The 144,179-nt window shown below is 43.2% G+C and overlaps 3 protein-coding genes across 8 annotated transcripts in view; 1 reads left to right on the top strand and 2 right to left on the bottom strand.

The window, feature by feature from the left end:
* Positions 1-25,179, bottom strand: part of LOC137630507 (spermine oxidase) — a 94,041-nt gene extending 68,862 nt beyond the window's left edge. Inside the window, exon 1 of the mRNA XM_068362016.1 lies at positions 24,945-25,179. Within this exon, the coding sequence (XP_068218117.1) occupies positions 24,945-25,158 (214 nt within the window). The 5' untranslated portion in view covers positions 25,159-25,179. The remainder of the gene's footprint in view (positions 1-24,944) is intronic.
* Positions 25,180-47,858: 22,679 nt separating this feature from the next.
* LOC137630506 (TBC1 domain family member 20) lies at positions 47,859-126,637 on the bottom strand. The gene is made up of 8 exons (XM_068362015.1): positions 126,423-126,637; positions 85,599-86,163; positions 68,722-68,881; positions 58,984-59,228; positions 57,571-57,764; positions 52,661-52,877; positions 52,359-52,468; positions 47,859-48,482 (listed from the first exon to the last, which is right to left on the bottom strand). The coding sequence occupies exons 2-8, from the start codon at positions 86,022-86,024 to the stop codon at positions 48,236-48,238; spliced, it is 1,599 nt and encodes a 532-aa protein (XP_068218116.1). The 5' UTR covers positions 86,025-86,163; positions 126,423-126,637; the 3' UTR covers positions 47,859-48,235.
* A 13,929-nt stretch (positions 126,638-140,566) lies between these two features.
* The window catches only part of mri (mrityu), a 189,160-nt gene continuing 185,547 nt past the window's right edge, over positions 140,567-144,179 (top strand). For all 6 annotated transcript variants that reach the window (XM_068362012.1, XM_068362011.1, XM_068362010.1 and 3 more), the window contains exon 1: positions 140,567-140,710. The gene's annotated coding sequence lies outside the window, so the exon portion shown is untranslated. The remainder of the gene's footprint in view (positions 140,711-144,179) is intronic.

The raw sequence follows: 144,179 nt of genomic DNA, 5'->3' as shown, positions 1-144,179 counted from the left end.
TAATAGGGGTGACTCACCCATTAGGAAGGGTGGACGTCCCTGCCAGTACTGGCTTTTGGCTTTGCCCGGGGGCTTGTTATTTGAGTAAAAAATAAGGAGGCCCTTCACCTTGCTAGGCAAGTACTGCGACCTACGCAAGCTGTGTGAAGGTATATTAAAGTGTGACTCGTCCTAGGAAGTTGATCTGTAGTCCTTTAGATGGAAACTTTAGGCTAGGACTCTCCCAATACCACCTCGTCAGGGTATGGGGACGTGACAGTTTTAGCTTAATACTAGGAACACAAGGAAACATGGTTTACTTGCAGTGGTTTGAAGTCAGCTGTGCAGAGAACCTAGGATGGTGCTTTCCCCAAGAGAGGGGAAGATGAAGAAAAGAATAAGAACCAGACAAACCTTTTCATTCATGCAGACTAAGACCGTGTAACAATGCCCTCAACCTTCTGCTACTTGTACAATAAGGTGCCTGAGGTTTTAAACCAGCTGTTGTGCAGCCACCACAGGGCCAATAGAGAACGTATCGAGCCTCCTGTGGGTCACGTCTTGCAGGTAGTGGGCTGTGAAGGTCGTCTGATGCTTCCAGACCCCAGCCTGAAAAGTCTGCGTCACTGAGAAATTCTTTTTGAAGGCCAGGGATGTAGTTACGCCCTTGACATCATGCGCTCTAGGGCGACGTGACGGAGGAGGGTCTGGATTCAGGGACAGATGAATCACCCTACGAATCCATGCCGAGATCGTGTTCTTGGTAACCCTCCTCTTAGTCCTCCTAGAGCTAACAAAAAATGCTTGCACCTGTGGACGGACTGCAGCAGTTTTTTTGAGATATAGCCTCAAAATCCTTACTGGGCACAGTAAGAGATGGTCTGGGTCATCTGTTACAGAACGGAGACTCGAAATCTGGAAGGAGTTGAACCGAGGGTCCGCCACCCCCAGATTCTGAGTCTTAGCAATAAACTCAGGGACGAATTTGAACGTTATCTCCCCCCATCCCCTTGAATGGGCGATGTCATACGAGAGACCATGAAGTTTGCTGACTCACTTGGCTGAAGCCAAAGCTAGCAGAAACACAATCTTCCAAGTTAGGTGGTGATCTGAAGCATGGCATAATGGTTCATAGGGAGGTCTCACTTCTGACTGAGGGCAGGTAAATTCGTAACTTCATATGAGTAGGGAAAGTTCCAGCGAAGAAGAAATGTCCATTCCTTTCAGCCTGAAGGCTAGACTTAAGTCTAAGCGATAGCCTTTCACCACCGAGACTGAAAGGCACATTTCTTCCCGCAAATACACGAGGAATAGTTGGAATAGTGGCATCGAGTGGAGAGATACCCCTTCCACGACACCAACCACAGAAGACTTTCCACTTTGCCTAGTAGACAGATGCAGATGATTTTCGCAATGTCCAGACATCCTGATCGCAACTTATTGCGAAAATCCTCTCTCAGCGAGGAGATGCTGGATAGTCTCCAGACGTGAAGTCGTAGCGAAGCTACGGCTTTGTGGAAGATGTTGGCATGTGGTTGTCTGAGTAGATCGTGTCGCGGAGGGAGTTCTCTCGAAAGTTCCGTTAGGAGTTGCAGAAGGTCCGGAAACCATTCCGCGTGATGCCATAGCGGAGCTATGAGGGTCATTGAAAGATTGACCAATATTCTGGTCTTGTTGAGCACCCTCCTCATCAGACAGAACGGGGGAAAGGCGTACACAATGATGTTGTCCCACCGTTGTTGGAAGGCATCTTGCCAGAGCGCCTTGGGATCCGGGACTGGGGAGCAGTACAGCGGAAGCTTGAAATTCAGAGCTGTTGCGAACAGATCCACAGTCGGGGAACCCCACAAAGTCAGGACTTTGTTGGCTACTAGATGATCCAAAGACCACTCGGTACTCACTATCTGAGACGCTCTGCTCAGATTGTCGGCGAGCACATTCCTCTTGCCTGGAATGAAACGTGTCGATACTGTAGTGGAATCGAGTGGACTTCGGTCCATCTCAGTATCTCTTCTGCAAGATGGGATAGCTGCTTTGAAAAGGCACCTCCTTGCTTGTTGATGTAAGCCACTACTGTGGTGTTGTCGCTCATCACCACAACAGAGTGACCCGCCAGGTACTGTTGGAACTGTTGAAGGGCCAAGAAAACGGCCTTCATCTCTAGAATATTTATATGGAGGCACTTTTCTGATTCTGACCACAGGCCTGAGGTCGTGTAGTGCAGAACGTGGGCCCTGCACCCTTTCTTTGAGGCATCCAAAAACAGCATCAAATCCAGGGGGAGGACGAGAAGATCCACTCCCTTTCGTAGGTTCTCGTCTGTCACCCACCACTAGGGGTCCGTCCATTCCACAGGTCCCATAGGGATCATGACGTCCGGGGAATCGTAAACTTGATACCACCGGGACTTGAGTCACCACTGGAGGGATCTCATCCTGAGGAAACCGTTGGGAACTAGACGAGCCAAAGATGAGAGGTGACCAAGGAGACGTAACCACGACTGGGCTGGAAGCTCTTCTCGTCTGAGAAAAGGGCTTGCGACCTTCCTCAGCCTTGCTATCCTATCGTCTGATGGGAAGGCTTTGTGGAGATTGGTGTCTATAATCATGCCTAGGTATACCAGTCTTTGAGTGGGAAGCAGAGAGGACTTCTCGAGATTTACCATGATCCCTCAGATCCTAGCAAAGTCTCAGAAGTTTGTCTCTGTGTTGAAGAAGGGATGACGCCGAGTTTGCTAGGATCAGCCAGTCGTCCAGATAACGGAGGAGACGGATGCCGATCCTGTGTGCCTACGACGATATTAGGGTGAACACTCTGGTGAAAACCTGTGGTGCTGTGGAGAGACCGAAACACAGCACCTTGAACTGGTACTCCTTGTTGTCTAGGCTGAATCTCAAGTACTTCCTTGAAAACGGATGGACTGGGATCTGGAAGTACGCGTCCTTCAGATCCAGTGTACACATGAAGTCTTGTGGTCTCACTGCAAGTCTGACCGTGTCTGCGGTCTCCATGCTGAACGTAGTTTGACAAACTTATTCAGAGCCTGGAGGTAAATGACTGGTCTCCAGCCTCCAGACGTCTTCTTTACAAGAAAGAGTCGACTGAAGAAGCCTGGGGACCCGTCAAGGACCTCTTGGACTGCGCCCTTCCTCAACATGGTCTGGATTTCTGCCCAAAGGGCTTGCCCCCTTGCTGATACCATGGCAAGGGAGCTCAATGTCACTGGATTCGTTGTCAGGGGAGGTAGAGATGTTGTGAACGGGACGCGATATCCTCGACTGATTACGGAAATCGTCCAGGAATCGGCCCCAAGTTGCTGCCACCTGTCTGCGCAACTTTGTAGGCATCCCCCCACTGGTGGACATGCAGGGGGACTGCCAATCCTAGCGTTTGCGACCTCGGCTGCTCCCTCTAGGATTCTTCCCTCCGCTGGAGGACTTTTTGCCTTTCCTGTCCTTGACAGGAAAGGGCTTAGACACCACTGTCTTTGCTGCCGTTGTCGGTTTCGTGGTCTTGGTCGGACGGGACTGCCGGGGCACTGGAGGCTTATAGGGCTTGGATGTCAAAGCTCTATGTAGGAGAGAGTCTTGGTGGGACTTCCTCCACCTCTCAACAGCATGTTCCACGTCTTTAGGCTCAAACAGATTCGTTCCCTCCACAGAAGAATGTCTGAGCCTGCTTATCTCAGTGCTAGGGACCTTCTGATGGAACCTCTCAGCCAACGCATCCCGACGTTTCAGGATGGTGTTCGCCCACAAGTTCGAGACTTGGTGGGCCAGAAATTCGATCGTGCGAGTGCCTGAGAGGAGAAAGGTCTCCATAGCTTTCCTGGTACGTTCTTTGGAGAAATCCTCCGAACGTATCAGGATACCTAAGGTCCCTAACCAGATATCCAGCCACGAAGTGGCTTGCATAGCACACTTCGCAACTTTCTCCTGATTAAGGATCTAAGTCGCCGAGAATGAGACCTGCCGGTTGGAGAGTCTCTCAAGAGGGACTCCACTGGTAAGCTCTTCCAATGAATGGTGAAGAGGAAGAGCTAAACAAGGCTCCTCTAAGATCTCGAAGTACCTCCTCGGCTGTACGCGAGGAGGAGGGAGAAGCTTGTTGCCGGCACTGGATCGGCTGGAGGAGGTTAACTCAAGAGAGCTGGACCGCGATCTTGTCCCTGGTACTCTTAACCCCGAGACCAGGGCAGAGCCGCACTGGCCTTAGAAGGTTTTTGAGTTCCAAATACTCGGTCCAAGACCGTGTCTTTGCCCTCTCGAGTGGGAATCTCTGGGTCAGCAAATCCATTGAGAGTCCTCATAAGAGTCAGAACCTGACAAAATGCATGTTCTGACTCCTGTAGCTCTCCTCCGGATGTTGGACTCGCAGCGGTCTCCTGTCCCCAAAGGCTCTTCTTGGGGAGAATCGCGGACGTTCTCCGAGTGACTGGCTGGCTCCGTCCTAAGTCTTGTCGAGGATTTTGGCACTGTCTTAAGAGTTCTTCGACTCCCTCCTGGGAGGGATGCAGGACTCCAACAACGACGGAGGTAGGCTCTTCTCCGCCCTTATCCGGGAAGACTTTCCAGCGCGAGGTGGGGTTTCCCCCATTGGTGCGATGGGGGAACGTCTCACCTCACTTGACTCCCCTAAGGACGGGAAATCCTCGTCCGACAGGGAGGGAGAAAAAGTCTAGGGGGGGAGGGAGCCTGCCTCGAAGGCTTAAGAGGAGACAGCCTAGTTCTTGGAGAAGTCACCGCGTCCGAAACTCCTCTTTTTCTCTTCAAGGGGGTAGACGCAGCCAAGGATTTGTGGCCCAATTCAGAGAGAACAGGCTTGAAAGCCTGTGTAACCGCTCTGACTAGTGCCCCAAACCAAGGCTGCTGGCTGACAGCTGCACTGTCAGACACTCCCTCTGGAGGGACGGATCGACCGATCCCTGGGAGGAGTTTCAATGGGGGGTTTGCTTGAAAAGAAAAGGAAGAAGAAATGTCCCTGGACCTTTCTGGAACCTTCCCCTCCACCAGCGAGCGCGCTGTTCTGCGCTTGCGGGGAGGGGAATGTGGCAATGGCGACCTTGCCGTACGTTGTCCTGCATTCTCGAGCGCGGGAGGGTATTGGCGCTCGCGCGGAGGAGGGCGATGGGAAATACCCGATGGCGCGCGCGGGGGACTGCTGGCTTGCGTACGGGGGACTGCTGACACGCAAGGAGGACTGCTGATGCGTGTGCGTGTGCGCGCACAAGGGCAATTGCGAAGGCGCGCGCAGGCAAGCAATGGCGCGTAGAAGCGTGCGCAGGAAACACAGGAGGCTGACTGTGTGTTCCCACGCACGCGGGTGATTGTTTGCGCACGCGTGAGCACGCAGGATCAGGATGATAGGCCCGTGGGCGTGCAGGCGAGAGATTGCGCGCCCCAGAAGATGTCGTAGGGAGGTCGTGCGCAGGAGAGATATCCCTTGCGAGCGGGCGCGCAAGAGGAACCTGTGTGCGTTGGCGCGCCTCTTGTGGGCGCACGTCAGGCTGGCGGTGTATAGCTACTGTAGGGGATGGGCATGGGTGCGCATCCTAGTAGGCATGAGCAGGTAAACGCACGCGATTGCACGCTGGAGATAGCAGGCGGCACTTGGCGAACAGGTGAAGTCTTAGACTTCCCTACCGCCCCCAGATCCGAAGATCGTGGGCGCGCAGGAGAGATGGCAGTACGAGGGTGCTGGCCCGTGGGAGAGCGCTGGAGCGCAGGAGAGCACTGGCGCGTTGGCGAGCGCTGACACGTAGGAGAGCGCTGGCGCGCAGTAAGTTAGTGGCGCGCAGGTGAGCACTGGCGCGCTATCTCAGGAACAGCAGGTGAGCGCTGGCGCGCTATCTCAGGAACACAAGGTGAGCGCTGGCGCGCTATCTCAGGAACAGCAGGTGAGCGCTGGCGCGCTATCTCAGGAACAGCCTTGTGTTCAGGAGATCGTTGGTGCGCATGTTCAACATGGCGCTTAAGGGACGTGTGCACGCGGTGGCGCGTACGCCCTTGTTGCCCCGAAGGGACCGGTGCCTGACTATGAAAGACAGGATTTGTCAGCGCGTAAAGCGCATCAGCTGCCAGGAACAGCGACGGCAGGTCAGCAGGTCTGTCGGGTGGAAGGTCGACGTGCCCTTTGAAAGGACGACCTTCCACCGAAGGGGATCGCAAACGATCCGCAGAGAGGTCCGGGACCGTAACAGGAATAGTCAGTGATCGTTGACGAGGCTCCTCTGCGGCGGACTGCAACGACGATGATGAACCGATGAGGCGCCTCCTCACCGCTTTATAAGGTGAAGGAAGGCCTCTCCAGCGAAGAGGAATGCGAGCCTTGCGACGTATACACCCTCTGGGGGCCGTTGGATCAGCAAGCTGACCTTCAGCAGTCCTCCGAAGAGGAGTCTTTGTGAGTGAACTCCCCAAGGGAGAGAATCACCGGCAGGAGAGACTGTTGGACTTAGATTCTCCCTCGTAGATTGAGCAGGAACGGGAGAAACTAAGCCTTCAGCTACTGCGGGATGAGAATAGGCAGAGGTATTAAGAGATACCGCATTGGATACCTCTGACACCACAACGTCGACAATAGACAGAGGATCAACCTCTGCCAAAGTCGGCGATTGTTTGAAAGTGGCACCCAATCAGATGATGTCAAGAAGTGCTCCCTTGGAGGGCGAACCCTCGAGCCCCAAGGAAGACCAAAGCTGAAATAAATTAGTTAAATTTAAATCCTCCCCCGGGAGGAGAGGTGGAGCTGCCTCGCTAGGGGAGGCAACGCCATCTCTCGAACACTGAGTTCGGGAAACAGAACCACGGTCTACGCTACCACTAGACAGTCTCTCGAAAGAGACCGATCGAGCGGGAGCTTCAGAGGAGGTTTGGGCAACGGAAGAAGAGTCCTTGGGATTTTCTCCTTTCAAAGAAAACTTCGAAGAAGAAATATCCCGCCTGAACTTCTTCTTACGTCGCCGAGAAAACCTCTCCCACTTGGAGGTAGACCACTCCCTACACTTATTACCACTATCACACCGTTGACCTCTACAGTAAGGGCAAAGGGTGTGAGGGTCTGTCTCAACCGCCGACATGAAAGTTCCACAGGGGCGGTCGGGTAATCCAGGACAGGTGCGCATATTCGCAGAGGCCAACTTCACACTCAAACTTGTTAAAGGTAAAGCAAAAAGACATTAATGGCTGTCAAGAGAGGGGCGAGGTTGAGGGCAGACACGTCCGACTACCACCCGAGCCGAGAGAAAAGTGGGCTCAAGAACAGGTGTGTGTGTGAGGGGGGGGGGAGGGGGGAAGCAAGCTACCCTCCCCTACCCCCAGCTAACTAGCGGTGGGGTAGTAAACCCTCATTAAAATTCTAATGGCTCGTCATTTTAGCTACGCCGAAAGTAATACCCCTATTACTGTAAATAGCATGGTTTGTACAGTATGTCAGTTACGGGACAACTAAGGTTCCCCACCTAACCTAGTAGCTGTATCCTTGCCTAATCATATACCGGGGGCTAGGCCCCTGTGACGCCCCACCCTTAAACTACCGTATTCTTAGCTTACCCTGTCCCAACGAACTACACTAACCCCCTATAATCATACCAAACTTCCCAAGGTAAATTTTTCTAAGAAAAGAATATGATTTTTGGCATAAAAAAAAGAAAATGCTATAATTATAGGCATTTGAATGTTTCTGATGGTTTCAAACTGGCAGAAAATGACCGTTTCTGAGCTATTGGACTTCGAACCCCAGCCCCCTAAAAAACTACCATTTCACACAAAAACACCTATCATTTGTAGAACTGTAGAAAAAGGGGGTAAGAATGTAGATTGTTGGGATTAGCAAAAAAATAAGTCCGAACATCAATAAATGTCCAAGCTTGCACCACCAGCTGATAGGCAAACATAGCGCCGCCCAATGGGTGTTATTATCGTCAGGCAGGAAGCAATGCTTGGGGGAAATTTTACGACCGAGTAACTTGGCCGTGACGTCAGCGAACAATACATTACAACGACCTTTCCCCTACCTAACAATTCATGATAATTATTACAGCAGTATCAAATGCCACTGTAAAGGACGTGTCCCAACCAACTACAAACTTAACAGAGGAGTAAGAATGTATATCGATGGGACAGTATTATATTGTAAAAATAAACGATTCTTAGCATGGGATGCCACGGGCTCTATCTATCAAGAAAGTTTGGAGACTAAGAAGAAGCGACTCATGACTTGCGTTCGGACCGGGCTGAACTTCATATCATGGTATATCGGATCATAGTAAAGAACATCTTCCCCATAAAGAAAAACAATTTGGCTAGACATAAGAGATATCGCCTCTCCCAACAAAATGTTATTTTTATTAATAAAATAAATTTTTGAATATACTTACCCGATAATCATGTAGCTGTCAACTCCGTTGCCCGACAGAATTCTATGGAGGGATACGCCAGCTATCACAATACTAGAAGGGGGTGTATTTACCAGCGCCACCTGTGGCCAGGTACTCAAGTACTTCTTGTTGACACCTCCTCAATTATTCCTCGGTCCACTGGTTCTCTATGGGGAGGAAGGGAGGGTCGATTAAATCATGATTATCGGGTAAGTATATTCAAAAATTTATTTTATTAATAAAAATAACATTTTTCAATATTAAACTTACCCGATAATCATGTAGCTGATTCACACCCAGGGGGGTGGGTGAAAACCAGTGTACAAGATTAAAGGATAGCTAAGTATCCCATATTTCATATAATCAGTTATCCACAATAACAATGAAATAATAAGTACCTGGTAAGGAAGTCGACTTGAACCGTTACTCTGCCTTTAATAAGATCGTCTTCCTTACTGAGCGCAGCGTTCCTCTTGGGAGGCTGAATCAACTCAAAGGTGCTAAAGTATACAGGGCTGCAACCCATACTAAAGGACCTCATCACAACCTTTAACCTTGGCGCTTCTCAAGAAAGAATTGACCACCCGCCAAATCAACAAGGATGTGGAAGGCTTCTTAGCCGACCGTACAACCCATAAAAAGTATTCAAGAGAAAGGTTAAAAAGTTATGGGATTATGGGAATGTAGTGGCTGAGCCCTCGCCTACTACTGCATTCGTTGCTACGAATAGGCCCAGGGTGTAGCAGTACTCGTAAAGAGACTGGACATCTTTGAGATAGAATGATGCGAACACTGACTTGTTTCTCCAATAGGTTGCATCCATAACACTCTGCAGAGAACGGTTCTGTTTGAAGGCCACTGAAGTAGCCACAGCTCTCACTTCATGTGTCCTTACCTTCAGCAAAGCAAGGTCTTCTTCCTTCAGATGAGAATTTGCTTCTCTAATCAGAAGCCTGATGTAGTAAGAAACTGAGTTCTTAGACATTGGTAGAGAAGGCTTCTTGATAGCACACCATAAGGCTTCTGATTGTCCTCATAATGGTTTTGACCTTTAGATAGTACTTAAGAGCTCTAACTGGGCAAAGTACTCTCTCCAGTTCGTTCCCCACCATGTTGGACAGGCTTGGGATCTCGAACGACTTAGGCCAAGGACGGGAAGGAAGCTCGTTTTTAGCCAAAAAACCGAGCTGTAAGGAACATGTAGCCGTTTCAGATGTGAAACCTATGTTCCTGCTGAAGGCGTGGATCTCACTTACTCTTTTACCTGTTGCTAAGCACACGAGGAAAAGAGTTTTTTAATGTGAGGTCCTTAAAAGAGGCTGATTGGAGCGGTTCAAATCCTGATGACATTAGGAACCTTAGGACCACGTCTAGATTCCAGCCTGGAGTGGACAACCGACGTTCCTTTGAGGTCTCAAAAAGACCTAAGGAGGTCCTGTAGATCTTTGTTGGAGGAAAGATCCAAGCCTCTGTGGCGGAAAACCGCTGCCAACAAACTTCTGTAACCCTTGATCGTAGGAGCTGATAGGGAGCTTACGTTCCTTAGATGTAACAGGAAGTCAGCAATCTGGGTTACATTGGTACTGGTTGAGGAAAACTGCATTGGCCTTGCACCAGCTTCGGAAGACTTCCCATAAAGACTGATAGACTCTGAGAGTGGATGTCGTCCTTGCTCTGGCAATCGCTCTGGCTGCCTCCTTCGAAAAGCCTCTAGCTCTTGAGAGTCTTTCGATAGTCTGAAGGCAGTCAGACGAAGAGCGTGGAGGTTGGGAGTACCTTCTTTACGTGAGGTTGACGCAGAAGGTCCACTCTAGGAGGAAGAGTCCTGGGAACGTCGACCAGCCATTGCAGTACCTCAGTGAAACATTCTCTCGCGGGCCAGAGGGGAGCAACCAACGTCAGCCGTGTCCCTTTGTGAGAGGCGAACTTCTGAAGTACCCTGTTGACAATCTTGAACGGCGGGAATGCATACAGGTTGAGATGGGACCAATCCAGCAGAAAGGCATCCACGCGAACTGCTGCTGGGTCTGGAATCGGAGAACAATACAAGAGGAGCCTCTTGGTCATCGAGGTAGCGAATAGATCTATGGTTGGCTGATCCCACAGGGCCCAAAGTCTGCTGCAAACATTCTTGTGAAGGGTCCACTCTGTGGGGAAGACCTGACCCTTCCGGCTGAGGCGATCTGCCATGACATTCATATCGCCCTGAATGAGCCTCGTTACCAGCGTGAGCTTTCGATCTTTTGACCAAATGAGGAGGTCCCTTGCGATCTCGAACAACTTCCTCGAATGAGTCCCTCCCTGCTTGGAGATGTAAGCCAAGGCTGTGGTGTAGTCGGAGTTCACCTCCACCACCTTGTTAAGCTGGAGGGACTTGAAGTTTATCAAGGCCAAATGAACTGCCAACAACTCCTTGCAATAGATGTGAAGTGTCCTTTGCTCCTGATTCCATGTTCCCGAGCATTCCTGTCCGTCCAGTGTCGCACCCCAGCCCGTGTCCGATGCGTCCGAGAAGAGACGGTGGTCGGAGGACTGAACAGCCAATGGTAGACCTTCCTTGAGAAGAATGCTGTTCTTCCACCACGTTAGAGTAGACCTCATCTCTTCGGAAACAGGAACTGAGCCCGTCTCTAGCGTCATGTCCTTTATCCAGTGAGCAGCTAGATGATACTGAAGGGGGCGGAGGTGGAGTCTCCCTAACTCGATGAACAGGGCCAGCGATGAAAGTGTCCCTGTTAGACTCATCCACTGCCTGACTAAGCATCGGTTCCTTCTCAGCATGCTCTGGATGCATTCTAGGGCTTGGAAGATCCTTGGGGCCGACGGACAAGTCCGAAAAGCTCGACTCTGAAGATCCATACCCAAGGAGACAATGGTCTGGGATGGAACGAGCTGAGACTCCTCAAAATTGACCAGGAGGCCCAGTTCCTTGGTCAGATCCATAGTCCATTTGAAAATCTCCAGACAGCGACGACTTGAGGGAGCTCTTAAAAGCCAGTTGTCTGACGGAGCCGGACACAAGATCATGATACTGCTGCACAGTCTGTAAACTGTCAATCATGGGCAAGCGAGGAAGTACAGTGACAACCCGAATCTGTCTAGACTGTCTGGGTCGTACAGACAACTCCTTAACGGGTTGCTGAGGTTGCCCACTGCGTCACAACAAGTCCCTTCTGTTGGTTGTTGAACGTCTTCCCCGTGACACATTGACTCCGTAAACAAAAAATCCTCTAACAAGGACTAAGCTTGGACTGCATGTCATGCAACACAGCTCAAGGTCTATGGGAGCAGGTGTGGTAACAGACGGGATTAGCGGCTGAAGTGTAACCATTACCTTCCCTGTAAGCATGTTATGCTTAAATAAAAGTCCATAAGAGGTTATGCAGCTAAAGGCTCCCTCCAAATGACAGAGTCCTCAAGGGAATATCAGAAGGAGGGAGAAAAGAACTTTCTCATCTACAGGGACCTTATCCTAGAAAAGCTAAGTTCTCTGAGTGAGGGTTCACTGGTGCAAAGCAGCAGACTAGAAGGCAACGTTATGAAACTGCTTGACAGTCTAGTGAGTTGGCAACAACCCAAGATGTGTTGAGAAGCATGCGGTAAGGTATGCAGAGCATGATGTATGCAGAGTATGCTGTATGCAGAGCATGCTGAATGCAGAGCATGCTGTATGCAGAGCATGTTGTATGCAGAGCATGCTGAATGCAGAGCATGCTGAATGCTGAGCATGTAGGAAGTAGAGCCTGCTGTAAGCAGAGCCTGCTGAAAGGAAAGCAGAGCGTGTGCATGGCGTTTAACATTTCTCAGAAATTCCATGACCAGTGCTAGAGTGCTTAATGCATGCTTGCATGGGGTTTAAACCATGGTATGCTGAACAGCAGAGTCAGAACGAGCTGGAACAACAACAGAGGTTTCCTCAACTTGAGGGAAAACCTGAGGTTCAGACTGCATAGGCTGAACAACAGACGGAGCAGAAGGCAGGTGCAAGGGTGAAGGAGGTTGACTCCTAGCAAGAGTTGCACCCAAGGATTGTACCAGCTGAGCGGAGGACGGAGGCGGAGTAGTCCGTTCCTGTTCCTGAGAGATGAGTGGAGCATGAGAAGGTTGAGGCTGCGCAGAACAAGGTAAAGTTCTAACAAGCTGAGGCTCCTGAGGCGCAAGTGCATGGTGTAGATGAGCTTGCCTAGATGAGGGTTGAACTCGGTGCAGCGCTGGTTGAGCAGACAGACTCACGGAGGGGAGAGGTTGTTGTACCCCAACCGAGAGTTGCACCACTGGAGGAGCAGCAAGGGGAGGAGGAGGAAGAGTGTAACTCTCCTGATCCCAAAGCAAGGGTTGCCTTAAAGAAGGCTGAGGCTGAACAACACTGTGAACAGCAAACTCCGAAAGTGGTTCAACATCGTACGCCTGGCAGATGGAGCTGCGACTGGGTGCAGCGAGTGCAGGCGGGTGCAGCACAGGCTGAACGGGTGCAGGAGGTTGGTGCACCACCGGTGCAGGCGGGTGCAGCATAGGCTGAACGGGTGCAGGAGGTTGGTGCACCACCGGTGCAGGCGGGTGCAGCACAGGCTGAACGGGTGCAGGAGGTTGGTGCACCACCGGTGCAGGCGGGTGCAGCACAGGCTGAACGGGTGCAGGAGGTTGGTGCACCACAGGTGCAGGAGGTGCAACACTCTCAGCAAGACACTCACGCATCAAGTCCGAAAGCTGTGCTTGCATGGACTGTAGTAGAGTCCACAACATCATACGCCTGGCAGATGGTACTGTGATCAGGCGGAGCGAGTGTAGGAGGAGGGAGTGTAGGCGGAGGCGGTGGAGCAACACTCTCAGCCCGACACTCACTCATCAAGTCCGAAAACTGTGCTTGCATGGACTGTAGTAGAGTTCACAACATCGTACGCCTGGCAGAAGGTGCTGCGACCAGGCGGAGCAGGTGCAGGCTGGGCGAGCACAGGTGCAGCGAGAACAGGTGGAGGGAGTGCAGGCGGTGCAACACTCTCAGCCCGACACTCACGCATCAAGACCGAAAGTTGTGACTGTATGGACTGCAGTAGAGTTAACTTGGGGTCGGCAGACACTAAGTTCTGCTGAGGTAAAGCCTTAACAGCAGAGATCTGTTGTGGCAGAACCTTACTCCTCTAAGTCGGAGTGTAATCAACTGATGACTTAGGAGAGTCAGAGCTAACCCAACGACTGCATTCGGGTTGTGAACTTTAACTTCGTACGTCTGGCATAGGTCTGGACTTAACGTTTAAGAAGTCTTGAGACCTGAGACCAGCGTTACTCTGCCTTTATTTTCTCCCCTAATCTCTTCTGCAGACGAGCAAAATAAGGGCTCAATCGTCTGCGGGTGGGAGTGACGGTCTCGGTAAGACACGCCCACAACCACCGAGAATACTTCTGTGCGCCGATCAAGGCCTGCTGAACCCTTATGCCCTTCGACATTGCTTCTCCCCTGGGCTTGGGAGCTTGCAAGAGGTCCCGGACTGGGAGGACGACTGGCGCGCACAAAAGTACCCTCACGCACTAATCACTTATCACTTTGATTTCTGTTTGCACTTATTTCACTGAACATGTTATTTTCATTAGTAAAATAAATTTTTGAATATACTTACCCGATAATCATGTAGCTGTCAACTCTGTTGCCCGACAGAATTCTATGGAGGGATACGCCAGCTATCACAATACTAGAAGGGGGTGTTCTTACCAGCGCCACCTGTGGCCAGGTACTCAAGTACTTCTTGTTGACACCTCCTCAATTATTCCTCGGTCCCACTGGTTCTCTATGGGGAGGAAGGGAGGGTCAATTAAATCATGATTATCGGGTAAGTATATTCAAAAATTTATTTTACTAATGAAAATAACATTTTTCAATATTAAACTTACCCGATAATCATGTAGCTGATTCACACCCAGGGGGGTGGGTGAAAACCAGTGTACAAGATTAAAGGATAGCTAAGTATCCCATATTTCATATAACAGTTATCTCAAATAACAATGAAATAATAAGTACCTGGTAAGGAAGTCGAATTGAACCGTTACTCTGTCTCTTTTTTAAGTTCGTCTTCCTTACTGAGCGCAGCGTTCCTCTTGGAGGCTGAATCAACCCAAAGGTGCTAAAGTATACAGGGCTGCAACCCATACTAAAGGACCTCATCACAACCTTTAACCTCGGCGCTTCTCAAGAAAGAATTGACCACCCGCCAAATCAACAAGGATGTGGAAGGCTTCTTAGCCGACCGAACAACCCATAAAAAGTATTCAAGAGAAAGGTTAAAAAGTTATGGAATTATGGGAATGTAGTGGCTGAGCCCTCACCTACTACTGCATTCGTTGCTACGAATGGACCCAGGGTGTAGCAGTACTCGTAAAGAGACTGGACATCTTTGAGATAGAATGATGCGAACACTGACTTGCTTCTCCAATAGGTTGCATCCATAACACTCTGCAGAGAACGGTTCTGTTAGAAGGCCACTGAAGTAGCCACAGCTCTCACTTCATGTGTCCTTACCTTCAGCAAAGCAAGGTCTTCTTCCTTCAGATGAGAATTTGCTTCTCTAATCAGAAGCCTGATGTAGTAAGAAACTGAGTTCTTAGACATTGGTAGAGAAGGCTTCTTGATAGCACACCATAAGGCTTCTGATTGTCCTCGTAATGGTTTTGACCTTCTTAAATAGTACTTAAGAGCTCTAACAGGGCAAAGTACTCTCTCTAGTTCGTTCCCCACCATGTTGGACAGGCTTGGGATCTCGAACGACTTAGGGCAAGGATGGGAAGGAAGCTTGTTTTAGCCAAAAAAACCGAGCCGCAAGGAACATGTAGCCGTTTCAGATGTGAAACCTATGTTCCTGCTGAAGGCGTGGATCTCACTTACTCTTTTACCTGTTGCTAAGCACACGAGGAAAAGAGTTTCTAATGTGAGGTCCTTAAAAGAGGCTGATTGGAACGGTTCAAATCCTGATGACATTAGGAACCTTAGGACCACGTCTAGATTCCAGCCTGGAGTGGACAACCGACGTTCCTTTGAGGTCTCAAAAGACCTAAGGAGGTCCTGTAGATCTTTGTTGGAGGAAAGATCCAAGCCTCTGTGGCGGAAAACCGCTGCCAACATACTTCTGTAACCCTTGATCGTAGGAGCTGATAGGGATTTTACGTTCCTTAGATGTAACAGGAAGTCAGCAATCTGGGTTACAGTGGTACTGGTTGAGGAAAACTGCATTGGCCTTGCACCAGCTTCGGAAGACTTCCCATTAAGACTGATAGACTCTGAGAGTGGATGTCGTCCTTGCTCTGGCAATCGTTCTGGCTGCCTCCTTCGAAAAGCCTCTAGTTCTTGAGAGACTTTCGATAGTCTGAAGGCAGTCAGACGAAGAGCGTGGAGGTTTGGGTGTACCTTCTTTACGTGAGGTTGACGCAGAAGGTCCACTCCTAGAGGAAGAGTCCTGGGAACGTCGACCAGCCATTGCAGTACCTCGGTGAACCCTTCTCTCGCGGGTCAGAGGGGAGCAACCAACGTCAACCGTGTCCCTTTGTGAGAGGCGAACTTCTGAAGTACCCTGTTGACAATCTTGAACGGCGGGAATGCATACAGGTTGAGATGGGACCAATCCAGCAGAAAGGCATCCACGCGAACTGCTGCTGGGTCTGGAATCGGAGAACAATACAAGAGGAGCTTCTTGGTCATCGAGGTAGCGAATAGAACTATGGTTGGCAGACCCCACAGGGCCCAAAGTCTGCTGCAAACATTCTTGTGAAGGGTCCACTCTGTGGGGAAGACCTGACCCTTACGGCTGAGGCGATCTGCCATGACATTCATATCGCCCTGAATGAGCCTCGTTACCAGCGTGAGCTTTCGATCTTTGACCAAATGAGGAGGTCCCTTGCGATCTTGAACAACTTCCTCGAATGAGTCCCTCTCTGCTTGGAGATGTAAGCCAAGGCTGTGGTGTAGTCGGAGAGCACCTCCACCACCTTGTTAAGCTGGAGGGACTTGAAGTTTATCAAGGCCAGATGAACTGCCAACAACTCCTTGCAATAGATGTGAAGTGTCCTTTGCTCCTGATTCCATGTTCCCGAGCATTCCTGTCCGTCCAGTGTCGCACCCCAGCCCGTGTCCGATGCGTCCGAGAAGAGACGGTGGTCGGGGGTCTGAACAGCCAAAGGTAGACCTTCCTTGAGAAGAATGCTGTTCTTCCACCACGTTAGAGTAGACCTCATCTCTTCGGAAACAGGAACTGAGCCCGTCTCTAGCGTCATGTCCTTTATCCAGTGAGCAGCTAGATGAAACTGAAGGGGGCGGAGGTGGAGTCTCCCTAACTCGATGAACAGGGCCAGCGATGAAAGTGTCCCTGTTAGACTCATCCCCTGCCTGACTAAGCATCGGTTCCTTCTCAGCATGCTCTGGATGCATTCTAGGGCTTGGAAGATCCTTGGGGCCGACGGACAAGTCCGAAAAGCTCGACTCTGAAGATCCATACCCAAGGAAACAATGGTCTGGGATGGAACGAGCTGAGACTCCTCAAAATTGACCAGGAGGCCCAGTTCCTTGGTCAGATCCATAGTCCATTTGAAAATCTCCAGACAGCGACGACTTGTGGGAGCTCTTAAAAGCCAGTCGTCAGACGGAGCCGGACACAAGATCATGATACTGCTGCACAGTCTGTAAACTGACAATCATGGGCAAGCGAGGAAGTACAGTGACAACCCGAATCTGTCTAGACTATCTGGGTCGTACAGACAACTCCTTAACGGGTTGCTGAGGTTGCCGCACTGCGTCACAACAAGTCCCTTCTGTTGGTTGTTGAACGTCTTCCCCGTGACACATTGACTCCGTAAACAAAAATCCTCTAACAAGGACTAAGCTTGGACTGCATGTCATGCAACACAGCTCAAGGTCTATGGGAGCAGGTGTGGTAACAGACGGGATTAGCGGCTGAAGTGGAACCATTACCTTCCCTGTAAGCATGTTATGCTTAAATAAAAGTCCATAAGAGGTTATGCAGCTAAAGGCTCCCTCCAAATGACAGAGTCCTCAAGGGAATATCAGAAGGAGGGAGAAAAGAACTTTCTCATCTACAGGGACCTTATCCTAGAAAAGCTAAGTTCTCTGAGTGAGGGTTCACTGGTGCAAAAGCAGCAGACTAGAAGGCAACGTTATGAAACTGCTTGACAGTCTAGTGAGTTGGCAACAACCCAAGATATGTTGAGAAGCATGCGGTAAGGTATGCAGAGCATGATGAATGCAGAGTATGCTGTATGCAGAGCATGCTGTATGTAGAGCATGTTGTATGCAGAGCATGCTGAATGCAGAGCATGCTGTATGCAGAGCATGTTGTATGCAGAGCATGCTGAATGCAGAGCATGCTGAATGCTGAGCATGTAGTAAGCAGAGCCTGCTGTAAGCAGAGCCTGCTGTAAGGAAAGCAGAGCGTGTGCATGGCGTTTAACATTTCTCAGAAATTCCATGACCAGTGCTAGAGTGCTTTATGCATGCTTGCATGGGGTTTAAAAATCAACATAATGTTTACCTTACATTCATAACTCATGATTCATATTTTTGCCATGGTTTGAAAATGGAGGTAAGGTATGCTGAACAGCAGAGTCAGAACGAGCTGGAACAACAACAGTGGAAGGTGCAGAAAGTTCCTGTTCCTGTGGTATGAGTGGAGCGTGAAGAGACCGAGGTTGCGCAGAACAAGGTAAAGTTCCCGCAAGCAGAGGTGTCTGAGGCGCAGGATCAGGGTGCACGGGTTGAGCTCGGTGCAGCAGCTGAGGAGACTGACTCACAGGTGGAAGAGGTTGTACCTCCACCGAGAGTTGCACCACCGGTGGAGCAGCCAGGGGAGGAGGAGGAAGAGTGGGGTAATCCTCCTGATCCCAAACCGAAGGTTGCCTTAAAGAAGGCTGAGGCTGAACAACACTGGGAACAGCGAACACAGAAAGAGGTTCAACATCGTACGCCTGGCAGATGGTGCTGCGACTGGGTGCAGCGAGTGCAGGCGGGTTGAGCACAGGCTGAACGGGTGCAGGGGAGGTGCAACACTCTCAGCCCGACACTCACACAACAGGTCCGAAAGCTGTGCTTGCATGGACTGTAGTAGAGTCCACAACATCGTACGCCTGGCAGATGGTGCTGCGACTGGGTGCAGCGAGTGCAGGCGGGTTGAGCACAGGCTGAAAGGGTGCAGGTGGAGGTGCAACACTCTCAGCCCGACACTCACGCAACAGGTCCGAAAGCTGTGCTTGCATGGACTGTAGTAGAGTCCACAACATCGTACGCCTGGCAGATGGTGTTGCGACTGGGTGCAGCGAGTGCAGGCGGGTGCAGCACAGGCTGAACGGGTGCAGCCGGTTGGTGCACCACCGGTGCAGGCGGGTGCAGCACAGGCTGAACGGGTGCAGGCGGTTGGTGCACCACCGGTGCAGGAGGAGGAGGAGGTGCAACACTCTCAGCACGACACTCACGCATCAGGTCCGAAAGCTGTGCTTGCATGGACTGTAGTAGAGTCCACAACATCGTACGCCTGGCAGGTGGTACTGCGATCAGGCGGAGCGAGCATAGGGGGGGGGGGGAGTGTAGGCGCACTCTCAGCCCGACAAACTGATGACTGAGGAGAGTCAGAGCTAACCCAATGACTGCATCCGGGTTGTTGAACTTTACTTCGTACGTCTGGCATAGGTCTGGACTTTACGTTTAAGAGGTCTTGAGACCTGAGACCAGCGTAACTCTGCCTTTATTTTCTCCTCTAAATCTCTTCTGCAGACGAGCAAAATAAGGGCTCAATCGTCTGCGGGTGGGAGTGACGGTCTCGGTAAGACACGCCCACAACCACCGAGGATACTTCTGTGCGCCGATCAAGGCCTGCCGAACCCTTATGCCCTTCGACATTGCTTCTCCCCTGGGCTTGGGAGCTTGCAAGAGGTCCCGGACTGGGAGGACGACTGGCGCGCACAAAAGTACCCTCACGCATAACACTGACATACTTTGCGCTAATCACTTATCACTTTGATTTCTGTTTGCACTTATTTCACTGAACTCGAAACTTTAAGTGGTTTGTACCTGAAACACGCAATTCTATCCTTCTCAAAAGTTAGTAATTGCGAAAACAGAATTACAATGTAACAGAAAAATCTAATGAAAGAAAATTCAGTGGCTGGAAAGAGACTAAACACTAGATCACTCTAGAAACGTTTAGTTTCTTCCCCTAAAGAGACTAGGGATAAGAGCAAAACGATAACGACGTTACTCGTACGCCTGGCAGGCTTGAGGGAAACGTTTATCCTTTTTCTCCCTCCGTCTCTATCTCTCTCTCTCTCTCTCTCTCTCTCTCTCTTGACTTAGAACCTGAGAGAAGAGCCCAATCATATATATCGTTAAAACATATTATTGTTAAAGGAAAAAACTAAAATATTTCCCAAAAAGAAAAGTTCCTTTATTAGGATCAAAACCATTAAGTTAAGAAAGAATGAACAAAACGCTAGACACGGTTACTCTTACTGCAATGTGAAACCGTGAACATTCTTTCTCTATCGTAACGATAGAGTGCAAGTTGAAACGTTCTGAACGTCAACAACTGCCGAGACAAACAAAACGTTAGTTCAACTTTGAAAAAGTACGAGACTATCAAAGAAATTCTTTCAAAGACCTTAAAATAGCATAATATGTTAACAGGTAAAACCGAAATGACGGGCTCACGATAATTAACTTCGGTACCAAGAAAAGACCGCCTACTATTAGGAAGGTCGAATATAAACAAATATAAAAATTAATTTTAATAAGTTTATAATAAAAGGAAGTTAATCGAAGAGGCCTATAAGAGGCGGAGAGATATAAAATAAATCTATAACTTTTGTTAAGCAAAATTAAGAAAGAGTCTATACTCTCTTAGACACCAACACTTCCGTCTAAGGGAAGGGTCGGCCATTGAAAGGTGAACGAGAGTTCATACTCTCTTCGTCACCAAAATTAATCAAATTAATTCCAAAAGCTAACTAAGCTAAAATAGAAGTTTCCAGTAAAGCGACAGCCGAAATCAAAGAGAAATACTTCACCAAAGTCGTGAAAATACTCCAAGAACATAAGCGTATCCCAGAACGTCTTGTCAGAAGCACGACAGAGGAATAATTGAGGAGGTGTCAACAAGAAGTACTTGAGTACCTGGCCACAGGTGGCGCTGGTAAGAACACCCCCTTCTAGTATTGTGATAGCTGGCGTATCCCTCCATAGAATTCTGTCGGGCAACAGAGTTGACAGCTACATGATTATCGGGTAAGTTTAATATTGAAAATCGAAACTTAAGTGGTTTGTACCTGAAATACGCAATTCTATCCTTTCTCAAAGTTAGTAATTGCGAAAACAGAATTACAATGTAACAGAAAAATCTAATGAAAGATAAATCAGTGGTTGGAAAGAGACTAAACACTAGATCACTCTAGAAACGTTTAGTTTCTTCCCCTAAAGAGACTAGGGAGAAGAGCAAAAATCGATAATGACGTTACTCGTACGCCTGGCAGGCTTGAATGAAACGTTTATCCTCTTTCTCCCTCCGTCTCTATCTCTCTCTCTCTCTCTCTTCACTTAGAACCTGAGAGAAGAGCCCAATCATATATATCGTTAAAACATATTATTGTTAAAGGAAAAAACTGAAAAGTTCCTTTATTAGGATCAAAACCATTAAGTTAAGAAAGAATGAACAAAACGCTAGACACGGTTACTCTAACTGCAACGTGAAACCGTGAACATTCTTTCTCTATCGTAACGATAGAGTGCAAGTTGAACGTTCTGAACATCAACAACTGCAGAGACAAAAACAAAACGTTAGTTCAGCTTTGAAAACAGTACGAGACTGTCAAAGAAAATCTTTCAAACTCTGTGGCGGAAATAGCATAATATGTTAACAGGTAAAACCGAAATGACGGGCTCAAAGTTTATTAACTTCGGTAAAAGACCGCCTACTATTAGGAAGGTCGAATATAAACAAATATAAAAATTAATTTTAATGAGTTTGTAATAAAAGGAAGTTAATCGAAGAGGCCTATAAGAGGCGGAGAGATATAAAATAAATCTATAACTTTGTTAAGCAAAATTAAGAAAGAGAGTCTATACTCTCTTAGACACCAACACTTCCGTCTAAGGGAAGGGTCGGCCATGAAAGGTGAACGAGAGTTCATACTCTCTCGTCACCAAAATTATAAATTAATTCCAAAAGCTAACTAAGCTAATATAGAAGTTTTCCAGTAAAGCGACAGCCGAAATCAAAGAGAAATACTTCACCAAAGTCGTGAAAATACTCCAAGAACATAAGCGTATCCCAGAACGTCTTGCCGGAAGCACGACAGAGGAATAATTGAGGAGGTGTCAACAAGAAGTACTTGAGTACCTGGCCACAGGTGGCGCTGGTAAATACACCCCCTTCTAGTATTGTGATAGCTGGCGTATCCCTCCATAGAATTCTGTCGGGCAACGGAGTTGACAGCTACATGATTATCGGGTAAGTTTAATATTGAAAACTACATTCTACTTTTACGGGTTTATTTCTCGCCCTCCATCAGACACTAAAAGTCTATTCAGGCGGGCCTTGGTGTGTGAAAATAATTTCTTTCCAGTTAATATTTTGCTCTGTATCTTATCAGTTATTTCGCTAGCATTTGTATTCAGGCTTAATAGTTTTCAGGTCAATATTATAACACTTTCTAAAAAGATAAGTCTTCAGGTTTTTCTTGAAAGCTGCCACATTTTTGCTATTCTTGACATCAAGTGGAAGGTCGTTGAAAAGTCTCGGTGCAGCATAACTAAATGTTCTTCCTCCTATTGCATGATTCACACTAATTTCGAATAGTCTATGTGGGTCATCAGCATGTCTAACTCTTACAGCAGTGCTGGTAGCTTGAGGGTAGGAGACCAAGCAATCACGAAGACATTTAGGCTTATCACTTGTAAGTGCTTTGTGAGTCAACAAGCAAATGTTAAATTCAATTCTAGCCTTAACAGGTAACCAATGTAGATCGATCAATGCAGGAGTTAGTCTCTCCCGTAGTTTAATTCCTTTTATCAGTTTAGCCGCCCGGTTTTGCACATTTTAAAGCTTTCTTAGTAGTGTATTGGTCAATTTATAGTACAGAGAATTGCAATAATCAAGCCTTGATATTACGTGACTCATCACAAAAATTTTTGTACTGCCTTCTGTTAAATATTTTCTAATAAATGCTATGTTTCTCAGGTGATAGTTACACACTTTCACTGTGTTCACTATTTGGTCCTTCATTGACAAATTACAATCTATCAGTACACCCAAATTTTTCACAACAGGCACAATCCTAACATCAGCGCCACCAATTTTTATACTTTGAAATAACTGGTAATTCTTCAAAGCCACCTCTGTGCCAAAAAACATACATTCTGTTTTATCATCATTCAATCTAAGCTTTTTCCTCTGCATCCATGTTCTTATTTCAGTCATTATCTCATCAATTTTCTTCTTTGTATCTTGTGTTGTTGAAATTGAAAGGTAGAACCGCGTGTCATCTGCATATAGTTTAAAGCCCCCTTTCTGTTTTTTCAAGATGTGTGATAGATCGATAGTATATATGTTAAACAAGATAGGGCCCAGAACACTACCCTGTGGCACACCTTTCATAAGAATTCTCTCACTGGATCGGTTTCCAGAAACTTCTACAATAGTCTTCCTATTCATTAAGTAACTTCACAAAAATTCCAGAGCTTCCTCAGTCACTCCAATGGACTTTAAGTTGTCAAGTAAGTACTCGTGCACAACAGTATCAAAACCAGCACTAAGATCTAACATAATAAAAATTCCACACTTTCCCTCATCAAGAAGACCTATCATATCATTCATTATTGAGCATAAGGTAGTTTCTGTAAAGTGATTAGCTCTGTAGGCCGATTGATTTTCCGGGAATACTGTACCTATAACTCATCAATATGCGCCAATAATTGCTCACTTATGTTTTTTCAATAAGCTTCGACATGTAGGATAAATTTGAAATGGGCCTATATGAATTTAGCTCGTTTACATCACCTTTTCCTTTGTATATTGGTTTGATCAACGCAGTTTTTTCACAGCTAGGAAAACAGGATTGTGATATACTTAGGTTAATTATGCTCAGGTAAATATTATATACAACTTGCTTGTTTGGAGCTTCACTTATTGAACTGTTCGGGAAAGGGTCGTTTCCACAATATGTATTCTTCATATCTCTCATAACCTTTAACAAGTCGCACATATCTATTTCCTAAAATTTTATTAACTTCTTACCTTCCTTCACTGACATAACTGACTGTCCTTCCAAGTGATTTTGGGGGAAACCTCTATAAACTTTATCAATTTTTTCATTGAAGAATATAGCAAATTTCTCTGCACAAACATTATCAGGCAAGACATATTTTTCCTTTAATCCCATCAAATCATCTAGGTTTTTGTGAGTCCCTCATGTTATTAGTTTTTATACTTTTGCCATCGTAGAATTTTCTTTTAATTTTTTCTAACAGGATGTTATAATCATTTCTGGCCTTATTATATAGATTTCTGCCTTGTGAGGATTTGGCTCTTTTTCATCTACCTTCCATCTTACATCTATGTCTTTTTGCTTTTAATAGCTCACTATTATACCATCTAACATTTTTGCGTACAAATATTTGTTTGCTCTTTATGGGACACATGATATCATACATTTTTCCAAAATTGTCATTATATTTCTTGGTATAACACCCAACACATTCTCTATCTACCATATGTTCACATTGTATGTTCTCAGAAGACATTTGCGCTACACTAGCTTCAATAAAATTCTCAGCATCAAGATTTTCCCGTTCTCTATACTGTATGTGATCCATTTTTTCAATACTCTGATGCAATTTATATTAACATCAAAAGTGATGATTTTATGTGTTTTTGAGATCTCAAAGTCTGGTTCCACTTCAAGGTTTCTTATTAGGTCAGAATCTTTCCCACATATGACCAAGTCGAGTGTATGACCACCTACTGATGTTGATACCAAAACACTGTTTATTAAATTAATCATCTCAAATACTTCCTTGAGTTCTTTAGCCTTATAATCGTTTTCATCATCTACCCAACAATTAAAGTCTCCACCAATTAATGTATTTTTAATATCGTCCACCACACCCACAAGAATACTAAATTCTTCAATGAATTTCCTCATATTACTCCCTGGTGATCTATACAATGATATTATATTCAATACCTTACTGTTTCTTGTCAGTTTTACATAGATATATTCAAACGTTTCAAATAATATTTCATTCATGATAGAACCCCACCTAATGAACTAGTAATGATTAATTGATATATGCGGTTTAAAATCCTGTGGAGAAAATAATGTTCTTGTAAAATAAAACCCTTCCTACCTAACCTAATCTACAAACCATATCCTTAACTACTTGACTAGGAGGGAGCAAACTACTCCCTTTGACAGAATGGTTAAACCCCCAAACCTTACCTACTCTAAATGCAGTGACACTGAGAAAAACGTAAATTTCGTCTAATTACAACGTCATACAAGTTAATCATGACTTTGTAAACATTAAAACAAGCTTGGAAAACTTTACCGATTTTAATGGCGATGATTCGGCCCCCAACACGATTCCTTCCTTCTAATATCACAAAGTCCTTGACATTATTCTTCAGTAAATGGTTAGCAGCTGCTAATCCGGCCATGCCAGCTCCGATGATAACCACCTTGTAGGACTCCATGTTCCCGGTAGAATTTCCCGAATTAGTTCCTCCATCTCCATCAGTGTCGTCTGCCTTGGCTCCCGACATGTTTGTTTACATCTCTCTCGAGCTGCGCAGTGTTACCAGATGGGTTAGTGTAAAAATTCCCAAAACAACCCAAAAATCCCCATTTCCACAAATATATTCTCTTCTGGTCATGTAGGCTTTACTAATATAATAAATACTGACCATAATTCATATAAGCGCAAGCAAAATAATTGCAACAAAATAAGGTTTAGTCTTATTTGTTTCTTCTTCACAGAAACTTGTACAGAATATCTCCATCAGACACCCGAAATCCTCAAATCTAGGTATAAATCTCCAAATCTAGGGATAAATCTCCATAGCTGGCAACACTGCTCTCAAAAAGTGTAGTAACTGCTGTGTGCTATGAAGCTAAAGTTGCTATTATGAAAAAAATAAATGTCACATTTCCTTAATTTCCTTTTAAATATTACGTAAACTTTAACACGAACTATAGGATATATGATTTTTCAGATATACGGACAAAAATATAGAGAGCATAAGTTTTTCAGTATAAAACTTCAAAAGTTCAAACTTTTAAGCAAATGTTATTTGTTGAACAGGTTGACGTTTAAGTCTTTTTTTATAGTTTATATAAGAAAGATATATTCTAATAATGGTAGTGTTCTTAAAATACTTTATTTTGATATTTCATTACTTCTCTAGTAGTTTATTTCCTCGTTTCCTTTCCTCACAGGGTAATGTATATATTTCCTTGTCAATCACAGATAATTCAACAGTCAAAATTAATGTAAAAAAAAAATAAAAAAGAAACAGAAAACTATGGATAAGATCTTCATTAATCATACATATATGTGCAGCACTGATAATAGTTTAATTTCAAATTTAACTGCATTTTATCTTTAAAAAAAATTCATACGAGTGAAGATAATCAAGGTACATCCACTGAGATTGTCAGGGATGCAGATGAAAGAAATGGGGATTAGGGTCCATTGCTTGGAGGAAAGGGGGAAATGATTTGTAGTATATTTTGTGGTTTCTAAAAGAAAAAAAAAACTTCCAAGTAGAACTGCAAATTTATAGATACTGCAATATGACAGCCAAAAAGAATAACTTCCTAGTAGAACTAAAAATTTATATACTGCAAAAAAAGAAAAAAAAACAACTATGCTACAATGCCTTGAGGGCTACCCTAAGTTGAATGAAGTATTAGTAAAAACGGCTTGTCTCATTGTGACCGAAATAACTATGATCAAGCTCTGAGATAAAAGCAAAATCATTGATTGATAAGAATTGATTTGACACAGGCAATGAGAACATCACGCAGGAACCTACCTTTGGATAAGGGGATGGTCCATTATATACTGAAATCTACATTCCATATACCTAGCATAAAAAAATTTCTTTATGCACCTTTGAAGGTTTAAAGTCCACTCGTAAATAGCAGAGTCAAGTGACATTGCCCTAAAGACTGACCCCTCTCCATCCCAAGTAGGACCAAGGAAGGTCAGGCAATGGCCACTGATAACCCAGCAGATAGACCTACATGCTCCCCAAAACTCCCCATCCTTTGCTCATAAGGACGTTGAGGTTGCAGACGCTACAAGAAACTATCGAGCTTGAGCAGGGCTCAAACCCCAGTCAGAAAATCTCCAGGCTGAGATATAAAAAATTGGCCACCATTTTCTTCCCAGATGGCTACACTAAAATAATGGGTACAGAATACATAAGGGACTTTCCTGAAGACTTGACATGATTAGTCTCTTGAGTAGGAGAGAGAGAGAGAGAGAGAGAGAGAGAGAGAGAGAGAGAGAGAGAGAGAGAGAGAGAGAGAGAGAGAGAGCAAAGGAAATTAAGCAGTGAAAGAACTTCTGAAAGCAAGAACAATAAAACCCTAATCATAATTATCACAACAATCACAATATATAAGAAATAAATAATTAAAAGACATGGATATCAAAATATATCATAAGCAAACAATGACAAGAAAAATAGAAAAGCTACAAAGAAGTATCAAACAAGACATAAATTGATTAAAAAATTTGATTAAGGTCCTTATGAATATACTCAGATTTGATCCCTTTATAAAATTTGGACCAAATGAGCCAGCACTTTGGCCAGTACCATTAGAGCTGGAATGAGAGTTGGGTAAAAACCCAGCTGTTTTATTGCAAAGAAAAGTTAGGGGTTGGACGGCAGGATAAACAATTGGTAGCAGGGATGAAGATAAAAGGGATTTTGACGTAGGAAAAATCTATTTTTGGGTGAGATAGCCATGTCGTCCTGATGAAAGTTTCCTTCGGGTGCTTTCTACTGTATAATATTTCTGCGAGTTATATTATAAGAGAATTACCGTCAGGTATCACGGGGTTCCAACCCCCAGAACGACTATGCGAAGATATCGTGTATAAACGATAGGAAGCAGGGATGAAGATAAAGTAAGCTACAAAATAGGTGCAGCTATTTGCTGAAAGTATGCAGAAAAATTCTTTAGTAATGCCTATAGTTCACCATGTGATAGTAAGTCTGAACATTCTATTAACAAATTGGCTCTTTCTTTTTCTTTCATTTATTTTCTATCTGCTGTATCTTCATAATAATCCTAAACATTTCTCTTACCCTACCACTTTCCACCTTTACCTTTGGTGTACAGTGAACCCTCGTTTATCGCGGTAGATAGGTTCCAGTCGCGGCCGCGATAGGTGAAAATCCGCGAAGTAGTGACACCATATTTACCTATTTATTCAACATGTATATTCAGACTTTTAAAACCTTCCCTTGTACGTAGTACTGTTAACAAACTACCCTTTAATGTACAGAACACTTAATGCATGTACTACAGTACCCTAAACTAAAACAGGCACAAATATTAAAGGTGATTTTATATCATGCATTTCCTAAACATGCTAAAAAGCACGATAAAAAATGGCAACCAATGTTTTGTTTACATTTATCTCTGATCATAATGAAGAAACAAACTGGAGGTAGAGCTTTGCTTATTACCCAGACATATTTCCCATACTTTTCCCTTAGAACTACATCACATCTTCCTACTTTAGATATATATATATATATATATATATATATATATATATATATATATATATATATATATATATATATATATATATATATATATATATATATATATATATATATATGTGTGTGTGTGTGTGTGTATGTGTGTGTATATAACGGATTTTGAGCGAAGCGAAAAATCTATTTTTGGGTGAGATAGCCATGGCGTCCTGATGGAAGGTTCCTGTTTGGTAGCTTCCTTGGGTATAAGACTACTAAGATATTCCCAGAGAATTTAACCACAGGTTATCACAGAATTCTAACTTCTGGAGCGAGTATCTCAAAGGTTTCCCTTTAAGACATCGTAATACAACAGGGGACACGCATGTCTGGTCGTGCCACATAGCTATCTCCACCCCGAACAGAGTTAACGCTTCGGTGTGTAAGGGCTGAGAATAGCTGGGAGCCGTTCCACAGCTAATCTCACTCGTGGCTACTACTGATACTCGAGACGTAAACAAACGGACGCCATTGCTCTAATGACGTCACGCGCGTCTTTATCCTGGCGCCAGTTGCTGCCCATCACCATGATACAATTGTGTAGGGAGGGAGCAAACTGAACGAAGTAGTAGGGAGGGTCCATCAGGACGCCATGGCTATCTCACCCAAAAATAGATTTTTCGCTTCGCTCAAAATCCGTTTTTTGGGCTCAAGCCATGGCGTCCTGATGGAAGAGTACCAGAGAATCAATGTATCGTGGTAGATTTTCCCCCAGAGTTAAGTGCCTAGGCATTGACAAAACAGCAAAGTAATCTTAGGTAAGAACCATAGGAACGAAATATCCTGCCCCCCATTGGTAGGAAGTTCCCATGGGCTATGCCGACGTCAAAGTGGTATTGAAGGGCTATTCATCTTGACAGAAGAACTTTTAAGAGCTGAGAGATGAAGCAGAATGTTTGATATTTGTATAGGAACATTCTGAAGTAGGACAGTGGTGGTTGGGCACTGTGTGTAGAGTTCATCTCCTGATTATCAGAAGTAAGTATTCATGTAGGAACCTTACTGAGGCAAGGTGAATATAATTTAAGAATAGACATCTTAAATTCTTCATGACCATAAGAAAGGAGGAATAAATAAAACTATGACAGTATGTATTTCATAGTAAGTAGGAGCTGAAAGAGACGCATAAGTAATAAAATAGAAATTTTATTTCACAATGCAGAAATTAAATAATTTACAGCAAAAGTAAAGTTCATTTACAGTAATAATAATGTACATAGAAATAAAGGCTTGCTTTTGAATCTGAAAGGGAATTTCAGGATTAGTAGGTACTCGTTCTCGAGGAACGCAAGTCTTTAAATAACACATCATGCTCAAGGCATGCGGCACTTGTGTGACACTATGACATTTCACCTGGGATAAGAACAGTTATAAAAGCACTAAGTGTTTTTAGACATCACTATGAATCACTCGAGGGTCAACATAGGCACCCGAAGAGTTAGAGTCCCAAGTAACTCACTGTTCTACGCAGAGTTAGGTGCAGGTTTCATAACACTACCTGCGGCTACCACAAAATGTTTGATTTCGTGCACTTGTTTCGCATAATGTTTAAAGAAAACTCGCGAGGACTTCCAGCCCGTAAAGTTTTTAAGGCTCTCAAAGTCCATGCTCTGAAAGAAGTTCAGAGAAGATGCCACTTTTCTAGGATCATGACCAGCGGGTGTACTGTTCGGATCCGCTCTGCGAATGAAGTAGGTGATTTTCGCTCTTAATTGTTTCAGTGACAGGTCGCTGCCCGATGTTTCTCCTTTGAAGAGTTGGCCTCCACCAAAGTTTGAAGTTCTGCGAAGATAGACCTTGAGGCTCTCTACTGGACATAGAGAGACATCCTCCTTCAGGGGGCATATTCTCCAGGGGCCCCATCTTTTGGTGGGTAATTCATTTTTGGCGAGAAACGTCGGATCAGGGGAGAGGGTCACTTCTCCTGAATCAGCAAACAGGATGTGTCCCTCTTCTCTTGATAATGCCACTATTTCGCTGACTCGAGCTCCCGAGGCGAGAGCAAATAAAAATATAACTTTCTGAGTCAGATCCTTGAGGGGGCATGAATCATTGTCCAAGTTGGAGGCGAAATGGAGCACCTTGTCTAGTGACCAGGAGATCGGTTTCGGAGGGGGTGCTGGGCGTAGGCGAGCACATGCTTTCGGCAGTTTGTTAAAGATGTCGTTGGACAGATCAATTTGGAAAGCATATAGAATTGGTCTAGTCAAAGCCGATTTGCAGGTTGAAATCGTATTGGCTGCTAATCCTTGTCCATGAAGGTGAATGAAGAAGGACATACAGAAATCAATGGTGATTTCTTTAGGATTTTTTGCTTTAACAAAGGAGACCCATTTCCTCCAGGATGATTCATATTGCCGTCTCGTGGATTCGGTCTTGTATTCCTCTAGGAAGTCTAGACTTTTCTTCGAGATCCCAAACCTCTTCTTTGCGGCAAGGGAGAGAAAATCATGAGATGAAGGTCCTTGATTTTCGATGATGAAGCGAAGACAGTCGACTTCTGTACTTGTTGAGAGAGAACTGGGCCCGGGAGAGGGATCAGCTTGGGCTGCAGCTCCAGGACCAGGGGGGTACCAGTTGCTCCGGGGCCACTTGGGAGCCACTAGGGCCGCTGTCCCTTTGAAGGTTCTCAGTTTGGAGAGGACTTTCAACAGAAGGTTGGTGGGAGGGAACAGGTATATCTTCGACCATCTGTTCCAGTCCAGTGACATGGCGTCCACCGCTTCTGCTTTGGGGTCCTCGTACGGGGCTACGTACAGAGGAAGTTGATTGTTGTCGCTCGTTGCAAAGAGATCTATCTGAAGTTCTGGGACTTGATGAGAGATGAAGGAGAATGATCTTGCGTCTAGAGACCATTCCGACTCTATCGGGTTTGTCCGAGATAGAGCATCCGCTGTCACGTTGCGGAATCCTTGTAGGTGAACTGCAGACAGGTGCCACTTCTTCTTCTCCGCCAGACGGAAGATTGGGAGAAGCACCTGATTTATCTGGGGCGATCTTGAGCCCTGGCGATTGAGACAACGAACTACCACCGAGTTGTCTAGGGTTAGACGGATGTGGATCGAGGGCGGCGGGGATAGCTTCTTCAGAGTAAGAAGGACCGCCATGGCCTCCAAGATGTTTATGTGGAACGTCTTGAATAGTGGAGACCAGGTCCCTTGAGCTTGTTTCAGGTGGGAGTGACCTCCCCAGCCCTCCAGTGAGGCATCCGTGTGGATGTTGAGTGATGGAGGAGGGTGTTGGAGAGGAATGGACCTTTTCAGGGCCATTGCTTCCGACCACGGCTTTAGGAGGCGTCGAAGTCTGTTTGGAAGCCGTCTCTTGAGGTCTCTTCGAGCGATGGATGCCGATCGTCTCCAGACTCCCGCGGCATCCTTTAGCTGTGCACGAAGCACTGGGTTTGTCACTGAGGCGAATTGTAGAGAGCCTAGAACTCGTTCCTGCTGTCGTCTTGAAATGCGTTTGGATTTCAGAAGTCGCTTGACAGACCCTGCTATTTCCTTCCTTTTCTTCTGGGGGATGGAAAGGCGGTGTGACTGAAGATTCCAGTGGATTCCCAGCCACTGAAACTTCTGAGCTGGAGAGAGGCGAGATTTCTTCTCGTTGATCTTGAATCCCAGGTGTTCTAGGTACTGGGTAACTTTGTCGCAAGACTTTGTACACTCTTCGGGCGATGGAGCCCAGACTAGCCAGTCGTCGAGGTAGGCCATCACCTGGACGTTTCTTAGGCGGAGCTGTTGTACTATGGCATCCGCCAGCTTTGTGAAGATCCGAGGGGCCACATTGAGGCCGAACGGCATGGCCCGGAAGGCGTAGCTTTTCTTTTGGAGTCGAAATCCTAGGTAGGAGGAAGCGTGATGGTTCATTGGAATGTGCCAATAGGCATCCGCCAGGTCTATAGAGACCGTGTAGGAACCTTGAGGCAGAAGGGTCCTTATTTGTTGAAGCGTCAGCATCTTGAATTTGTTGTTCTCTATGAACTTGTTGAGGGGGGATAAGTCCAGAATGACTCTGAGCTTGTCTGAGTCCTTCTTGGGAACGCAAAACAGTCTCCCTTGGAACCTGGTGGACTTTACCTTCCTTATCACCTTCTTGTTCAAGAGGTCTAGAACATATTCTTCCAGAATGGGGGTCGATTGTTGGAAGAACCGCTGGAAGATTGGGGGTGGTTGCACCCAACTCCAGCCTAGACCGTTCTTGATGATGCTGTGTGCCCAAGGATCGAAGGTCCAACGATCCTGGAATTGGCGGAGTCTTCCTCCCACCGGAAGCACTTCATTGCTTCTGGTGTCCCGAGGACTTGTTGCCTCGGCCGCTAGCTCCCTTTCCTCCTCTACCTCTGGAGGGACGACGAGAGGCGTCTCTGCTTGCACCCCTGGACGAGCCTCTACCTCTGGCATGAAAGGTAGTGGATGGCTGCTCAAAGGCAGGGGTGAAGGCCGGTGACTGTGACAACACCGGTTGGGGGACCAATTGAAAGGTCTGTTGTGGTTGGGCAACCACTTGGGAGGTAGCGGGTCCCGGAAACTGACGTCTTTGTTGACGTTGCTGGGGTTTCGGCTTTTGAGGTTTCCTCTTAGGCTGAGGTCCATCGTCCTGAGAGGTTTTCCTTTTTCTGGACATGCCCCACTTGTGGAGAAGGTTCCTATTCTCCGTGGCGGCTCTGTCCGTTATTTCCTTGACAAGGTCAGAAGGAAACAGGTGCTTTCCCCAGATGTTGGAGGAAATCAGCCTCCGGGGTTCGTGTTTCACGGTGGCACCGACAAACACGAATTCACGACAGGCTCTTCGAGCCTTTATGAAATGGTACAAGTCCTTCATTACCGTGAGTAAGTGGGATTTGGCCAGTACCATGTAGTGATCGGGTACTGCTGTGTCACAGGCCATAACTTCAAGTTGGACTTGATGAGAAAGAGATGCCGCAAGCCTCTCCTTCGTGTCTTGTTCCCGGCGAAGGAGGTGATCATTGAGCTTAGGGAGATCTTCATTAAACTGACGTCCGGCGACGTCAGGATCGAGCCTACCCACGACGAAAGTATGTTGGACATCTTTCCATTGTCTAGTGTCAGGGGGTGTCACGATGGAGAAGGGTCTGCACTCCTCCAGTGCAGGGCAGGGTTTTCCTTCTTCCGCCGCTTTAAGGCATGCAGCCAAGGCCTTTTCCAAAAATGGAAGAATCGCAGTGTCAGGTGCGACATATGTAGGATGCTTCTTGCTCAAGGCAGGAAGCTTAGAGCAGGTAAAGCCCCTGCTCTTAAATGCGGAGGCTAGCATAGCCTGGGCCTTTGCGAGATCGAACACTATCTCTTCTTTAGGTTCGGTCTCCTCCTTCGAGGCAGGTTCGGAACGAAGCCGGACGTAACAGTCCGGGTAGGCCTCGAAGCTAGGGAAGAATTCCACATCTTCCAACGGGACCGTGCCGATTTTGTCACTAACAAAGATCCTGCCGGTCGCAATAACCATATGCTCTGCATACCTCCACGGATTGGCATGAGAGCAAGCTGGGAGATCCTTGACCGAGATCTTCTTCGGTTCTCTGGATCCAATCATAGACCTGATGGACTCCTGGTTCTCCTTCAGTCTGTCGTCCATGACAGCTCTAATCAGTCGGATCAGTTCCTGGGTAGAAGAGGAAGGATCCGGGGTCGAGGAGGTAGACGGGATGGACACATCCGTCGGTGTAGGAGTAGGCGGAGGGATGGACGAGGGAGTAGCTCCAATCTCCGACTCGGTGTATTCCACCTTGTCTTCGTCCTCTTCGGCTCCTTGAGCCATGAGCGTCTTCTCCGTGTCTTCCGAGACGTCAGAGATCTGTTCATCATCCTCGGAATCTAAACGACACTCGTGCATGGACTGAGCCATGACCACATCAGGTTCCACCGTAATTTGGACAGTGGGGATTGCTTCCTTTGGAACCACTGAATCAGGGGAGGCCTTAGGGAACAACAGGGACCTCAGTTCTTCGGTGGCCAGGTACGGTCCAGTAGCATTTCTCTGAAAACCACGCACCCACTTGCGCAGCTTTTCACGAGCAATGTCTCTAACCTCCGCTGAGGGAGGGTTATGGAAGGCCTCAACTAGGTAGGCCTGGCAGACCGTACATTCCAGTGGATTCCAGAACTTCCAATCCCCTTTCTTGTCTGAGCAAGGGGCGTGAGTCCTGCACGCCGTATGTCCGTAAAACTGCGAGCGTTTCACAGCACAGTATGCGAAATCGCACTTCATCTGCTCCTCCTGTGGAAGAAAGAGAAAATGAGTATGGGGGAGTCATAGGAATGGCTCTTAAATTAAGTTAATATTAATCATTAATTTTAACTTAAAGAAGGTGTGATGCATAGAGAATGAAACAGTAAAGGAGAACACGCTCCATGCATCTCGCCCGGCTGGTTACCATAGGCTTGGTCCTGGGATAATCCAAATGACCGAGATCATTGGATATAGTTTCCTAGGATTCCCATTATATTGGAACTCCATGGAAGGCCAAGGACAAGGTTGGGATCGAATTCATTCGGTTCCCAGATAAGAGCCAGAAGGTCTCATTAAGGGAAAATTTCTGGCAACCAGCCGCGCTAAGATGCACATAGCATGCTGGAAATAGAAGAATGCAAAGAGACAGCATGATCACTAATAGAGCAGTACTAGGTACTGATCTTAGAAGCAAAGCAGCTTATCTATTTGCAAGGTAGGGCTATCTTAGTCTTATGATAGCTACAGAGAGGGGGTGCAAGTATTCTTGACGCCTCCGGGGTATCCGGCAAGCCGCCGGCACGCCGGAGCTCGCTCCAGCATAGATTCTGGCACTAGAACAGACAATTTTCAAAGTCAGTTAGATACCAGGATGGCGGCCGCCGGCACAACGGCGGCACGCCGGCAGGGAGCGGCGGCTCCGGCAGCCGGAGGATGCCGGATTGGTGACTGGGGTAAGGATGGTACAGGTAGTATCGGGTTGCCGGCAGTATATGCCGGCACTCCGGAGATCGACCGGCAAGCGGACGATTAGATAGGAGTAGGAGAGCTGCCGGTAGTAGCCGGCGGCAGCCGGCAGTCCCTCGGTACACGGGGGGCTGGCGGCAAGGGTAGGGAAGTCACCAAGAGGCAGGTATTGCCGGCAGAAGAGGCGGCAAGAGACCGGCACCCGGATAGATAGAGAGACAGGGGGAGAGGGGGAAGGATGCAGGAAGTACCTTCAGGGTTCCAGACATCCCTCCCCCTCCCTGAGGGGGTGTACCCATGATAGAGACAGGCTCTATCATCCATAAGCAGGGGTCACTAGGGACCGGGAGCAGGTAGTCCAAGGGAGGACTAGGGAACACCCAAGAGGGGGGGGGGGAGACTCCCCTATGCAGAGCTACACTAGTAACTAACCTTATAGGACACTATGAAGGTATATGTACCAGAGCGGACAGCACAGGGAAGCTCGGGTAGCCCTACTCATCCACCCTAAGGAGGATTTGTAGGACAGGGGACAGATGAGTATAAACTAACCTAAGCATAGGCTAGGCTATACAAGAGATAGGTGGGGAGGGAGAAGAGAGGGGTCTTCCCAGGAAGGGTTTCTGTACCAGAGCGGCCACAAAGGGAAGGGAGGACACTCCCTAACCTAAGATTAGGCTGATCGGCTAAAACGGTGCAAGAGTACAGTTTCAGCATGGAACAGAGAAACCTTCCTAACCCGGCCTAGATCAGGGCTAAAAGTCCTGAACTAGGCAAGGAAGAAGACGTATCGCTATCGCAGGAAAGTCGTAGACTATCCTAGCCATAGAGGTAGGCTAGCCTAACCTCACTCTCAGACGCAATCCTAAAGGGGGTTCATTCCTTTAGGGAGGACTGAGAGGCGATATAATACTCTATTAGACAATAAATCCCTTTACTCAGAAAAGGGATCAAGGCTAATTAGAGGGAGTGCCAAGGCAGGGGATGAAGGAAGCATATAGGGGTCCTAAGGTTAGGTTAGGCTAGTAAGAATCACTGACTAGCCTATCCCCTATATGGTCCCTGAAGGCGAAAACATTTGCATCACTAGTCAAAAGTATTGTAAAATAATAATGCCACTATCTTCATAACTTAGTCTAGGATCACTGATAAATCATGCATGAACACTTGTATATAGGCTCCTGGCCTGGGGGCTATAGTAGCCGACTGGTATGAGGTCAATCGATGACCGATAAAAAGTGTCTAAACACGATATAAAAGTTCCTAGCTATGAAGACTAAATAAACTAATGTATTCGATTAGTATATAAAGCCGGAAGCGTTGTTGTTGCTAACTAAATAGGACATGCAAAACAACAACGACGCCATAAAATGGCGGGTCCGGTAGAGGCACAGCTCTGCCACAAAACATCAATTATTTCGCGAAATAATATTTACTTTACGGCCAGAGCTTAATTAAACAATACTGGAACCTTGTACTCAACTTTCCAGAAGAAGGCGAGGCTGAAGGTAACGACATAGCGAAGATGCAAAGCGATAAAGTTCACACAAGGGAAAATCCGTCTCAGTAGGGCAGCTACTAAACAAAGGATGAAGACGCGCGTGACGTCATTAGAGCAATGGCGTCCGTTTGTTTACGTCTCGAGTATCAGTAGTAGCCACGAGTGAGATTAGCTGTGGAACGGCTCCCAGCTATTCTCAGCCCTTACACACCGAAGCGTTAACTCTGTTCGGGGTGGAGATAGCTATGTGGCACGACCAGACATGCGTGTCCCCTGTTGTATTACGATGTCTTAAAGGGAAACCTTTGAGATACTCGCTCCAGAAGTTAGAATTCTGTGATAACCTGTGGTTAAATTCTCTGGGAATATCTTAGTAGTCTTATACCCAAGGAAGCTACCAAACAGGAACCTTCCATCAGGACGCCATGGCTTGAGCCCAAAAATATATATATATATATATATATATATATATATATATATATATATATATATATATATATATATATATATATATATATATATATATATATATATATATATATATATTTATATGTATACACATATACATACCTACATATATACATAAATACATGCATACTTATATATATATATATATTACTGTATATACATGGGTTATGGAAAAAATCCGCGAAGTGGTGAATCCGCGATGGTCGAACCGCGAAGTAGCGAAGGTTCACTGTAATAGGAGCTATCATAGGTATGGTACTTGTAATAAGGGCCAGTGGCAGTGTTTATGGAGGATTTGTCTTGCAAACTGCAAACCTCTGTTTTCTAATTTTAAAGCTTATTTCAAAAGATCACGTGAATTCAAAGTACAGTGGTACCCAAGTTTACAAGCGCAATACTCTAAATACGAGTACTATATATAAATCCAGCGTTACATCGGTCTCCAAGGAAAAAATTTGCTCTATATGGGCAATTTTTGGACAACTACCAACAAGACTAGCATGCAATGAGCAGAAAGCAATCAAGCAGTGGCTAGATGATACCCAAGCTTTTTTTACACCATGTTCACACGATTTTTACACCATTTTGTTTTGTATTACCATGCATCTCCCCTTATACAGACCTTAACTCTTTCACTCTCCAACGAAGACTTATAGCATGATCATACACAGTATCGTGAGAGTGTCTTTGTAACTGTCCTTGTAGAGTTTTGATGGCTATTGTTCATCATCAAGCTAATTGTACAGTATTTTGATAGTGACCTCCAACATGCTTAAGCAAGAAGGTAAGAAGACGGAGATGATAACTGTAAAAAAGAAAAAATTAACTATCTAGGAGCATGAAAAAGGAACATGCGTGGCAGACCAGGAAAAATATAGTCATACAACATCCACAATTTGTACAATTCTGAAGAAAATAGAAGAGATTAAATCAATTGCAATGCTGACATTGATAAAATAATGACCGTGGGTTCTTGATAATGTTGAGAAGTTTTTGCTTATCAGGATCAATGAAAAGCGGTTAGCACGGGATATGATTACCAAAGATATTACTTGTGGAAAAGCAAATGTATTGTATGCTGACCTGTTAAAAAAGGAGCCAGGTACATCAGCAGAAAAAAAAGAAACATTCAAGGTAAGCAGGGAGCTCATTTGAAAATTTCAAGAGCTGGTATCCATAGAGTAGCGCAAAATGGTGAGGCTATGAGCTTTGATATCAAGACAGCAGAGGCATTTGTTTAAGAATAAAAAGTGTTTTAGGATTCAGAATCTCATATGTCTCAACAGGTATTCAATTGCAACCTGACTGGTAATTTTTGGAAGATGCCCTGTAGAACCTTCTTTACTGCAGAAAAAGAATGCCATTAGCTGTCACAAGCCCATGAAAGGTAGTCTAACCCTGCTAATCTATAGTAATGTCAGCGGTGATTGTAAAATCAAACCACTCCTAGTGTATCACACAGAGAATCCATGAGCCTTCAAGAAGCACAAGGTGAAGAAGCAACTGAACGTTATCGTGCAGGTAAAAAAATACCATTTTGTTCATAGAATTTGTCAAATAGGTTTTTGGTCATAATGTCAGAAAGTACCTTATGAAGAACTTCCCACTCCAAGTCTTGTTACTTATGGACAATGCTCTTGCCTCATCCTCCAGCCATTGAAGACAACCATATAGAGGAGTTAAAATTCCTTAGGATCAATTTCCTGCCAAACACAACTTTAATACTCAAATCCAGGTGATCTCAAACTTTAAGATGTGCACAAAAGCAATGTTCCAGCAATGCTCTGAGGTCACCTAAGGGACCAACCTTCCCTTGCGAAAATTTTTGGAAAGAACATTTCCACTTCATCAGCTGCTTCAAAATGCTTGATAAAGCTTGGGATGGGCTCACCAAGAGAACCCCCTATTCTGTGTGAAGAAAACTGTAGTCTGAACGCATTGCTAAACATAATTTTGAGGGATTCAAACTCATCCAGGACCACATTGACAATGAAATAGTGTTCTTGGGTAAAGACAATGTAGTTGTAGGTAGACAAGGACATCATCAACAATCTTCTTGAAGAATACTGTATAGTGAGCAGCTGATGAACGGAGACCTGATAAAGTTACATAATAAGTAGCAAAAACAGGCTGTGGAGGAGTTTTCATCTGAGGAGGAGTGACTGACCTCTCACTTCAAGTGAAATTACGGACATGTTTTTTAAGTGTGAGAAACCCTGCAAAACATAGAAACAAATCACCCAGATAAGGCTTCGGCAGGGCATGCAGCAAACCTATTTACTGACAATGCGATGTTGCCTTTTCATTCCATTTTAAAGAAGAGGTAACAGCTGTTTCTAGATAGGGTCCTAGTGAAAGTTGAACATACAAGTGCAAAAGATGAACAAGTATCCAGAGAGCATAAATTAAGTGATACACTTAGTGATAGCAAATGTTATTCAAAACAAAACACACTATATTTTACCAAAGGCTCTCCTGGAGGGAGATTTTCCCTCCAAGCAGTAACCCCATCCTCCTCTCTTATCTCCCTCATGCCAGCAATGATGCTTCTCTAAGGTAAAATGCAAGTTAATTGTCCATATTTCTATTTCCTGTAGCAAATTATTCATTTGTATTCCTTTCTGATATTAGGGGTTATAGATTATTCAATAATTTCCATTACACGCGCCTTTAAAAATGAGTGTGTATTTATGGATGCGTGTAAAACATCAAGTAAATTTCCTTTATTTTTTAAGGGAAAAAATGTTTTGGTTTACGAGCATATTTGGTGATCAAGGTACCACTGTAAAAGCATTATGTCAAAAAATTGTTTGGAATAAGATAGTGTCTTTTTTTCACTTATTACTGCATTCTTATCTGATATGAATGAATTAGCTATACTGTATCTTATCTGTTTTGTTACTGAATACAGTAGTGTACTGTATACTGTACGATTGATATGAAATAGGGCACTAAAATCAGTGCTATAGCATTTTGGCTCATTCGTAAGTACAGGACTTTCAGAGGGAAAAACATCATGCATTCAGCACAAAGGATTCTATAACTATGTACTTATCAGTATATGGAGATATAGGACAGGGGAAGTTGAAGTGCAACAATACATATTTTTAGAAAGAGAACAATCAAGGAGTAAAATAGGCTCGTTCCAAAATATAATTCTTATTTATCTAATATAAATGAACCAGAAAAAATGTAATATAAGATATATTATAGAAAAAATATACGGATAAGGTTTCATTTCTGATAAAGGTCAAAATTACATAGTATAAAAATATGCTTTCTTGGAAGAAGCACATTCTATTAGGATTTGCTTGCCTATTCAAGAAATGTTTTTCGAAACAAAAAGAACAACTTTAGCATAAAGAATCACAAACCAGCATGAGCTTGAATAAAGTGACAAGGGAAAGGAAATATCCTACCTAACGTAAATGTATTCACTAAAAAAGTTAATCAAAATATATAAATTTCACCTGCCAAATCTCAGCATTATCACATGTGGGGAAAAACCATGAAGAATCCATTATCTAAGTACACTCAAAGGCATGGTGATAACTTAGATAAGAGCCACTTACTATAAATAAAAAGAATAGAAATGCTTGTTCATGGGACAAGTGGGTTAATATCTATAAGTAATCACCAAAGAACAAAATGCTTTCACACCTGCTATTTCTAATGACATAAATATCCAAAAATTAAGATATCACAAAGTTTTAAAGTAATTTGTATTTTTCTTAAATATACAAACCTGAGTCCTTTGATACTGTAGGAGTAAGCTTTCAGCAAAGCTGGATTCGGCTGTTAAAATCTTTAAATAAGTAGCAGTAGCTACTGCCAAGAGGAGAGCAAGCCCTGCCAACCCACCAGACCACTGAGCTGTCACTTTGGCCCTCAGCCTAGGACTTACAGGGTGATTGAGATGGGAAGTATAACTTGAAAAAGACTCAGATTGGTATACAGTAGTTAGGAAAATTAGAGTTTACTTGCAACACTACAAACTCTCGTCCTTTAATTGTAGAATTATTCTTAAGAATGAGAAAGTCTCTACACAATAACTAACTACAGTAGAGGGTTTACCTTTCCCAGGAAATGTTAATGCAATGCGGTACGCAGCGCCTCATCCCTCCACACGTGTGTCAGACATTAGATTCTTCTAGGAGAGGAGAGCTCATTACAAAATTTGTCATGCAGCTACCAGGCTAGATCATCCTATATTCCTGTTACCATCTAACCCAAAGGTAAGGGGAACACTTGTTGTCAAACAATAAAGCTTCAGGAATTATCAGAGCGGTCGCTGGTAGGTGGCCATACAAAACTAGTCTTCTCATCCACAAGGACACTCCAAGGAAACTGATCCCAGAAACTCCATGAAGAGACATCACCACCAGGAAATCTGTCTCTGGTGCCTTTCCGGACACAGGACGGTGACAAGAGGAAGAAGGGCAGAGCCCCTTCCCTTCAACTCGAAGGCAGCAGACACTCCTCCCTCTTTGCAAGAGAAAAGCAGCAACAGAAACCATTTGAAATATCCTTAAAACACAACAAACTGTTAACAGTTATCTAAAGGAAAATAAGAATATTAAAACAGCTAGCTGGTGGCATCCAGCTGGCAGCTTAAATCAAAGTGGGAGCAAAGTGGACTGATGGGTAGAGGTTTCCCTGCCAACCGGCAATACAGTAATTACCACAGCCTCATTAAAAGTTTTAACAACTAAATCCAGCTTCACTAAAAGTATACTCCCATTAAAGGATGAGGGTTTTTATTTATAAAGAGACAAATTACAGTAAGTCTTACCCATAATAAGAACTGACACCAAAACAAATAAATAATACTATATGAACAAATCCACAAACATACATTAACACGGAGTAACTTTCATGGGGTGCAGTTAGTCAGAAATCTGTAATTTTTTCATCCAATTATGTTCCAACCCTCCTTAGAAAACAACTGTTATTATTATCATTAGTAGCTAAGTTACAACCCTAGTTGGAAATGCAGGATGCTATAAGCCCAAGGGCTCAAACAGCAAAAAAATAGCTCAGTGAGGAAAGGAAATAAATAAACTATGAGAGAAGTAATGGACAAATTAAAAAAAAAAACAATTAAAATAAAATGTTTTAAGAACAGTAACAGTAAAATAGATCTTTCATGTATAAACTATAAAAAAAAGACTATGACAGCCTGTTCAACACAAAATTTTCACCACATTTTAACTTTTAAAGTTAATTGTTAACCAGCTTAAGAAAAAAAATCACAGGTAAAATATTCTATTAAGTAGATACTTTACATTTTGAACTCCACAGAATATTAGCCTATAATGGTGAACAAGCACTAATGATAAGATTGGATTTACAAATTTAGGCTTTACAGCCCAGCACACGGCTAACAAGGGTTTTGGGGATAACAGATAAGATAAGGCAATGACTGTGTAATTCTGCAAACATTCAGCTGGGCTCCACAAGGCACAATAGCTCAGTGAGGAAAGGAAATAAATAAACTACAAGAGAAGTAATGGACAAATGAAAATAAGAAAAAAGCAATTAAAATAAAATGTTTTAAGAACAGTAACATTAAAATAGATCTTTCATGTATAAACTATCCAAAAAGACTATATCAGCCTGTTCAACACAACAATTTCTGCGCATTTGAACTTTTAAAGTCAAGTGTTAAGCAGCTTATGAAAAAAAAATCACAGGTAAAATATTCTATTAAGTAGATACTTTACATTTTGAACTCCACAGAATATTAGCCTATAATGGTGAACAAGCACTAATGATAAGATTGGATTTACAAATTAAGGCTTTAAAGCCCAGCACACTGCTGACAAGGGTTTCGGGGATAACAGATAACGTAAGACAATGACTGTGTAATTCAGCAAATGTTCAGCTGGGCTCCACAAGGCACTAGAAGAGTTGGAAGACCCAGGCCTACATGGCTGAGGACATTGAAGCACGAAGTAGGAGATGAAGAATGGAGAAGTATTGAATCTAAAGCTCTACATAGAGACAGTGAAAGATGAAAATGGAAGGTTCTTAAAAGGAGAGGAGGCAAGGAAAAGGTGGGCAGAATATTTCGAAAGTTTACTGAATGTTGAGGATAATAGGGAGGCAGATATAATTACTGTTGCAGGTGTTGAAGTGCCAGTGATGGGAGATGAGAATGAGAGAGAGATTACAATACAGGAAGTGAGGAGAGCACTAGATGAAATGAGAGTAGGAAAAGCATCTGGTATGGATGGTGTGAGAACCAAGATGTTAAAGGAAGGGGGTGTGACTGTACTTGAATGGTTGGTGAGATTGTTTAATATGAGTTTTGTGTTGTCAATGGTACCAGTAGATTGGGTTTGTGCATGTATTGCACCACTATATAAGGGTAAGGGAGATGTGCATGAGTGTTGTAATTCAAGAGGTATTAGTTTGTTGAGTGTAGTTGGAAAAGTGTATAGTAGAGTACTGATTACTAGGATTCAGGATAAAACAGAAAACGCAATCTTAGAAGTACAGGGTGGTTTTAGAAGAGGTAATGGTTGTATGAATCAGATTTTTACAGTTAGGCAGATATGCGAGAAATATTTAGCAAAAGGTAAGGTGGTGTATGTTGCTTTCATGGATCTGGAGAGAGCTATGATAGAGTTGATAGGGAAGCAATGTGGAATGTGATGAGGTTATATGGAGTTGGTGGAAGGATGTTGCAAGCAGTGAAAAGTTTCTACAAAGGTAGTAAAGCATGTGTTAGGATAGGAAATGAAGTGAGCGATTGGTTTCCGGTGAGAGTGGGGCTGAGACAGGGATATGTGATGTCGCCGTGGTGAATGCTCGAGTGCTTGGACGAGGATTAAAACTGGTAGACGAGAATGACCATGAATGGGAGGTAAATCAGTTGTTGTTTGCGGATGATACTGTACTGGTTGCAGACGCGGAAGAGAAGCTTGGTCGATTAGTGACAGAATTTGGAAGGGTGTGTGAGTGAAGGAAGTTGAGAGTTAATGTGGGTAAGAGTAAGGTTATGAGATGTACGAGAAGGGAAGGTGGTGCAAGGTTGAATGTCATGTTGAATGGAGAGTTACTTGAGGAGGTGGATCAGTTTAAGTACTTGGGGTCTGTTGTTGCAGCAAATAGTGGAGAGTGGAAGCAGATGTACGTCAGAGAGTGAATGAAGGGTGAAAAGTGTGGGGGGCAGTTAAGGGAGTAGTAAAAAATAGAGGGTTGGGCATGAACGTAAAGAGAGTTCTGTATGAGAAAGTGATTGTACCAACTGTGATGTATGGATTGGAGTTGTGGGGAATGATAGTGACGGAGACAAAAATTGAATGCGTTTGTGATGAAGTGTCTAGGGAGTATGACTGGTGTATCTCAAGTAGATAGGGTTAGGAACGAAGTGGTGAGGGTGAGAATGGGTGTAAGAAATGAGTTAGCAGCTCGAGTGGATATCAATGTGTTGAGGTGGTTTGGCCATGTTGAGAGAATGGAAAATGGCTGTCTGCTAAAGAAGGTGATGAATGCAAGAGTTGAAGGGAGAAGTACAAGAGGAAGGCCAAGGTTTGGGTGGATGGATGGAGTAAAGAAAGCTCTGGGTGATAGGAGGATAGATGTGAGAAGGGCAAGAGAGCGTGCTAGAAATGAGAATGAATGGCGAGTGATTGTGATGCAGTTCCGGTAGGTCCTACTGCTTCCTCCGGTGCCTTAGATGACCGCAGAGGTAGCAGTAGAGGATTCAGCGTTATGAAGCTTCATCTGTGGTGGATAACGGGGGAGGGTGGGCTGTGGGACCCTAGCAGTACCAGCCAAACTGGGTTAAGTCCCTTGTCAGGCTGGGAGGAATGTAGAGAGGAGAGGTTCCTCCATTTTTGTTTCATTGTTTGATGTCGGCTACCCCCCCAAAATTGGGGGAAGTGCCTTGGTATATGTATGTACATAAAGACGACTGGCGAAATCTAACCGAGGCCCTTTACGTCAATAGGTGTAGGAGACAATGATGATGAACCAGTAGCATTAGAGAACTTTTTGATGATAAGAGTACATTCAGTTGCTATTAGAATAGGGTCCTATAGGTTCACCATGAAAGGTATACCTGAGAATCTGTCACTATTTTGTGAGAGCTCATGAATAAATAAGTGGTTTTAGTTCACGTGCAAATTCATCTATACAAAAACTATACATTTCATTTAACATGGATAAAAATTCCACAAATATATAGCAAAAGTAGTCCCCAAAGTTCACCGATATTATCAGTCTTTCCTATTGAGGGGAGCGTTTGACGAAAAAATAAAATCAAATTTCTTGAGATATTTCACATATGGATTCATTCACCTTTTGTTTATATTCTCATTAAATTTTATTGAACAATTTGTAATACTTTTGGAGATATGAGACAAAAAAAATGAACCTACTATCATTGAGAAAACCATCATTTTAACCATTCCTGTGTTTTGACCCTTCCTTTTGCAGAGTTATTTCTGTTGGCTTTAAATACATCCTTGTTAACCCTTTTACCCCCAAAAGGATGTACTGGTACGTTTCACAAAACCCATCCCTTTACCCCCATGGGCGTACCGGTACGTCCTTGCAAAAAAATGCTATAAAAAATTTTTTTTCATAGTTTTGATAATTTTTTGAAAAAATTCAGGATTTTCCAAGAGAATGAGACCAACCTGACCTCTCTATGACAAAAATTAAGGCTGTAAGAGCAATTAAAAAAAAATATACTGCAAAATGTGCTGGGAAAAAAATAACCCCCTGGGGGTTAAGGGTTGGAAATTTCCAAAGAGCCTGGGGGTAAAAGGGTTAAGAAACAATGCCAAGACCAAAAAAATGGATGCAACTTCTACGTTCCATGAGAGAAAGTGTAGGCATCTCTGAAACTCCACAAAATTAGGGATAATAGACTTTCCAAAAGAGGAAAGAGGGGGACTAGGAGCCCAAGTAAATTAAATTGAATGCATTATAAATGAAGTAATAATCACAAATAGCAAAAATATGATAAAGCATATAGAATTTATCATAAAACCCTCAAAATGTATGACAAGCAAATAAGTGGACATACAAGCTAAAAATATCATCCCGAAACATTGAACGACAATTTTACGAAAGTATACTTATTAACCTTCAAATGGAAACTCAGATGTGACAAATAAATCGACCTCAGTGAAACAAAAAGCAAATGAAGGCTCAATAAATCGTCTACGAAAATAATGAGAGATTTTTTTTCATTTTGTCCCCTCAAAAAATTCTGGGATTATTTTTTCTACGAAAATGATCCAAGATTTATCAAAAATTGAAAAATATTTAAAAACAAAATGATAAAAAAAGAAAAATTGCTCTCTTACTTTATTATCTTATCTAATATCTGTCTATCACATAAATTTCAACTCTTAGGTTGCAATAGTTACGGAAGTTTTTTATTAAAGAATTTTAGGGGGGGATACCAAGTAAATATGAATATCAACCTTTTCGCTATATGTAAACTAACCCATGCCCAAAATTTCAAACTGACTCATGCAAAAACACAGGAGTTATCAATAGAAAACAATTTTCTTTATTACCTATGGAATTCGACCAGGTTTTATTGAACTGAGAAAAATAGGCAAATCCTACACTAATATCATAAGAAAAAACTGCTTTGCTAGGGGCAATTCCAAAGGAATTAAGATACTGTACAGATTAGAAAATAAACTCTGTGATCTCACAGTAAAAACTATTTCTATTGACTAGGTTCCATATATATATATATTTTGCAATATTGATCTCAAGATTATCAAAGGAATGTATGCACTTACCTATTCTGGTCCTTGTCAGCAAGCAGTTTAAAAAACAGCAACTCTAATTACTATCTTGATGTATTTACCAGAGCCAGATAAATTTCCAAACTTGCAATTGGTGACCTTTTACAAACAAATTCTGTCTTCCATAAAAGAAGAAAATACATTATCAAAGAAAACAATGATATCAGTTATGATAACCATGTCCTGTTGACAAAATTGTACAACATACGTTTGGTCTAACACTGTACTGAAAAAACAAGAGCCAGAAATTTAAACATTTCATGTCTATTACACATTCAATATCTGAACAGCAGTGTATAAGGAAAAATAATTTACCGTGCTCTTTAGTGTGATATTATGACAGTAGAAAAAGATGAGCGAGAGTCCACATCATCCTGTCAAATAGTGTACTATTTCAATTTCTGAATAAAATTCCTGACAACCTAGTTAACCATACAAAGTACTGTGCTAACTTCAGCTCCTCCTATTAAAGTAATAATAAATCCATTCAGCTCTTACTTTAAGTAAAATTTTTATAGTGCTTACCCAAAGTGAAGTTCTTATAAAGGTATAGTTAAATTAGTTGGAAATCTAATAAAGGAGAGAATACAGAACAGATGTAAAATAAAAGGTAGAAAATGAAGCTGGGGCTGAAGGAACAATGCATAGAACCTTTTGGACCATTAAAATAAGCCACACAAGGCACCTACAGGTTTCAGTAACCTTCAAAGTCCTGATCATGCCAAAGACAGCAATCTGTTCACAGCAGGGTCACTTTGTGATACGACAGTGCTGTACTTCAAGAGCTGAAAAATAACAATAAAATAAAGTGAAGAGGATATCATACAGTTTTCTAAAGTATACAAAATAAAAATGAAATAAACTGAAGAGAACATCATACAGTTTTACAAAGTATACCAAATAACAATGAAATAAACAGATGATGTCACACACTTTTGTAAAGCACAGTAGGTACACCAGTCACATAGCGTATAAGCATCAATTCAGGTTATACAAAGTCCATGCAACCAATCTCTTTATTATTAAATTATACAAAAATCTATGGAATGAACCTTTCATATAACAACTGGACATCCATTCAAGGAATCTAGTACAGTATTTGGATTACACATTGCTGTATCGTAAAACTCTAAAAAAAGTTCAACCTTCCTTTGCAAACTGTACAATACAAACATAAATCATATTTACAATTATATATTCTTACATACTGATAGAATTTAAGCTTGAAAACTATTAACATATATATACAAAAGGAATATGTCATCCCTAGAACCCAAACAGAGTATGATAAGTCTAGAAATTACGGCCTACAGTGAAAGACTAGGTGATGGAAATGACTAGGTATCAATCAGATTAGAAATATTCGGTCATTTCCCAAATATCATTGCCTTGGAGAGAAAGCAAGTAAAGATGGTGACTCTGAATAATAGCTATATAGGCTAGAGGCAAAGTAAGCAGTAATAGCAAAAAAGGCAACTTTAACTATCATCTTAGTTTGAGCAGGAGGTATTGGGACATATCTTGTGACAGTATGGAATATATTTCTGTAATACTGAACTCTTCGCGAGGCTTCAAACTTCTTACGTCTGTCAACAATGCGCTGTCGCTCAACAGCTTCCTCTTCATTCCTGAAATTGTATGACAAAACATTAAAAGAATTCATAAATAATAAACCTATAAAGAACCATATGCATTCTCAACATGTACAAACTAATGTACTGAACCCACTCTCCTATTGATCCTTAACAAAGGAGTGAAATGTTTATCAATGAACTTCCACAATAATTATAGATTTCAGAAATAAAGTAAAGTACTGTATACTTAGATGATTACGGGGGTTTGACTTCCAGAGGAAATTACTCATAAACTTACTATGCTCCTCTACTCCTGCATAGGAACCTTTCATGTCTTTATATTAAAAGTTGTATACCACATCAGATACAGAATGAGAGCATTGGCTACTATTATCATACCATTAATAAAAAACAGTAAAAGCAAAAATCCCAAATACTTGGCACCCTAGGGTGGGTCAACTCATATCCCACAGAAATACAGACTACTTCCTAGGCGTGGATGTCTAACACACTACATAATCAACTCTAGTGCACTACATTGTTTTCATGTGGTTTCTACTGATACTGTAGAGTAAAAAAGTTGATGGTTGAAATGCACCCAAAATCTAAAACAAAAGTACAAAAATACTTTAATGAAGCACACTTATGTTTTTGAAAATCCTGATTATTTAGAAAGCAATAATGTTGTGTGCTTAAACTAGCCGGTCGGCTGATGAATTCGAATGCCGTGTTTGAAGTCTTAGCCTGTTGTATTTTTTATAAAGTACACTATGTACTATAAATAAATTATTAGTAGTTCTTTTTCAATGAATGCACCGTATGAACATTTACCCTACCTCAAGTGAAAAAAAAAAAAAAAGATAAAAAATGACTAAGACATCACCAACATTTATGAAATTCTATGAAGTAAAATATGTGACGGATGATGCAGTCCTTAAGTTACTATGCCTCAAGAATTGCGTTTATTGAATGTAAAGTGTACACTACACGTACAGTGGTGTACATAAAAACTGTAATGTAAAGGTCCCTGTCTGGAATCAAGACAAGCTCTAGACATAAACGAGCACATATACAAACGTAAACATAAACAAAGATACACACACAATATTTCTTTCTTTACAGCTTATTTTCCTTTAATAATATTTCATACCTTCCTGCATGATAAATTACAATGATTTTAGTTTAAATAACTAGAATGAAGAAAACAAGAGTTTAGATATTTTATCTTATGTTCTTCCTTCTTTCCTGTTTTTTTCTATTTCTGTTATTCAAACATTTTTACAATTCATTACACCTTTCTTATTGGTTACTATATTCATTTCCTTTTCTCAGTATTACCCACACAATATTTTGTGCAACAATTACATCTAATACAGTTGCAGACTTCGTTGACACCAACCCTAAAAGCTTCCTTCAATTTGTTTATTCTGTAAAATGTTTTTCAACCATCTTTCATTTCTCAACGGAAAAATTTGAGCTTTTTCCCAAAAGAAATCTCTTTAAACATAGCATAAAGCTAAGAACACGAAATATGTTATGCTCTACTTTCCCTCCTCCCTTTTCAATTTGTGAAAAAATTTTAGTGGTCATCACAATAAAAAAAAATTCACAGCTTTGACTTGCAAGCTAACTGAACTGATTGCCAGAGAAGGGAAATTTCATTTCCTGTTTGATCATGGTGCTTCAAAAAAACTAATCAAAATTTGAGTTTATTATAATTGGAAGACCCGGCCTGCATGGCTAAGGACTATGAAGCGTGAAGTAGGAGATGATGAATGGAGAAGTATTGAATTAAAAGCTCAAGGTAGAGAAGACTGGCAAAATCTAACCGAGGCACTTTGCATCAATAGGCGTAGGAGATGATGATGATAACTGAAAACATTTCATATCTTCATCTGATGGTAATTCTTAATAGTTTCCTTTAAAAAAGTGCAGTTTTTCACACAAAAATAAGGAAGTTACCGAATATCGTTGATTCTAATTTTCTTATTTTTCTTAATTGAAATAAAAAAAATTTCTAATAGGAAATTTCTGTATTCAAGCATATGATAATTAAATAACAATAATCCAATTTTGAAATCTTTACCTTTTTTTGTAGCAGAGAGAGAGAGAGAGAGAGAGAGAGAGAGAAAGTTTTTTATAGCAACAATGACAATTGTTATTTCTATCAGCAATTTATATTACAATTCAAATATTACTTAAACATCATGTATATATGAACCTCTTTTGATAACTTTTATTGTTAGAATTTTTATCAAAAGGGTTCATCACTGAATAGTTTACTTGTGTTAGCTATAAAGTTATCATGTATGTTTGTTTGTTTGTTTTTCATGACTACATTGTGCAATAAGAGAAACTTCGCCAAGGACGGGTGCAAAGAAACGCGGGTGATTTGAAAACCAATGACAAACAGTAACAGACATGCTGTCCAATAAGAACAAGTACAGCATATTGAATAATGGCAGGTGTCGTTACTTATAATAACGACATGGGAAATCAATTGTTATTGAATATCTATGTTCATATTGTATATGGAAAATGTTCTTTTATATTACATTGCGTTAAGTGGAAATGTGCAGGTTTCTGTACAAATGGAGGTTTTGTTTATATTTAATTGTAATAAGCATTGTTACCAAGGAATATTGTCTTGTGAATAGTTGTATAAGTGGTTAACAATGCGATGTAAGTTGTTTGAATAGTTTCGTTCGGTTTGCATTGAATAGTTGGTTTCGTTCGTTTGTTGTTTTCTTTTGTCGTGGGCGAACGAAGCGAAAGTCATGACTTTGGGAGAGAGAGCGAACGCATTATGTTTACGACAAAGGCAGCAGAGGTAAATCGACACAGTTGCTGCCTGTCACTTCTCAACGCTTGTAGTGTAATCTTCAGTGGACTTAATCAGGATGAAGAGAATTTCATTTGATTAACGAAGCCGTTCCTTCCCAGCATTTAATGAAGTGGATGAATTAATCAACCGAAGTTTGGATGAGTATCATATAATATTTAGTTACCTTGGATGGGATAATTCGCTAGGGATATGCATATCTGTGCGTGGGATTCCGTGACTGGGTAAAATCAAATATTTATATGTGGTATCGTGGTTCACCCGTGCCTATTTGTAATCCGAACTCGGTAAGAACTTCATATGAAACCAAGTAAGTAATAATTGGGGCAAAGCTCAATAGAATATAGTATGACCATTTATCTTTGTAACACAACGCAATGAATTCCTAATGTAGAGAAAGGGTCTTGAGTTCTCTTAACGAATCTGGTAATTAGTAATTTGTGAATGACTGAAGTCATTATATGTTGTTGCTTGTTTGACCCTAATAAGTAACGATAGCAGGTAACAAAGCAAACTGCAATATATATACAGTCATCAAGGACATCAAGAATCTCATCACAGATTTGCGTCATCCATAAAATCTCTCAAACAATTTTAAGACCAAATATTTAAACTCAAACAAAAATCTAAAGTTTAAAACTGCCAGATCATGATGAGAAATATGTCAGTACTATCCTGCAGCTTGAGTCAAAGGTGAAGGTAGGGTGAGCAGGGCACCATCTAACTGCAACCCAACAGGTAAAAAGTTTGTCTTACATATAGGAACAAAGACATTGTTGTTCACTAAGAACTAAAAAAGCAGGCAAAGTTAGTATGAAGGAGTTGGACAGCTTTTGTGGAAAGGGTATGAATGAAAAGTAATAGGCAAAAAGCAATGAAGCTAAGGAGTTGAACAGAAGCTGCAAATAACTTTTAGCACTATACCATGCAGGGGTCACAGCTGGAAAAAACACCAGAAAAGTCTTACAAAAGTAAAGCCATGACAGTTGGAATTTTCCAAGTCCAGAACTTTCTGGAGGATTGTTAGCCTGGGAAAGGGTAATCTACTATATTTCAGCAGACAAAAAATATGACTAATCTATACTTACTTTTTCTTGATAAATTCATCCACCTCCTCTTGCAATGTGTTTGGTGGGTATAAATTGTGCAATTCATTTGCCTCAATTAAGATTACTTCAAATGGTAATGTATCTGGAACCTATAAATAAAAATTCAACATTGCTTTCAAAAGGTAAAATAAATTAAAAATTCTAAGGCACATCTACTTACTTTCCTAACTTGAAGTATGAATGAAAGTAAATGACACTATAAACTCAGAGACAATTACATAAGATATCTCAGTTTATTTACATATACATAAAGCATGGAATTTTACCAAATGGATTCTTACCTGGGATAATATGAAATGCTGCATAGCCATATCACACTCTCCAGACAAAATGTCCGCCTTCTTTTTCAGCACGATTGCTGCTGCAATATACATTGGCATTAGGTAGGGGGTGGCCAAAAAGAAGTCGTACAATCTAACAACATTGCGGTAATCCGAAAGGGTATGTGCAAACCAAGTTATTAGCCACGGTAAACAGAATACTGTTCCAACGCCAGAGCTGAAATAAATAGCATAGTTTATGAATGTCGACATAGTAAAACCTCAACCCTCTGGCGATCCGGGCCATAACAACATCAGTCAGGCCCATGACATTTAGCTGGGGAGCAATGACTTCATGTGTCAATCTACTTGTGCTGAAGTTTAGCAGCCCAACTAACAAAGGAATAAAGTTAGAAAGGAACTAAAAATTGCATTATAAAGCTAAATAAATTTTCTACATAGCACTTTATATTAACATGAGTGGATTAAGCCAGTGTGCCATAGGATCCTCAGAGGGCTAAAATCTTAGTACTTTAGCACAGTCATACCTCAGCTATCGCACATGTTACATTCTAGGCCCCACCGCGATAGCTGAAATACCATAAAGGAGATACAAGAATCTACAGTATAATTTTACTTAATCACTTTTATATAATTTTTATGTTTATCATTTTTTGTAAAATCACAAATTTTTCCCAACAATATAAACCTGAGACCTTCAACAAGAGTACTGTATGACCTCAGCAAAGCTGGAACAGCTGTCAGGACTTTTAACTAGTACAATCGACTGAAAGCACTCCTTTAGTTTGACATTTAACCTGAAACTTCTAATGTGGTTGAGGTGGGTAGTGTCATTTTCATCTTGTTATCAGCCAACACATTATTGCATCAGCCACAAGACATTACATATGCATTAACATTCTTTATGCAGAGTTGAGAATGAACTCAAAAGTTCACTTAGTTTAGCTTTTATTTGAAATTAATAAATGACTGCAAATAATTAGCAGGTTTCAATCGGGACTCTCTCTCTCTCTCTGCAAAAAAGATACTATGGCAACTGCTAACAGCAAAATGATACTATGCAGTTGAAGGGTGAGTCATTGTACTGAGGAAACTTTTTTTTTTGTGTGTGTGTGTGTCTTCATTTTAAAAACTCTAGGATTTTGGAGGTTTTCAGATTTGGAATTCAAGATAAAGGATTCTCAACCTGTCTTTGCCATTCCTCTGATGGCAGACCGTACAGTAAAGTTAGAACGGTTACCAGGACTCGGTCGACTGTTTCTCCCAGAACCGCTTGGAAGACTTGAGAGTGCATTCCTTTCAATTCTGTTTCTTCAGGATAAAAAAGCCCATTGGTAAAATGGCTGCAATGTCAGAAAGGTCTTTGCTTTCTACCAGTTTGGAAATGTTGAGTTCCTGGCTTTGGTGAAATATATGACTTCACCCAACCAAAGGACTAGCAAGCAGCTACTCAACTAATTCTGGAAGCAGCTTCTATGGCACGGGATTTCAGGCCTGTAAATGAAGTTCCCTCGTGGTACCCGAGTCCTACATTGGATCCCTATTGTCAGCAATGCCATCATGAAATGATGGACACCAGTGACGAAGTCCCCGAAGCGTCTTGGGAATGTCCTGATGTCCTGATCCATAATGCTGATGCTCAGTCTGTACAAGACCTAGAGTTATTAGCAGGAGTGTAAGAGGCATCATCATCATCATCATCATTATTATTACAAGCTAAGCTATAACCCGAGTTGGAAAAGCAAGATGCTATAAGCACAAGGGCTCCACCAGGGAAGAAATAGCTCTGTAAGGAAAGGAAATAATGAAATAAACTAAGAGGGAAGTAACTAACAATCAAAATAAAATATTTTAAGAACAGTGACACCATTAAATTAAATCTTACATATATAAACTATAAAAACTTAAAAAGAGTAAGAGAAATAAGATAGAACAGCGTGCCGAGTGTACCCTCAAGCAAGAAACCATGCAGAGGGTTTGGTCGATGTTTTGCGAAACCTGACACCATCGGTCGTCATGTGCTTCAGTAAGTTCTTACTTCTGTTTGGTTAGGACTTTCCCTTATTAGAAGGGTATTGGAACACACCGCCTCTCACTCCCCTGAAGACTGAGAGATAAGTCGAGAATATCCAGGAAGAAGAAGAGGGGCACGCTTAGTTCTTATTGGTAATGAATATGTTTGTTCCCATAGCACAGGTAGCAGGGAAAAATGTGTGTGTGCTCAGTCTAGTAAGACCTAAGCACAGGTAGTGGGGGCTTTTGCGTGTGCTCTTTATTGTGAGAGGTAGTAGGCGCATGAACTTCTGTATCACATGCTGATTAGTCTATTTAAGGAGGGTTTGTTCCCGGCATGTATCCTCTCATCTCGTAAATGAGGCGAGAGCATACTAGTATCCCTTCCCCAAGGGGAAGATTTCCTGTACTGCACAATTTCCCCTATAGGAAGAGAAAAGGTAAGAGTCACAGTTATGAGACTCCTATTAATCAGTCTTCCTGGACTTCTTCAATGATATCATCTCGATGTTTCATCAAAAAATCCTTCCTCCCTAAGACTATGCGACTGGAACGGGGGGATCAAATGCTTGTACTTGCTTGGGGAGGAACCTTACTGACAGCTGCAAGCGTAAACAATGGAAAAGTCATATACTGTAATACACTGTTTTTATTCCATAATACAATAGTAATATGTGAATATTACAGTAATAATCAATGGATTCAGAGTTATTAAAATTGTATTCATTTTAAATACAGGTGTACTTTTTGGCCACAGTAAATGGACGTGAGCACAGTACTGCATAGTTTAGTAAATGGCGCAGCCTTGTCGAGCAGTACTTATGTTTATGAGCACTGTAAAAGTAAGTTTTGGCTCAAAAATTGTTTTAAGTGTATAATGGGTTTACAAGAAAGTTAGGAGAGTTTATAAAAGCTTAAATTTATGAAGAAAAAAAAAATGAAAAATATAAAAATAATGAAAAGTATAATGTAGATTTCTGTACCTACTTTGAGGTTTTCTGATATCGCAGGGAGTCATGAAATGGAACACCTGCAATAGCCGAGGAAATACTGTAGATACATCCTGTTATACAGTGTCACTCGCATTAGGCATACGTATGGAGAGATTGGTCAGTGGGGTTTTCGTTGCTTGGCTGGGCAGGAGGAGAAGACCAATAATGATATGACTGGTCACACCAAGAATGCTCAAGCTGTGACAGAATATTTGGACATCACAGGTAAATTGGAACATTTCACACAAACCCTTAGAGTCTGGATATTGTCTGTGTAGTGATCGTGCCTGCGGATGATCATAGGCGTAGACTATCGTAAGAGTGAACAACAGTCAGATGCTTAAATCACCATGCCTGTGAATTTGGTGAGTGTGGAGTTTCATGCGCAAGAATGATTATGGTCATAGTTGCCTATATAGAGACAATCATGTATGTGGGTGTACATCATCCTAGGCAAATAATATTGCGCTGGAAATGATCATGTGTACTGTACGAAGGAGATCGTTTTCAGAGGACAACACCTCTCACAGATCTCTCACGGATCTCTCACGGCAGCCTTTGAAATGGTGAGCATGGAGAAGTCACCAAAGCATCCTTGAAACATCTCTGACAGGTGAGGGACGAGAGCAAGGCTCATCTTTGTTAACAACAGCGCTCGTGTCCCATCTCTTACGAGACTTGGCACTGGTAACAGGGGCTTGAATCCTTTAACCTCATACCTTAATGCCTTTCTGGGAGTTAGGTTTTGGTACAGCTCTGCTCCTCCCAAAAAACTATGCACAGAAAGCAGGCATTCTCCGGAGATTCAGACTTATTAGGCATCCAGTACTCGGTAACTTCTTCCTAGGACAGCGTTCCGAAGATTAGGCTGTACTTCTGAAACTCTCACAAAAGAAAGAAAGGGATGGGGAGGAAGGGGGGTGCCCTTCCTCCCAACCAACAGTGTATATGCTCAGTTATTAAAAGAGTTGTGAGAAACAATATTTCCTCTTGCCATGGAAGAACTCTCGACCCTTACTCCAGATAAGAGACTGACTACAGGTAAAAGGTGTGAAATCATCCCCACTAAGTATCCAGACACCTCCCTAGAGTTATTCACACCTTTGTTCCTTCCCTAAATGGAACATCTCTCAAATTTCACTCAATAAAGGTTCCTGGATAGCTATACTTCACCCCCTGGGAAATAGACAGCAGGAGTTATGTACGGAAGTTACATGTGCGTAACTCCTATGGATTGGACTTCTTGGTATTCTGCTAAGACATCTTCTACTCGTTCTTCTCAGAAGTTGTAGCGAAAACAAAGGGAGATGGGAGAAATTGATGTTCATCTCCTCGAGATTCCTGTAAGCCAATGACGATAATCTCGCATGCTAGAGAACACAATAGCTAGGTGATACATCCTTAACATATTCCTGGATCGCCATACACTTAATGGTAGAAGGGCAGTGCCCCTCCTTTTTACACTCAACGCGGAGGAACTTTTCTGACAACAGTATCAGCGAAAAGAAAAAGATTAAAACAGCAGGATGAGAATGCCAAGAGATACGTCTGTGGTCTTTGTCGGCCAGTCAAAATGAAGGTTCTAATACCTGGTGGGTGGGCGGGACCTACTTGTCACCTACCAGCTACTACTACTGCCTCATTAAAAGTTTAAACAGCTGTTCCAGCTTTGCTGAAGTCACACACATACCACTATTAAAGGTCAAAGGTTTTTTTTACGTGTAGGAACAAAATATCCTTTTATGTCTATGAGGTAAATATAGTATGTATTTTCAAAATGCTGATTCACAGAAAAAATGTAAAAGTGATTAATCTTACAAAGACATAGACACTGGCTTGCTAAAGTTGTCAAAGATTTATGATTCATTTATTGTGTGACTTGTAAAGCATGTGAAATAAACTCACTCAATCAGAAACTGGTGTAATTTTGGATCAGATCGCTTCAAAATTGGATACAGATATGTGAGGTAGTAAGTAGTTTTTTCCATTGTCGGTCTCATGAAGTCACAAAGATGAGTAACAGCCAATTTTTCCACCAACTCAAAGCCTACGTCTTCTCCCATTACCAAGAGGAATGTGATAGCAACATCATGAAACCCCTGAAATAACAAAATACCATTACACTTTATCATCATCATCATCTCCTTCTAAGCCTATTGATGCAAAGAGCTCAGTTAAATTTCGCCAGTCGTCTTTATCTTGAGCTTTTAATTCAATATGTCTCAATTCACCATCTCATACTTTGCACTTCATAGTCCTCAGCCATGTAGACCTGGGTCTTCTAAAAAACTCAAGAGATGGAAACCCATTGGATACGATGAAATAACAGCCAACATAATACTGGCCAAAATTGAACTGACTCCCAAAATACTTACAAGATTATTTTGTTAAATGTGGCATGAAGAGACAAAACCTGATGAATGGGAGTTAGAAGTGTTAGTGAAAACGGTAAAAAAAAGGTAGACCTGACTGATTGTAATAATTACAGAGGCATAACACTTACATCAGTTATGAAAATTACACTTTTTACAGATGAAAAACTCCAACAAACAAACATATTCATACTGCATATCCAATAACTAATAATAACAGCTATACTGTAAATGAACTGTATGAAAACTATGAAAGCTTATACAGTAACATATTGGAGTTGATGTAATATTAATCATAAAGATGTTTTGAATAAGTTGAGAAATTATATAAACAATACTCTTCATTATTCATATGTGAGCACATTATCAAGATCAGCAACTTGAGACCAACTGATCAAAACAAAGTATAAAAAAAAAACGTTTGAAGTACTTGAATGTTGAAATGCACCCAAATTGAAAACAAAAGTAAAAAAATGCTTTAATTATGCACAACTAACTATTTAAAACATCAGGATTTTTTTTTATATGATAATGTTCTTTGTTAAAATTAGTGGTCACCTAACGAAAATCAAATACTGTGTTTTAAGCTACAATCGAAAAGGAATTTAGGGAGAGTAAAGTTTTATGTGTTGTATTTCACAGACACTTTTTAAGGGAACAAATATTTTGGTTTCTCCTGCTATACGTATGTATTACATGGCAACTAAGAGAGAGATTTAGGTTTTAGGTGTTGCTGAGTTTTAGAGTGCTGAGTTTGAGAGATGCAACCTGTATCACATTTACTACCATTTTATGAAAGCCTTATGGCAAAGCAAACTACCTGATAAAAAGTTTTTAACTTAATGAAAATATCTTAGTTATCTGCATAAACTTTAAGAGCTTTTATCTACAAAATGCCAAGTCAGGAAAAAAATCCCAATTCCAAAAAACAGAAAATTCAACTTACTTGATAATAGTGAAGATCAGGATGCTTCATTAAAACTCTTATGATTAGCGTCGTCAGTTGATCCATCAGGACCAGTCTGTAGTCATCGTCTATGCCGGGGGGAAACCGCTTAAGAGATCTATTGACATCAAGGACTACCTGGTTGTAGTCTTTGTGGGCTTTGACGACATCTAATGTAGGCTTTGGGGTTACCTCCATGTGCTCAATCATCATAAGGCGTGGCCAAGCTTTACGACGGAGCTCATCTACCAAAACAAAACAAAAGAATCACAAACTTTTCAATCAATTTTTCCTAACTACTATATTCAAACCCGAGACTTAACCCTGGATAGGTACGGTGGGTCGTTTGCGACCCCGAGCGTCAAAAAAAAACAGGTTTTTCTCACGTGACTCACCCCCGTGACTGAATTTGTGGGTGATCGACCTGCAGGAGGTGTCTCCCCTACACGCTCTAGTAGTGTCCAGATGTGCATTGCTGTAGCTGTACTCCTTCCCCGATTTCTGAGACGCGTCGGGGTCGTTCGCGTCCGAGTTTACCCTTCTAGGGTAGTTTGCATAATTATCAAAGTTATTACGTATTATGAAATTGTCGTAGAATGGTGCAACTTGTATAGGTTATCAGTTGTGGAAAGTCTTGGTGGATTGTTTGGCTACCATGTGCATGTTTTTTTTTTTAGTTAAAATGTCGTTCATCACCACGAGGACCATTTTACCGCTAGTGCCCCTTTTTCATTTTTTTTCATTTTTTTGCCAAGTCATTTTTCCGTAAGATATTGCCAAATAGTGTCGTAAAACTTTTGCTTGTTTAGTGTTGGAAAGTGTGTCTAGATGATCTGGCTACCCATGCATGACTTTGTTTTTGTTAGATACGACGTAGTTATTGGTATATTGGGTATTTAACTGCGGTTACCAATTTCTGTTTTTTTTCAATATTTGTAAAAATTACTACGTAGTAAGGAATTGCCGTATATTATTCATTTTTTTTTTCATGTTTATGTGTTAGAAAGTGTGCCTTGATGGTTGGGCTAACACGTGCATGTCTTTTTTTTTATCTGAGATGTCGTATATTAGAATGTCGGGCATTTTACCGCGAGTGTCCCTTTTTCATTTTTTTTCATTTTTTTGCCAAGTCATTTTTCCGTAAGATATTGCGAAATAGTGTCGTAAAACTTTTGCTTTTTTAGTGTTGGAAAGTGTGTCTAGATGATCTGGCTACCCATGCGTGATTTTGTTTTTGTCAGATACGACGTAGTTATTGGTATATTGGGTATTTAACTGCGGTTGCCAATTTCTGTTTTTTTTTCAATATTTGTAAAAATTTACTACATAGTAAGGAATTGCCGTATATTATTGATTTTTTTTTCATGTTTATGTGTTAGAAAGTGTGCCTTGATGGTTGTGCTAACACGTGCATGTCTTTTTTTTTATCTGAGATGCCGTATATTAGAATGTTGGATATTTTTCCGCGAGTGCCCCTTATTATTTGTTTTGCATTTTTTTGCTTAGTCATGTTACCGTAAGGAATTGGCAAGTAGTGTCGCAAAACTTATATTTTTATAGTGTTGGAAAGTGTTTCTAGATGATCTGGCTACCCATGCCTATTTTTTTTTTAGCCAGATATGGCGTATATATAAGTATGTGTTCGATTTTCCTGTGATTGCCATTTTTTCGTTTTTTCCCATTTCTTTCAAAATTACTACGTACTAAGGAACTATCACAGAGTAATATTTCATTTATATGTTTATTTGTCGGAAAATATGCCTTGATGGTTTGCCTAGCACGTGGCTGAAATTTTTTTTTTCTGAAATGCCGTATATTAGAATGGCCATTTTTCCACGAGTGCCCCTTTTTATTTGTTTTGCATTTTTTTGCTTAGTCATGTTACCGTAAGGAATTGGCAAGTAGTGTCGCAAAACTTATAATTTTATAGTGTTGGAAAGTGTTTCTAGATGATCTGGCTACCCATGCCTATCTTCTTTTTTTAGCCAGATATGGCGTATATATAGGTATGTGTTCGATTTTCCTGTGATTGCCATTTTTTCGTTTTTTCCCATTTCTTTCAAAATTACTACGTACTAAGGAACTATCACAGAGTAATTATTCATTTAGATGTTTATTTGTCGGAAAATGTGCCTTGATGGTTTGCCTAGCACGTGGCTGAATTTTTTTTTTCTGAAATGCCGTATATTAGAATGTTAGCCATTTTTCCTCGAGTGCCCCTTATTATTTGTTTTGCATTTTTTTGCTTAGTCATGTTACCGTAAGGAATTGGCAAGTAGTGTCGCAAAACTTATATTTTTATAGTGTTGGAAAGTGTTTCTAGATGATCTGGCTACCCATGCCTATCTTTTTTTTAGCCAGATATGGCGTATATATAGGTATGTGTTCGATTTTCCGGTGATTGCCATTTTTTCGTTTTTTCCCAATTCTTTCAAAATTACTACGTACTAAGGAACTATCACAGAGTAATGATTCCTCTAGATGTTTATTTGTCGGAAAATTTTGTTTACTTTTTTTTTGATTGAATATCATCAAATTTTTTTAGCTAAAATATTGTTTTACATTTTTTTTTTCGATTTTATTTCCCTTCAAAAAAATTTTTTTGGGTCAGAATTTTAATTTTATAGTCGTCAAATAATCGACAATTATCCAGCAACCCACCATACAATTTTTATGCATATCCAATAATAATTAGATTAGTAAATAACACCTTGAAATTGACATACCCTTCCTACATTTCAAGTGGCAGATTAGGGAGTCTGAGTCAGTGTGGTTGGCGGCCATTTTGTGGACATATCCGAAGCGTAAGCTGCCCTATCTATATATATTCTTGTTCCCTATAGAATTTGTGATATTCTGGTATATTTTTACCTGCATAAATATCATATTATATATTAAATATATGTATTTTTTTACGGAATTTCTAAGTACTCAAAAAATTACCTTTAGATATGGCCCCTGATATAAATGTAATTTACAAAATAATGAAGATTTTTTTACATATTTCTATTTTAGAATAACATATGTTTATTCCCTAAAAAAATTAGCCACTTCCTATTTCATTTGGGTACCCAAAAAAATTCATGAAATTTGGACAAATTTTTTTGGCCAAAAAAAGTTACCCTTTTTTTCTCATTTCAGATCTTCACCTCCATGGGTCTGACTTCATCCAAAATACATCAAGATGTGTCCTAAACATTCAAGAATCAATTCCTAAAAGGATTTGTGTATATATGTATAAACTTTTTTTTTATGAATTTTTATGTCAGGTCTTTTTTTTTCTACTTAATTTTTTAAAATATTTATAATAAATAGTTTTTCTGCAGATGAGTAGTATTTATCTATACAGTTGTTTTAAGCATTCATTGAAGTTTTTTTTGGCAAAAGAAAAAAGGAGGTTACTGCAAAAACTGATTTTTCAAGAATTTTTTTTGGCGTCGGGGTCGTTCGCGTCCGAGTATACCCTTAAAGGGGTGTCCGAGGACCGTACCTATTCAGGGTTAATAGGATTGTGACTTCAGCGAAGGCGAAACTGGCCATTAAGCTTTTGAACGAGGAAAACATACTTGAGTGGCAGGTAGGTGGCTCTGCCCATCAGACCTTCACTTTGACCTCTGGCTGAAGCAAGCAGTGTTACTCAAGGTCTCAGGTTTGTATAGTTAGGAAAAATCCCAAATTTCTAATCATTTTTATTTTTCCACTATAAAAACATGAGTCCTTTAATGTTTTGGGCGTAGCTGGAACTCGGCTGTTAAGACTTATAACAAGGCGTCGTTACTTACTGGTGGGTGGCGAATAAGCAGCAGCCCCCGAAGCAAAGTGAGTAAACTTTGACCTTCACCTAGAGCTTGCAGGATGGTTGAAGCATAAAGTTAAAGGACTCAAAATTGTAGACAAATGAAAAATTCAAATTTATTTTGAAATTTAATGTTTACTCCAACATGGATACAAATTATCTTTCTTTAATATGAGACTTATCTTCAGGAGGGATAAAAACCTGTATAACCATCTGGCTAGTTTACCGTATTTGACAGCCTATAAGACGCACGTTTTTCCAAAATATGAAACCTACCGTAAGCCTAGGCTAATCTTCTCTCTCACGCTCACTAACCCAGCTTACGCTCAATACTTCAACCTGCCCTAAACTCCATGCATCCTTATTTTATTTCTATTGCTGGTATTATTGTGTTATTAGAGGTGCTTTAAAAATTAATTCTTAAAAATGAAAGCAATCTTATCTGAAATGCTGTGACTTGCGTTTGTTTACAAACATCAGCTGATCTGCACTCTCACTTTCCAGTAATGCCATCTGTTAGCGAGGAATAAAACTACGGTATGACCATTGCCAGGGCTGCTGCCAGATGTATGACCCAGTGGTGTACAACCTAAGACATTTTGATTTAATTAGCAAATCTGTACAACTTTTGAGTCTATATGTACAACATTTTTAATGAATTGTTGATTTTCTAATGATTGTACAATATTTTGAAGCCTTATTGTACAACAATTGATTACAGAGTATGGTATCTGACAACCATGATCGTTGCCAGTGCCTACGTGTACTCGTACGTTTACTTGTAGTGGCAGATAATTTTATGAAAAGGATTCTACTTTACTTTAATTCTTGCTTTATGCATTGCTGGCTTTATTTTTGTGTCCAATGTTTTGTTATTATTATGATTGCTTTGCATGCCTATACTAACAGATTGCTTATTTCCTGCTACTGAGATGCCCTGTCTATGCTTATTTTATTGCTTGTCTGTACTGCCAAATTGCTTTTATTATTATCATTATTATTATCATTATTATCATTGGTATTACTATTATTATTATTATTATTATTATTATTATTATCCACTAAAAATGATAGTAATAATGGACACAAGTCATGGTATGACAATGAAATAATCTCCAATAGATTTAGTAGATTTGAGAACAAAGCCCTCAGAGGGATATCGGGAGTTAAATGGCAGGACAGAATTAGAGATGAAACTATAAGACATTATTCGAGTGCCATAAATGGATGAGATCATGATGAGGGGTAGATGAAGATGGTTTGGGCTTGCTCTTCAACCTACCAAGAGAGATTGGTTCACCAAACGTTCAGCTCGGCTCCACAAGGCACTAGAAGAGTTGGAAGACCCAGGCCTACATGGCTACGGACTATGAAGTGCGAAGTAGAAGATGATGAATGGAGAAGTATTGAAATAAAAGCTCAAGATAGAGACGACTGGCGTAATCTAACCGAGGCCCTATGCGTCAATAGGCGTAGGAGGAGCTGATCATGATCATTACTACTTCTACTACTACTACTACTACTACTACTACTACTACTACTACTATTATTATTATTATTATTAATTATCATTATTATTAATTTTAATATAATTGTTATCATTATCATTATTATTATTATTATTATTACCATTATTATTATTACTATTATCATTATTATTTCCTGCTATTGAGATGTCTTGTGTAAATACACTAAAAACCTCTTATATGCCTGTGTCTTATAAGCCGTCAAATTTGGTACTTTCCCAGGAATGTTAAAGCACTTTGGCCTGTGTAAGAGAGAAGTGGTGACTCCTGTCAACCTTCCAACCACCTGAGCACTGAGATGTTGCATGTATTTGTTTAGGTCCCTACCAAAGCACTGGCAGGTGGTCATGGTAGACCCTATATTTGTAAGAGTAATGTGTCCGAATGTATGGTCATTTTGAAAAATGCACTACACATTCCTTCCATTCTCTCCCTCGTCTGAGAGGATTGTGGAGATTATTCATTAAAGAACTTATCTGTAAAGAAAAGCTACTTGGTCGTGAGTTTTTCATGCATTTAGCGTCCGATCCAGCATATAATGGAGCGACAGCTTAACTCCAACTTGGAAAAAGAAAGAAGAGAACGACCAGACATTCTACATCTAGATTTGTGTACAAAAGAATTTTAGACGAGAGGCTACTTTCCCTATGAGGGAGCTACTTCCACAACACGACTTGTTCAGTAGTTACCGCAGGACCATGGATAAGGTTATCCATAAACCTGTGGGTTAACTTCCATGAGTAGTGAGTAGCAAAGGTTGTTTGTTGTACCTGACTTCTCCTTCCAGGACTAGTGTCACTGACGGGTTCTTCCTGAATGTTGGGATTAATCTAATGTCCCTGATCTAACAGGGATGATAATTCTGGAATCCCATTGGATCAGCATGGGCGAAGGTGCATGAATCAGAAAAGCACTGTTCTTGGACATTTTCATCTATATCCCTGCAATGCAGGAAAGTTTTTGGTGCTCTGCAAAGGGAGCTTAAATTTCTAAGAAGTGTCACCATGCCCTCATATGTCATAGGAGAGTGTCATTTCTACACCTCACTCGCATGACATTAGAAGTTGACTCTAGACACAAACTCCGGACAAAGTAAAGGAAGACTTTCCTTCGTTGAGAATGACTCATGACATACATGTCACACGGTATGCTCACTGTAATGCCAATGTTTATGCTCATGAGTAGTCTAGGAGTCAAATCTTATCTGATGCACGGTCAAGGGTACAGGAGGGTATGCTTGAGAGACCTGAGGACTCGAGCGACATCCTTAAGAGACTCAAGTTCCTGGAGTGGGAAAACCATTTGAAGCTACTCCTGAACCTAGACTGATCCTTTGAAGGGGAAAATTGATACCAAGGACTTATAGATGTATCTGAAAATCTCTATTGAAATGCCTTGCAAAAAGCCTATCTTTGGCAGGAGATGCTGCAAAACCACAATCCATGAAGAGACAGGGATGTCACCAAGCTGGATTTTCTCTGCAAGTGTGGTTGGCATAGCAGACTGAGTTAGTTGGTTAGCTATCTGGGTATCGCGGCAAAATCATCTTGAGGGCCAGGTACTCCTCTGCTTATAGTCACTAAGGTAATTCTTGGGTTTGGCTTGCTCAAAACCCTGTAGACAACCCTTCTGATCAGGAAGAGATGACAAGGAAATCATGTAAAAGATAATACAAGGATCAAATTTGGCATAATTGTTTGCCAAGTCATATTAATCAAATCTGAAAGATTGGCCAATTGAAAATCCATGTGGGGAACCATATTAGCTGCCTGAACTCGATGTTTTGCTTAGAAGTGCTTGCAGTTGTCCAAGTTGCATGATCTAGATATCAATTCCTAAGTTTTCAAGCACACTGACACATTTTCCCCAAGTATTTACTGTTTATAAGTAAACTGATACAGCTAAGTTGGAAATGTATGTTGACATTATATTGCAACACCTTACTGGCATTCCAAATGCAGCCTAACTAACCCCAAATCACTTAAGCAACTGGATCTGAATGTACTCCGTGCTAGTGTGGGAGAGCTGGGCCAAAGGTAACAGGGCTTTAGTTATCTGGATGGTGTACAGATTGCATGGGATCTATAACATTGGATAAATAATTGAATTAGGTGTAGGGCACAGTGCAAGAACCTACTGGTATCCCATTTAGGAAAATGCTTATTCTACATGTACAGGGTGGTGAACAGATAAACCCTCGGGTCTGAATGTCATACTGACCACAGATGCTAGTTTTACTGTTAAATCATGCAACACTGACTGAAACAAGTGTTGTCAGTCAGGAGCTTCGAAATGGTCTAAAATCCACCGGCCACCCACCCAAGCCAATCTTGCCAGAAGACGGACTGACGGATATATAAATTTTGCAAAAAATATTCTTCTGTTTCACTCAATGTGCTGTCAATTTAGTTGGACCCTGCAAGACTTGACAAAGTTAGTGGGATAGAAGAAACCTTGAGACAAAAGAAAGCACTGTATCACGAAAGGTTCAAGATGCTAAAACACAAGAATATTTCTTTTGTAAAACTAAAGTGGGAGGGGAGCTTAGAGAAGCAATGACAATGAAAGTGAATAGGAGAATAAATTCATGGGCAGAAGCACTCAGCAATATGGAGCTCCTTGCCAAACTAAGTGCAACAGATGTCATAGCAAAAGAACAGAGATATCACCCAGCCTACATGGCTGCATTGTATAATCAAGAACAAGCCGAACTAAAGGTGCATGAGCAGAGTACTGCAAGGAAGTATATCCAAATGTTTTCTCCGAACTAGTCACCTACTTCAGCAAGATGATAAAAGAGTAACGGTAGAGATCCGGTCATTTTCAAGCTTAATGACTTTTCCATGCTTTACAAGCAGATGCTGGAACAACTAGGTGTTGAATCACCTGATGTTCATTCTACCCGATTCAAGAATCAGTTGCTTTTTCATATTCCCAAGCTGCAAATTTCAGTAGCACCTTTCATGATAATAGACCGACAATGGGCTGTACCATCAACACTGTTGCAATTTGTAAGCATGATTGAACACGGTGCAGATATCAAGTCCCAAATCCAGCATGGAGCATTAAAATATGACAAATCTCGAGATAATTATTATTTTTCCTAAATATACAAAGGTGAGTCCTTTACCTAAGAGAATCAAGCTTGAATACAGTATGGTAGTTAGAATTTTATAACGAGGTGTAGGTAGTTGACCAGTGGTTACAAACAGGAAGCAGGCCTAGAGGAGAAGTCCTATTATTCTGACTGGTCTCGACACATTGAAAATTCTTGGTGGTAGGGCTTATAATGTGACATTTTCCGCTGATGGGGGGGAGCAAGTGACTGTGCTTTGGAAGATTCAGAATAACGAGAAGTTAACTGAAGGCCTAGAATTTATTGATCTGCCCCACTGATACTGATCACTCATAGATGGATCGTAAGTAGATCGGATGAGTTCTGTCCAGGAATGTGGAGGTCTGGCACGAGAAGAACAAGACCATGGAGAGTGAGTGTGAGGTGCCTTAGCTTTCAGAGACCCTAACCCAGGAAATTGTTTTTGTGCAGGGGATTATGTGCATTGAGGTGATCATGCCCGTTTAGATGATTATACGCATGAAGGTGATTGTGTTCAAGGAAGCAATCATTCACGAGACAGTGATCATACTCGTGGAGATGAGCATTGAGGTAATCGTACTCATAGAGATAATAGTATACGTGGAGATGATCATGGAGGTGATTGTGCTCGTTGAGGAAACTGTGCTCGTGGGAACTATCATACACGTGGACGCAATCGTGGGTGTGGAGATGTGCACTGAGGCAATCAAGTTCGAGTAGACGATCATGCTCGTGGAGGTCAAAGCGATCGTCGTATCGTAGGTCATGGTCATTTGACTGGTCGTCCTCATCCAGGTGATCATGCTCGTGCAAGGGAAAAGCCGCATGTTTGCTCACGGAGCTGGCATCATCAACAGGAAATCAACCACACAGACAATCTAAAAAGATAAAGGAAAAAGCATTAGTATGCCAGAGCAAGATACGCAGTGAGTACGTCAGTACATGATTGAAGCCAAAGTCAAAGTGAAGATAACTCAACCTGTTGGCTACCACCCGGAAGGTAATTATGCTTACATCACTGAAAAGTTTAACGGACGTTGCCAGTTTCAATGAAGTCATATATCATTAAAGGTTGTAGGTTTGTATTCTGTGTAGGAACAAATTCATAACTGACTATCAAAGCTATGAAAGTCATGCAGTTTTAATAAATTATCACTAAACTAACTAACTTTTACGAAAACCATTATACTGTGCTGGAACATGAAAAACTTCAAGAGGTACATGAAGAACACCTGGCCCCATAAAATTCCAGTTACACTACCTTTATATGATAAAATAATAAAACACCAAGCATAAAATAACTCCTCATTAAATCTCACCTTTAACTAGACCTCCGTCACCAACAGCCAACTCACGAAGCTTTTCAATATCTAAAGGGCTGGAAGACAAAACATCTTGAATATCTTGCATCTTCTTTTGACGATCTATAGAGTCCTGATCAACAGTTTTTGGCCTCTTCTTTCGTCTCCTTATCTTCTTCTGTTGTGATTTAATGAGTTAATGCCATATTAGAAAACTAAATAAGAGATGTATTAAAAGCAGAACATCAGGGAAGGACACTGATTAGTATTATTTCTTAAGAGTTGGAATGCCATTTAAGAGTTGACTCTTCACCTCACATCCTCATATTTATCTCTTTCGACATTCTATAAATGTCTAAAAGCATCGAAGCAGACAAAAACTGCTAGGATGATATATCAAATAACAAATTTTTAAATAAATTTCTATTTTACCTAAGTACTGTATACAAATTTGAGACCTTTGATAGAAGTATGCTTTCAGCAAAGCTGAATACAGTAAGGATGTTAAAATTTTAACGAGGTGTGGTAGTTACTGCTGGGGGGTGGGGAACCCTCGCACACCTGACAGGCAAAGTTTTCACTTTGACCTTCAGCATAGGACTTGTAGGGGTGGACAAGGCAAGAAGTATTACTTAACAGACTTAGGTTAGCATAGGTTGGAAAATTACTATTATTATTATTATTACTATCCAAGCTACAACCCTAGTTGGAAAAGCAAGATGCTATAAGCCCAGGGGCTCCAACAGGGAAAAATAGCTCAGTGAGGAAAGGAAATAAGGAAATAAATAAATGAAGAGAACAAATTAACAATAAATCATTCTAAAATAAGAAACAACGTCAAAACAGACATGTCATATAATAAACTATCAACAACATCAAAAACAAATATGTCATAAATAAACTATAAAAAGACTATGTCTGCCTGGTCAACAAAAAAGCATTTGCTCCAACTTTGAACTTTTGAAGTTCTACTGATTCAACCACCCAATTAGGAAGATCATTCCACAACTTGGTCACAGCTGGAATAAAACTTCTAGAGTACTGCGTAGTATTGAGCCTCGTGATGGAGAAGGCCTGGCTATTAGAATTAACTGCCTGCCTAGTATTACGAACAGGATAGAATTGTCCAGGGAGATCTGAATGTAAAGGATGGTCAGAGTTGTGAAAAATCTTATGCAACATGCATAATGAACTAATTGAACGACGGTGCCAGAGATTAATATCTAGATCAGGAATAAGAAATTTAATAGACCGTAAGTTTCTGTCCAACAAATTAAGATGAGAATCAGCAGCTGTAGACCAGACAGGAGAACAATACTCAAAACAAGGTAGAATGAAAGAATTAAAACACTTCTTCAGAATAGATTGATCACCGAAAATCTTGAAAGACTTTCTCAATAAGCCTATTTTTTGTGAAATTGAAGAAGACACAGACCTTATATGTTTCTCAAAAGTAAATTTACTGTCGAGAATCACACCTAAAATTTTGAAAGAGTCATACATATTTAAAGGAACATTATCAATACTGAGATCCGGATGTTGAGGAACCACCGTCCTTGACCTACTTACAATCATACTTTGAGTTTTATTAGGATTCAACTTCATACCCCATAATTTGCACCATGCACTAATTCTAGCTAAATCTCTATTAAGAGATTCACCAACCCTTGATCTACATTCAGGGGATGGAATTGATGCAAAGAGAGTAGCATCATCTGCATATGCAACAAGCTTGTTTTCTAGGCCAAACCACATGTCATGTGTATATAGTATAAAAAGTAATGGGCCAACAACACTACCCTGTGGAACACCGGATATCACATTCCTATAATCACTATGGTGCCCATCAACAACAACTCTTTGAGATCTATTACTTAAAAAATCAATAATAATGCTAAGAAACGACCCACCCACTCCCAACTGTTCCAGTTTGAAAACAAGGGCCTCATGATTAACACGGTCAAAGGCAGCACTAAAATCAAGGCCAATCATACGAACTTCCCGACCACAATCAAGGGATTGCTGTACAACATTGGAGATTGTAAGAAGGGCATCACATGCCCCAAGGCCTTTACGAAAACCAAATTGCAAACTAGGGAGTAGATGATTACCTTCAGCAAACCTATTAAGACGTTTTGCCAGAAGACGTTCAAAAACTTTAGATAATATGGGAGTTATGGAAATTGGGCGGTAATCAGTGGGACTTGAGCTACCACAAACACATTTACATAGAGGAGTAACATTACCAATTCTCCAACTAGTGCTAAAAGCTCCTCTTCTTGCTAACTTGCGCAAAATAACAGATAACTTTGGAGCTAAGAAATCTGCTGTCTTTATAAAAAACAAAGGAAAAATACCATTTGGGTCTACACCTCCATAAGCATCAAGGTCCATCAACAGAGCTTTAATCTCACGAGATCGAAAAGCTAAACTAGTTAGTTTAGCCTCAGGAGAACAGGAATGAGGAAGTTCAAGTTTTTCATTACTCTGTTTACTGTCAAAAACATCAGCCAAAAGGGTTGCCTTTTCCTTTGGACAGTGAGTGACGGAGCCACTTGCTTTAAAAAGTTGTGATTTGAGGAAGTTCAAGTTTTTCATTACTCTGTTTACTGTCAAAAACATCAGCCAAAAGGGTTGGCTTTTCCTTTGGACAGTGAGTGACGGAGCCACTTGCTTTAAAAAGTTGTGATTTGTTCATACACAAATATAAGACCTCATCCTTTAATAGGTGACTTATCCTTAAGAGGGAGGAAGTCCTATAACCAAACTGTTCTGTTTACTATTCCAGAAAATGTTCAATACAGGAGCTAAGGTGACAACTCCTATCAATCTCCCCATGACCTGCACAAAGATGGGTTAAGTGTAAGGGTAAGTCACTCCCAGGAATTTGTCGACAGTTAAGGAAAGCCTACACAGTAAGCCCTCCTTATTCGCAAGGATAAGGTAACAGAGACAGTTGCGAAAAGCAAAAATCTGCAAATACTTGCTACCTTTGGGTGGGTTAGCTCCTAACCTAACAACTCACTGCTCGTTGCCTTCGAGCAGTCGACTAACACACTAAGTAACTCACTGTATTCCCTAATATTGTTTTACCTGGTTTCTATCACAGTATAAGTATCTTATTATAGTAGGAACACATTTCAGTAAGTATACAGTACAGTACACGAAAAACTGCGGTACACATAACACTAGTTATTGCCATACTTCTAAGTAAGTACTGTACTACAAAACACTGTTGTTCTTATCTAATATAACACTCACTGATACTGTAGTGTATATTACTGTAATATACGGGCAGTAATATCACTACAGTACAGCTTGATTACCTAAGGTAATACTTGTAAGTGTTCTCTGTTTTCGGTAGGTTGACACACCCCGTTCAAACTCACTGTATAAGTAGCCTTTATCTACATTAATATTGTAAAATATGGTATTTTGTATACAGCAATGTACAGTAGTTAATAAAATAACAACACTAGAGTATTACAAAATGAATACACTAGCAAAATTATAAATTTATAAATAATTTGTATTTTTCCTAACATACAAACCAAGAGCTATTTAAAGCGATATCCTTTCGGAGAAGCTGAAAGACGAGTCTTGATAATTTTAGCGACAGCCACCCCAACCGCTAGTTAGTGAGGAGGGGGGGGGTTAACCTCAGCCCTCAACCCTGCTACAGTAGGGTCCCGAATTATGCGAGAATTTGGTCGATGAAAGGCCTCGTGTAATTGGAAATTCGTATATTTCGAAACACACCATGGCGGCAAACAGCAACCTACCCGTCAATTTTTTTTTCACTCCATTTCTAGCTTTCTAGCTATATATATACTGTATATACACTGTGTGTGTGTATGTATGTGTGTATGTATTATATATATATATAAAACATATATATATATATATATATATATATATATATATATATATATATATATATATATATATATATATATATATATATATATATATAATATATATATATATATATATATATATACTGTAGCTTTTATCTTAACAATACTGTAAGAAATCCTTCTTATAGATTTTTTTTTATAAAATACTGTACAAAATTTCTTTTATGGATAAATAAAACAATAAAAAGTTGTTAAAGTTTTGATAATTTTCTATGACTAGTATTTACTACTGTACTATGCATAGCTTACTGTTTTCAGTATTTTCCGAATGATGTAGAATTATTTCCTATAGATACAAAAAACAAAAAAGGGTTTTCAAGGTTTGATACAGTACGTATCTAGCAATAGTTAAAAATTACAGTATAGTACTGTATATCCATGATGACACTCCCACACGTAAACACGGCCAGTAGGCGCAAGTGTGCAATAGGCTGCTGTACGATAATCACGCTTTTTTTGCCCTGAGCGGTCATTTCACTAATGATAATTTTTCAAAGTTAATATAATTTCTTTATGCTTATAATTCGTAATTATAGTTAAAAGTAGGGATATTAATTAAATGGTTGAGTAAAAAAAACAATTAATACTACTATTATTTAATTTCAAATGGCTACATAATACTGAACATTCTAATGGGTTCTTTTTATCTTCAATCGTAAATCTTACGCCTGGATAAGCAACAAAAGGAAAGGGATAGGTCTCTCTCTCTCTCTCTCTCTCTCTCTCTCTCTCTCTCTCTCTCTCTCTCTCTCTCTCTCTCTCTCTCTCTCTCTCTCTCTCTCTCTCTCTCTCTTCATATCGTTTCCTGTATAGTTTTCAAATATGTTCGTCATACATTTGTACATTATTTATCCACTATATTCTCTCTCTCTCTCTCTCTCTCTCTCTCTCTCTCTCTCTCTCTCTCTCTCTCTCTCTCTCTCTCGGCATTTCCTTTCCCTTTATAGTTTTGTGAAATTTCGTTGTCCAGTCATTCGGTAATGAGAAGTCATTTTCGCTTTCGACATCGAAAGAAAACTTTGTTTCTTCAATATACTCATCACTGGAGGATTCAGAACTAGTGCTCTCATTATCAAACAGGTTATCATTATCAAATTCCTCAACAAGAATATCATTTATTTCATCTAAAGAAATAACCTTCCTCTTTAGACCTTTCATTACAAAAGGAACAACAAATAACCACTTATGCATGAACGCCCGAGCGCACTGATAGGAAACCAGTTCAAACCAGAGTTTTGTAACATCAAGCTACCTTCAGAAAAATAGTTGCCAGACATCATATAAGTTTCTATTCACAGTCCCCACATGCTGAGTGTTGCCAAGTGGTGATCCTATACTTACTATACGAGTAAAGTAACATCACGAGACTGACGGCTTGTAAAAGGCAATTAAAGTCATGAACGGAATATACAGTTGAAGGCGGTACCGAGTAGATCGTGGTGAACGGTTTATAACGTGGATGACGCTTAACAGGTTAAAAAAACATTTTATATAGTTCGGTATTTTCTCTATCCATCCTCTCCCAGAAAACCTTCAAATGTGAATTATCGGAATGTGTGCAGATCTTGGCAGTGCGATAACTAGTTAGCGACTGAGAATAAAAAAAATAAAAAGCCCGATTGACGAATGACGATGCTGATGAAGAGGATATCGAATACCGATTTTTCCCTAATTGATTTTTTCTACGTTCTGTCTAATCCAATGTACAGTACATTCTTATGTAAAGGGCGAACCCCAACATTTCTTGATGCTGCTACACTTTAATTATAGATATTTTACCACCTATTTATAATCTTTATTTATAATAACATCTTTAGTAAAAGCTCTTCAATATCACTTTCAGGAGTAAATGCGTTTATGATCGACGATGAAACGTAAAAAAAAAAAAAAAAAAAACGTTTTCCTTTTAAGAAGGCGTTTTTTTAGGGAAAAAAAAACAACACGAAACAAAATTGCTCATATTTCATATATTTTGATTTTCTAAGGATAAATAAAACATTAATTATAACATTATTATTACATAGTACCTGGTAAGATATCTTTTGCCGCAAAAGTTAACCTATAGACAGATGTTAAAATTGGTTAGCGAGTTCGTTATGATCAGCGATGGAACGTACTAAACTAAGTAATGGGTTTGGTTGTGGTGACATGTTTGGCAGTAGCATGATATAAAATAGTCTTTATTTTGATGGTTTTTAATTTAGTTTAATGAATAAGGATTTTTCACCATAATCACAACGTAAGTATAAAAATTAATTAGTACAAATATGGAATATTATACATATAGGTGTTGGACAGTTAGGCTAGGCCTAGCGACAAGTTCACACAACAGATGGGCAAACCTTAACATTTTTCATCCAAAACTAGTCTTAAAATGTTTGAACAGAAATCTTTCTCTCACATTCTCCCCCCCCCCCTTCTCAGACATCGGGGAACCATCACCCCCCCCCCAATACAATTAAGAAAACAATAGATTTCCTACGCTTCGCGGTGCTTGACTCGCGGATTTAGAATGCTCCTCGCAAATACAGGAAAATTAATTTTTAAAAACTATCGATCGCGTAATTGAGGAATCGCGTAATTAGAACACGTGTAATTCGGGACCCTACTGTACTTGTCTATCTAGGAGCTTGAGGTGCTTCAGACCACTTGTTGTGCAGCCACCACAGGACCTCTCGAGAACATATCCATGTTCATGTGGGTTATGTCTTGCAGGTAGTGGGCCGTGAAATTTGTTTGACGTTTCTACATGCCCACTTACAATACCTGTGCCAGAGTACTTTCTCTTGAACGCCAGGGACGTTGCAATGCCCCTGATGTCATGAGCTCTGGGTCGTTTTTGAGGACGGTGGTCTGGAATGAGACCGAACTCAATGACTTAACGGATCCAGGAGGAAATAGTGTTCCTCGTGACCCTCCTATTGACCTTCTCCGTGTTGACAAACAGCGCTGGCACACCAGGCTGAGCTGCTGCTGTTCTTTTTAAGTAACACCTCAGACTCTTCACTGGGCAAAGTACCACTTGGTCTGGATTTTTGGTTACAGAACATAGACTCTATCGGAATTGACCGAATCTAAGATCCAGAAAACCAAGATTTTCAGTCTTAGCAATAAACTCGGGGACAAAGCTAAATATTACTTCCCCCCACCTCCTTGAGTAGGAGATATCAGAAGATAGACCATGAAGCTGACTGACTCTTTTGGCCGAAACCAAAGCGACTAGGAATACCATCTTGCAAGTAAGGTGGCAGTCTGTTGCCTCTCGTAATGGTTCGTATGAGGGGCCCTTCAGAGACTGAAGTACCCGAACCACCTTCCAAGGAGTAGGTCCAAGTTCCGACTGGGGACAAGTAATCTCAAAACTCCGAATGAATAAGGAAAGTTTCAACGAGGAGGAAATATATACGCCGTCAAGTTTAAAGGCAAGACTGCCGAAACCTAGAGAAGCATTTCTCCCGGAAGGTGTATTATTATTCTTATTACTTGCTAAGCTACAACCCTAGTTGGAAAAGCAGGCGCTCCAACAAGGAAAATAGCACAGTGCGCAAACGAAACAAGGAAAACTAAAATATTTTAAGAACAGTAACATCAAAATAAATAATATTTCCCATATAAACTATACAAACTTTAACAAAACAAGAGGAAGAGAAATAAGATAGAATAGTGTGCCTGAATGTACCCTCAAGCAAAAGAACTCTAACCCAAGACAGCGGAAGACCATGCTACAGAGGCTATGGCACTACCCAAGACATGGAGAACAATAGTTTGATTTTGGAGTGTCCTCTTAAAAGATCTGCTTACCATGGCTAAAGAGTCTATTCTACCCTTACCAAGAGGAAAGTAGCCACTGAATAATTTCAGTGCATTAGTTAACCCCTTGGGTAAAAAAGCATTGTTTAGTAATATGACAAATTCGTAGATAAATTGTATTTTTCCTAACTATACAAACCTTAGCTATTTAATAGGGGTATTACTTTCGGCGTAGCTGAAATGGTGAGCTATTAATTTTTAACGAGGGTTTACTACCCACACCATGTTAGCGGGGGTAGGGGAGGGTAGCTTGCTACCCTCCCCCCTCTCACACACCTGTGCTTGAGCTCACTTTGCTTGACGGTAGGACTTCAAGGGGGATAGGGCTGGCGGGCAAGTTTGGTTAAATAGCTAAGGTTTGTATAGTTAGGAAAAATACAAATTATCTACGAATTTGTCATTTGTTCTGTAACTGGAATACAAACCACGCTATTGGGTGACTCACCCATTAGGAAGGGTGGACGTCCCAGCCAATCTGACTTTTGGGTTTGCCCGGGGGCTCCTTATTTGAGTGTGTCAGCACCCAGGAAATAAGGAGTCCCTGCACCTCGCTAAAACCTTGCTACGCAAGGTCTGCAGCCTACGCAAGCTGTGTGTGAAGGTATGAAGAAGTGTGACTCGTCCTAAAAAGTTGTTCTGAAGTTCTTTAGATGGAAACTTGTAGACTAGGACTTTCCCAATACCACCTCGTCAGGGTTTGGGGATGTAACAGTATTAATCTTAATGCTAGGAGCACAAGGGAGCATGGTTTACCTGCAGTGGTTTGAGGTCAGCTATGCAGAGAACCCAGGATGCTGCTTTCCCAAAGAGAGGGGATGATGAAGGAAAGAATAAGGGCCAGTCAAACCTTTTCATTCATGCAGACTAAAACCGGGTAACAATGCCCTCAACCTTCTGCTACTTGTCCAATAAGGAGTTTGAGGTTTTACACCAGCTGTTGTGCAGCCACCACAGGACCGATAGCGAATATATCGAGTCTCCTGTGGGTCACGTCTTGCAGGTAGTGGGATGTGAATGTTGTTTGACGTTTCCACACCCCAGCTTGAAGAACCTGCGTCACTGAAAAATTTCTTTTGAAGGCCAGGGACGTAGCTATGCCCCTGGCATCATGTGCTCTGGGGCGACGTGATGGAGGAGGGTCTGGATTCAGAGCCAGGTCAATGACCCTGGAAATCCTTGCAGAGATGGTGTTCTTGGTGACCCTCCTCTTAGTCCTTCCTGTGCTGACGAATAGTGCTGGCACACGAGGGTGGGCTGCAGCTGTTCTTCTGAGGTAGAGCCTCAAGCTCCTTACTGGGCATAGTAAGAGATGGTCTGGGTCATCTGTTACAGTACGGAGACAGAAATCCGAAAGGAGTCGAATCGAGGATCCGCTACTCCTGGATTCTGAGTCAGCAATAAACTCAGGGACGAAGCTGAACATTACCTTCCCCCATCCCCTTGAAAGGGCGATGTCGTACGAGAGACCATGAAGTTCACTGACTCGCTTGGCCGAGGCCAAAGCTAGTAGGAATACCGTCTTCCAGGTTAGGTGGCGATCTGTTGCCTCGCATAATGGTTCATAGGGAGGTCTCTTAAGAGACCTGAGAACTCGAACAACGTTCCATGGGGGAGGTCTCACTTCCGACTGAGGGCAGGTAAGTTCATAACTATGTATGAGTAGAGAAAGTTCTAGAGATGAGGAAATGTCCATTCCTTTCAGCCTGAAGGCTAGACTTAAGGCCAGAGCGATAGCCTTTCAATGCCGAGACAGAAAGGCACATTTCTTCACGCAAATACACGAGGAACTCCGCTATTGTTGGAATAGTGGCATCGAGTGGAGTGATACCCCTTCCACGACACCAACCACAGAAGACTTTCCGCTTTGCCTGGTAGACTGCTGCCTAAGACTTTCGCAGGTGTCCAGGCATCCTGTTCACAACTTTTTGCAAAAATCCTCTCTCAGAGAGGAGATGCTGGATAGTCTCCAGGCGTGAAGCCATAGTGAACCTACGGCTTTGTGGAAGATGTTGGCATGACGTTGTTTGAGTAGATTGTGTCGGGAAGGGAGTTCTCTTGGTAGCTCCATTAGGAGTTGCAGAAGGTCCGGGAACCATTCCGCGTGATGCCATAGCCGAGCTATGAGGGTCATTGAAAGATTGACCAATGTTCTGGTCTTGTTGAGTACCCTCCTCATCAGACAGAACGGGGGAAAGGCGTAAACGTCGATGTTGTCCCACCGTTGTTGGAAAGCATCTTGCCAGAGAGCCTTAGGGTCTGGGATTGGGGAAAAGTACAGCTGGAGCCTGAAGTTCAGGGCCGTTGTGAAGAGGTCCACAGTCGGAGAACCCCACAAAGTCAGGACTTTGTTGGCTACTAGATGATCCAAAAACCACCGGTACTCACTATCTGAGATGCTCTGCTCAGGTTGTCGGCGAGCACATTCCTTTTGCCTGGATTGAAGCGTGCCGATAGTGGTATTGAGTGGATTTCAGCCCATGTCAGTATCTCTACTGCTAGATGGGATAGTTGCTGCGAAAAAGTACCTCCTCCTTTGTTGATGTAGGCCACTACTGTGGTGTTGTTGCTCATCACCACCACAGAGTGACTTGCCAGGTACTGTTGGGACTGTTGAAGGGCCAGACAGATGGCCTTCATCTCTAGGAGATTTATGTGGAGGTACTTTTCTGACTCTGACCACAGGCCTGAGGTTGTGTGGTGCAGCACGTGGGGCCCCCACCATTTTTTTGAAGCGTCCGAAAACAGCATCAAATCCGGGGGAGGACAAGAAGGTCCCTTCCTTTTCGTAGGTTCTCATCTGCCACCCACCACTTGAGATCTGTCAGTTTCGCAGGTCCCATGGGGATCTGGATGTCTGGGGATTCGTACGCTTGATTCCACCAGGACTTGAGTCGCCACTGGAGGGATCTCATCCTAAGGTGAACATTGGGAACTAGACGGGCCAGCGATGAAAGGTGACCGAGGAGACGTAACCACGATTGGGCTGGAAGTTCTTCTCGCCTGAGAAAAGGTCTTGCGACCCTCCTCAGCCTTGCTATCCTGTCATCTGATGGAAAGGCTTTGGGGAGATTGGTGTCTATAACCATGCCTAGGCATACCAGTCTTTGATTGGGAAGCAGTGAAGACTTCTCGAGATTTACCATGATCCCCAGATCTTGGCAAAGTCTCAAAAGTTTGTCTCGGTGTTGAAGAAGGGTTGACACCGTGTCTGCTAGGATTAACCAGTCTTCCAGATAATGGAGGAGACGGATGCCAATCCTGTGTGCCCAAGATGAAACTAGGGTGAACACTCTGGTGAAGACTTGATGTGCTGGAGAGATCGAAGCACAGCACCTTGAACTGGTACTTTCTCTTGTCTAGGCTGAATCTTAAGTACTTCCTTGAAGACGGATGGACTGGGATCTGGAAGTATGCGTCCTTTAGGTCCAGTGTGCACATGAAGTCTTGCGGTCTTACTGCTAGTCTGACCGTGTCCACCGACTCCATGCTGAACGGAGTTTGTTTGACAAACTTGTTCAGAGCTGAGAGGTCGATGACTGGTCTCCAGCCTCCAGACGTCTTCTTTACAAGAAAGAGTTGACTGAAGAAGCCTGGAGATCCGTCGAGGACCTCTTGGAGAGCGCCCTTCTTTAACAGGGTCTGGACTTCTGCCAGAAGGGCTTGCCCCCTCCCCAATCCCATGGCAAGGGAGTTCAATGACACTGGATTCGTCGTCAGGGGAGGTAGAGATGTTATGAACGGGACGGACGCGATATCCCAGACTGATTACGGAAATCGTCCAGAAATCGGCCCCGAGTTGCTTCCACCTGTTTAAGCAACTTTGTAGGCATCCCCCCATTGGTGGACATGCAGGGGGACTGCCTATCCTAGCGTTAGCAGCCTCGGCTGCTCCCTCTAGGATTCTTGCCTCCCCTGGAGGACTTTTTGCCTTTCCTTTCTTTGACAGGAAAGGGCTTGGACACCAAGGTCTTCGCTGCTGTTGTTGTCTTAGTGGTCTTGACTGGACGGGACTGCTGTGGTGCTGGAGGCTTATAGGGCTTGGATGTTAAAGCCCTAAGTCTCTTAATGAGACTTCCTCCACCTCTCAGCGGCATGTTCCACATCCTTACGGCTCGAACAAGATGGATCCCTCTAGAGAGGAATGTCTGAGCCTATTGATCTCGGTGCTAGGGACCTTCTGATGGAATCTCTCAGCTACTGCATCCCGACGTTTCAGAATGATATTTCCCCACAAGTTCGAGACTTGGTGGGCCAGAAACTCGATCGTGCGCGTACCTGAGAGAAGGAAGGTTTCCATAGCTTTCCTGGTACGTTCTTTGGAAAAATCCTCAGAACGTATCAGGATACATACCTAAGGTCCCCAACCAGATATCGAGCCACGAAGTGGCTTGCATAACACACTTCGCAACTTTCTCCTGGTTGAGGATCTTGGCTGTCGAGAACGAGACCTGCCGGTTGGAGAGTCTCTCAAGAGGGACTCCCCTGGTAAGCTCTTCCTGTGAATGGTGAAGAGGAAGAGCTAAACAAGGCGTCTTAAGGATCTTGAAGTACCTCCTCTGCGAAGAGGTGGAAGGAGCTTGTTGGTGGCACTGGAACGGTTGGAGGAGGACATCTTGGAGAGCTGTAGAGAGATCTTGTCCCTGGTACTCTTAACCCCTTGAGACCAGGGCAGTGCTGCACTGGTCTTGGAGGGTTTTTGAGTACCAAAGACACGGTCCAAGACCGTGTCCTTGTCCTCTCGAGGAGGGATCTCTGGGTCAGAAAACCCGTTGAGAGCCCTCTTAAGAGTCAGAACCTGCCAAAATGCATGTTCTGACTCTTGCTGGTCTTCTCCTGTTGTAGGACTTCCTTCTGTCCCCATAGGCTCTTCTTGGAGAGAGTCATGGACGTTCCTCGAGTGGCTAGCTGGCTCCATCCTAGTCGTAGTAGAGGACTTCGGCAATGTTTTGGAGTCCTTAGATTCCTTCCCAGGAAGGATGTAGGACTCCAACATTGACGAGGGTGGCATGTTCCTTTCAATCCCTGACTGAGTAGACACCTCGGCGCGAAGAGAGGTTTCTCCCATTGGTGCGATGGGGGAAACTCTCTCCTCGCGTGATTCCCTTGGGGACGGGAAATCTTCGTCTGAAAGGGAAGGAGAGGCAGTCTGGGGAAAAGAAAGAACCTGCCTCGAAGGTCTGCGTGGAATCAGTTTCGCCCTTGAGGAAGTTACTTCGTCTGGAACTCCTCTTTTTCTCTTTAAAGGGGTAGAAGCCATGGATCTGTTCCCTAATTCAGAGAAGACAGGCCTTAAAGCCTGCGTTACGGCTCTGATCAGTGCACCGAACCAGGGCTGTTGGCTGACAGATGCGCTGTCAGACATACACTTTGAAGGGACAGGAATTGAAGGATCTCTGGGAGGAGTCCTCATCATTAGTGGGTTCGCATGTGATGGCTTTGGGATCCTGGACCCCTCTAGATGTTTCCCTTCTCCCACAATGGGTGGTGGTATGCGCTTGTGCGGAGGGGAATGAGGCGATGGCGACCTTGCCGTGCGTAGCTCAGCAGTCTCGCGCGCGGGAGGATATTGACGTTCTCGCGAGAGAGAATAATGGGGCTTGCGCGCGAGGGAGAATACCGGGGCTTGCGCGCGCGGGAGACTGTTGGCGCACAGGAGCACGTGCGGGAGACTGTTGGCGCACAGGAGCGTGTGCGGGAGACTGTTGGCGCACAAGAGCATGTGCGGGAGACTGTTGATGCGACAGACTGTTGGCGCGTACGCGCGTACCTGTACCAGCCGTAGGACGCGCGCGCAGGAAAAAGATCCCTAGCGCGCGGCCGTGCAGTTGAATTATGTGAGGCGTGTGGGTGCGAATCCTTTGAAGAGGATAGGCGAGCGCGCGGGTATCCTTGTGGATGCAAGCTGGAGAAGGCTGGCGCGAAGGCGAGCGGTGGCGCGATGGTACTAGTTGGCACGTGGGAGAAGCCAGCTTTGTTGACTTCCCAGCAGCGCCCAGATCAGTAGATCGTTGGTGCGCAGGAGAGTTAGCTGGTGGGCGCGTTTGCGCACAGACAGGAGACTGATGGCGCGCGGGAGAGTACTGGATCGCAGGAGATCGCTGGCAAGCAGGAGAGCGCTGGTGCGCAGGAGAGCGCTGGTGCGCAGGAGAGCGCTGGCGCGTAGGAGAGCCCTGGAGCGCAGGAGGTTGATGGCGCGCAGCTGGGCGCGGGTGCCTAGGGGAATGCGCCAAACACCCTTGATGCCCTGTTTTAGGGTTTAGTGATGGGCTACTAAAGAGCGCTCGTCAGGTTTTGTTGGCGCATAGCACATATCTAATTGGCGATCCTTAGCGTGCTCAGGTGAAGCCTTGTTAGGCCTATGTAAAAAAAGGTGACGGCAGGTCGGCAGGTCTGTCGGGTGGAAGGTCAACGTGTCCTTTAAAAGGACGACCTTCCACTGAAGGAGATCGCGAACGATCTGCAGAAAGGTCCAGGACCAGTGCAGGAACAGTGGTAGGTGATTGGTCTCGAGGCTCCTCTGCAGTAGACTGCATCAAAGGTGATGAACCAAAGGGGCGCCTCCTCACCGCAGGTGAAGGAAGGCCTCTTTGGCGAAGAGGAAGGCGAGCCATCCGACGAATGCGCCCTCTGGGGGCCGATGGATCAGCAAGCTGACCTTCTGCAGTCCTCCGAAGAGGAGTCTCCATAAGTGAACTCCCCCGAGGGGAAGAAACACCAGCAGGAGAGACTGATGATGGACTTAGTTTCTCCCTCGTACGTTGAACAGAGACGGGAGAAACTAAGCCGTCAGCTACTGTAGGGTTTGAAGAGGCAGAGGTGATGGGCGATACCGCATTGGATACCTCTGACACCACAACGTCGACAAGAGACAGAGGATCAACCTCTGACGGTGACGGCGAATGCTTGACAGTGGCACCTAATCGGATGTAGTCAAGCAAAACCTCCTTGGAGAGCGAACCCGTAAGCCCCAAGGAGGACCAAAGCTGAAAAAGGGGGGTTAGTGACATATCCTCCCTAGGGGGGCGAGGTGGAGCTGCTTCGCTAGGGGAAGCAGCGTTATCTCTCAAGCCCCGAGGTTGGTAAACAGTACACTGGTCTGCGCTACCACTCGACGGTCTCTCGAAAGAGACCGACCGAGTGGGAGCTTCGGAGGAGTTTTGGGCAACGGAAGAAGAGGCCTTGGGTTTTTCTCCTTTAAAAGGAAACCTTCGAAGGAGAAATATCCCATTTGGACTTCTTCTTCCGTCATCACAAAAACCTCTCCCACTGGAAGGTAGACCACTCCCTACACTCACTACACCTGTTGTTGCTATCACACAGTTGGCCCCTACAAGAAGGGCAAAGGGCGTGGCGATCAGTCTTGACAGCCGATATGAAAGTTCCACAAGGCCGGTCGGGAAACCCAGGCCAGGTGCGCATGATCGCAGAGGCCAACTTCACAAACAGAACTAGAAAAAGAAAAAGACAAAAGCATTAAATGGCTGCCAAATGACAGCGAGGATGAGAGCGGACACATCCGTCTACCATCCGAGCCGAGAGCAAAGTGAGCTCAAGCACAGGTGTGAAGGGGAGAGGGGGTGTGGTTTAGCAAGCTACCCTACCCTAACCCCCTCTAACTAGCGGTGTGGGTAGTAAACCCTCATTGAAAATTAATGGCTCATCATTTCAGCTACGCCGAAAGTAATACTGTACCCCTATTAAATAGCGTGGTTTGTATTCCAGTTACGGAACAACTCAGAGTGTTGTTAGGTGTATGAGGGCAGAGGAGAATATGTAAAGAATAGGCCAGATTATATTCAGTGTATGTGCAGGCAAAGGGAAAATGAACCGTACCCAGAGAGAAGGATCCAATGCAGTACTGTTTGGTCAGTTAAATGACCCAATATCTCTTCAGCGGTAGTATCTCAATGGGTGGCTGGTGCTCTGGTCAACCTACTACAAGGAACTCCACTATTATTGGAATAGAAGTATCAAAAGGAGTGATACCCTTTCCACGACACCAGTCACAGAAAACAGACCACTTGGCCTGGTAGACCGACGCTGAAGAGCGTCTGAGATGTCCAGCAATTCTTACCGCAACTCGTTGCGAAAAGCCTCTCTGTGTGAGGAGATGATGGACAATCTCCAGAAGTGTAGTCAAAGCGAAGCTACATCTTTGTGGAAGATGTTGGCATGTGGCTATTTCAGCAGGTCGTGACGTGGAGGGAGCTCTCTCGGAATCTTCATGAGGAGTTGAAGAAGGTCCGGAAACCATTCTGCTTGATGACATAGCAGAGCTATTAGGGTCATCGATAAGTGCCTGCTTATTCTAACCTGGTTGAAGACTTTTTCATCAGACAGAATGGGGGAAACATGAACATGTCTATGTTTACCTAATGTTGTTGGAATGCATCTTGCCAAAGAGCCTGGGGATCCGGGACTGAGGAACAGTACAGCGGAAGCCTGAAGCTCAGGGGCATTGCAAACAGGTCCATAGTTCATGGCGAACTCAGCACACCGCACCGTAGGCCACTCCCTTCACTCAGAAAAGGGGGATTCCTGCAAACAGGAATGGCCCCTGCAGCAGCTACAAAGGTCACGGTAGTCAACTTCTGGCTTGCCCATGTACCGACCAAAGCCCTTGCCGGGCTAGCGAGACAGCCGCATGACTGAGAAAGGAGCCAACGTAAATAACAGCCTTGCAATCGCACAATGTTTAAGAAAAAGCAGACCAATTAGAAATTTCTAAAACAAGCACTGGAAAGTATGTCTACTCTTCGGTGGCCAAAGTCAGTGTGAAGGTAAGCGCTACCTGTCCAGTTTCTAGCATCTATTAAAGGTTGAAGGATTGTATTACATATAAAAAGAAAGGGATTACTCAGTGTGCAGTCTGTATTGACAATTCATTAAAATTATAACAGCAGAGTTCCAGCTACACTGAAAACATACTCCTATCAAGGTTGTATATACAGTACAGTATGTAGGAACCAAAGTGCATTTCCACAAAAAAATCACAAATAGTATCTTATTTATCTTTATAATTTAGCTAAATGCACTAATTCAACAATATGTACATGCTTAGAGGTAAACAAAACAAACAACAAAAATCTGTACAGTATGATTAGTCATCTATCAAAAAATTTATCTGTACAGTACATCCAAACTACAAGCTAACAGATTGCCCCTTACCTCATTTTCACCAGATATCTCTTCCTCAGTAGATGAATCCACTAAATCATCTACTAGCTGTTTACCAGCCAGCTCCATTTTCCTATCTTCATCGCCACTGCTCCCACATTGCTCATCTTCTTTATCAAGTGCACCAGGATCCAAAATCTCTGGTTCAGAGAACTGATCACCACCATCTGCAAGGCCTTTTGAGTCCAGTTTTTCTGGTGACCCCTTTTCATTCAGCACCTCGGGAAGTACTTTTGATTCATCAGTTTTTTTCTGGGCACAGTTATCATTTACAAGGCCATCTATAATGTTGTCACTTTGAGTCTCTATCATGTTTTTTTTAGCCACATGGCCAAGAGTATCTATTTGATCTTTATCACCAATGTCATCTTCAGAAGACTGATTTACGTGATTGACAATACCACCCTCCATTGCCATGCTTTTTGTTCCCAAGATACTAGACAGAAGACAGGACACTAGATGACGAATTTTTCATTGTAACAGAGTTGTGTTATATCCAATAGTAGTTTTTATTCAATATCACTACTCATTTGCATATAACAATAATACTTGACACCTGTGAAGAAAAACATTAAGAATTATCTCATGAAATATAACTTGGTGCAATCTTAATTAATCCTAGATTAAATTCACAGGAACAATTTAATAAGAATATGTTTATCATCAAGATAATTTATATCTTTCCCTAACTAATAAAAACCTGGAGTTATTTATTTGGATTATCTTTCGACAAAGCTGGAAGGTAGCCATTTGACTTGACGTACGAGGTGACAACCCTGCCCAACCACTTGAGCGGGTAGGCTGGGGGTGGCCGGGGGTACCTAGCCACCTCCATATATACTCTCTCAGCTGTGAGGTACGTCACTTTTGATTGCAGTGACAGGGACGTCACTGAGTTGTGATAGTTCTGCAAGTGGGGCTGACAGAGCAGATTGGGCCATCTGGGGAGTTCCCTTGGTACCTCGGAAAATAACATCAGGGGGTCTGGGTACTACTCTGCATGTGGCCATTTGGAAACCACTCAGATCATCCTGAAATTCGGTGTATTCATAACCCTACTGACGATTCTTCTGACCATCAAGAACGGCAGAAAAGCCTAAGTGTCAAGGCCATCCCAAGGAGGTTGAAAGGAGTCAAGCGCCGCCACCTGACCTGATGTTGGTGAGCAGTATATTGGAAGCTTCCTGCTGGAGCTCATTTCAAACAGGTCTATCACTGGGAACCCAACAATGTCGGGAAACTTATGGATGAAGAGACCTTGGAAACTGAGTCTGTTGGCAATGTCGTTCTTCCAAGCGTGAAGAACCTTCCCAAAAGGTCTAGTGCATTGTCGGCTGCCCATAAGTGGGCAGGCTTTATTAACTTGCAGAGGTGGTGAGAAGTCGTCCCTCCTTAATTGTTGATGTATGCCACTACAGTAGTGTTGTCGCTCATTAATGCTACCAATTGGCTTAACAGCAGTTGTTAAAAGAATGGCAGCATTAGAAGTGCTGTCTTCAATTCTAGCAGATTGATTTGCAGGGCCTTCTCCTCCTACGACCAAAGGCTTGCTTGTTTTGTCTTCCCAAATATGCACCCCAGAGCTCCTTTGTGTGCCCGGAAATAGAAGCATCTTCAGTGGTGGGCATTCTAGGGGTGTCCTCTTTGAGAGAGTTGTCTCACAATCACAAGTGCAGTTTTCCAGGGATGATAGGTAACCTAATTGTTGTGACTTGTGCAGGAAGGGTCGCACTACTCTCCTAAGTCTTGTGACCACTTTCTGAAGGAACACTTTCCCTATTACTGTGTCTATCCAAGTGCCTAGGTAAACTACCCTCTGTTTAGGCTATAAGATGGACTTCTCTAAATTTATCTCAATCCCCAGATCATGATAAAATGAGAGAAGTTCATCTCGTTATTGGAGGAGCTGTTTCTGTGAGGATGATAGGATCAGCCAGTCTTCCAGGTATCAAAGAAGACAAATACCTCTGAAGTGAGCCCAAGCCAATACTAAGGTGAACAGTCAAGTGAAGGCCCGAGGGGCATTCGACAATCCAAAGCAGAGGACTTTATTCTGACAGACCTGCATCTCTTAGATCTACTGAAAGCATGTAACTATCTCCAATTAGAATTTAATTCATAGCATAGGTACTCATTCAAAGCTGAGAAGTTGATGACTAGTCTCCAACCGACCATCGACTTCTAAATGAGGACCAGGTCCTGGAAAAGTAGCAAGCCCTTTTCCACCTCTAATATCAAGAGGAGGTGGGTCTCTAAGCATTAATAGTAGATAAATGATGTCATAGGTGCCCGAGTGAGGGGATGATGAGAGTCAATGATAGGAGACAGTAACCATATCAAAGGACACTTACCATCCAGGCTTTTGCCCCATGATATGCCACCTCGCCCATTAACTCAACAGGTATCCCCACCTCGTGGCAGTGGAAGGAGGGGACTGCCTTTCCCAATGTCCTCTACCTCCACTCCTGACCCTTCTCCTTCTAGGTTTGATAAAATGGGGACAAAAAGAGCTAGGATCCCTTGGTCTCCTGGCAGAGGATGATGCTGGGGTAGAAGACCTAGGTCTAGTGGTCATTGGAGCCTTCTGCACAGCCAATTTCATTGTGGTCGACATTTTAGTTATGAGTGTCAACCTTGGTGTGCAAGACTTCTGAAAGGTGGAAAAAGGAGATTTGTTAGTTCATCCTCCACTTTCCTGCCGTGGCTTCAACTTCCTCCGGAGGAAAGAGTACCTGCCTTTGGTGATTGGTGTATTTCTCAATACTAATGATTCCCTCTATCCTATTTGTTGGGCAACTTTTGTAGCTACAGCATCCCTTCTTTTCAACACCCAGTTGGTCTATTTATTTGCAGACTGGTGAAGAAAGAAAATGAATGCCTTCACTGCAAACAACACCAGGTCAGTGTATTTCTTCTTGGTCTGAGAATTCAAAAGATCCTGAGAGGAAGCGAAGTAAGCCACCACCTAGACCAGTGGTCCAACCAGGAGGCTGCCTAAAGGATAAAAATTACTGTGGCTCCCAGGTGAATCGTTGACTTGTAGTCAAAATAAAGATCACTGACTGTACTCCAAGCCTTTCAACTGATGTACCTAGAGTCAGGGTTGGGATCGCTGGGTCAATTGGGAGAGGACAAGGGATAGCTTCCCCTGGAATGTAAAATAACAAATTTGGAAATATCACAAATTTCAAGTAATTTGTATTTTTCCTAACAGTACTTACCTCGAACTACTTTCTTAGGAGTACTTGGGATCTCCTCCCATCCGACCAGAGTTTTGTGTAATTTACCCTACTTCCGTTTTCTGTGAGGGCTAACCTCAGGCGGATGGATCCTCGCCCTGAGGCTAAGCCCGGGTCAGGAAGCGTGCTAGCTTGGGTCTCGACCCTCAGTAAGTTCTTGGTTGCTTAGTTACCTAAAGGGTCAGTAAGGCACTCGGGGAAGAAAGGGCGGGCCATTACCCAAAAGTAGTTCGAGGTAGGTACTGTTAGGAAAAATACAAATTACTTAAAATTTGTGATTTGTTTCAACATAGTTACACTAGTTACCTCGAACTACTTTCTTAGGAGACTTACACTTTAGGAGGTGAGAGTGTCCTTCTCGACCCATAGACCTAGCTAAGCAGGATGAGTGGAACCTAGATAGGGGGCTAGGTTCAGAGCTGATCAGAAAACGAAACATACGAGAAACTACACAAAGAGCTCATGTTAGTGTCTAAGTAACTCACCTGTGCAAGAATTCTTCGGATACCTGTCCTTTCGATGATCACGTGTCTTGAGAGCTGGCTCAGGGGCTACCCGAGTCTATCTTCGAGTGGAAGAGGGGGAAGGAAGAGCAAAGGGGTTTAGGGAAACGAACCTGTCTTTCTTGGTTCTTGGTCTTACTACCCGCGATTGTACCTGGGGCTATGCCGTTAAATCGCTTGGAGCGCGGAGATGACTGTTCCTATTGAGAACCCGTCTAGGGACTTCCTCGAGCATTCCTTCAGATAGTGAGCCGTGAAGGTAGACTGGTTAGCCCAGGTGCCAGATTTTAGGATCTGACCCAATGCCATGTTCTTTTTGAAAGCTAAGGAGGTAATTAGACCCCTAATGTCGTGGGGCCTGGGTTTACCCGGCAGGGGAACGCCCACACTACTATAAGCCCTGATAATCACCTGTCTCAGCCAGAAGGATACAGTATAGCGTTCTTCGAGAGCGGCTTTTTCACTGGACCTGTGGAGACGAAAAGGCTCTTGATACCAGGGCGGAGTCTAGCAGTCCTCTCCAGGTATTTCCTTACGGCTCTGACAGGGCACAACTTTAAGTCCTTCGGGTTGTCTGAACGAGGAATTGCTGGTAAAGAGAAGCCCTCGAACCTGGGATCCCAAACTGCTGGATTCTGGGTCTTAGCTACAAAAGTCGGGACAAACTTGAAGGAAACCTCACGCCAGCCCTTCAAGTGTGAGACCTCGTAAGACAGTCCATGAATCTCGCCCACCCTTTTTGCTGAAGCCAACGCCAGCAGAAAAACAGTCTTGAGGGTGAGATCCCTGTCCACGATGTCTTTCAGGGGTTTGAACGGGGGTTCACTTAACATCTTCAGGACCCTCACCACATCCCACTGCGGCACTCTGACGGCTTGAGGGGGGCACGCTTGCTCAAAACTCTTGATGAGCATCGAGATATGCCTCGAGTACCCCAGGTCGATGCCTTTCAGAAGAAAGACTTGGCCTAAGGCTGCACGGACTCCCTTGATGGCTGGAATAGACATACCGACCACGTCCCTGAGGTATACCAGGAAGTCTGCAATCTCTGGAATGGAGGCCCTCAGAGGCTTGATGTTCCTGGAGGAGCACCACTTCATGAAAGTGGCCCACTTAGCTTGGTATACCGCTGCCAATGAACGCCTCAGATATCCAGACATCCTTTCTGCCGTTCCTGCTGAATAGCCTTCCTTCCTCAGGAGACGCTTGATAACCTCCACACGTGAAGGCGGAGGGACCGAGGGTTCACGTGGAACCTTTGGAAGTGGGGCTGCCGGAGAAGGTCCGGTCTCTCTGGGAGAGGCCATGGCAGAAGGCACGCTAGTTCTTTTAGGTCTGCGAACCACTCTCTCTCCGGCCACCAGGGCGCTACCAAAGTCATCCTCAGGTTGTGGGCCCTCCTTACCCTGTTGAGCACTTGTCTGAGCATCGCGAAAGGGGAGAAGGCATATACGTCTAGATTGTCCCAGGGATGTTGGAAGGCATCCTCTAGATTGTCCCAGGGATGTTGGAAGGCATCCTCTAGATTGTCCCAGGGATGTTGGAAGGCATCCTCTAATGCCGCTTTTGGGTCTGGGACAGGAGAACAGAATACAGGGAGTTGAGCATTCAGTCTTGTTGCGAAGATATCCATCACTGGCGAGCCCCATTTCTGGATGATGAGCTTGGCTACCTCTGGGTGCAGGGACCACTCGGTTCCTACCAATTGTCCCATCCTGCTGAGGCCGTCAGCCAGGACGTTCCTTTTTCCTGGAATGAACCTCGCTGTGATTGTGATCTGCTCTGACTCGGCCGAATCCAGAAGTTTCAACATGAGATCGCACAACTCCCTCGATTTCAGTCCTCCCTGCTTCTTTATGTATGCCACCACCGTAGCGTTGTCGCACATCAGTGCCACAGTGTTTCCCCGGAGCAGATTGACGAACTGCAGGCACGCCCTTCGAACTGCCCTCATCTCTAGGACGTTTGAATGTTGGGACTTTTCTACCTCCGTCCAACTGCCTCTTGCTGACCTTCCGAGGAGATGGGCACCCCACCCCTCCTTGGACGCGTCTGTGAACAGGAGCATTTTGGGGGGCTCGGCTGCGAAGGGCATCCCCTTGAGGGTGTTCGTTCGGTCTTGCCACCATTCAAGGACTTCCTTCGTTTCCGGGAGAACGGGAACCACCTTGTGCGGGGGAACCCTTCTGGTTCCAGAGTTCCTTTAGATTCCATTGGACGTTTCTGAGTTTGAGCCTTCCTTGGGGAACCAGTTTCTCCAATGATACGAGGTGGCCTATTAACCTCTGCCAGACCTTCGCCCTCCTGGGCTGTCCCGATATGAAGGGGCGGAGGATCTGGTCCAAGTTGTCCAGCCTCTCCCCCGAGCGAAAGGCTCTCACCAAACGGGAATCTAGGACCATCCCGAGGTAGGTCATCCTGGTGGAGGGCGACAGATGAGACTTCTCCAGGTTGATGGTGATGCCCAGAACCTCGCAGAATTGCAGTAGCTCCACGCCTTGTTCCCTCAGTACTACCTCTGAGGATGAAAGCAGCAACCAGTCGTCTAGATAACGAATCAGGCGGATGCCCAGTTTGTGCGCCCAAACTGAGACTGTTGCGAAGACCCTCGTGAAGACCTGAGGTGCTGTGGACAGTCCGAAGCAGAGAGACTTGAACTGCAATGTCTGGGCACCCCATTTCAGCCGAAGGTACTTTCTGCTGGAGGGGTGAACTGGAATTTGGAAATATGCATCCTTGAGGTCTATGGATATCATGAAGACCCCTTCCCTCAATGACTCCAGGACCGACTTTGGGATGTCCATCTTGAAGACGGTCTTGCACACAAACTTGTTGAGGGCTGAGAGGTCTATGACCGGCCTCCAGCCTCCCGTTGCCTTCTCCCCTAGGAAAAGCCGACTGTAGAAGCCCAGGCTCGGTTCCTGTACCATTTCCAACGCTCCCTTCGCCAGCATCGCTGAGACTTCTTCTTGCAAGGCTGTCCTCTTCAAGGGGTCCTTGGGAGCTAACCACTTCGCCCGAAGATCTGGAATTAAGGGCGGGGGTTCTGCTAGGAATGATAACCTGTACCCTTCCTTTAATACTGTTACTGTCCATGGGTCTGCCCCGTGGTTCTTCCATGCTTGCCAAAAATGTCTGAGGCATCTCCCCACCTGAGGCTTGGGCAGGAGTAGGGGGCCTCTCTCCCTATCTCCTTCTGGAGGATCGACTTGTACGTCCTCTCCTGGCGGCCGCGTATGAAGTCCTAAAGGAGGCCGGGGCTGAAGCTGCTACCCTACGGGAGGGCTGCGAAGGCTGCGACCAAGAAGCTGTTGGGGCGTCTCTCCTGGGCTGGCTAGGCGAGGCCCGAGGAGGAGTAGGAACATCGGACGGAGGCCTTCTGTGGATGGGTCTCCGCAGTGACTGGGGTCTGGGTTCACCCACGTCCTTACGTTTTTGGACCTTTTCCATAATTTCCTCTGCTGCCTTCAAGGGGAAGAGAGCATCATCCCACAGGGGCAGGCTCCTCAGGGCCCTCGCTTCCCTGTCCGGAATCCGCCTGGTCATCTTATTGTGGACAGTGTCCCTCCTACAAAGAACCCAGTTGGCTGATTGGGGTAGGGACTGGTAGGATAAGAACTTTACGGCTCTACCTCCCGAGAGAATCAGCTCCTTCAGTAGAGCCTGATTCCCCGGGACTGAAAGGTCGTAGGACTAGATTTCTACGAGGGGGGACGCCCACCAGTCCAGCCAGGAGGCGACATTGGCTAGGTCCTTATCCATCTCCTCCATCATCGTCGCCTCTGACTAGGAGAAGCAGACTGGGGCTGTCGAGGCTCTGTCTTCTGGTGTTCCTTGGCCTAATACTTCGAGGGAGACTTCCATCTTGCAGGCCCCTGGCCACTGTCCCTCTGGCAGGTAAAATTTGCTCTGGGAATTCAGGCCCTGGAGCAACTTTGAGGAACTCTGTGAGTTGGGGGCCTCTGTATTGTTAGCCCCGATCTTGTTGACGTGAGCTCTACCGAGCCTCACGTCCCTGGCCACCGAAAGAGCTAACGAAGGTCTTTGCTCGACAGGGGCCTCCATTAGCCTATTGAGGCTAGAGTGCCAAGCATCTTCGGTGGAGGGTTCGGGCTCTTCTATTCTGTGTCTCCTAATGAGCCCGATCACCCTCCTATATGCCGAGTCCTCCGCTGCTGCGCCATCTAAGTTGTCGTCCACGTCCTCTGTCTGGTGGCCTGCCTCTCTAGACGGAGCTCCACCGACAGGGGCCTCCGTGTAAGGTTCCGGACGCAGGACGGGCATTGCCGTGGCGGCGAGGGCCTCCGTCCTAAGTCTGTCCTTCGTCGTGGAGGACCAGGCTTCCGTGGGCTTGCCCGACGGAGGAAGCCGTTTCACCTTCTCCTGTCGCTGAGGCGCTACTTTGGAGGACGAGACGAGGCTGCCCGACCAAAGGGGCGACTCCCTCCACTAGGCGGATTGAGTCGGGACCTTCGCGGTCTTACGCCTGTCCGATGAGGTCAGCGAGGCCGAGTCCCTCCGAGGTTCGAGCTTGTGGCTGCAGGTGAACCTCTCTAGGGCGCCAACCTGAAGTGCTCGGGACCGAAGTAAAATCGACGAGCTTACTACAGGGAATGACCACCCATTCTTCCCCCGGCGATCTACTCCTCCTGAATTTCCTCCTGGGGGACCTGGATCGTCTTCCGTGGCGAGACCTGGAGCGTGAGTGAGAACGGGAATGCCTCCTCCGGGACCTCTCACGCCTCTGACGGGGTTTCTTCCGGGCTTCACCTTCCGAGGAATTGGAGGCCGCTGCTACCGACGAATCTGAAGACTCTCCGTAACTCGTCCGTGGGGCAGGGCCATGAAGAGCCGGCGGCTGAACGACCTGATGGACCGCAGAAGGCGTGGGCTGGAGAAACACATCTGGTAGTGAAGACGGCGGCGCTGGGGGAGAGCGTGGGTGCCCTACGTCGGGGAACCAGGTTCCAAGGCCTTCCTCCAACCTCAACGGGGACCTGCAGGGCGTCCTCGGAGGTACCCATTCGAGGTGATCTGACGGGGGTGAGACTTCCTTCTCGGGGGAGCTTTCAGCTGCGGAGGTACTGTACCTGAAAAACATGCCCATGATGCGGGCGAAGAGGCAGGGACATTTCTACTCCACATGGGGTCATCGATGAGACGTGACCCCTCAAGCACCAGGGCACCGTCTCTAGAACCCCCACTAAATTCACCTTCAGGCCCCCCCGCTTGCCTGGAATGAAGCTGCTACACCGCTATCGTGAAGAACAGACTCCTGGGGAAGAGCCACTGGCTTCTTCCCCGCAACGGACTTACCTCGTCCCCTACTCTGAGTAGGGGAAGGTGGTAGAGAAACCCGGAGGCTCTCCTGGTGACGTCAAGGGAGAAGGGGTGCTAGCCTTCTTGGGCGACCTCTTGGAAGACTTCTTCTTTTTCGTACCGAATCGTACCCACTGCACTTCACTCCACGATTCACACTCTGGGCATGTGTCCGACGGGGAACACATACTGCCCCTGCACGACGAGCACAAGGAGTGAGGGTCTACCTCTAGCTTGGACAGGAATGCACCACACGACTTCCCGGCCATAGGCCCAGGACAACGGCGGGGATGCTCCATCACGCACTAGCAATACAGTATACCGCAAGACACAGGAACGCAGCGGGAAAGAATAAGAATGCACAAGATTAACACGTGAAACCGCGGGAACACAAAGGGAAAGCACAAGGTTAAAGCGCCAGACTGCGGGGACACAAAGGGAAAGCACAGGGATACCGCGTGGAGACCACGTGGGACACAAAAGGGTTGGGGACACAAAGGGTCGCACTGAGATAAGGAGAGTGTCGAGATGATATCGCGACGTGACCAGAGAACTTACTGAGGGTCGAGACCCAAGCTAGCACGCTTCCTGACCCGGGGGCATGTATCCATCCGCCTGAGGTTAGCCCTCACAGAAAACGGAAGGGTAAACTACACAAAAATCTGGTCGGATGGGAGGAGATCCCAGGTACTCCTAAGAAAGTAGTTCGAGGTAAGTACTCCGTGTTGGAACAAACAGTAATTTGTATTTTTCCTTACATACAAACCTAGAGCTATTTATAGGGTATTACTTTCGGCAACGCTGAAAACCAGCCCAGACAATTTTAGTGAGGGATAATTACCCCATCCGCTAATTAGCGGGAGGGGGTTGGGGTAGACTAGCTACCCCACTCACTCACACCTGTCAGTTGAGTAACCACTTTTGCTTTCTGGCAGGACTTCTAGGGGGACAGGGTGGCAGGCCAATTTGCATAAATAGCTCCAGGTTTGCATGTTAGGAAAAATACAAATTATTTCCAAATTTGTTATTTGTTCCAACACAGATACAAACCTTTGCTATTTATAGGGTGACTTACTCTTAGGAGGGAGGAAGTTCTACCAACTGGCCTTGGTCATGACCCAGGGTTCCTTCTAATTGATCTTTGATCTAATTAGTAGGAACTCTACCCTCGCTAAAATCAAAGTAGTTATAAGGTAACTCAATGATAGCGGCCTGCAGAAGCTTGTGTGATAGAGACTCGTGGCTTGTCTTTACGTAGGAACTCGAGGATAAGCATGAGTTCTAAGATATATCCAATACCCTCCCTCATGAGGTATTGGTGACATAAAGTATTTATTCATACTTAGGATGCACAAGGGAAATGAATCTTACCTGCAGAGGGGTGAGGTCAGCTATGCTTCGGTCTTGCGGAGCCGTTTCCCCAGGGGGGGGAGAAGGAGAAAGAAAGAAGGGAGCCAGACATTCTTTTCATTCACCCCAGACTAACCCAGGTAACCTCAGCCCTCAACCCTCTGCTACTTGTCCATCAAGGAGCCTGAGGCATTAGATCACTTGTTGTGCAGCCACCACAGGACCAATGGAGGTTTCCATGCTCCTGTGGGTTACGTCTTTCAGGTAGTGGGCTGTGAAGGTCATCTGATGCTTCCACACGCCTGCTTGCAATACAGTACCTGTGCCACAGAAAAATTCTTCTTGAACGCCAGAGACGTTGCAATGCTTCTGACGTCATGAGCTCTGGGTCGGTTGGACAGAGGAGGATCTGGATATAGAGCGTATTCGATTACTTTCCTTATCCAGGAAGAAATAGTATTCCTCGTGACCCTCCTCTTGACCTTCCCCATGCTGACAAAAAGTGCTAGTACACGGGGGCGAGCTTTTGCTGTTCTTAAGTAACACCTCAGACTCCTTACTGGACATAGTAACAGTTGGTCTGGATCTTCGGTTACAGAACTAAGACTCTCTATCCGAAATGGACTGAACCTGGAGTCCGGTACACCCAGATTTTGAGTCTTAGCTACAAACTCAGGGACGTAGTTGAGGATTACTTACCCCCATCTCCAAGAGTGGGAGACATCAACAGATAGACCATGAAGTTCGCTGACTCTCTAGGCCAAAGCCAGAGAAGAGCAGGAACACCGTCTTCCACGTGAGGTGGCGATCGGAGACCTGGCGTAGTGGTTTATAGGGGAAGCCCTTCAGATACCTGAGGACCCGAACCACGTTCCAAGGGGGAGGTCTTAGCTCTGCCTGGGGACAAGTAAGCTCGTAACTGCGTATGAGCAAAGAAAGTTCCAACAAGGAGGAAATATTGACTACTTTCAGTCTAGAGGCGAGACTCAAGGCTGAGCGGTAGCCTTTGACTGCCGAGACCTAGAGAAGGCAATCCTTCCCAAAGGTATACAAGAAACTCAGCTATAGTTGGAACAGAGGCATTGAGGGGAGAGATACCCCTTCCACGACACCAACCACAGAAAACTAACCACTTCGCTTGGTAGACTGCCTCTGTGGATCTCCTGAGGTGTCCAGCCATTCTTTCCGCAACCGGTTGTGAAAAGCCTCTCTGTGTGAGGTGCTGGATAGTCTCCAGGCATGAATTCAAAGCAAAGCTACGGCTTTGTGGAAGATGTTGACATGTGGTTGTTTGAGGAGGTCGTGCTGTGGAGGAAGCTCCCTCGGGATCTCCATGAGGAGATGCAGAAGGTCCGGGAACCATTCTGCGTGATGCCATAGCAGAGCTATGAGGGTCATTTGCAAGTTGTTGCTTGCTCGAACCTGGTTGAGGACTTTTCTCATCAGACAGAACGAGCGAAACGCGTAAGCTCCAGGTTTATCCACCATTGTTGGAAAGCATCTTGCCAAAGAGCTTGGGGATCCGGGACTGGGGAGCAGTACAACGGGAGCCTGAAATTCAGGGTCGTTGCAAACAGATCCACTATCAGGGAACTCCACAAAGTCAGGACTTTGTTGGCTATCAGAGGATTCAAAGACCACTCGGTGCCAACTGTCTGAGTCGCTCTGCTCAGCTTGTCTGCTAGCACATTTCGCTTGCCCAGAATGAAGCGAGCTGATAGAGTCACCGAGTTGATATCTGCCCATCTGAGTATCTCTGCTGCAGGATGGCACAGCTGCTGCGAAAAGGTACCGCCCCGTTTGCTTAGATAAGCTACTGCCGTAGTGTTGTCGCTTATCAACACCACGGAATGCCCCGCCAGGACCTGGCGGAACTTTTTGAGGGCCAGAAAGGCTGCCCTCATCTCCAAGAGATTCATGTGCTGGTACCTTTCTGATTCGGGCCATCGCCCGGAGATGTAATGGTGCAGCACGTGAGGCCCCACCCTTCTTTTGATGCATCCGAAAAAAGCATCAATTCCGGGGGAGAGACGAGAAGATCGACCCCTTTACAGAGGTTCGGCTCCGCCAGCCACCACCTGAGGTCCAACTGTTCCTCTAGCCCTATGCGGAATAGGTGATCAGGGGAATCAGAGTGTTGGTTCCATTGGGCTTTTAGTCACCACTGGAGGGATCTCATCCTGAGGTGACTGTTGGGGACCAGTCAGGTCAGGGAAGAGAGGTGACCGAGAAGGCGAAGCCAATACTGCGCCGGGAACTCTTCCTGACTGACGAAGACCTGTGCTATCTCCCTCAGTCTCTGGATCCTTTCATCTGATGGAAACGCTTTGTGCCTTAGGGTGTCTAATCGCATGCCTAGGTATACCAGTTCTTGAGACGGGAGCAGTTGAGACTTCTCGAGGTTTACCACAATCCCCAGATCCTGGCAAAACCTTAGAAGCTCGCCTCGGTGGCGGAGAAGGGCCGCCTCCGAGTCTGCCAGAATCAGCCAGTCGTCCAAGTATCTTGGGAGACGGATGCCGACTCTGTGTGCCCAAGATGATACTAGGGCGAATACTCTTGTGAATACCTGGGGTGCTGTGGAAAGACCGAAACACAGTACCCTGAACTGGTAATGCTTCTGATTGAACATGAATCACAGATACTTCCTAGAAGATGGGTGAATTGGGATCTGGAAGTACGCGTTCTTCAGATCTAGAGTGCACATGAAGTCCTGGGGTCTTATCGCTTGTCTGACTGTGCCGGCAGTCTCCATCGTGAAAGGTATCTGTTCGACAAACCTGTTCAGGGCCGAGAGGTCGATGACTGGTCTCCAGCCTCCAGACGCCTTTTTCACAAAAAAAAAGTCTACTGTAGAAGCTTGGGGACCCGTCGAGGACCTCCTGGAGAGCATCCTTCTCAACATGGACTGGACTTCTACCGAGGGCAAACTCCTGTGCGGATCCCTTTGCACAGGAGTTCGATGGAATCGGCACTCGAGTCAGTGGAGGGAGAGAGAGCGTGAACGGGATACGATACCCTGAACGAATCACCTCGACCGTCCAGGGTTCGGCCCCGTGGTGAAGCCACCTTTGCCGGCGGCTTTGCAGGCATCCACCCACAGGTGGGCAAATGGGAAGATTGCCTGTCTTATTGGGATCAACCTCAGCCAGATCCCTTCTTACCCTTTCCTCCACGAAAGGACTTTTTGCTGTGAAAGGCCTGCTTTGCACCCTTTTTACCCTGCTGTTTTGGGTCTCTAGCCCTTTTCGGCTGTGGGTTTTACTATGCTTTCCGCTGTGGCTGAGAGGGGTAAGGTCTGGCCGTTAAGACCTTTTGGATGAGGGAGTCCTGCCTGGACTTCCTCCACCTCTCTGCTACTCACTCAACATCCTCTGGATGGAACAAAGAATTACCCTCGAAAGGAGCACTTCTCAGTCTCGCTACTTTTGCCTGAGGGAGATGTCTATAGAACTTGCCTATGACGGCATCTCTCCTCTTCAGGATAGTGTTGGCCCAAAGGTTCACTACCTGATGGGAGAGGAACTCGATGGCCCGAGTGCCAGACAATAGGAAAGTCTCCAAAGACTTCCTGGAGGACTCCTGAGACAGGTCCTTAGACCACATCAGTTGTCCTAAGGATCCTAACCAGAAATCCAGCCACGAAGTAGCTTGCATGGCGTACTTCGCCACCCTCTCCTGATTTAGGATTTCAGAGGCCGAAAAGGAGACGGGAAGTCCCTTAGTTTTCTCGAAGGGGGTGGCCTTCCAGAGTGCCTCTAAAGAGTGGTCGAGAGGCAGCGTTGGAAGAGATTCCCCTAGGATCTCGTAGTACCTCCTCTGAAACACAAATGGAGGAGGTAGGAGCTTGGAGGATGAGTTGGAGCAGAGAGAAGAGGTGGACCCAGTTGCCTGGGACACTGCCTTCTATTTGGCACTCTTCAGCCCTTTTGACCAGGGCAAAGCTGCACTGGTCCTATGAGGTTTCTGAGTGCCATAGAACTGGTCAAGGACCGTTTCTTTTCCATCTAGAGGGGCTGCCAATGGATCTGGAAGTCCATTGATGGAACGGATGCAGGCTAGGACCTGCCAGAAGTCGTGTTTCGACTCCTTCCTCTCCTCCTCCGTAAGCTAAGGCCTAGCGGCTGCTGGCAGAGTGTCGTCCTCGAGATCGCTCTGCCCTTCCACGTCCTAGCTCTCACCCATAGGAGCCCGGAGTGGGTCGAAGTCGTCAACTGGATAGACTGGGGATAGGGAGACTGCAGAGGAGGTACTCGCTTTCGGCTGCCTGGGAGGCAGTGAGGAAGGAAGCCTGGCCAAGGATTTGTGGATGGTGAACAAATCTTTCAGTTCCCTCCCACGAGGCCGGAGGTCCTCTGTCCCCAAGGGCCTAGATGACTCCGTCGGCTTAGAGGTGGAATGTAAGTACGTTGCCGTACGGGGCGAGTCCCGTCCAGTCGCAGGTCGTGCCTCCTTTGACACTATCTCGACCGATAAAGGACGGAAGGAGTCTCCATAGGAAGAAACCGTATCCTCCTTGGGGGGCGAAAGACGAATCCTTTTCCTTTTCCCCTTTGGCCTGGCCTGTGGTGTCTTGAACTGCAGGGGGCTACCCTGAGGTTCATGCCTAATCTCTTTCAGAGGTCTTTTGCGAGGGAATGATTGTCTCCCCTTGCCAGAAGGACCCGCCTGTGCGGGATCTCCCGCACTCCTCCTAGGATCGGAGGGAGGAGAGGACCCTAGGAAGAGAGGAGGCGATACGGGGATCCTAGGTGTGTCACCTAAGGACTGGGAGCAGGGAACGACTCCTTTCATGGTTTGGCACATTACATTGAATAAGGTGCTAGGCCATGGGGGGTCATGGGCTCCTGAGGAACTAAGGGGGAGGTCCTTAGGAAACTGTAAGTTTACTTGTGAACGAAGGTTCTGGAGTGGGAGGTGAGACCTTCCGGACTCACCAGTGGTAGCTTATACACCCCCCCCTGGAACCCCCCCAAGCGGCGGCGCGAGCCCTAAACCATGCCCCCTTGGGCGGAGTTACCAGAGACGAGCGGGTTGACTCGGCAATGGAAGTCACATTTTTGAAGTTGTAATAAAACAAAATATAACACAGAAGTGGTTGAGCTTACCTTGGTAGTGCAAGTTATGAAGGAATTACTGTGAAGGTGCAAATTGTTGGACATAAAGGTCTTTTTACTAGTAAATTCAATCTTCTTGTGCTCTCTTGGTTGATATGAATATTGAAAGATTCCAGTTAGTTTGTTTTCTGTGGAATAATAGTGATTGTATGTGTGTGTTCTTGTATATAGCCTACTCTGTTGAATTATGAAGTTGTTAGAATATTCCCTCCTAAGTACTGTACATGGTCTCCTCGGCTCACGGGGGAAGGGTTGGAGGGTGACCCAGACTTTGAGTCCGGAAGGTCTCACCTCCCACTCCAGAACCTTCGTTCACAAGTAAACTTACAGTTCTGGAGAGGGAGGTCTCAACCTTCCGGACTCACCAGTGGTAGCTAGGCAGATGCTTCAGGGGGCTTGAAGATGAAGTCCAGCGACCACAGCATCGAAAGCTCCCTGTAAGCCGAGGAGAGCATAGTAAGAGCTGAAGACAGAGTCGCTTCTCCAATTCATTCTGGACATGATTTCTTGTATCGATACTCCATTGTATAGCAGTCTTGATGAAGCTTGCCCCCTTATAGAGTGAAAATTCGTTGACTGTTTAGTTGCATTTGGGTCGGCTCTGAAAATGCACTCCCTAAAAAGTTGTCTCATTTTTTGTAGAGACATTATCTTGAAGTGTTCATCTAGCCATATGTGGTCTTTCCTGTCTATGTTTCTTTCCATACAGACTTTGTTGGTGTATTCCAAATAGAAGTTCAATTGTCTGACTGGACATATTTTTGGTCTGTTAGGAAGCTTCCTAAAGCTGATCTCTATTGGCGTGTAGTTGTTCTTTTGGTTTTTGGCCATGAAGGAAGGGTGGTTCCGTAAGACAATGTGTTCTGGGGTGAAGGTGCTCCTGGAAATGCTGAGATTGTTAAATTGATTAGCTCTTAAAGGGCAAGCTAAGGCTACTAGGAACAAGGTTTTCTGTGTCAGTAGTAAGGTAGAGTTATCTTTCGTGGTGTTGAGAAATGAAATTACTTTGTCTAGATCCCAGCCAGGGAACTGGTGAGAATTTCTAGGTTTCCTTCTATTAACTCCCGATATCATTGCTTTGACATATTTGTCCTCTGCAAGACAGTAACCTGGGAAATAGCCTGACAAGATAGGACCTAAAGCTGCTCTGTAGCTCTTCAGGGTGTTGTAAGACAGACCCTTGTCTATAAGGTGATTGAAAAATAAAATAATTGCTAACAGGGGAAATTTGTTGTCTCTTCCATACTCCTTGTGAATGAAACTTTTAAAAATGTTGTATAGGTTTTCATACTTGTGCAAGGAGCTGTCCCTCAAGCTGACAGCAATTTTGGAGCAAACCTCAGGAGGAAAGACGTTAGGGAGCTGATCCTTTAAATTTTGAAGGCGATCAAAGTTGATTGGAGCTTTGCTGAGGGTGAGATACAATCCTTGAGAACTATCTGGTAGTCTTCGATCTTCACAATGTATCGTTTGTGCTGCTTCGCGACTGACTTCACTAATGGAATCCATGGTTCCGTCCCCTGCGATATGGTGCAGAAAAGCATATTATTATTGCATTCTTTATTGATTTTAAAAGCTACTTTGTGTAGTAAGAATCCTGGTGGAAAGGCATAGAGGGGTGTTGATCCCTTCCAGCTAATCGTAAGTGCATTATTGCTGATGGCTTTTTGATTTGGAAGAGATGAACAGAACTTTTTGCACTTAGTATTGAAACCATTTGAGAACAGATCTATTTCTGGGGTGAAATTGAAGTCAGAGCAGATTAAGGAGAATAGACTGTCACTGAGGGAAGTTTCTGTGTGAATGGAACCCAGGTCCCTGGAAAGTGAGTCTGCGATGGTGTTACTTACTCCCCTGATCCATCTGGAATTTATCTGTATGTTGTGATCCTTCATGGTACTAAGTATTTTCCTGACTAGTTCATGGGCTAACTTGTTTCTGATACTACCCTGTTTCTTTATCCAACAATTAGTAACCTTTGAATCAACATGTATTAAGACTACCTTGTTGTATAACCTTGTGATGAAGTGTTCCAAAGAATAGAAGCAAGCTAATAACTCTCTTACATTGATGTGAAGGGAGGATTCTTCATTTGTCCAAGTTCCATTTATTGAGAGCATATTACCCGCTATTACTAATGCACCTCCCCAACCCTGGTTGGAAGCGTCAGTGAAAAGTTCTGCATCTATCTGTGGTTTTGGAATGTTAATCTCTCTGTACATTTGTCTCTGTTCCCATGGCTTTAGGTATTTTTTGAAGGTGTGGGGAATGATTTTGTACCCTGAATTAAAATAACTGTGGTACCTGTGGAGATATTTAAGATGGAATCTTCCCAAGCTTGTATAGGATGCACTAAAATTTAAAGCTCCGATTAACATTTGATAGGAATGCAGGTCGGATTTAACAGAGTTGGAGAAAGCTTTGGCCAATTCGACACACTTCTCTATGTTTTTCCCACTGGGATTCATAGTTTTCTTAATCATATTGTAATGCACTCCTAAAAATTCGATTCTTTGAGTCGGTTCAATTGTAGATTTTTTAAGTGAGATATTCCATCCTAAGTCTGACAAGATCTTAATGACTAGCTGAATGTGATTTTTACATTTTACATAATCTTTTGCTAATATGAGAATGTCATCAAGATAGTTGAATATTAAGATGTTATATGAGGTTCTAATATACTTGATCACTGTGTACATTATTTTTGAAAAAATATAAGGTGCTGTCTTTAGTCCAAAGGGTATCACAGTCCATTTGAACTTCCTTTTACCTAGTTTGAAGGTTAGAAATTTCTGGCTACTTGCATGTAATGGAATGTGCCAATAAGCATCTTTTAAATCTAGTTTGCAGGCCCAAGAGTTTAGATGTAGATAGGGAAATATAGTATTGGCCTTGAGCATGGTAAAAGAAGGTTTTTTAATCATGGTGTTGAGCACTTTCATGTCAAAGATTAGTCGTACTGTTCCATCTGGTTTGAATTTATAAAATATGTGGTTGGAGTAGTAAAAGGAAGTTCTGGGGATCTGCTCTATGACACCTAGTTTTAGCAGTCTGTCACATTCACTTTCCAATATTTTACGCTTGTTAATTGAATAAAATCTATCTTTACCTGTTCTTTTTAATGACCTCTGGGCTTTAAGTTTATTATTAAACGGAATTCTCACCCCTTCATTGATAATTTTACAAGCAAAAGAGGCATTAGGAAGCTTTCTCCAACTATCAATATTCATCAATAATGACTTACCTATCCTATTCTCTGGGGGGCTCTGGGAGGAGTTATTCATTGGTTTTGAGGCCAAAGGCGAGGTCTCTTTACTTCTATCTTGATTTATAGCATTTGGCCCAATGTCATGATGGTCTGGTGCGGAGAAAAGCTCGTTATTATCTGGTGCTGAGCAAAGCTCATTAACCACTGGTGCTGAGCAAAGCTCGTAATTAACTGGTGCTGAGCAAAGCTCATTAACTGGTGCTGAGCAAAGCTCATTAACTGGTGCTGAGCAAAGCTCATTATTAACTGGTGCAGTGTAAACATCATTATCAACTGGTGCATAAAATACTGGTGCTGAAAAAATTTCTCTTTGAACTGGTGCGGAGCATGGCTCAATTTCTAGGGTCTTTCTTTTCTCTGGCTCCTGAACTATTAGCTTGTCCATTTTGTGACCTCCCCCCCCCCTGTACCCACCTCACCTATTACCTCTTCTAAGTGGCTGAGACTTGAATCTAAAGTTAGGGTTACCTTTGAGGAAACTGAACCTTCTTCCCTGAAATCTGCCCCCGAAGTTGAATTTCCTACCCCTGAAGTTTGCTGCCCCTCCTCTGAGGAGGGGACCTTTGTGAAAGCAGGCAGCAATGGCTGATTTTTGGTCTTCAGTTAAATTCCAAACTTCTTTAATGTCTGCTTTGATTATAAGATCTCTTACTTCTTGAGGTATCTAGGAAGTGCTCTGCTTCTGAAATTTCTTATCAAATTTTGTATGAGGTCTATGCTCCTCCTTAGGGGACCAATAATAATTTTGGACAAAAAATCAATGTCATTTACTTTGGAGGGGTATACAATGTGTGCCAGTGCTGCATGCCCTTGAAAGGCAGAAATACTCATTTTAATATTTTCAATGTCATAAAAAAATTTTCTCTTATAACTGTCATCAAATACCTTACCTTCAGGCCAGAAATTCAACTTTGGAGTATTAATTAATTTAAAAAAGTCTGAGAACTCCTTATTTTGACTACTAACAAAGAATTTATCCCGGTTATCACTATGGCCTTCACTGAAAGTTAATGCTACTAGTGAATTATTCAATTGAATTTTCCCTTCTCTATGAAAAGATGGTTCAGCTTTGAAATTGGTGGAAATATATGAAGGAATGGGTTTATTGAATGTAAGAAGGTTGAAATCTTCGTAATCACTTTCGTCTCCATTATTATAAAAGGAAAAGAGGTCTAAATTTGCACTTTCAGGTAATTCAGGTGATCGTCTTGAGCGCTTAGTAGGAGGGGGAGCCTCATTCTTCTTAGCAGGTGAACCACTTCTGCCGAGATGAATGTTTAATATCAGTGATTTATTTACCATAGAATAATTGAAATTTTGTTCAACAGGTATAGTAAATATGGACAGCAGCGGACCTAGAAGGCTGAAGTCAGGCAATGGGGTTCACGACTCAAATAGCCCTCTTAGGTTAATTCAGTGCCATATTTAAGTGAATGATAAGTTTAAATGTGTTATTATTAATAAACTAGACCTGCCTCATATGTAACCCTTATCAGATAGCCCCCCAGGGCCTAGGCTAGTGTCGATAGGTTTAAAGCGAGAAATGTAAGCTCGAACTTACCTGTGGTCTAGCCTACTGCCTATTAAGCGCGTGCTTTTAATGTGTCAGGCAAGCAATTTGTTTTGTGTGCTTAATTATAATTTGTAATATATAAAAATTGGAGTATTTAGTTTGTTTATACCGATTAATCGTGTAGTAATCATGCACATGCTTTGCTTAAGCTACTTACGCTATGTTCGGAAGTGCCTGCTCTAAGCATTCAAATCATAACAAGCTTACGTATGGGGGCCGCCATTTGCATTTGTGACGTCATTAGTCTAAATCAGCTGCTTTCCATATGATGTTTTCGTTGTAAACAGAATTTAAAACCTTACCTTTTCTGGATGATTTGCATAAGAGTTTGATTTTGTTGTAGTAACATATTTACGATATCAGAATTAGAAGGCATATCACTATCTGCAGTCGATTGTGTGCGTTTTTCGTTACTGATTACGTTCTCCTCTCCGCTGGAGTCTTCGCTAAGCCGATGCACCTCCGCGGAAGTAAGAATTTGCCTAGACATAATTAAGCCGTGGGCTGAGATATTACTCTGGTTGCAGGATAATGAAAATCAGCAAATGTTGGGAGCAGCGGGAGGGAAAAAGAGGAGAACGTTCTGTGCCGAAGTCAACTTCAGAAATGTGTCTTCCATTGCCGAGTCAACCCGCTCGTCTCTGGTAACTCCGCCCAAGGGGGCGTGGTTTAGGGCTCGCGCCGCCGCTTGGGGGGGTTCCAGGGGGGGGTGTATAAGCTACCACTGGTGAGTCCGGAAGGTTGAGACCTCCCTCTCCAGAAGAACTGCTCCCTGGGTTTAGGAACCTGGGCAGGTTTCCTAACCCTCTTGTCTGATGGAGGCTTCCCTACAGGCAAAATCGGCACAGGCCTACCCTTAGGGATAGGGTCTGGGCTCGGTCACGCAGAAAACTGTTGTCTCTGTTGAGGCCTAAGGGGCTCGAGAGACTGATTGTGAGCGCCAAGATGGTCGTGCGTTCTTGCACCGAACTGTTGGTAGGCGGAACGGTTCTCATGCGTGCGCCCTTCCCAATTGCACGCATAAGGTTGCTCGCACGCATGGCGCGCAGTGTTGTTCGCGCGCATGGCGAGCAACAGGATGTTCGGATGCATGGCGAGCAACAGGATGTTAGCGCGCATGGCGAGCAACAGGATGTTCGCATGCACGGCGAGCAACAGGATGTTCGCACGCATGGCGAGCAACAGGATGTTTGCACACATGGCGAGCAACAGGATGTTCGCGCATATGGCGCCCAATAGGATGAACCCCCGCGCCATGTTCGCCATTTTGTTTGCGCGCGCCAAGACACTCGTGCGCGCCAAGTCGGTCGTGCGCGCGAGAGCTCTCAGGTTGGTGAGAGAACTCACTGCTACGCTCACCCGAAGGTTCACGATAGCTTGTGTTGTGTGAGCGCGAACGATCAACACAACGAGAGTTTGAAAACTCTCTGTCATAAAAAGAATGACTGCTCACAAGAACCCGAAAGTTCAGCGTGAACTGTGTTGCGCGAACCTGAAGGATCAAGGCAATGAGAAACCGAAGTTTCTCTGTCATGATACACCGAAGTGTTAGCGCGACTAAAGTTACGAGAGCCCAAGGGTTCAGCGTAACTCAGGTTACGAGACCCTAAAGGGTCAACGTAACTAGGAACCGAAGTTCCTCGGTCACGAGATCCCGAAGGATCAACGTGACTGACGGTACGAGAACCCGGAGGTTTAACGTTACCGTCGTTACGAGAGCCCAAGGGTTCAGCGTAACAGAAACCCAAAGGTTTCAAGTCGCGAGAGCCCGAAGGTTTAGCGCGACGGAGACCCGAAGGACTCCTGCTGTCATGAGAACCCGCAGGATCAACATGACGAGAGTCCGAAGGTCACCATCACGCCAGCCCAAAGGGTGATCGTCAAGAGACTCCGAAGGGTCAACGTGCGGAAAACCAGCAGGTTCAAAAAGATGTCTCCTCACAGCCCGAGGAGGAGAACGTCCGGGGTGGAGAGGGGTTACCAACCCCTCCACTATACGAACCTCCGGAGAGGAACGTTCAACAGACTCCGCCCAAGGGAGAGACTGATTAAGGTCTACAGATAATTCCTCCGCAGGGGAGGAGAGTTCACCCGAAGGAGAACTACGCTTATAATAAAGTTCTCTTTCCGCCCCTGGAGAACCTAAAGTGTAAGGAGATTGCCGATGCACAGAGGCAATCTTCTCTCGCAAACGAGAGATATGTTCCCCCGAAGGAGAAGCTTGCATTGGAGAGAGAGCCCTGCCACCGCCCCTAGTGGGTTAGCTAACTCCTCGGCGTCAGAACCAGACTCTCGGCCTGACCGACGGACAACAGCGCCTGCGCCCAGAAGAGGAGGATCGACCTCCACAGAGGAAGGAGATGACCGCCTTCTCTCTGCTCCCCTTTGGGGGAGTTTGAGGAGAACTTCCTTCGTAGGGGGACCATTGACGCCCAGCGATGGCCATACATAAAGACACAAGGTCAGGAAAAAAACAGGCGCTCCATGGGGGAAGAGAAAGAGCCGACTCACTAGGGGAGCCGCAGCCTTCGACTATCCCACAGGGTTGACCTGGAGTCACAAGCCCTGCGGTACTGCTTTATCGTGCCCCGGAAGGGCCTGGTCAAGGATTAGCTTTGGGCGTAGAGGAAGCAGAAGCCCACGATTTCTTAGATTTCGAAGACCGTGAAAGCGAAGATTCACGTTTAGACTTCTTCTTCTTACATGCAAACCTCTCCCACTGGGAGGCAGGCCACTCCCTACACTCGGAACAGATGTTGTCCCACGAACACCGAGTTCCCCGGCAAGCCGGGCATAAAGGGTCTGGGTCCGTCTCCACGGACGGCATGAAGGTGCCGCAGCAGCGGCCTTCAATCCCTGGACATGTACGCATAGCAAGACAATAACCAAACACACACCGATACACACAAAAGAAAAAAGGAAAAGCAATAAAGTCAAGGCAGTTTGTTTAACGGGAGAGAGAGAGACGGCACGCCCGCACTCTACCGAGCCAAAAGCAAAAGTGGTTACTCAACCGACAGGTGTGAGTGAGCGGGGTAGCTAGTCTACCCCAATCCCCTCCCGGTAACTAGCAGATGGGGTAATTACCCTCACTAAAATTGTCTTGGCTGGTTTTCAGCATTGCCGAATGTAATACCCTATAAATATGTTATTTTGATTATAAAATAAATTTTTGAATATACTTACCCAGTGATTATATAGCTGCAACTCTGTTGCTCGACAGAAAACTCTAAGGTAAAACTCGCCAGCGATCGCTACACAGGTTGCGGGTGTGCCCAACAGCGCCATCTGTCGACCAGATACCCAGTTCTCAGTGTAAACAAAGACTCAATTTTCTCCTCGTCCCACTGCGTCTCTATTGGGGAGGAAGGGAGGGTCATTTAATTATAATCACCGGGTAAGTATATTCAAAAATTTATTTTATAATCAAAATAACATTTTTCAATATTTAACTTAGCCGGTGATTATATAGCTGATTCACACCCAGGGGGGTGGGTAGAGACAAGCAATATAAGTTTACACTTTTATGAGCTAAGAGTTTTATTTCATTTTAGAAGTTATCAAAATAACAAAAACAAAATAAATAGGTACCTGGTAAGGAAGTCGACTTGAACAATTACTCTGCCTTTTTAAGTACGTCTTCCTTACGGAGCCTCGCGATCCTCTTAGGATGCTGATCGACCCCTAGGATCTGAAGTATCAAGGGTTGCAACCCATACAACAGGACCTCATCAAAACCCCTAATCTAGGCGCTCTCAAGAAATGACTTTGACCACCCGCCAAATCAACCAGGATGCGAAAGGCTTCTTAGCCTTCCGGACAACCCAAAAAACAACAATAAAAACATTTCAGGAGAAAGATTAAAAGGTTATGGAATTAGGGAATTGTAGTGGTTGAGCCCTCACCCACTACTGCACTCGCTGCTACGAATGGTCCCAGTGTGTAGCAGTCCTCGTTAAGAGACTGGACATCCTTAAGATAAAAAGACGCGAACACTGACTTGCTTCTCCAATAGGTTGCGTCCATTATACTTCGCAGAGATCTATTTTGTTTAAAGGCCACGGAAGTTGCGACAGCTCTAACTTCGTGTGTCCTTACCTTCAGCAATGCTTGGTCTTCCTCACTCAGATGGGAATGAGCTTCTCGTATTAACAGTCTGATAAAATAGGATAAAGCATTCTTTGACATAGGCAAAGATGGTTTCTTAACTGAACACCATAAAGCTTCAGAAAGGCCTCGTAAAGGTTTAGTTCGTTTTAAATAGAACTTAAGAGCTCTCACAGGGCATAAGACTCTTTCTAGTTCATTGCCTACCATATTCGATAAGCTGGGAATATCGAACGATTTCGGCCAAGGTCGAGAAGGCAGCTCATTTTTGGCTAGAAAACCAAGTTGTAGTGAACATGTAGCCTTTTCTGACGAAAATCCGACGTTCTTGCTGAAGGCATGAATCTCACTGACTCTTTTAGCTGTGGCTAAGCATACCAGGAAAAGAGTCTTTAAGGTGGGATCTTTCAGGGAGGCTGATTGTAGCGGCTCGAACCTGTCTGACATGAGGAATCTTAGTACCACGTCTAAATTCCAACCAGGCGTAACCAAACGACGCTCCTTCGTGGTCTCAAAAGACTTAAGGAGGTCCTGTAGATCTTTATTGTTGGAAAGATCTAAGCCTCTGTGACGGAAGACTGATGCCAACATGCTTCTGTAACCCTTGATAGTGGGAGCTGAAAGTGATCGTTCTTTCCTCAGGTATAAAAGGAAGTCAGCTATTTGAGTTACAGAGGTACTGGTCGAGGATACAGATACTGACTTGCACCAGTTTCGGAAGACTTCCCAATTCGATTGGTAGACTCTAAGGGTGGATGTTCTCCTTGCTCTAGCAATCGCCCTGGCTGCCTCCTTCGAAAAGCCTCTAGCTCTCGAGAGTCTTTCGATAGTCTGAAGGCAGTCAGACGAAGAGCGTGGAGGCTTTGGTGTACCTTCTTTACGTGTGGCTGACGTAGAAGGTCCACCCTTAGAGGAAGAGTTCTGGGAACGTCTACTAGCCATCGAAGTACCTCGGTGAACCATTCTCTCGCGGGCCAGAGGGGAGCAACTAGCGTCAACCTTGTCCCTTCGTGAGAGGCGAACTTCTGCAGTACCTTGTTGACAATCTTGAACGGTGGGAATGCGTATAGATCTAGATGTGACCAATCTAGGAGAAAGGCATCTATATGAATTGCTGCTGGGTCCTGGATTGGTGAGCAATATATTGGGAGCCTCTTGGTCATCGAGGTTGCAAAGAGATCTATGGTTGGTTGGCCCCAAGTGGCCCAAAGTCTCTTGCATACATCCTTGTGGAGGGTCCATTCTGTTGGAATTACTTGCCCCTTCCGACTGAGACAATCTGCCATGACATTCAAGTTGCCTTGGATGAACCTCGTTACTAGCGATATGTTTTGACCTTTTGACCAGATGAGCAGGTCCCTTGCGATCTCATACAACGTCAGTGAGTGGGTCCCTCCTTGCTTGGAGATGTACGCCAAAGCAGTGGTGTTGTCAGAGTTCACCTCCACCACTTTGCCTTGAAGGAGAGACCTGAACCTTTTCAAGGCCAGATGTACTGCCAGTAGCTCCTTGCAGTTGATATGCATTGTCCTTTGACTCGAGTTCCATATTCCCGAACATTCCCGACCGTCTAATGTCGAGCCCCAGCCTACGTCCGATGCGTCCGAGAAGAGAACGTGGTTGGGAGTCTGAACAGCCAGGGGAAGACCCTCTCTTAGGCTGATACTGTCCTTCCACCAAGTCAGGCAAGACTTCACCTTCTTGGAAATGGGGATCGAGACCGCTTCTAGCGTCTTGTCCTTTTTCCAATGAAATGCTAGGTGGTATTGAAGAGGACGGAGATGTAGTCTTCCTAATGACACGAACTGTTCCAGGGATGATAGCGTCCCTATCAGACTCATCCACTTCCTGACTGAACATTGTTCCTTCTTCAGCATGTTCTGGATGCATAACTGGGCTTGGCTTGTTCTGGGGGCCGACGGAAAAGCCCGAAAAGCTAGACTGTGAATCTCCATCCCTAAATACACGATAGTTTGGGATGGGACCAGTTGTGACTTTTCCATATTGACAAGGAGACCCAATTCCTTGGTCAGATCTAGAGTCCACTTTAGATCCTTCAGACAGCGACGACTGGAAGAAGCTCTGAGAAGCCAGTCGTCCAAATAGAGGGAGGCTCGGATGTCCACTAAATGAAGGAATTTGGCTACATTCCTCATCAGCCTCGTAAAGACAAGAGGAGCTGTGCTTAGGCCAAAGCACAGGGCTTGAAACTGGAAGACAACCTTTTCGAAAACGAATCTCAGAAAAGGTTGGGAGTCCGGGTGGATGGGGACGTGGAAGTAGGCATCCCTTAGGTCTAAAGAGACCATCCAGTCTTCCCTTCTGACCGCTGCTAAGACTGACTTCGTGGTCTCCATGGAGAACGTCTGCTTTGTGACAAAGACATTCAGAGCACTGACGTCTAGCACCGGCCTCCACCCTCCTGTCTTCTTTGACACCAAGAAGAGTCGGTTGTAGAATCCCAGAGATTGAAGGTCCGAGACTCTGACCACTGCTCCCTTCTCTAGTAAAAGAGACACTTCCCGTTTCAAGGCTCGTCTCTTGTCTTCCTCTCTGTACCTGGGAGAGAGATCGATGGGGGACGTTGCTAGAAGGGGTTTCCGTACAAAAGGGATCTTGTACCCCTCTCTGAGCAACTTCACAGATTGCACATCTGCGCCTCTCTTTTCCCAGGTCTGTCAGAAGTTCTTGAGTCTGGCTCCCACTGCTGTCTGAAGAAGCTGGCAGTCAGACTCTGCCCTTAAAGGACTTGGTTCCTTTCTTCTTTCCTCGTTTCCCTTCGGCACGAGCACCTCCTCTGCTGGAGGCTCTGCCACGAAAGGGCGGAATAAAACGGGACGCCGGAGTGTCCATCCTTGGTCTAGCTGACAAGGTAGGCAAAGGGGTGGCTTTGCGAGCGGAGGACGCAACAAGATCGTGAGTGTCCTTCTGTATCAAAGAAGCGGCAATTTCCTTAATCAGGTCTTCTGGAAAAAGGCACTTGGAAAGAGGAGCAAACAGAAGTTCGGATCTCTGGCATGGTGTAACTCCAGCTGAAAGGAATGAGCATAGGTTTTCACGCTTCTTAAGGACTCCGGACACAAATGATGCAGCAAGCTCATTAGACCCATCACGTACGGCCTTGTCCATGCAGGACATAATGAGCAAGGAAGTCTCCTTCTCTGTCGGAGAGATCTTTCTGCTTAGAGCTCCTAGACACCAGTCTAAGAAGTTAAAAACTTCGAAGGCTCTAAAGATACCTTTCAAAAGGTGGTCCAGGTCCGAAGATGACCAACATATCTTTGAGCGTCTCATGGCAAGGCGGCGGGGAGAGTCTACAAGACTTGAGAAGTCGCCCTGGGCAGAGGCAGGAACTCCCAAGCCGAGAACTTCTCCCGTGGCATACCAGACGCTCGATCTAGAAGAGAGTCTAGCAGGGGGAAACGTAAAAGCTGTCTTCCCTAAACTCTTCTTGGACTGCAGCCATTCTCCTATCACCCGCAAAGCTCTCTTGGACGAGCGTGCGAGGACGAGTCTAGTAAAGGCAGGAGTGGTTGACGGCATGCCTAACACAAACTCTGACAGAGGAGAACGCGGAGCCACAGAAACAAACTGGTCCGGAAACATCTCTTTGAAAAGGGCCAAAACTTTCCTAAAGTCCAAAGAGGGTTGCGTAGACTTAGGCTCGTCCAGTTCTGAATGCGGTTCATCTACGTGAGCAGCAACATCATCATCAGAAAGTCCCTCATCCGATAACTGATGAGGGAACGGCAACGGAGTGGGTAACGGCTGGTAAGCTGAGTCCGGTCGCACGGGTGCATGCGTGACTGAGCCGGACGCAACGTCATGGAACTGCTGCCCAGTCTGTGAGCTGGCAACAACCATAGCAGCGCGGGGACGCACAGCGTCTACTCCAGACTGTCTGGACTGATGTGGGTGAGCAGTGGCAACCACACTGGGTTGCGGAGGTTGACGCACCGCGTCAAAACAAAACAACTCTGACGGTTGTTGAACCTCACGAACGTCAACGGAGACCTCCGTGCGTCGCTGAACGTCAACATGCGGCTGGCAGATCACACTGGAACGCATGGGTGGCGGAACTCTCTCAACTGGTGTGCGTGAGAAGGTTACCTCAGCGTCCACAGGACGCTCAACCGATCGTGTGGGCGGTTGTAGGCAAGGAGCTGCACTAGCTGGTGCGGCAGCAACCTTCTCCGCACGAAAGTCCTGCATAAGAGACGTTAGTTTAGACTGAATGTCTTGCAGTAGAGACCACTTAGGGTCTACAGGAGCAGGTGCGGCGACAGACGGTGTAACTGTCTGAAGCGGTACCGCTTTGCCTCTCTTAGGCGGTGAGCAGTCATCGGATGACGGCAGCGAGTCCGAACTGACCCAGTGGCTACAACTGGGCCGTTGGACTTGTGCGGAAGGGACCGACTTGCGCTTTAACGGTCGTGAGACCTTGGTCCAGGGTTTCTTGCGAGAAACACCTTCCGAAGACGAGGTATAAATGGGCTCTCTCGTCTTAGTTAGGCAGGGGCGATCTTGGGTAGATACGCCCGATACCACGGAGGGAATGTCTGTTCGCTGATTAAAGCCTCTCGAACCCATTTGTTGTACGACATTGCTTCTCCCCTGGACTTGGGAGCTTGCAAGAGGTCCCGGACTAGGAGGACGACAGGCACGAACAGACGAACCCTCAAGCGCAACACTATCCACAACACTATCACTCGGCACTTTATCACTTCCCACTGCACTTTTGCACTTCAGCTCCTTCACATCCGCCATGAGCTGATTACGGTCACTAGCAAGGGACTCAACTCTCTCACCCAGAGCTTGGATGGCACGCATCATATCAGCCATCGAAGGTTCCTGAGTGCCAGGAGGGGGATTAGGAGCAACCACTACAGGGGAAGGAATAGGTTGTGGGGCATGAGGAGAGGAAATATCAATAGAACGAGAGGAACTTCTCCTAAATCTATCTCTCTCTAGCCTACGTGTATACTTTTGGAATTCGATAAAATCGAATTCCGAAAGCCCAACGCACTCCTCACACCGATCTTCTAATTGACAGGTTTTATCCCGACAATTGGAACAAACAGTGTGAGGGTCGATAGAAGCCTTCGGAAGACGCCTTGAACAGTCCCTAGCATTGCACTTCCTAAATTTTGGGACTTGTGAAGGGTCAGCCATTTTGAATTGGTCAGAGGGGAATTCAAAAAACTATCAAAAAGTCATCAACAAAGAATCCGTTATCAAAAAGAGTTCAAGGATTTGTGTGAAGAGAAACCCTGCACAGCGAAAGCTCAAAACTAGAATAATGTACTTCACCAATTAGTTGTGAAAAAACTCCAGTTTAGCAACAGCGAGTAAGTACGTCTTGTCGATAGCACGACAGAGAGAAAATTGAGTCTTTGTTTACACTGAGAACTGGGTATCTGGTCGACAGATGGCGCTGTTGGGCACACCCGCAACCTGTGTAGCGATCGCTGGCGAGTTTTACCTTAGAGTTTTCTGTCGAGCAACAGAGTTGCAGCTATATAATCACCGGCTAAGTTAAATATTGAAAAAACGAATGTTTGTATCTCTCAGAACAAATCTTTATCTACATAAAGCAGGTGGAAGAATTTTATTCTATCTACTGGCAAAAAGTGAATGTCTTTATCCAGAGACCTGGTCGTTGGAACTGTCTGGTGCCTCCTTGGCCACCTATGACCATGGAAGTTCCTAGGAGGATCTAGACCCTTGCGGGGCTCTTAAGAGCTTGTCAATGGATGTTTTCCCAACTTTTACCAGCAGCCTTGATGCTTCTCCCAGGCTGTTAATATGACAAATTCGGAGATAATTTGTATTTTTCCTAATCATACAAACCTTAGCTATTTACATAGGGTTTACTTTCGGCGTAGCTGAAATGACGAGCCATTAGATTTTTAACGAGGGTTAACTACCCCCCGCTAGTTAGCAGGGGGTAGGGAAGGGGTAGCTTGCTACCCCTCCCACCCCACACACCTGTGAGTTGTCTCACTTCACTTAGAGGTAGGACTTGACTTGGGGGACAGGGCTGGCGGGCAAATATGTGTAAATAGCTAAGGTTTGTATGGTTAGGAAAAATACAAATTATCTCCGAATTTGTCATTTGTTCCATAACCGAAATACAAACCACGCTATTTACATAGGGTGACTTACCCCTTTGGAAGGGCGTAAAGTCCCCAGCCTTACTGGCTTTTGTCTTTGCCCGGGGACCCGAAAACCGAGTGAGTAGCACTCGAGAAAGGGGGTCCCTGCACCTCGCAATTTTCGTTGCTTGCTACGAACGTGCGGCCTACGTAAGTTGTGTGTGGAGGAAGTTGTGACTCGTCCTAGGAAGTTGACCTGGAGTTCTTTAGATAGAAATCTAGGCTAGGACGTTCCCAATACCACCTCGACAGGGTATGGGGGACGCAAACAGCATTACAGTTAATACTAGGAGCACAAGGGAGCATGGTTTACCTGCAGAGGTTGAGGTCAGCTATGCAGAGACCAGGATGCTGCTTTCCCCAAGGGAGGGGAGAATGAAGAAAGAAGTAAGGGCCAGACATACTCTTTCAATCACGCAGACTAAAACCGGGTAACAATGCCCCCAACCTTCTGCTACCTGTCCATTAAGGAGCCTGAGGTTAGACCAGCTGTTGTGCAGCCACCACAGGGCCAATAGAGAATGTATCTAAGCTCCTGTGGGTCACGTCCTGCAGGTAATGGGCTGTGAAGGTCGTTTGGCGCTCCCACACCCCAGCTTGCAAAACCTGCGTCACAGAGAAATTTCTCTTGAATGCCAGGGACGTAGCGATGCCCCTGACATCGTGCGCTCTAGGGCGACGTGACGGACGAGGATCAGGATCCAAGGCGTGTTGAATAACCTTCCGGATCCAGGCCGAGATGGTGTTCTTGGTGACCCTCCTCTTCGTCCTTCCTGTGCTTACGAATGACGCTTGCACATGAGGACGGACTGCAGCTGTTCTTTTCAAGTAACGCCTCAGATTCCTCACTGGGCAAAGTAACAGAGGTCTGGGTCACTTGTTACAGAACGAAAACTCGTTACCCCGAAGGAGTCGAACCTAGGGTCTGACACCCCAGGGTTCTGAGTCTTGGCAACATACTCAGGGACGAACCTGAACGTTACCTCCCCCCATCCCCTTGAATGGGCGACTTCGTAAGAAAGTCCATGAAGTTCACTGATCAGACGCCTGGCAAAATGGTTCAAACGGGGCTCTCTTCAGAGCCCTGAGGACCTGAACCACGTTCCAAGGAGGAGGTCTTACTTCTGACTGAGGGCAGGTAAGCTCATAGTTCTAATGAAGAGGAAATGTCCACTCCTTTCAGCCTATACGCCAGGCTTAAGGCTGAGCGATAGCCTTTCACCGCTGGAACTGAAAGGAGCATTTCCTCTCGTAAATACACAAGAAACTCTTCTATTGCTGGAATAGTGGCATCGAGTGGAGAGATACCCCTCCCTCAACACCAACCACAGAAGACTTTCCACTTCGCCTGGTAGACTCTGATAGAGGACTTGCGTAGGTGGCAAGACATCCTGTCCGCAACCTGTTGTGAAAATCCTCTCTCCGTGAGGAGACGCTGGATAGTCTCCAGGCGTGAAGCCGAAGCAACGCTACAGCCTTGTGGAAGATGTTGCAGTGTGGTTGTCTGAGTAGCTCATGTCGTGGGGGCGAGTTCCCTCGGAAGCTCCGTCAGGAACTGCAGAAGGTCCGGGAACCATTCCGCGTGATGCCACAGCGGAGCTACAAGAGTCATGGAGAGATTGACTGATAGTCTGGTCTTGTTGAGCACCCTTCTCATCAGACAGAATGGTGGGAAGGCGTAAACGTCGATGTTGTCCCACCTCTGCTGAAAAGCATCTTGCCAGAGAGCCTTGGGGTCTGGGACTGGAGAGCAGTACAGGGGCAGCTTGAAATTTAAGGCTGCCGCGAACAGATCTACTGTCGGGGAACCCCACAAAGTCAGGACTTTGTTGGCTACTAGAGGATCCAAAGACCACTCGGTACTCACTATCTGCGTCGCTCTGCTCAGACTGTCGGCGAGCACATTCCTCTTGCCTGGAATGAAGCGAACCGAAAGTGTGACTGAGTGGACTTCGAACCACCTCAGAATCTCTACTGCAAGATGGGATAGCAGTTGAGAAAAGGTACCTCTCTGCTTGTTGATGTAAGCCACTACCGTAGTGTTGTCGCTCATCACCACTACAGAGTGGCCCGCTAGGGTCCGTTGGAACTGTTGAAGAGCCAGGAAAACGGCTTCATTTCTAGCAGGTTGATGTGGAGGTACTTTTCTGATTCTGACCAGAGGCCTGAGATCCTTTGGTTCAGAATGTGGGCCCCCCACCCTTCTTTTGACGTGTCCGAAAACAGAGTCAAATCCGGGGGGAGGACGAGAAGATCCACTCCCTTCCGAAGGTTCACGTCATTCAGCCACCACCGAAGGTCCGTCAGTTCCGTGGATCCTATAGGAACCAGAAAGTCCGGAGAATAGGAGCCTTGATTCCACCGGGACTTTAGCCGCCATTGCAGGGATCTTATCCTGAGACGGCCGTTCAGAACTAGACGTGCCAGGGAGGAAAGGTGACCTGGAAGATGCAACCATGAATGGGCCGGAAGCTCTTCCCGCCTGAGGAAAGGTTTTGCGACCCTCTTCAGCCTTGCATGCCTGAAAACTTTAAATCAATCAATCAATCAATCTTCAGCCTTGCTATCCTGTCGTCTGATGGAAAGGCTTTGTGGAGATCGGTGTCTAATATCATGCCTAGATACAGTATACCAGTCGTTTCGTCGGAAGCAGAGAGGACTTCTCGAGGTTTACCACGACCCACAGCTTGGCAAACCTCCAGAAGCCTGTCTAGGTGTCGAAGAAGGGTCAACTCCGAGTCTGCCAGGACCAGCCAGTCGTCCAGATAACGGAGGAGACATATGCCGTTCCTGTGCCCAAGACGAAATCAGTGCGAACACTGGTGAACACCTGAGGAGCTGTGGAGAGACCGAAACACACCACCTTGAACTGGTAGATCTTGCTGTCTAGGCTGAATCTCAAGTACTTCCTGGAAGACGGTTGGATTGGGATCTGGAAGTACGCGTCCTTCAGATCCAGTGTGCACATGAAGTCTTGCGGTCTCACTGCAAATCTGACCGTGTCTGCTGTCTCCATGCTGAACGAAGTTTGCTTGACAAACTTGTTCAGGCCTGAGAGGTCGATGACCAGTCTCTAGCCTCCAGACGCCTTCTTTACAAGAAAGAGTCGACTGAAGAAGCCTGGGGAGCCGTCGTCGACCTCCTGGAAAGCATCCTTCTTGAGCATGGTCTCGACTTCTGCCCGAAGGGCTAACCCCTTTGCCGATCCCATGGCATAAGAGTTCAGCGGCACTGGATTCGCTGTCAGGAGAGGTGGAGATGTCGTGAATGGGACGCGATAACCTTGGCCGATCACAGAGACCGTCCAAGAATCGGCCCCAAGTTGCTGCCACCTGTGCACGCAACCTTTCAGGCATCCCCCCACAGGTGGACACGTGGGGGGATTACCAATCCTAGCGCTTGCGGCCTCCGCCTCGGCCGCTGCCTCTAGGATTCTTACCTCCCCTAGAGGACTTGCCGCGTCTTCTGTCCTTGGTCTGAAACGGCTGCGGCTTAGACACCCCTGTCTTAGCTGCCGGAGCCTGCTTCGGTGTCTTGCGAGGCTGCTGTTGCTGTTGAGGTGCCCAAGTCTCGTAGGGCCAAAATGTCAGGGCCCTCTGGAGTAGAGAATCTTGATTCAATCTCCTCCACCTCTCGGCTGTTCGTTCTATGTCCTTGGGCTCAAGCATATCCCTCCCAGTAACGGAGGAGTGCCTGAGCCTGCAGACGTCCACGGCAGGGACCTTCGGATGGAACATCTCGGCCACTGCGTCGCGACGCTTGAGGATCGAGTTAGCCCACAGGTTAGCAACCTGGTGAGCGAGGAACTCAATCGAACGCGTGCCCGAGAGGAGGAAGGTCTCCAAAGCCTTCCTATTGCTCTCCTTGAACTGATCCTCAGAGCGTAATAGGATGCCCAGAGATCCCAGCCAAACGTCCAGCCACGAAGTTGCCTGCATGGCACTCTTCGCGATCTTCTCAAGATTCAGGATCTCCGACGCTGAGAACGTCACCTGCCGGGCAGAGAGCTTCTCGAGAGGAGTTCCCCTGGTCAGTTCTTCCACGGAGTGATTTGAGTGGAAGGGCCATACTGGACTCCCCCATGATCTCTAAGTACCTCCTCTGATGTACTCGAGGAGGCGGGAGGAGTTTGAACCCGGCAGAAGAACGACCGAAGGAGGCGAGCGCTGGAGAGTTAAGTCTGAAGACTGTAACTCTGGGGAGCGCTTGAGCGCTACTGCACGCGAACGCGCAGGTGGGCGCACAGGGGAACCCTGACGCGCAAGGGACTTACCCACACCGTGAGTAGAGTCCCTTTTCCCCGAAGGGATCGGTGCCTGTTGGACAACAGGGTGAGAAGGCACCCAAATCGCATCTGCAGCCAGGAACGGAGAAGGCAGGTCAGAAGGTCTGGCAGGCGTAGGGGATCGCGAACGATCCGCGGAGAGGTCAAGGGGCGCTGCTGTGACGGGGGGGCTCCTCCTTAGGGGGAGGATCAGGAGAGGACGACCCAAAGAGGCGCCTCCTAACTCCCTTGTAGAGAGAAGGAAGTCCTCTGCTGCGAAGAGGCCGACGGGCCTTACGTCGAATACGACCACGAGGAAGGGCGTCCGGGTCATCAGTCCTCCAAAGAGGAGTCTGACAGTGCACTCCCCCGAGAGGGGGAGACCCGCCCGTAGGAGAGATCGTGGGACTCCCCTCCCCCCTCGGAGGATCTTCAGAGGGGGGCGGAGAGCCAACAGCAACGTCCGCAATAGGAGCAGTATCAAGGGTTTGACCAGACCCGTCGGAAGGCTCGGCCAAAACAGTGTCGATAAAATCCGAAGGGAATACCTCCGGTATTACCGGCGACTGTTTGACCGCAGACCCCAACTAGATCAGGTCAAACAGGGCTTCCTAGGAGGGTGAGCCCTTAAGCCCCAAGGAAGCCCAAAGCTGGAGCAAATCATTATTAGACACAGTTTGGTCATATTCATCAAATTCTAAATTATCCTCCCCCGGAGGAGAAGAGGGAGCAGCCACACTAAGGGAGGCAACGCCCTCTCCCGCACCCCCGAGGTCAGGAAACATCACTAGGGCCTGCGCTACCACTCGGCAGTCTCTCACGAGAGATCGATCGAGTGGGAGCTTTGGAGAAGGTTCGGGCGGCGGAAGAGGAGTGCTTAGAGCCTTCCTTCTTCAAGGTTGCCCCTGAAGGAGAACGGTCTCTCTTGGACTTCTTCTTACGCCGACAGCCGAACTTCGGGAGGCAGACCCACTCCCTACACTCACTGCACGTATTCTCCCTATCACACCTTCGGCCTCGGCACTGCGGGCAAAGGGTGTGAGGATCGGTGTCCTCCGCTGACATGAAGGTCCCACAAGGGCGGCCAGCGAGTCCAGGGCACTTGCGCATAACGATGACAACGGTCGAGGCCAACTTCCAAACACACAGAAACTTGAAAAAGCAAATAAACACATTAAGGCTGTCATTAACGAGGACGAAAACAGCAACGTCTGTCTTTCGTCCGAGCCAAAAGTGAAGTGAGACAACTCACAGGTGTGTGGGGGGGAGGGGTAGCAAGCTACCCCTTCCCTACCCACTGCTAACTAGTGGGGGGTAGTTAACCCTCGTTAAAAATCTAATGGCTCGTCATTTCAGCTACGCCGAAAGTATACCCTATGTAAATAGCGTGGTTTGCATTTCGGTTACGGAACAACTGCTTCATTAGGGACAGAACTTTAAGGAATGCAGACTACATCTCCACTGTCTCATTTCCTGCCACCAATGGGTCTACTTCCTCTGATTACTCACTCCTAGATAATGGAAAATGAGTTGTACACTCAATCTATTCAGAGAATGGGAGTGTTCCATGAAGTTTAAGACAAGTACTCCATTTCCATGATCGCCTTGGGTGACAGTCTAAGAGACATACCATACCAATGAAGGGCTTACCCAGTCATGTCGGTGGTGCCTCTGGGTTGAAGCGTCCTAGGCACAAGTCGTCTTAATCTGCGGAAAAATTTCTATGACAAGATCGTGGGGACTCGAGGCATCTTTCTTCATTCAACGGTCCTGAGATCTTCCCTACAGGGACCTTGTACTAGGAGATCTTTTCCCTATATGCTGGTATCTTGGTTTCCTATGCTCCTAGGCTATAGAGATCTTGGGAGATAAAGAGAGTAGTGGAAACCTCTTAAGAGGATGACAGTATGTGCTCTATGGAAAATGATCTTATGAAAACTTCATAATTAATCTACCTCTATGCCTAGAAGTCGTGGGATCTTAACCTGAGGATCGTATGCCAAGTGGACCTCATGTTCGTGGTAGTGAGTGCATTCTAAAATCAAAAGAAAGCATTCAGTACGAGTTGCATGGGATCATATAAGAGAGCATCCCCTTACATGCCTTAAATCTTCAGAAGTAGGGTGGCTACTACCTCCAGGCCGTGTGTAATCAGGTAATTGCTCACACACAGGTGAGCACGCCTTTAGAGGTCTTTGTACCTTAGCAGTATGGCGCGTGTGTGCAGATGTATGGGCGCAGTATGCTCCCTATCAGGAGACTCCTCCCTATAAGAGGGCAAAAGCACTATCTGGAAAGTACCTATGGATTCTGGAGTGCATGAGAGCTGATGAGTTTGCTTGTTCTCAGGATAAAGATCTACACCATAGAATAATGAGTGTGCATGTGAAGAACATACACTTCCTAGGAAGCATGTGTGCACTTGGTCAGGTGGGTTAGAACTACAGTATAAGTTAAGGGCTCGCAAACCAAAGATTGCTGTGTAATAGATATGACGAGTAAGGCGAGTACATACTATCTCGAGACTGGCAATATAATTTGTACTGCACACATGAAGGAGAACGCACACTAGAATGAGTGAGCGAGAGCATGAAATCAGGTGAATCCTCTTATGAAATCGCATCCAGAGACACGTTGGACCATTGGTGAATACCCTTGGTCTGGGTACCGATTGTTCAGAGGTAAATTTGCATCCTGCGACTTGTTGGACCATTGACGAATACCCTTAGTATGGGTACCGATTGTTCAGTGGTAAATTTGTGCATCTAGAGGATGTATCAGTGAACGGGTGAGGAGTTAATATCTAACGAGGGTGTGCTAACTGAAGAGCAAGTACACTTATCGGTATGAGAGCACACAGTAAGGCTAATGTTCCTTGGCAAGCGTGTGCCTGTTGGTAGGAGAGAAAGTATGTATAGAATGTTCAAGCTCAGCTGAGACTGTACGTATGGGATGGCACGAATGCACAACTGAGCTTGTGTATAAAGACATGCGTCAGGAGAAAGGAGCATGTGAGCTTCCACAGTTTAAGTGGATTGTCCGCCATTAAAGCCAAAATCACTAAATATCACTAGATTTCTATAAGTTCAACAAATGTTATTTGTATTATGACTCAGGTGATTTTGTATAAATTTTATTGGAATCAGACAAAAATCATTTCTTTTATGAATAAAAAAAATAATTCAATTTTTTAGTTTTTTCGATTTTTCTCGAAAAATGCTGCATTGAATTACATAATTGCTATGAATAATGCTTATGAGAATGTGGAAATATTGCTCAGAGGAATTTCTTTATCTTTTTTTTTTTATTCACATTTGTTTATTTTTTTTAAATTTGAAAATTTAACAAACTTTCAAATAACCTTATAATTTAAACTCATTTGACCAAATTATTGCGTTTTTATTTTTCTTTCCAACGATGTCTATGGATTTGAAATATCTTTATAAATAATGGAGAAAATTAGTTTTGAATGCCAATAACTATGAAGCCGAAATATTGGCCCTCAAAGTTTTGCAAAAAGAATATAAAGAAAAATATCACAATATTACCATTTAATACTATTTTCATTGTCAATGATAATTTGAAACTATTCTCAATTGCTTTAATAGTAACTAAACTTACTTACTCTATAGCTTTGTCTGCTAATTACAGCAAACATGGCCCAAGTCACCCCGGGCCCAAGGTGAGAGTATCAGGTGCCACCACCTCCCGCTTTGTTGCTTAGTACAGTCTTACAAGGGCTATCTTTTCCTTATACTGTACTTAGATAGAATTCTTCTTTTGCTTATAGGCATGAAAAGGATACAACTAGTTCCCTTGCACTATAAATAGCATGAAAAAGCGACCACACCAAGAGCAAAAGGTTAAACAATTCTTTTCACTAATAGTTTCTGGTATTCACTGAGACAATGAGAGAAAGTTTTGAGTTGCCAAACATATTATTTATAATTAAGACATTTTTCCTTATTCTATAAGAATAACGTAGTTATCATAGGTTACCGTGAGTTCAAGAACATAGTGTTACATTACCAGGATGACCTGTATAGTACCATATACCTATAGGACAAAAAACCAAATAACTCGAAGTCAAAGTGAAAGTTACAATAACTAGTGGGTGAGCATGACCTACGTACTTGCCATCCTCCAACTACAGTACTACTGCTAACTCTCTCTACCTTGTTTAAAGTTTAAACAGCCGTTTCCAGCTTCGTTGAAGTCATACTACTATAAAAGGTTGCAGGTTCGTATTACGAGTAGGAACAAAAGGGATTTTCCCAATAGCTTTATCTAATTATGACAGTTTAGCATTCATTTCCCATAGAAAACATAAGCTAACACTTTCCACATAGCCTGCAACCTTTAATATATACTGTAGGTCTATATCTTTTTACCAATTGCCCTAGTCAACTGTACAAAAACAAAGCCCCATAGGGACAACAATATTAATTTTTACATGAGCACCATTACATTTTGCCCATAAATCAACCTAGGTTACCTTTCCCTTACTCATCATATGGACCTAGCCACCTAGACTGAAGCCTTTGTATAATGTCGGACAGGAGCTCTTGAGTGATGTCGGACAGGAGCTCTTGAGTGCATTAAACACCACTAAACTGAAACTTCCCCAACTAACCTAATCTAGGAGCCTTTGTATATCAGTGGCCAGTTCCTCCAGCTTCCATAAAAAATGGTCTTCACAGGAAATTAAACTTTCCCCCCTAACCTAACCTACAAGCCATGTCCTTACCTACTTACCTAACGGGGTGGTTAAGGGCCCCCCTGCGAGCCTCCTTAGATTGCCGTATTCTAAGTCAGCTGTCATCATACATACAGGTGGCCGCTATCATACATAAAACCCTTAACCTACAAGCCGTGTCCTTACCAACTTAAATCACAGGGAGCAGGGCTAACAGCCCCTGCAACACACATTAGATTGCCGTATTCTTAGTGATAAGGGGTAGAATGTAGTTTGTCGGGACAGGCGATATCTTTCTTATTATTAGCCAAATCGTTATTCCTTATGGGGAAGATGTTCTTTACTATGATCCGATATACCATAATATGAAGTTATTTTGTCATTTAAAAGATATAATTTAGGGTGCTGCCCATAGTTTTTTTTTTTGTGTAGGAGACTTATGAAGGGGTCCGGGGGCTTGTCCCCGGCTATGGGTTGTGACCTGGGAACTACTAGGTTGGTTAGGTGGGTTTGTGGTGTTTGAATGATGGCGACAGTGTTTGGGGGGGTCCCGTTAGGTCATTAGAAAGCATTTACAAATTTAGTGAAGTCATTATTTCATTCTGTTAAACTTCCCGTGAAAAATTCGATAGGTGATGATTATTACTCTTTTCTGGGGATCGCAACCCTGAACCAGTATGTAGTTTGTTGGGATAAGCATTTACAAAACTAGTGAATTTAATACGATTTCATTCTGTGATAATTCCCTTGAAAAAAGGCCGACTTCGGACATTTTTACTCGATTTTCTGGCGGTTCCAGGCCTGTCCCAACAAACTACAAAGGCTCCTCATATTCCATAGACAGCTATAGGCTAGAGAAAAAAAAAACACTCCTTTTCTAGCTAGCCTATGCTAATGAAAACCTTGGCCTGATCAAATGAGTAAGATTATGGTAGGCATTGTTTAACCTCTACGATCTACAATGTAAAACAGCCTAAAATAAAAAATATATAGTTGTAAATGTAAATCGAAGAAACCTGCCATATCATGCAATCCCTTAATCATGCAACTGGCTGGAACCAGCGGGGACAAAATGCATAAAAATATCTTAATTGACTCATTGCTACAAGACGACAGTTAATAAAATCTCCAAGTATCAGTTTATAAGACATTATTACGCTTGAAAATATTCTAAATTTGTGATAGGAGATATAAATATGGCAATACAGAAGTGCTTAGACATACCTGACAATTTGCCATTGCTGATTAGCACAACACAGTTGCGTTTGTATTTGGATGGAAAAAATGATAGATTACACATTTATATCAAAATATATCTATTTTCCTTTGATGAATATTTTTTTACATCATAAAAATATATCACAAATAATATCATCATTTCACAAATGTTTATTTGGACTCTTTCATTCAACTCACATCCGCATTAGAAGTTTTGTTATCACTTTCACAAAAAAGGTCTACGGAACTCTTATTTTGATAATCGATGAACTAATTTGTAATTATTAGACATCTAAACATAAAATTTGATGAAGTAAATATGTCTAAAACATAATGTGAATACAATTCAACTTAGGATGTAAGCATTCGGAAATGAGTGAATTATTCTACTGAATACTCCTATTCAACGGCACAGAAGTAGCAGTGAAGACCTCAACTTGATGACTAAGAGCATTGCCATGAGGAGCATTACGGTACAAGTAACAACATAAGTACATGATTCATATCAACGTGTGAAATTGCCTCTCGAAAGCTTCTTAATAATTATGTAATAATGTACGCACACTGGACAAATGTGTATTTTTCTTCAAATGAACTAACACGATTAACAGTAATGCAAAATAAAAAGAAAATCAGTTTTCAAACCACCCAGTAGCATAATCGGATACTTAATACTGACATGTTGAACAAGTATTGAATTCTATTAGTGGGTCTGCCACAAACCGGGTGCTAGTACCTGATTAAAGCTAATATGTATTTGTATATAACATATTCTATAACAGCTCTGTTATTTATCGTAGGTACAAATGACATTTTTATTAATCTCGTGGAATAAAAAGATTCCTGTTTAAAGGTCACTCATGAACAGTGACAACGACCTAGCTAGCAGGATAATGTCCTTGAGACCAGCTGACGGTTACTGGCTAGATATGCACGTGATCAGCGCCCAAGCCCCCTCACCACCCAGGGTCCCTCTCCACTAAGCAAGGACCATGGAGGGCCAGGCAATGGATGATGATGACTCAGTAGATAGACCTATAAGCTTCCGAAACCCACTATCCTTAACTCACAAGAATAGTGAGGTTGCAGACACTATATGAAACTATCTGTCCATTCAGATTGATAAGAATTAACTAATGTATAAAAGATCAATTGCTATAAACATGGGAATGAATACAAATACACAGGTTTGCCAATCATCTCATCATCTCAATCATATTGATTCGTTTCTCGTATTTCGTATTCCTTAAATGACTTCGCTTTTCATTCCTTTGCCTTTCAAATGTGTAGATTTCTATTCCATTCTGCGTGAAACTTGACCGATATCTTGGTCTAAAAAACCTGTATTAAACTCACACAAGCACAAGACCTGTTTTAAACCAGATCAATTTCCGCTCACCCTCAAACTTTGTCTTAATTATCAGAAATATCCCGAATAAGAATAACAACAACACACATTCTTAATACTCATTCTAAATTATTTGGTCCTGCAGAGCAAAAGAAGTAATAATGTTCCCTTTGCTTATTTTTTGTAGTCAATCTCTCTCTCTCTCTCTCTCTCTCTCTCTCTCTCTCTCTCTCTCTCTCTCTCTCTCTCTCTCTCTCTCTCTCTCTCTCTCTCAAAAAGATAGTAAACAATTCTAAAGATAGCTTATAATCATATTCCATAAACGTCTGACACAATTCATTTAAGATTCCTAATTTGTCCACGTAGAATAACTAATTAAGACCGTTACGGATAAGAGTTAGATGCTCAGTAACATATAACTATCTTTTGCACGTTGCTTGGCACTCGCTCTTCTTCCCTCCCTTGCATGCTAAGTCCTTGCTGGTTGTTGTGGGTATTTATATTCATGGAAGGAAAACACTTTCCACCCGTCAGAAAGTCACATGACCGACGCTCAGTAATCTAAAGTAACTTCGAATTTACTTTCGATAATGGGTAGTAGTTAGCTCACAGAAACGTAGGCTTTAAGACGATGAAAGGAAGTAAGTTTGAAAGAGGATAGAGGGTTATAAACATTGAGTTATATACATTGTTCATCTTTTCTTCTTAATATGTTTTATGTTCATATGAGTTATAAACATTGTTCATCATTTATTCTAAATATGTTTTATGTTCATTTCAGATTGACCGTGGTCATTGTTCAATGATAAAGACATTTGAATAAATGGACCAAGCTCTTATTTAGAGGACGGATGAGAATGCCGAGGAATAGGAAATGAGAAGAATACAGAAGTGACAGGAGTGTCACTGCAGAGATGGTGTCGGCACGTGTTGAGGATAAATTGTGGGGAGAGACCTGTTAGGAGAAGGTTAAGAGCGAGGTAGAGAATTAGATGGCGAGATAATGTGAAGGATGATATGGAGAAAAGAGGTTTGGTGGAAGAGGATGCCTTTGATAGAATGCATTGGAGGGGGCGCATCAGGCAACCGACCCCTTAATGTAAGGATAATGATGGGAAAGAAGGAGAGAGCCAGGATACGTTTGACTTTCGCATGATATTTCATATGTAGAGGGAATTGAACTGAGAGATGGATTTGAAAATAAATGTGCCTTTCTTCATAAACAAATATCACGCAAAAGGGACAAAGATAAAGGCTTGGAGTTTCAGTTTAGTAGTTGTCGGGGGGAAAAATAATATTTTCACATGAAGGGCAACAGAATGCACAACTTCACACCCTTTCCTCATATAGCAAAGAGTTTGACCAAGGATACTACTCTGAGAGGCAATGCGTTGTAAAGAGACCCGTTGAGTCAATAATAAAAAAAAAATAGAGCAAGAGCGAAGGAAGAACCGAAAAAATCCCTTTTTGCCAACAAGAATCTACAACACCTCCCACATGAAAGACGAAATGTTATAAGAATAATGGAAAACAGACGCAAGGAGTGAATTCCATAGGCGAAGGAATCAGTTTTCAACTACTATAAATGGGGTGAGGTTGAAAGACTCACGCCCTGTTCATTCCTGGTTCCTGTTTCCTTATTGCTCACTCCGCAAAATAAGTTTGCGGGCACTCTGTCACTTTATAGATGGGTGCAAAGCTTCTAAGATTATTCTTATTATTGCAATTAAGCTTATTTTACCTGTACCGTAAATAAATTGCTAATGAGATTCTCAATCTATACTTTTAACCCATTCTACCTTGAAATCAGATAGGATAACACCCTGCTATCTTTAGTTTTGGCAACCTATTGTGGTCAGTTCGGACTTTTTAAATTCTTCTTTCATGTGCATTGTCCTACATATATATATGCAACCAGATATCTACCAGGATTTTCCAACGTACCTTTACATATATCTGCTTTCATTAGCTGTCCTAAATTTGGGCATAAAAATAAATGTTCAGTAGTATCTTCTTCATTTTTGCACAGGTCACACAAATTGTCTTCATATTTTCCCATGAAATTTGCTTTTGAATTAAGCATATTTAATCTTGTCTTCATTACAAGAGATGCCTTATCCAGATCCATTTCTCTGGTTTAATGCCTTGAGCCATTTCCTTCTATAAATCTTTATTTTTTTTCTCTAATAGTTTTTTTTTCTATTTTTCCATAATTCTTTTCTTGATTTCTTTTTCTTCAGGGCCCTTTTCCTACAACTTCTTATATCTTCAACTTCCATCCCATATTTACAACAGATTTCTTCTGTGCTCTTACTCCAGCACTTTCCATAAGTGTTCTTCGACTGATCCTCAATTATCTCTCTTTCTAGTCTTTTTTTATCTGAGTTTATGATGTTATAGAAGAGCATTAATTTCTTATATTCTATTCTGCAGGACACCGGCCATATTCATGTTTCTGCAAGGTTACCCCAGTATGGAGTACTTGCAGGTTGTTCATACATATTTCTTATTATCCTATATTGAAGGTTTTCCAGATATTTCATATCTTTATCTCTTAATACACTCCAGGTCTCCACATTAGCAAATATTGTTGGTACTACTACTGTTTCATATATTTTCTTTCTGACTTCTAATGCCATCTTTCCTACTTTTCTCGTATCTCCATATTTTCTTATTTCTTAGGTCATACATGCGACTCTCTGGGTTATTTCATTGATACTCAATTCTTTGTTTCCATTGGTTATTCAAAACGCGTATGCAACAATATAGTGACTGTGTGTGTTTTTGAGAGAGCAACGAGGAACCAGGAACACATGTAGGCCTATATCTGTTTGTATATTTCGTTTTGTATCAATATGCATTTGCAATCTGTTCTCATAACATCCATCAAAAAGGGCGTATGGTAGTTGGACCTTAAGTTTCTGGTACTAGGCCCTGGAAGGCCATTCATCCTCAGTGTGGTTCTGTGGAAAACGCCCAAAGTTATAATCTGAAGTGAAAAACTAAGTACGGAAAAAAGAAGAAGAAAAATAAGTGGGAACGGAGGTAATGTATACGGGTTTATGTATTCAATATAGCACGCAATTATTTATTTCTCCAGATTTATTCAATCTGCTATTCATGCATCCGGTAAACTATAACGTAGGTGTTTATACATTGGCTTGCTCCTCCCTAACGTTGGCCTCGAAGCACCACAAACAAATTCGCCTTCAGGCGTTTGTTTACCTTTGCTCGACATTTGCGGTCTTGCTGACATTATTGATAATGACATTTCTAATTTTTTTGAAGGAGAAAATATAAGAGTTATATGAATTGTGTATTATTACAAAGACCCCCATATAAGATCTCTCTCTCTCTCTCTCTCTCTCTCTCTCTCTCTCTCTCTCTCTCTCTCTCTCTCTCTCTCTCTCTAGCATATGCATATTCGCATGAACAACATACTGTATATATATATATATATATATATATATATATATATATATATATATATATATATATATATATATATATATATATATATATATATATATATATATATGTATATATATATATATATATATATATATATATATATATATATATATATATATATAGTTTATATTGATATAAACTTAATCAAGAAGAACAAGAGAGAGAGAGAGAGAGAGAGAGAGAGAGAGAGAGAGAGAGAGAGAGAGAGAGAGAGAGAGAGAGAGAGAGAGAGAGAGAGAATTTTCTCACGCCACAAACCTCATAATCTTGTTTGTGTTCTGGTTGATCTCTGATAGCCGAAATAAGGCAATGGAAGCATACAAGTATGTTTATTCATTTGATTGTTTGTTATTGAATCAGAGATAAGCATACCCCCCCCCCCCATCATGAGGGTCAAGGAAGGTGGGGGACGGGGGGAGTGGCGAAGAGTTCTACGGTCAATGGCTATCGTAATGACTTCCGGTTGATTTTTGAAGAAAATGTTAGGGATATTGCTCTGAGCTCTTGTGGAAATTTCTCAGTAATTGTGGTTTCGGTAATGGGTTCGTTTATCTAAAAATAAAAATAGATTTTAGGATCTTTAAAAATGTCCTTCTGTTTGACCTCGCATACAACAGTCAACTTGGAACGGATTTTAGTAGGTAATATCTTTCATCTAGAACCGTATTGTTGGTGATGATTCAAATATTATTATTATTATTATTATTATTATTATTATTATTATTATTATTATTATTATTATTATTATTATTATTATTATTATTATTATCTAAGCTACAACTCTAAAAAATCAGGGTTTTGTAAGGCCAAGGGCTCCAAAAGGGAAAATTGAGCAGTGAGGAAAGGAAATAAGGAAAGATAGAATAGTGTGCCTATGTGTACCCTCAAGCAAGAGAACACTAACCCTAGACAGTTGATGACCATGGTAAAGAGAATATGGCACCACCCAAGGCTAGAGAACAATGGTTTGATTTTGGAGTGTCCTTCTCCTAGAATAGCTGCTTACCATAGCTAAAGAGTCTCTGCTACCCTCCTTATCCTTATCCTTATTTTATGTTTGGGTTCCCCCAGGTCCCTCAGTGCGAGGCACCTCGTATATCCACCAGAGAGTTACTAATGCATCTTCCGGTGTATTTTGCATCTTCCAGTCTTGGATGGTCTGGGATGTATCTTAGGTATTTATCGAGCTTATTCTTAAACACATCTGTGCTCACTCCTGATATGTTTCTTAGATGAGCTGGCAGCACATTAAATAGTCGCTGCATTATCGATGCTGGTGCGTAGTGAATTAATGTCCTGTGCGCCTTCCTTAGTTTTCCTGGTATATTTTTTGGCACTATTAATCTACCTCGGCTTGCTCTTTCTGATATTTTTAGCTCCATGATGTTTTCAGTAATTCCTTCTATTTGCTTCCATGCTTGTATTATCATGTAGCCTTCTCTTCTCCTTTCTAGACTGTATAGTTTTAAAAATTGCAGTCTTTCCCAGTAGTCAAGGTCCTTAACTTCTTTGTACACTCTCTATTTGCGCAATATCCTTTTGGTAGTGTGGGTACCATATCACATTGCAGTACTCGAGTGTACTACGTACATAAGTTTTGTAAAGCATAATCATGTGTTCAGCTTTTCTTGTTTTAAAGTGTCTGAATAACATTCCCATTTTTGTTTTACATTTAGCCAACAGTGTTGCTATTTGGTCATTGCATAACATATTCCTATTTAACATTACACCAAGGTCTTTAATTGCTTCCTTGTTTGTGATTGTCTCGTTATTAGGTCCCTTGTATGCATATACCATTCCTTCTCTGTTTCCATAATTTATTGATTCGAATTTATCGGAGTTAAATACCATCCTATTTATCTCCGCCCATTCATATATTTTGTTTAGATCTCTTTGTAGTGAGTTCCTATCTCCATCACAAGTAATTTCCCTACTTATTCTTGTGTCATCGGCGAAACTTCTCACTACAGAGTTTTCGACATCACAGTCTATGTCTGAGATCATGATAACAAACAGAAGTGCAGCTAATACTGTACCTTATGGCACGCCAGATATTACCTAAGCTCACCAAGAGGAAAGTAGCCACTGAAAAATTATAATGCAGCTGTTAACCTTTTAAGCGAAGAAAATTTTTTCGGTTATCTTAGTGCTGTCAGGTGTAAGAGGAAAGAGGAGATTGTGTAAAGAATAGGCCAGACTATTCTGTGTATGTACAAGCAAGGAAAAAATAAGCCGTAACTAGAGAAGGGTCCAATGTTGTACTGTCTGGCCAATCAAAGGACCCAATAACTCTCTAGCAATAGTATCTCAACGGGTGGCTGGTGTCTACAATTACTAAAATTTTAATAACTACCTAACTAATAAAATATCTATTAAGCATAACTTGCATCTACTTGATAATTGCTGTCAGCAGAGGCCTTGGAACTCAAATGTGAAAGATCGCCCTACTAAAGTGACCGGGATATCAAGAACACCTTTTATGCATGCATTTCAACATTGTTTTATTAATGATTAGGTGCATTGACCAAAATTACAAATCTCTCTCTCTCTCTCTCTCTCTCTCTCTCTCTCTCTCTCTCTCTCTCTCTCTCTCTATATATATATATATATATATATATATATATATATATATATATATATATATATATATATATATATATATATATATATACATATATATATATATATATATATATATATATATAGAGAGAGAGAGAGAGAGAGAGAGAGAGAGAGAGAGAGAGAGAGAGAGAGAGAGAGAGAGAGAGAGAGAGAATGTAATATGCATTATATTCGGAAAAAGATAAAAAAATATATATATTTAACACACATCATAAGCTATTATTCATCGATTCGACAAACTTTATCTTTATGTCGAGATGTGTTTATTCTTATTTTATATGATTTCAAATTCTGACTATACGCCTCAACTTTATTAATTTCGTCCACAAAGGCCCTAAGTAGCCTATAGTTTTTAAAATCCTTCGAACCGTATGCGTAAGCTACTCTTTGCCATTTGCTTCGGGGGAAAACAACATGCGCAGTTACATTTTTTTTTTTTTTTGTGGGACACATGAAAGAGGCAAGCCGAACAATGCACACGCATGCGTAACCACAATTTGCCAACCACAACGCACACGGTCAGTAGACTATACAGTTACGATGTTACGATTTAAATGAAAAAGCTACAACTAGTAAACTGTTATCTATTATTGCATGGCCAAAAACTCTAAAATTCAATCTACCACGCAAAAAAATAAAATAATGGTAAGTACTTCCACTTCGTCATTTAACTCACAACTGCATAACCTGAGGGCACCCGTGGCGTTGATGTCCTTGGACGCTGAGAAAATAAGGCTGGACTTCCTGTCTTGGGGAAATGATGACGGACCTGGCACGCTCAACAAAGCTGTGGCTGCAGAGCTACTCTTTGCAACTGCCGAAGGAGAATAAGACAGAGTCTAAAGGACGGTGTGTTCGAACAGTGCTGTGAGGATTAACATGTCTTGAGGAAGGTGATAGTCCTCGGTGTCATAGTGAAATACCAATTGATAGTTTTTCAGCGTGGTAAGATACTTGTAGATTATTTCTAATTCTGAGATGATAATAGGTTTCATATTTACTATAGAATGCAAATTTGCTTTGAATTTGTCAAAAATTACTTTTCACGAAATATCTCTTATCAAGTTTTGGTTATTAACATTTAAAATGCATAGAAAATTAACTATTTGTATTGTAATTTAATTGCAACACAAGAACACACACACACACACACACACACACACACACACACACACACATATATATATATATATATATATATATATATATATATATATATATATATATATATATATATATATAAATATATATATATATATATATATATATATATATATATATATATATATATATATATATATATATATATATATATATATATATATCAGCGTGAATAGAACCTCCTTTAAAATATGCCAATGTCCAACAGTCGATAATCTTTCGCCTCAATTTCTAGGAACTACGTTACGTTGCTGTTGGAACAATCGTGAAGCCCAATGTCCAAAGGTGAGTGTTATTCTTATTAAGATAAACTTCATGAGTTCGCGATATAGTTTATCAAAATCAAAAGCTCTCTCTCTCTCTCTCTCTCTCCTCTCTCTCTCTCTCTCTCCTCTCTCTCTCTCTCTCTCTCTCTCTCTCTCTCTCTCTCTCTCTCTTGTTTGGCTGACTGAAGGTGTGAATGCATTTTCATATTATTATTATTATTATTATTATTATTATTATTATTATTATTATTATTATTATTATTATTATTATTATTATTATTATTATTAATGATAATAGATGAAGTAGTAATCAGTCTTGCAAGAGATACTAACGTAGATAAATTATGAGGAAAACAAAATAAATTACACTGATGTGGACATTTCTTTAAACGTTGGCATCATTCATAAAACTAAGATATTTAGAGATACATTAACTGAGAGAGAGAGAGAGAGAGAGAGAGAGAGAGAGAGAGAGAGAGAGAGAGAGAGAGAGAGAGAGAGAGAGAGAGAGAGAGAGAGAGAGAGAGAGGATTTATTAATTCATTAGGATTTTGTCATACCTAGTAGTATTTTAAGCGTATATGCAAAATTTCTTTGAAATTATAGCAAATATCAGATGAGGAATAATTATTGAAATATTCTACCCTTTTTTTTTCATGATCTTTTAGCCTTCAACCTTAATTCCTTGCACCAAGCAACTGACATGTATGGTAAAATTAAATCTGTATATTCTCCAATGATAAGTATCTTAAAGAACACGCGGGTCTCCAGCAAGGGGCGGAGCAATGTAAAATATATTACGTACGTATATAAGCTCCAAGTTTAAGATCGTACCATCAAACTGTTCACAAAGTTTGTAATGGAACTGGAGTATGATTGGTGTTCCCGCGAGTGAGACACGGTCTTAACTAAATAGCATTTCTCCTTTAATGGAAAATAATAGCTTTAGGATGTTATATGATGCCAGAAAACTAAACCGTGTCCTACGCCATGACTCCTGTCAAGGGATCAGACGAAGAAGAAGACAAATGATAGGAAAGTAGGCGACGCATCGCTCTTCCGATATGACATTTCGAAGGAATTGCTGAAATGAGATTAAGCTCCTAGAGCTAGAAGGTTATGCGATGAGAGATACACAAAAAGGTACAAAAAAAAAGATAAAGGAAAAACTCGTTTACACTAAACTACGTCGCATATTTAACTCTTCCCGCACCTGGAGTGGATGGCGTCAGCGTTATTATTATTATTAGTATTATTATTATTATTATTATTATTATTATTATTATTATTATTATTATTATTATTATTATTATTATTATTATTATAACTTAAACGACAAACACTAGTTGTAAAGCAGGATGCTATAAGTCCTACAGGTCTCCACCGGGAAAATAGTCGAGCGAGGAAAGGAAATTAGGAAACATTGAATAATGTGCCTAGCTGAGTGTACCCTCAAGCAAGAAGATCTCCAACTCAAGACAGTAGAAGACCGGGTTACAGAGGACTATGGCGCTATCCAAGGCAAGAGTACAATGGTTGTCCCTTCTCCTAGAAGAGCTGCTTACCTCAGCTTAAGTTTTTTTTTTTTTTTTTTTTTTTTTTTTTTTTGAAAAGTATGAGGCAAGAGGAGAATGTATAACAATAGGTCAGACTATTCAGTGTATGTTTCGGCAAAGGAAAAATGAGCCGTAACGAGAGAAGGATCCAATATGATACTATATTCGGCCAGTCAAAGAACCCACTAACTCTTTAGCGGTAGTATCTTAACGGATGGCTGGTGACATGGCCAACCAACTACCTTTTAAAGAACATTTGCAGTGTCTCATCAGGCAGTAGTAGTAGAATATATATTTTCAAACCTTGTCCTTAATTTTCGTTCTCATCATTTCTATCATCTTGCTGCCCAAACTATACCTGTAGACCGTGCCAGGCCTATATAACACTTGGCCAGACTGGAACATTTCTTATGCTGGTTTGGATATCAATTTGTGTTGTACTGTAATAATTTTTTGTAATAAGAAAAAAGTGGTAATTTGCAATTTGTTTTACGACGATAATAATAATAATAATAATAATAATAATAATAATAATAATAATAATAATAATAATAATAATAATAATAATAATAATAATAATAATAATAATAATAATTATATCTTCTATTTCCTGAATACTATCAGCCTAGAATGGGTTACTAGAAATCGTTCATACTAATAACGCTGTATATCAGAATGAATTCACTTCTTTCCTTCTGAACAAATGGTATTGACAATTGCTGCCTCTACCTTAACAGGAACGATTTAATCTATGTGATCCTCTTTGCTCATTAACGTTTTTCACATTCTTACAGAGTTTCTATTATTATTATTATTATTATTATTACTATTATTATTATTATTATTATTATTATTAGATGCTAAGCTACAACTCTAGTTTGAAAAGCAGGATGCTATAAGCTCAGGGGCCCAAAAGGGAAAATAGCCCAGAGAGGAAAGGAAATAAGGAAAAATAAAATATTTTAAGAATAGTAACAACATTGAAATAAATATTTCCTATATAAACTATAAAAAAATTTAACAAAACAAGAGGAAGAGAAATTAGATAGAATAGTGTGCCCGAGTGTACCCTCAAGCAAGAGAACTCTAATCCAAGATAGTAGAAGACCATGGTACAGAGGCTATGGCACTACCCAAGACTAGAGAACAATGGTTTGATTTTGGAGTGTCCTTCTCCTTGAAGAGCTGTTTACCATACCTAAAGAGTCTCCTTTACCCTTACCAAGAGGAAAATAGCCACTGACCAATTACAATGCAGTAGTTAACCTCTTGGGTGAAGAAGAATTGTTTGGTAACCTCAGTGTTGTCAATTGTATGAGGACAGAGGAGAATCTGAAAAGAATAGGCCAGACTATTCGGTGTATGTGTAGGCAAAGAGAAAGAACTGTAACCAGAGAGAAGGATCCAGTGTAGTACTGTCTGGCCAGTCAAAGGACCCCATAGTTCTCTGGCGGTAGTGTTTCAACGGGTGGCTGGTGCCCTGGCCAACCTACTACTACAAAGGGCTGTTTAATTTATCTCAGATGGTGGAATGATCTTCCAATCGGATTGTTGAATTGGTGGAACGTCAAAAGTTCAAACTTGCATCGACTGTTTTCATGTTGAATAGGCTGACATAAGTGTCTTTTTTATAGTTTATATGTGAAAGCTCTATAATTATGTTGCTGCTGTTCTTAAAATGTTCCATTTTAATTCTTCATTACTTCTCTCATAGTTTAGTTATTCCTATATTTCCTTTCTGCACTGGGCTATTTTTCCCTGTTGGAACCTTTGTGCTTATAGCATCCTACTTTCCCAACTAGGGTACGGTTTACCTGAACTACTACTAATAATAAAAATAATAATAATAATAATAATAATAATAATAATAATAATAATAATAATAATAATAATAATAATAATAATAATAATAATAATTTGTAGGTGATGAGAAAAAAAAAAACAATAGTAGACCAAAAACACGAAATCTCTATCAGTTTCCACATCTCTGTTAATTATAAAATAATATTTTGATGAGATTGTCGTTCAAAAGAACCGATAGGAAATGGGTTAAATATTCTGAACAGTTCTATATATGATTGAGCAAGGCCTAAAGAATATCTAATATATTCAGACTAACATCTGAGCCCCAAATTTGCTATAGAAATTTTATATTTATTTACCTGACTTGTGAATGTGCATACCTCTACTGTGGGTTCTGGCGTTTTCAAATATGCGGCCCTAAGACTATACAATAAGCTTCCACGAGACATCCAAAGCACTGAAGGAGTTGAAGACTTTCTTGTTTTATAAGTGCTTTGGTAATGTAAAACTGACAATTAACGAGGAATAAACTATGTGATACTTCAAATCTTGTATGCCCAGTAGACATAGCGTTCCCGAGTGTCATATAACCAGGAAAACAGCCCTTTAAGTAAAATATACAAATGTGCACGCATGTCTCCATACAATACTGTTTTTTCCTGTGTGCACCTATATACCTATTGTAAGAGGAAATGAGATGATTGTGAATTGCGGGAAAATGCAATGGAGAGAGAGAGAGAGAGAGAGAGAGAGAGAGAGAGAGAGAGAGAGAGAGAGAGAGAGAGAGAGAGAGAGAGAGAGAGAGAGAGAGGTGGGTGGGATGTCCATAATGTTGATATCAAGGTCTAAAAAAAGGTTAGGTTTGTAGAGATAGTTGACATAAAGAAGGTTGATCCGCCAAAATATGCTCTTTTCTGATGACAACGTTTTTTTTCTTTTTAAATAAAAAATAATAGTTAATGCTTATTGGCTCATAAGGCTTTGAATTGTAATTTAGTATGAGATTTTCATCTGTGAAGTTTGGCAATATCTTCTATTTCCTGGTGATTGAATGCTGACAGAATTGCATCATTTGTTTCTTGCAGGAGTTAATATTAGTAGCCTAGTACTATTAATAGTTTCAAAAATTCACGGAGTCAAGTACTGTATGTAGGTGAGGAATGTGATAACTGCTGTGGAGTTTATCATTAGTGTGGATGCCTGTAAGTAACTTATGCAAATAAAATGGAAGTAATTGTCTAACTGAATATCTTAGAAAGATTTTAAAGAAACTCTTGGCACCCTTGATTGAAATGATCGGGAATTAGTGATTTTTACAAGTTTTGATATTGGGTTCATACAGTACATAATGTGTAAACTGTAAAGTATGTCGGAGATTAAAGAATGTCTGCTCGGGGAAAAGTTTTGACAATTATTGTAAAATATGCGTCTTATTTCAAACCTGTGCTAAGAAAAAATGTTATAAATGGTATTGTTGAGGTCTATTAATTCATGAAAATAACCATTGGATCGTATTTTCCTTTAAATTTTTCAATGCAATGATGTGCAAAGTAACCTAATTTGCTAATGAATGCAGTAAACAGTTTTTTAAAAACTAGACTACAATTTCCTGCCATTAAATTGAACGAGAAGGATTTCAAATGCATAAATTCTATATAATTAATATTGCTAGAAGTACCACCATTAACTCCAAATATTTGATATGCAACCACCTTTTTTTTCTCAGCAATAATAAAAGAAATGACTGGGGGTTTATCTGGCAACAATGCAATCTATCTTAATTTCTCAATGTGAAGAATCTTAGTGGCATATTTATATATATCCATGAATAGTTATTATCATGAATCTAAATAAGAATTTCTTATAGGTCATTACATTCAAATCTCATTTTGGACTGCAATAATAAAAGAAACCTTTCTTTAGGTCATCTGGCAACACTGTCATTGTATACGAAGGTTGTTTTTGTGTGACGACGGAATCTGGTCATTACGAACATTAAATATCCATCTGACGATTTCAACTTCGGAGGGAAGAACCCCTATTGTCCATAGGGGCCCCCTACAGCAGGTAAGCAAGGCCAATTAATAATTCTGTGTAAATATCAGCTTAATTAAGGATTTTTTGTGCCAATTTTCAGATGAAATCTGTTGTCCTGTTCAACAATGGGAAATAATTTTGGGGGGTTCCCCTCTCACGTTTTTGACAGGTGAATTTAATTTCCAGATGATGTTAATGTTGTTATAACACCAGAAAGTGTTATTTTACTCTGATTTACGTTTAATTAATGAGGGTTTATAGCCTAGGGCAATGCAAGTGTCAGTCACCTAGGTCAGCCAAGGCTAAAGTTCTACTGCCTAAGGTCTGCTTGATTTTTTAAGTTCGTATTTTGCCTACTATTTAATTTATTGACATTCCAATTGGCTCGCATTTTATTGTATTAAATTAAGGTTAGATTTTCAACTTGTTAAGAAAAGTTTTATAATGTTTCTTAGGATATTTTAGGATGTATGTACGATGATGGCCATGTCTCGTAACCCGCTTGTACTTGACCCTATCGCTAAGAATGCGTTGGCCTGAGGGGCTCGCTGGGTACCTTACCCCCCCCCCCCCCCCAGTCCGTGTAAGGATGTGGCTTGTAGGTTAGATTGTATGATGTTCTATGCACATGTTCCCGTCCGTCGTTATACAAAGGCTTCCATTGAAGTCTTCATCTTCCGCTAACCCAACCGAGGGTGCTTTGTCATTTCTTACTTTGACTTTAATTTTCTTAAACTGTCCACTTGCTTAACAGACCTCGGATGACTTGCTGGCGTTGCCGCCTTGACCACACTTGTGTTGGGGGTGGATGCATTGTTGCTGTTGTAGACGCATAGAATATCCACAGGCGCTGAGTTATGTTTTCAAGGAACTCACAATAGAAGGCCAATCGATTCCAAATTTTGATACATATTTAAAATCTTATTCAAGTATTAAATAGTAAAATTCATATCCTTTTTTTTATTTCATTTATGGTAATTTTGCATCTTTCATTATCAATGCTTAAATACCAAATTTACATCTACGTTATAAAGTGTGGTGATTTTACAAGGATTAAAATGTTAGAAAATTATCTTACATTGATGTTCTTTGTAGTAAATTTGGATCTTTCATTATCAAAGCTTAATTACCAAATTTAAATTTGTAATAAAGTGTGGTGTTTTTACAAGGATTGAAATGTAAAAAATTATATCCGACACAGTTTTGATGTTATTTATGGTAATTTTGCATCTTTCATTGTCGAAGCCTAATTGCCAAATGTAAATCTTATGTAATAGCGTAAAGTGTGGTTTTTACAAAGAAATGTGGTCGTAGTCAGCAGGAAAATACCAGATATTGCTGTTTGACCCTTTTTTGATTACGGGCTGCAAGTGTACAAGAGCTCGTGCCTGGCCGTAAGGGACAGGCAATCTGAAACATCAAAAACGACCATGTTTTGAGACAATAAACCACAAAGCGGCATCACTGCAACATGCTCCTACCCAGTGCATACCCAAGTTTCTCTGAACGGAGCATTGATAAAATTTGAAATTAGAATATTCCTCAGAATTTGAGTTAGTAATTTGTAGACATGTTGGGATGCAGCTGAACTTATCCTAGCTAAGGGGGTCGTATCCCATTTGACCACCCTAGCGTTTCCCATTCCCTAACCTGAGCCAGGATACTAAATCTCATAAAAATATTATTATTATTATTATTATTACTTGCTAGGATACAAATCCTAGTTGGAAAAGCAGATTGCTATAAGCCCAGGGGTCCCAACGGGGAAAATAGCCCAGCGAGGAAAGGAAACAAGGAAAAATAAAATATTTTAAGAAGAGTAACCACATTAAAATAAATATTTTCTATATAAACCATAAAAAAATTTAAAACAAGAGGAAGAGAAGGCAGATAGAATAGTGTGCCTGAGTGTATCCTCAAGCAAGAGAACTCCACCCCAAGACAGTGGAAGACCATGGTACAGAGGCTATGGCACTACCCAAGACTAGAGAACAATGGTTTAATTTTGGAGTGTCCTTCTCCAAGAAGAGCTGTTTACCATAGCTAAAGAGTCTCTTTTACCCTTACCAAGAGGAAAGTGGCCACTGAACAAATACAGTGCAGTAGTTAACCCCCTTGAGCGAAGAAGAATTGTTTGGCAATCTCAGTGTTGTCAGGTGTATGAGGACAGAGGAGAATCTGTATGTGTAGGCAAAGAGAAAGAACCGTAACCAGAGAGAAGGATCCAATGTAGTACTCTCTGGCCAATCAAAGGACATCATAACTCTCTGGTGGTAGCATTTCAATGGGTGGCTGGTACCCTGGCCAACCTACTACCTACAAATAAGATTTGTTTTGTTTGTTTCCATTAATGTTTCAAATCTAATCTGAGAGTAATGGTCTCCCAGGGCTGTCAGTTGAATGAGAGTTCAAGACCCACTTAAGCTCAATAGTTTCTTGTAGTGTGTGCAACCTCGCCATCATTGTGAACTAGGAAAGTGGTCTGGGGAACCCATAGGTCCACCTGTTGAGTCATAAGCAGCCATTGCCTGTCCCTCCCTGATCTTAGCTTGATGGAGAGGAAGCTTTGTTGCTGATCATATGTACATATGGTCATTCTCCAGGGAATTTTACTATCCTATGCTTCTGCCATTCGTGAGTTACTTTTAAACAATGTGGCCAAGTTGTGGAATTATCTTCATAATCAAGTAGTTGAATCGTTGGCACTAAAAAAGTTCAAAATTGTAGCGAATGTTTTTGTGTTAAACAGACTAAATCTCTTTTTATAGTTTATTCATGAAAGATCCATTTTAATGTTGTTGATCTTAGAATATATTTATATGTTTCATTAATTCTCATGTTGTTTATTCATTTCCTTATTTCCTTTGTGTTCCCACACTAACAAACCTTGTGGATTATCGTTTGGCAGAGCTGGAAGGTATACATTAGACTAAAGTGCGAGCTGGCAACCCTGCCTAACCGTTTGAGCAGGTAGGCCTAGGGGATGGCTGGGGGGGTACCCAGCCGCCTCTATATATACTCTCAGCTATGAGCTATGTCACTTTTTTTTTTTTTGGCTCAGTAGAGAGTGGACATCTCATCTCTCTCTCCTCCCAAGGCTGTCATTGGACATTGTAATCATTCTTTCTCTTTTCAGGTGTGCTTACTTCTTCTGCCTTCATGCGGACTTGTCCTGGGTGCAAGGGTGCTGCATGCGGTACCTTTAGTCATGGCTGGATACTGACCTTCATTCTGTGTCCTTTGTGTAGAGGGCATCATTGCGAGCAGTGTTCGTCCTGTGAAGAGTGTAGGAATTGGCTTGCCTCCCAGTGGGAGAAGTTTGGATGGCGCAAGAAGAAGGCTAAGCACAATCTTTCTCCCTTAGGGGCGAGGAGAGTGCGTTCTTGTTACTCTCGCACCCCCACAACCTCTTTCTAAAGCTCCTTGTTCGTGCTCTTCTGGGTCGCGATCAAGCAGGAGCGCAGACCACTTAACTCCTTGGCAACCCCAGGATACTTGG

Source organism: Palaemon carinicauda, chromosome 38, assembly GCF_036898095.1.
Source record: "Palaemon carinicauda isolate YSFRI2023 chromosome 38, ASM3689809v2, whole genome shotgun sequence".
Classification (NCBI taxonomy): Eukaryota; Metazoa; Arthropoda; class Malacostraca; order Decapoda; family Palaemonidae; genus Palaemon; species Palaemon carinicauda.
This window is presented reverse-complemented; position numbering and strand designations above follow the sequence as displayed.

Coding starts and splice junctions, on each gene's coding strand:
- LOC137630506 (XM_068362015.1), bottom strand. CDS start 86,024: ATGGCAATGGAGGGTGGTATTGTCAATCACGTAAATCAGTCTTCTGAA. Junction 52,878..57,570: donor TTACACCAGTTTCTGATTGA/GTGAGTTTATTT, acceptor TATTTATTTCAG/CTCTGGCGTTGGAACAGTAT. Junction 48,483..52,358: donor GATGAATTTATCAAGAAAAA/GTAAGTATAGAT, acceptor ATACAATTTCAG/GAATGAAGAGGAAGCTGTTG.